General features: G+C 35.9%; 2 protein-coding genes and 2 pseudogenes across 2 annotated transcripts in view; 2 read left to right on the top strand and 2 right to left on the bottom strand.

Annotated features, from left to right (window-relative positions):
* Positions 1 to 6,111, bottom strand: part of LOC108409920 (olfactory receptor 5V1-like) — an 8,365-nt gene extending 2,254 nt beyond the window's left edge. Inside the window, exon 1 of the mRNA XM_037005206.2 lies at positions 5,200 to 6,111. Coding sequence (XP_036861101.2) covers positions 5,200 to 6,111 — 912 coding nt within the window. The remainder of the gene's footprint in view (positions 1 to 5,199) is intronic.
* Positions 6,112 to 21,542: 15,431 nt separating this feature from the next.
* LOC118969656 (olfactory receptor 5V1-like) lies at positions 21,543 to 22,484 on the top strand. Its single transcript, XM_037004155.2, has one exon. The coding sequence runs from the start codon at positions 21,543 to 21,545 to the stop codon at positions 22,482 to 22,484; it is 942 nt and encodes a 313-aa protein (XP_036860050.2).
* A 23,406-nt stretch (positions 22,485 to 45,890) lies between these two features.
* LOC140845995 (E3 ubiquitin-protein ligase UBR3-like) lies at positions 45,891 to 122,204 on the bottom strand (annotated as a pseudogene).
* A 4,421-nt stretch (positions 122,205 to 126,625) lies between these two features.
* On the top strand, positions 126,626 to 127,346 carry LOC140845994 (olfactory receptor 5V1-like; annotated as a pseudogene).
* The last annotated feature ends 16,833 nt before the right edge of the window (positions 127,347 to 144,179 follow it).

The raw sequence follows: 144,179 nt of genomic DNA, 5'->3' as shown, positions 1-144,179 counted from the left end.
CAAACTCTTGTATTTTATCATCATTCTTATTTCAAAACTTACTGCTGTCTCATTGTTAGTTCAATTTCTGGTGTACATCTCAAAATTTCCCTATTACTGTTTAATTTCCAGAATCATCAAATATCTCCTCCATTCACTCCCTAGTTACTTACTTAAGGCTGCATTTTTCCAAGAGAAACCAGGAATGTTCTTGCACACTTGTTACTCTGTCACTATGGCAACTGTTGTGCGGTGGTACAGGTAAAGTGGAATAGACCTGAGCTGTGCTACAAGATTCCATTGGCTGCTCCTACTGTCCCTTTATCTAATGTAATCTGAAGAATGCCCTGGATAGGTGAACAGTCTGACACCTCCTCTCAGCTTTTTGAGACATTTATCAAACGAGGAAGGGTGGTCGCCAGGTGTTGCATGACAACACTGTGGTACCACGGAAGTTTCCTGCCTGGGAACCCCGTTTGGTTATATGCTCTATCCTGTTGTCTGCAATAATTGACCCTTGATATCATGGAAATTTGCAATGTATGGATGGAATCCAGAAAATCCACATGTTTGCTTTGGACATTGGCACACCTGATAGTAGAACTTAGTGAAGATATCATATATGGTATCCAGAATGTCAATTTTGGGCACTGAATGCTCAACAGTTAAGGTTGGAGCTCCAATATGAGGTAAATGACTTTGACAAAGCGAGGTGACACCAAAGTTCATCATTTGACCTATCCTTTTGTATGAACTGTATAGAGGATGGTTTTATTTCTTCAAAGTTTTTAATAATAAAATGCCATTCAAGTAAAGACAAGTGCATAAACACATTGAGGTGTTCATAATAAAACTTTTTAACCCAAACACAAATTGTTTCATTAGTTCTGTGTCTATCATTTTAATTGCTGTTTGTTATTTCCCTGTATGAATGTGCCAAAATGCATTTCTCCATTCTGATGTTGATGAACATCGGAAATGATTACCATCTCCCCTTTACAAGTGACGCTGTTTCTCAACATCCTTGGGAATGTGTTTGTAACCCACATGGAGGTATTTCAGTTGGGTAAGTACAAGGGTGAAATTGTTGATTTACGATAAGCATATATTCGAAGTTATTGGTTATCAATATATTTCTCACCAGAGGCATATGAAAATTCAGTTTGCTTCAGATCCTGCACAACATGTATCACATATCAAAATGTCATTAAATTTGACATTTTGGGTAGAAATGTAATGGTTTGTCATTGTGGTTTTAATCTGCAATTCCTGACACATACAATGATGGTTGATGCTGATTTGGAAGCTGTTGACCCCTTGCCCACATCCACGTATGTTCACCTTTCTGCTTCAACATGATGACCTCTTAATATAATCCCAGTGGGTATCATTCAGGGAGTTGCATCTAATCCTATGAACATGCTTGTTGCATTGTTAGCACAAACTGGGGATTCAGTGCCCCTAGGAAAATACTTCTCCCAACGACAAATAGGGCCAATAATGAGTACATTGCTCCCTGGGTGAAGCAACTGAGAGACTTGTAGGTGTTGCCCAGAAATCGCCAGTGAGATTGAGTTTAGATAGTTAAGAAGAAATTTTCTCACTTTTTGATCCATATTTGTTGGGTAAAATCTCAGATAATCCAGCTTTTAAATACAAAAGTGAACAAAATATAAAATTTATCAGTAATCCACTATGTTTTCCCCACTTTAAATATAATTTTTCCAACTTATGGAAATCTAAAGCTATTTTTAACTGAGAAATAACAATACTACTGGAGACGCTGATCTGGAATTTAGGAAAGTGGAGTTTTAATTAGTCAGGTGCAGGGACCAGGAACTAAGAAAATCAAGTGGTGTTTACATGGGAGTAATCTGCCTTTCGGCTTCCCTGATGTGTGTGCGTGTGTGTGTGTGCTTTTTATACTTCGGTTTATATTTTGAATAGTAACCTTAATTTGGGGACAAGACAGACAGCAGTTGTCACATGAATTGCCAGTAAGAATGTCACTCACAATATAAAGCTCTCTATGTTATTTTGCTGTTTGGTCTCTTAACTGGAGACCAATTTCTTTACCTTTTTTTATTTTGTTTTTGAATCAGAAGTCTTCACTGTTTTTTTTGGGGGGGGGGTGACATGGAGAGTCTGCATCCTAATGCAAGTAGGACTGTACATCCCGCTCCATTTATGCCCAAGGGAGATGACCTGAATGCCACATTGTCTGATTTGAATGTCCACATCCATTACTCTTCCAAATCCCAGTGCTAAATGCAATTTACTTAGTTTTCATTAGGAAAATTCATTTGTTATTGCTTTTAAACTGATGAGTACATAATTTTTTTCAGTTCATATTTTTGTGTTCATAGTTTTATCTCTGTTAAGTCCTAGGATATATAATGATTCATAAAACATTCTGATGGGAGAATCTTATCTTATTTTTAAGTTACCAAGACAATTCATGTTAAGAAACAGCACAGGTGTTTGTCATGTCCATATTCTAGTAGGGAAAGACATTAAAATCACCAAGAGCATCAGCTTTGATGTTGAAATATTTAGTATAGAACTGTGAAAATTTCCGTTTCTTCTCCTGCAGGTACATATTTCCCCTCCTCCCTCTGTTCTTTGGAGTTGCTCCTTCCATCTACTCTGTCTATCACTCCATATGATACTGTTCCCGTAAACAATAAATTTGAAAGGATAAAATGCTATCAACAATAGAAATTATTTTTTGAGAGAGAAAGTCTTCATCAGGGCAATCCTTTACACATACCACATCATTTCTGCCAGCACTCTGGAAACAAATTAAAATGCTACTAATTAACAAATTCCTGGGAATAATATGTAATTTGAATTTACATTGGATTGAGAATGGAACATCTAGATACTGAACTGTAACATCTCGGTCACCCTCCAGCACATCACCGATCTAGAGTGGTTTGCTCAGCAACCCAGATATGTCAGGGTTTGTACCCAGAATACAACAGACCCAAGTACAAGAGTAATAACGTGTCTGCCTGGCTACAGGACGCCATGGCAACCGCACGCCCCTGTTCTGGGGTTGAAGAAGCAGCGCTCAGCCAGCAGCCGCAGCAGCCAACTGAAATGATGGTTTCTTTGGATTTAGAGCCGATGCCATCATTTTGTTGCTGAGTCCTACATACCCCACTGCCAGCAGGTTTATTCCTTTTATATTTCTGACTTCCTGATGCCTCTTTCATGTATTATGGTTGCTGTCAGTCTAGTTTTAAAGTAGTCAACATAAAATGCCATATTATAGATACATAATAGTTACTAAAACAAAGAATTCATCAACTGTCTAGTGTGTCTTGTTATTTACAGGGGGACTGTTTGACACTTGAATATGCATCCACATGGCTGTTCAAGTGCCAGAAATGTCAAATGAGAATTTGTTCAGGAATTTGTCAATGAATTGGGTCTGCTTTTCTCAGATGATCTTAAATTTCAAAGATGAGAAGATAAGTCAGAATTAGGTTCCAGGGTGGTTGTTCAAAGAGTGTTACATTCTAATAAGGGGTGAAATACTAAACAAATATTTGAGTATTAGGAAACTAAAATAAGCAAATGGTTGACTTTTTAAGATTTTATTCAATTTTATATGGCAATATATTTAAAAATATTAATGCATTATTTTATACGATGTGGAATGGATTCCTTCATACCACATGCAAACTCTATGATAGGAAATAAAATGAGAAAACAAAACAAATATAAGATTTATAATACTAAAGTAGTACTATTACTTTATTTCATTCCTCTGGACTATATGGATTTTCCCACTGTATAAAATCAAATGACATACAGTTGACCTGCCACTACTATGAAGAGACCTGGAATGCTGCAGATGATGTATTTCAGGGCAATGCTGAGCTTTGGGAAATGAATTGTTTCAGAAGCATGGCAGGAGACGTCCACACAGCCTAGCTAATGTGGTACAAGTACATATGATGAGGCAATCATTTCATAAAGATTTGAAAATGACTTGGAAAATTAATTACAGTCCACAGAAGGAGTTAACAGGATGTCTTTGATAATGTAAGAACAATTCAGTATTGATAAAGGAAGGACAGAACACAGAAAAGAAAAGGAGAGAAGATATTGAATCCCAAGGTGAAAAGAGAATTGGAAATGCAGAGAGAGACCATCTGACTGGAGACTAAATCTGGAAGGTAACTGGGATCCCCAGATTGAGGAAACCTCTGGAGAAAATGATCCATGATTGTAGATAAAATAAAGAATCACATAAGTGCTAGTGAACAGAGAAAATTCCTATTTCTAGAGATAACAGGGAAACGGTATGAAGTAAGAAAGGTGCACCATCCCGTCAGAACCAGCAGCTCTCTAATCAATCTCTAATCAAACTGAACAGAAGGGCTAGTCTTTGAGGCATAGTCCAATTTCAGATATTTTAGTCTGTGTAATTGGGAACAACTGGTATGAAAAATACATGGAAGCTGATAAGGTGTGTGTGTGTGTGTGTGTGTGTGTGTGTGTATGTGTGTTAGAAGATGTTACTTTCAGTTTTGAAAATATAAAGTTAAGAAGACAATAATATAGTGAGCTAAATTAGATAACTAAATCAGAGATAGAGAAAGTAAGTCCTCTTCTTGGAGAGACAGGTAGATCTGAGAATGGACAGGGTTATCTTAAAAAAGAGAAAAGCAGAGATCTAAACAATAAGCAGAAGCCAAAATTGAAAGGCAGGATAAGGGAAGTGATAATATTCTGGAGACTTATCAGCATAGGCAGTCTATCACAAGAGGCAAAGAAATAAAATAAACATCATAGATAGATGCTTAGATATAGATTTAAAGTGAATATAAAAATGAAGATGGTATAGGTATAGCTATAGATATGGATATAGACATGAACAAAGACCCAAGTTAACTTAAAGATGGGCTCATGTTATACATCTTAAAATAGTGTAATTAATGTTCTCTGCTACTTATGGAAATGTCCGTTTGGAGACAATACATTTTTAAGTTCCCCTTTGAGAGAGATAGACATATACCCATACAGATAGGTATGATTAAAGTTATCTGTATGCTTGCATGTTTATAAAATACAGTGTATATGTAGGTATTTATTCAGTATCAAATAAAAATTATTTCTATAAATTCTTCTCATCAATGTATTCTAAAATGAATATTGACTCATTCTGTTAGTGTACAATTAATGTAAACATGGTCTATGACATAAGACCCTGCCGAGTGCCCCTTTCACCTCTGTGTTCCTCAAGCTGTAAATCATGGGGTTTAGCATTGAGGTGATAACCCCGTAGAGCATGGCGATGAGTCTGTCCCTGTCTAGGGAGTGGTGACTTGAAGAGGGACGAATGTAGGTGAAGATGGCTGTGACACAGAACAAACAGACCACCAGGAGGTGGGAGGCCCATGTGGAGAAGGCTTTCTGCTTCCCTTCCACAGACTGAATCTTTAGGATGGTGGATATGATGTAAATGTAAGAGATGATGGTAATTAGGAAGGCACTGATTGCCAAGATACCTCCTATGATGAAAACAAGCATTTCTACCGTGTAGGTGGATGAGCTGGAGAGAGCCACTAGTTGGGGGATGTCACAATAGTACTGGTTAACCCGATTAGACTTGCAGAAAGACAATCGGAAGGTGGACACTGTGTGGAGGAGGGAATTGAGAAACCCTGTTGCCCAGGTCCCAGCTGCTAGCTGTGCACAGTGACCTTTTGTCATGATGAGGGTGTAACGGAGGGGGAAGCAGATGGCCACGTAGCGATCATAAGCCGTGGCAGCGAGAAGGAAGACCTTAGTCCCCGTCAGGGCCACCAGGAAATAAAGCTGCAAAGCACAGCCCAGGAAGGAAATGCTGTGATTCCCAGTCAGGAGGTTGTCCAGCATCTTGGGGATGGTAGCTGATGGGCAGAATATGTCTAAGAGGGACAGATTGGCCAGAAAGTAATACATGGGTGTGCGCAGCTTCTTCTCTGTCCCGATGGCCAAGAGAATGGCCCTGTTTCCCACCAAGGTGACCTGGTAGGTGATGACAAAGACCAGAAAGAGAGGATAGCGTACCTCAGGGAGGTCAGAGAGCCCCGCGAGGATAAAGTGAGTCACGGGGGTGAGATTGTAGCCGTCCATCCCCTCTCTCCACCGGTGTCTTTCTGGAGGGAAGGAAGTCAACAAGCACAGGTTAGAGAAAAAACAAGGGAACTATTTATTAGAAATTTGAAAAATACTGTGTGTGGTTGGTGATGAATATGTTAGCCTTATTTAATTAAAGATTCCAATTATTATAACTGTTGTTAAAATCATCTTCTGATTTCATGCTGTTTCTTTCAATATTCATCTTCAGATCCTCTCACTAAGGAAGCCCTCTGAGACCCTGAGAAGACGTTTAACAATTCATCTTCTCAGTAAAAATCATTGTGGACCTATCCCCAGTGTTTGGGATTTCACAATTCAGTGAGAGCTACCTGTGTTTTCTTCACACCTACTTGGTCATTTACTTATTTTGCTTTGTAGTATCTCACCCCCCCCATGTATAATTTTATGCACTATCTCAATTCTAAGCACCTCTAAGGCAGAAGCTATGTATTTTCCAAGGTATATAATTTTTTTGCAATATACTTTTTATACAATATTATGTTCATATTAGATGTATAACAAAGTGAGTCAATAATTACACACAATACAAGGTGCTTGCCAGAGTAAATGTAGATCCCCCTGTTACCCCAATATTGCTGTATTATTGGTCATATTCTCTATGTTGCACTTCCATTCCTATAAATAATTCATTTTATAATTTGAGGTTTGTAAGTTTGTATCCCCTTCACCTTTTTCAGTCCTCCTCCTACCCCCTGATTTCACTTATATGTACAAAAAAAGGCCACAAACAATAACAAATAAATATTGGTATATATTTTAATAGCTGGTAGCAATGAGCAGACATATAAAAAAGAATAATAACCAAAATTTTTTGTGTGAAAAGAATGAGTAGTGTGTCTCCTGCTTACACAAAATGTATTGGTGAGAATAAATATGGAAATGCTTTTATAAATTAGAATCCTATTCATTGAAGTATGAATTTTAACATGTCTAGAATGACTGTATTTTTAAAAATTTTAATTATCTTATAAAACGTAAACTAAGAAAACAAACAGACTCATAAGCAGAACAGATTGCTGCTTACCACTGGCGATGCAGATGTAAATATGTGTAGGATGAGACATACAAACTTTAAATAATAAGATAATTTAATCATAGAGATGGAGGCACGGCACAGGCAGTAGAGTTCACAATACTGTCATATAATTCCGTGAGGACACAGGAGCTGCGCTCACCGTGGTGAACATTTGGTCATGGGCACAATTTTTGGGTCACTTGGGTGTTCCTGTGAAACCAACATAATATTGAATCTCATCAATATTTCTTTAAAACATTAAATTAAGAAATCAAATAAAACTAGGTCAGTAGTGTCTAAGTGTGAGTGGAAGTAGAAACAAATATATTCACATAATATTCAAATCCCATTGTCCTTAAAACAAATGTCATCATACGTGTAATTATTCAAGGGTATACGAAGGTACAAAATTTTATATGATTGAAGCCCTTGTTCTTACTAAGACAATTTAATGTTTGAATTACATTTGTACTTACAATAATTTTAACTGAAGGTCTAAAAATCATTACTTCTATATATTCTTCTGTCACTTTGAAAATTGTATTTTTTAAATACCACATGTGCATAATAGAAAAAAAGTAAGATGATTATAAAATAAAATATAAACATTTTCAGTGGTTCAACCTCCATACTTATTTTATCTACTGGAAAATATTAACAATATATATGGTAAGATTAAATGTATAATATAAACGATACAAATTATCTGTAAAGATTTATTCATACAGATGAATCAAATTATTATCAATCATGTTTTTTGTAATGCAGAATTTCTTTATATCCTTCCTTCTTTTCTTTTCCTTTCTAGTCTTTCTTGGTATCTTCCCTTCTCACAGCCTTTCTGCCAGTCTGTCTGTCTTTTGAAAACTGCAGAAATTATTCTGGATGTCAATCTTTTAAAAAATTTTACTATTTCTTATTTATTACATAAAACTAATAAAATCTTGAATAGCTACCTGAGGGCTACTGCTCCTTAGCCTTACCTAGTTGAAATATAGTTAGTGTACACTTTATATTGTTTTCAGTGTACAACATAGTGATCTGACAATGTTATACTTTGCTAAATGCTCACCATGAAAAATGTAGATACTATTTGTAGATAATATACAAGTATTCCACAATACCATTTATTATATTCCATATACTTTACTCTCATCCCATGGCTAATTTATTTTATAATTGGAAGCCTGCACCTCTGTCTCTCCTTGACTCACTCTGACCACACTCCCACCCCTCTTCCCCATGCAATATTTAATAAGAATCTCTGATGTTATTGTGGGATGATTTTACTCTTCCTTCACATAGCCAAGATCTGTACCATGCTTCCGAGAAAAATAGAAAGTATTTTCATGATATTAAAGTCATGAAATTTAGGAAAGAAAATGGTTATACTAACATCAATGTACTTGGATATAATTATTCAATCAGTGGGTGTTTAGTGAGTGAATTAGAAAGTGTGAAACAAAAAACATCGACCCTGTCAGTTCACAAAGATCAAGGCTCTACAGAAGCACAATTTCAGTTTTCTACATCTTTATATATTCAGTTTAAGAAAATGTTGTAGTAAATTTATGAAATTTTAAAAGGTACTATTACAAGAAAATTAATGTCTTGAGGCATTAAATATTAAATTTCGTCAAGATTAGCTCTCTCATGGATACTATCCAGAGAACAGCTTTCTTAATTATATACCTTACCCTTTGCCTGCGTTTAAAATGAAATGAACCTCATCTGAAACTCTGTTCTTTTATCAAATGTTTACTTCTTGGATTCGCTATATGGAGAAAAAGTAAATTAGTTAATCAAGCAAAAATAATCTCTGATAAATCTTGAATTTTTTAAGATAGTTAAAATATTATTTCTTTAGTATAGTAATATCAAATAAAATTACATTAAAAATTATGCACAGGAAGGTGTTTCTTATTAAGGCTCTATTGATAAAGAAGAAATGCATATCCTTCCTCTTTAACCCAGTGGATAGATAAGTAATCATTTAAAGCAGTCAAAAATGTCCTAAATTTCATCACTCTTCCTGCTTTGTTGCATCCTTACTGCCTGTTAGGTCTCATGGACCAATATTTTAGGGGACACACATTTAGGTCTTCGGGTCAGAGAATCCATTTGATACAGGAGAACTTCACAGCCAGAGGATCTGGATACACACTTGCATGTGGATGCACAATTTCTAGGGCTGAATTTAAACAATTATAAGCATTTATTTACACACACACACACACTGTAATAGTAGAAATTACACAACCTTTATCTTCCCTGTTTAGTATTAAATTTTAACTAATTTATCCAAGGTATACATTTTAATACCATACTAACATCTTGACCAATATCAAATTATTGATTTTAGCTTAAAAAGTGCAGAATTTACTTCACACTTTCATTGCCTTTTCAGAGAGCTCATTCCCAATAAAAACATTCAAGAGGGAAAGTAAAATAATCTGTCTAAAGGAAAAGAGGAACCAAAGGTAAAGCAAACTCCTCACCCACATACAGTGTGAATATTGCAACTTATTTTTTATAGTACCCATGTTTTTCTTAGAAAAAAACAATAACAAAAATGCAAATTTTTACCACCCTAATAATTGGCACTTAGAATATTCTAATAATAAGCACTTACTTATTTTATACTTATTCAATTTAACATAAATTGAAAGAAAGCTAAATTACAGAAGAGTAAAGTTTTGTTTGTTGTAACTGTCTAGGTAAAATTTAACAAAGGATATTCAAGAATTGAATTGCAAGATAAAAGTAAATAGTAAAATAATGTTATGACATTTTTTCTGTAATCAGCTAAATCATTCTTTCAAAATATAATTATACCATCCACTTGTAAAAATTTGTATTTGTCATGCCAGACAAGTAAACTGTAACACAACCTTTACTCATTATTACATATCTTTATATCATTAGGACTATCCAAATGGAGTTTTGTTACAACCCTTCAGGTCAAATTGAGCACAACTTCAAACTTATCTCAACCTGTAAAGTATAATACTTAAGTTGTTTTCTATCAGAATAATTATTTAATGTAAAACTAGTTTATATTCACTTAAAAATACATGTGTGCAGATGATACAATGTATATGTGCATTTAGTGAGTTTGGGCGAAGGGAGTATAGATGTCCTATGGCAAAATGGTGTATTTTGCCATTCCAATTTTTCTATAACTGTGTAACTGTTCAAGATAAAACATTAGGAAGAAATAAAACATGAACATAAAAATTACACTGACAAAAATGTGTTTCACAATCCAGCCTCTTGCCCCTATTTCCAATTCGATCTCCCTGTGATTGTAAAATTCTAAAATTTACCCTGTATTTTCATCTGGAAACATGCTATTTCCATTTACTCCAAATAATTCAGCTAAATGGGCATCCTATGTTAACCATTTTTCTTTTATTTTAAATTTCTCTACTGATACATTAGAAGATTTGTAGTCTTTTTTATGTTTTTACATGGTTTCTACTGTACTTTATGAAATAGATTTTAACTTCAATTGCTTTTTCTGTTACCTTCACCTTTTACAACTTACGACAATAGAAATGGGTACCCTATTATAATCAGGAACTGCCTATATATTTTCTCCGCTATCCTCTCAAATCCTCTTTTTCTCTCCTTTGTTGGAAGTTGCTTGACTACTGCATTCCTTGGAAACCATAACTTTGAATCAAAACACACCCATAAAAAATGTGGCTGAAGCAAAATTAGAGATTTTCCTTCACAGTAAAGAAATAGGTGAGATTCCACCATCAAATATGACCGGGCACCTGGGCTCCCGTAGGTTTCTCCTCAGCATTCTAAGCACGTGGCTCTAATTCTCAGGAATCAAAGCAAGCTTGGCAGCTGCATCCATCCCTGCACCCATCCACTGTAGCTCCAAACGTTTGCAATCAGTGGACGGCACCCCCAGTCATTGCATCCGGGTCCTGACACCTGCAAGGAGGGAAGGGCATGTGAGCTGCACTGAGACCCTTGGAAGAATGCTTTGTGGAAGCAGTTCTAAAAATTTCTAATTAATCTATATTTGAAAAGGTTGTGTTATCTGGACACCTTCAGATGTCAAGGAGTCCTGGACATACAGTTTTCATTTGAGTCAAATCTTTGTAAAGCGACCAGCAGTGTCAAGACCTGCATATATTCTAAGTTCTTACTCAAATACTTATACTAAAAAATTAGCATGCTCTCTATATACATACATATGCTTATACATATATATTTAATTTTAAACTGTATATATTAATATCCAGGCAGAAGTATTTGATTAACCATCAGGCTTATGTAACACATTACAATCTCCTTTAGTCTGACTTTTCATTTGTTATTTTAGTAAATTATGAGTTGTCCACTAATATTTATTCTCTTTTTAATGATGGGCTTATGGTTGGAGAGGTAGAATTATCTATGCAAACCTCATCAGCAAAAAAGACATCCAGAATAATGGGTACAAGTTCCATTATCTTGTACTTACATGGTCAATCTTATAAAAAGTTCAAGTTGATGCAATATAGCAAATTTGATATGTGTATATTCCTTGTCATAATAGTAAACAAGGTAGGAAATTGAGCACTACATTCTTATTTGTAATATGTTAATATTTGTATATTGTCAAAATAATTGCTTTTATGCATCTATGATTTAGCATTTCATTGTTCATAAATAGTTCCTTATCTATGATTATATATTCAACTCTTAGTTTTTTGGTCCTGTTTCTCTGAATTTCTCCCTCAGTGAATGGAACATTAACGTTACAATTCTTGTTTAAGAAATGATAACACTTTTCACTATTAAAATCACTATTAAAATAAAAGTACATAAAAAGAGTATGGAAACATAAACTCATGTTGCTTGTTTCACTCAGTGTAATTCTTCTGGATTTCATACAAATTATTGCACATATTGTAGTAAATTTTTATAGCCAAGCAGTAATTTTTTATATATGTATCTTTGAAGAACATTTGTATTATTTCCTGATTTTGATGATTCCAAATAAATGGCTATTGATTGATATTGCATACAGATTGGTATATATAATTTTATACTTCTCCAAAAAAGCTAGGGCTATGATTTCTGGGTCATGAGTATATGTTTACTGTATTAGAAAGTGACCAAATTTTTCAGATTAGTTACAGTATTTTACATTGCCACCAGCAGTGCATGAGAGACTCAGTTGTTCATCCTCAGACCCATTTGATATGGTCACTATGTTGTATTTTACTGCTGGTTCCATATGTAACCTTGATTTGCATTTCCATGTCTATTGATCCTGAACATCTTCTTTTCCTTGCCATTTATCAGATCAGTGAAGTGACTATCCATTTTTTTAATTGTGTCATTTAGTTTATACTGGAATACTGGGTGATTTCTTTCTAATTTATTTTCATTAAACTATAGCAGAAATAAAATATTATATTGATTTCAATTATGCAATACAATGATTCTACAGTTAAATCCACTATTAAAACCTCATCCCAACTAGTACGCTTACTATGTGTCAACATAGGAAGATGTTAAAGAATCACTGTCTTCTGCATACTGGACTTCCAACTTGTGATCAACTTATGATTGAGATTTTGGGCCTATTTATCTGCCTCACCCACACTACCCACCCACACTAACCTCTCCCCCATGGTAACTTCCAGACCTCTCTCGGTGTCTATAAATCTACTTTTATTTTAATTTTGATTTCTTTTTTTTTTCAATTTCATACATAAGTGATATCATATGGTATTTCCCTTTATCCACCTGGTTTATTTCATATAGCATAATACTTTCTGCATCCATCCATATGGTTGCAAATGGCAGGATTTTTTTCTTTTTTATGGATGAATAATATTCCATTGTGTATATGTACCACCTCTTCTTTATTCATTAATCTGGTTATGGATGCTTAACTTAGGTTGCTTCCATATACTGGCTATTGTAAACAACACAGAAATAAACACAGGGATGCACATATCATTGTGAAACAGGGATTTTGAATTCTTTTCATAAATACCTGGAAGTAGACTTACTGAGTCATATGGAATTTCTATTTTTAGTTGCTTAGAACTCTCCATATTTCTTTCCATAGTGTCTGCATCAATTTACATTCCCGCCAGCAGTGCAGGAAGACTCACTTTTCCCCACATCCTCACCAATGCTTGTTATTTCCTGTCTTTTAGACAGTGGCCACTCTAAGTGGCGTGAGGTTAGAGCTCCTGTGCTTTGGTTTGCATTTCCCTGGTGACTGACAATGTGCCAATAACCATCAGGAATGAAAATAAAATGAAACACTCCCATATAAAGGAAAATTATTCATCATGAGAAGACTTATTGTAAAACAATTGCAAAATTATTTGAAACAAATGGGAAATTTTATCAAAAATTAACATGGAATAATAGAAGAAATGAAGAGTGGCAGAAAAGCTAAAGAGATTATATTTGCTTGAGTTCTTTGAAATAAGGTTGTTGATAAAATTCAAGAGCTAAAGTCTCTTCTGTAGGTTTACAATGGTTATATATTAAAAACAGAAAAACACAGAGAGATAAGTAAAATGGCTTAGTTTTAGGTAAAATTCTACATTCAACTTAAAATGGAAAAATACTATTTCGAGGATATCTGTGAAAAAATGAACGTATGTCTTGCAAAGAAATATTCCTTTTAGTTTTGTTATATCCTTATTGAAATATAATTGATACACAATAGCATACTGATTTCAGATGTGCAACATAATGATTTAACACACACACACACACACACACACACACACATATATATATATGCACGTTAATGTTCACCATGAAAAGTGTAGTTTTCTGTCAATAGACAACAGAATTAGAATACTGACTTTATTTCCCATGCTTTATTTCCATTCTTGTGATGAATTTATTTTATGATCAGAATGCGGTACCTTTTCATTCTCTTCACCGATTTCGGCAGACTCCCCAACCCCCTGCTCAGACTATACAGACTGTTCTTTGTGTTCATTAGTCTATTTCTGTTTCGTTTGTTGTTTTTTGGTTCCACATATAAGTTAAATCATGTGGTATTTGTCTTTTCCTATTTGACTTATTTAAATTGACATACTCTCTAGGTCCACCTATTTTACTGCAAATGACAATATTGATTTATTTTATATTGTTGAGTTGAACACATCCCTTATTTTCTTCTTACATTCATTTATCAAAGGACATATATTTCTTCCATATCTTGTTATTGTAAATTATGTCACAATAAGCATAGTAGTACATATGTAATTTTGAATTAGTGGTAGGAATATTCTGAAAATTCTCCCTCAAATTTCTGTGTCTATCACTGAAACCTGTGAATATGATGAGATGTCAATTCCATGACACTGTGATCTTATATGGCACGACTGACCATAAGATGAGAAAATTACCCTGCATTATCTATGTATTTTCAAAGGAATTTCATGATAACTTAAAATAAGAGAACTTTATTTTACTAGTAGCAGAAGAATAAGTCAAAAGTATGTGAAATATGAGAATTATGACAACATGTTGCTCTCTTTGAATACAAAAATTCCACAAAGTACCATAAAAGTTAACATACAATAGCTATGAGAAGTATAGGCACAAATGTCCTCAACAATGAGCAAATCATATCCATCAGCATACAGAAGGTGACAAATATCATTTACATGAAAACAACTACATTTAATTTCAGACTTATTGCAGATAGACTAAATAATAGATGAATACCTAAATACTAGAATAAGGAACAAGGTAAGGATGTCAATCCCTATGAACCGCATTGAACAGTGTGTAGTATATGTCCTAGCAATTTAATAATATTAGAACTATAAACAAAACCATAGAATTATAAAGAATATAAATGTGCATGTTCTGAGATAATGTGACTTTCAATGTAAAACAATCAAGAGAAATCTGCACCAAAATTACCTCCTAGAATTAGTGTCAGTTTAGTAAAGTCACAGGACATAGGTCTTAAACATGAAAGTGCATTATATTTCTCCTTGGTAGCAATAAGAATTTGGTAGGCAAACATTACAGTTGACGATAACTCCAAAGCTAATTGAAATATCAGGTAATTATGTAAATAGGTTCAGGATCAGTATGATGGAAACCTCCAAATATCAGTAAAAGATATGAAACAATTAATTAAACAGAAAGACATACCATGTTGATAGACTGTAAGAAAACACAATAAAGATTTTATTTCTTATCCTATTAATCTATGCTTTTCTCATAGTTACAGTCAATTCACAACTGGATTTTTATACATCTAGACAAACTGACAGTAATGCTTATGTGGACTGGACAGAGAAAATCTAATATAAGAAATAATTCAAAAAATAAAAAGTTTGGATGTATCAGTCTATCCAATTTCAGACTTACTATGAGGGTACAATTAAAACTTTGGGGTATTAGTGAATGGATATAGAAATAGGTCACTGGACACATGTACATAGTCCAGAAAAAGATCCATGCACATGTGGTCATTTGTTCATTGAGAAAGATACAATAAAGCAATTTAATGGAGACTGGTTATCAAATTAATTGAGAAAATAAATCATAAAATTACAACACTCTATAAAGAAAGCACAAATAAAATCTTAACTACCTGATTACAGAGAATGCCTAAAATGACACCAAAGAAAAATTTATAAAATGACTGAAAAAACATACTTTATCAAAATTAAAATTCAATGATCTAACAACAGCAAAGGCACAATCCAAGAAAGTAGTAGTTGTAAGCACAACTTTATTAAAATTTAAACATCTGCTCTCCAAAAGACAATGTCAAGATAATGAGAAGACAAGCCATGAATTAGGAGAAAATATTTTCAAAAGACATAGCTGACAAGGGACTGTTCCCTAAAACTACAAAGCACACTTACCACTGAGGAAAAAGTAAACACACCACCAGTAAAAAAATAGTTCAAACACTGGTTTCAAGTATACAACATATTTGACAATTATATACATTGTTAAATCCTCATCTAACTAGTGCAGTTATCATCTATCAATGTAGAAAGATACCATAAAACCATTGACAATATTCTTTATGTTGGTTAAGCAATATTTTTCAGGGGCATTCTTTGATTAATGGCTATTATTATTTTCAAATAACACAATAATCAAGCAAATGTTAGCAATGGAGAGGAAAAGTGGATTTGAAAGATGTAGAAAGAAATATACAGGGATTTTCTGGTTATAACCCAGTATCCACTTCTGTTGCCCGTAGGCCTAACAGGTAACCTAAAACACTAAATGAAGTTAAAATCTGTTTAATAACTTCAATAGAAAAAATTTAAAGATCTAAAAAGAGGTTTCAAATTAATGTGTGAATAAATAAATTAAAAAAATGAAAAATGGCTCACATAGATGCCCATATAGATCTATATTTGGTATAATCAGAAATAGAGTGTTTCTCAGTGGAAACAGTGGGTAAAGCAGAGTTTCACAGCCATGGGAAAGACTGAGTGGAAATGTGGGCACGGAGCTGCACTGTGAAATTCATGTTTCTCAATGTCTTTTGTATGTTCATGTTTCAATTTTTCCTAATATTTTATTTTGAACATTTATCCAATTACAGAAAATTGGAATGGTATAATGGACATCTATGTACCCTTCACTTGAACTCACTAAATGCACATATATTGCTTGATCTACATGTATCTATTCTTAAAATTCATAGATATAAATTTTTTACATTAATCCATCATTCTGGTAGAAAAATAGTCAGCAATTATAGGTGGAAATAAGTTTGTAATTGCACTCAATTTGAGCCTGAAGGATTGTAACAAAACCTTTCATGTGCATAGTCTAAACAGTAGAAACATGCATAATAATGCATAAAACTTGTACTAAAGTTTACTTGTCTAACAATGAAAAATGCAAATTTTTATAAGTCTATGGTATAATTATAATTTGGAAGAATGATTTAGATGATTACACAAAAAAAGCATTACTTTACTCTTTATTTTTATATTGAAATTCAATTCTTGAACATCCTTTGATAAATCTAACCCTACATTACAACAAACAAAATTTTCACTCCTGTAGAGTTCAGCTTTTTAAAATTTACATTAACTTGACCAAACATAAAATAAGTGCCTATTATTATTAAAAAATTCTTCCCATTAGGTTGGTAGTAATTTATGAAGATAAGAGTATTCTCTCTAGAGTCCTCATTACTATTTTTACTCCCTAAGGGGAATATGGCTATAATATCAACTTTAGAATAAATTACAACATTCATCCAATATATACATGAGATTTCAGTTTGAATGTTGATGTTTCCTTTTATTGATTAGACCATTTCAATTTTTTTTTAATGCTTTATATCAGTAGTGAGTACTGTGAAACTGAAAAGACAATACAGGTGTCTTAATTTCTGGACTTTTTAAGCTAAGATAAATAAGTAGGTGTTTGTAAAGATGTTAATATGGTATAAAAATATATACATTTCAGAAATAGTTAACATTGACTATCAAATGGGTAAGACAAAGGGAATAATAAAAAATTTTGGATAGTTGATGTATAAATTAATGCCTGAAATTATCTAACTAGAGCCTTAAATATTGTACATGCCCAGTCAGGTACATATCCAAAATCCTGTTTATAGAATTCTGCTGTGTCAAATGAATTCTTCTGAACCATAGATGTGAATGTATGTTCCCTAGAAAACTAGTCCATGAGACCTAACAACAGGAAAAATGTTGCAAATCAAAAAGAGATATTAGCTTTATAATAAATCAATAATAACAGAAAGACATTTTTATTACATTATAAGCAATCAATCCACTGAGTTTTTCAAAAGGAAGAATATAAACATCTTTAGAAATATAGATTTAGTAAGAACATCCTCCTATTTTTAAAGCAATTTAATATGTAATTATCTGTGATATTGACAAAATAATTATAAAATTTTTATTATCTTATGGTCCAAGACTAATCAGTGATTAATTTTGCTTCATTAATTAATGTTCTTTTTCTCTCAATAGCAGATCCTTGAAGTAACTATTTACTAAAGGAAAAGGCTTCTTATAAGTTCCATTCAGATTTGACCACATACAAATTGGTAAGTTATGTACATACAAGAGCTTGTTTTATGGATAATTTCCAAGAGGAACATAATCTTTGCCATATATCCCTTGCTATAACTCTCCTTATGCTGGACTGTTTATGAAAAGAAAAAGCAACTGATTTTAACATGTATTCTTCATATACATATATGAATACAGTTACACCAATTAGTCTCACAAAGAAGGTGAGTAATTACTCTTCGTAAGGATTTCTCTGAGTCTTCATTATATTTGCTATCACTCTCGGGTTAATAAGGAGCACTATAGAACTTCTTTAATGCATTATTAAGAATACTATCACCCTTTTCTTTCTAATGAAGTGGCAAACACCTGTTTCATTATATTTGATTCACAAGAAAGGTGCTGTTAATGTGAACACAAGTTTTCTCCCCAAATGAACAAACTCTGCACATTTTATGCCAAGAACAGAAGTTTGATTTAAAATTAAGGCAACAAAGTACAAAATTTAGAGTAGTATATTATTTGAAATAATGCATATTGATTATATAACCTGATATAGAACTAACTTATGTATTTCTGAGAATGTTTCGGTTTATTTCTAATAATCCTTGTAAAACCAAGAGTCAAATTAATAAGTAGAGATTTAAAGTAAAATGAGCATTTCAAGTAGAACTTAATATTTAATGTATCAAGATATTAATTTTTCTTGTAATAGAAAGTACCTTGAAAAATTTCAAAACTTTCTAAAATATTTTCAGAAAATGAATTTGTAAAGATGTAGAAAAATGAAATTGTATTGCTCTGTAGAATTTTGACATTTGAGAATTTGTGAATTGACATGTAAATTGACAAGGTAGATTGTTTTTGTTTCAAACATTTTAATTCACTCACTAAAAACCTGCTGAATGAATAATGATATCCAAGCACTTTGTGGTTATTATAGTCATTTTCTTTTCTAAATTTCACAACTTTGACATCATGAAATACATTTTCTTTCCCTCCCACACATGACCCAGACCTGCTGCGGATTGAGGAAAGAATAAAATCATCCCACAAGTAACATCAGAGTTCCTCCATTAAATAGCACATGGGGAAGAGGGATGGGAGGGTGGTCAAAGTGGGTGAAGGGGGTAAAGAGGTGCAGGCTTCCAATTATAAAATAAATTAGGCACAGGGATAAAAGTACAGCACAGGGAATATAGTAAAAAATATTGTGAAATGTTTGTATGATACTACCTACAGATATTATCTACATTTATCATGGTGAGCATTTAGCAAAGTATGGAATTGTCAAAACACTATGTTAGACACAGAGACTAATATAACATTGTAGATTAACTATATTTCACTTAAATAAAGTTAAGGGGAAGTAGCCCTAAGGTAGATATACAATAGTTTAGGAGTCTTATAAGCTAAATCAGATAAAGTAAGATTTTAAAAAGATTGCCAACCAAAATGAGTTCTGCAAGTTTCAAAAAACAGAAAGACAGGAGGAAGGAAGGAAGAAAGAAAAGAGATACAAAGAAATGTTGCATTAAAGAAAGCTGGTAGAAAATGATTTCATTCCATTTGTAAAAATAAATCATTATATATAATTTGTATTACTTATACTATACATTTTATCTGAGCAAATGTATCATTAGTAAATTCCAGTAGACAAAATAAATGTGGAGGGGAACCATTGAAAATGAAGTTTGCATTTTATTATCTAATCATCTTCCTCTATCTCCATCATCCATGTCTGATACTAAAAATCATATGGTTTTTTTTCAATGTGACAGAACCATCCACAGAAGTATGGATTTTGAGACCTTCAGCTAGGTTGTTTTCATAGTCTTGCATTTATGATTATGAGGACTTTTTAAATATATACAAAAGCAATTTAAAAATTAAAGGAGTTGATATGAACAAGAGCTTCAATCACCCATGATGTTTGTGGTCTCATATTTCCTTGAATACAGACATGTTGAAATGTTTGTTTTGAGGAGAGTGGGTTTTGAGTGTTATGTGAATATATTTGTATTTAGTTTCATTCACATTTAGACACTAGCAACCATTTTATTCCTCCTTTATTCCTAAAAACCTGTATTGAAATATAGATGATTAACAGTATTATGTTGATTTCAGAAAACAACAAAGTGATCCAACAATTGTACACTTTAAGAAATGCTCATCACAGTAAGTGTAGTTATCACAGGTCACCATAAATATATTGCTATATTATTAGTTATATTACCTATGCTGTATTTTCATCCCTGTGACTAAATTAATTGAAGTCTGTGACTCTTTATTATCTGCAACTATTTCACTTGCCTATCATGATAACCAACAGTCTATTTTCTGTTTATGAGTCTATTTCTGTTTTGTTTTGTTAAATTTTATAGACTATTTAAATTTATCAAACTATACTAATTCTGGAAAATACCTGTTAAAATTAATAGTCAAATGATTAAAATTCTAAGACATAAAAGCATTTCCATATGTATTATTATGAACATATATACTTTGTCTAAGCAGAAGACACAACATTAATTCTTCTACACACACAAATAATTACTCTTTTGTTATATGTCTATATCTACTAGTTGCTAACAGTTATTAATATTAAATAAGATGTATTTATTTATTATTTAGTGGGGTTTGTGTTGTACATATAAGTGAAATCAGGAGGTGGGAAAATGGCAGAAATTGTGAAAGGGATAAGGAAGTAAAACTTCAAATTATAAAATGAATTAGTCATAGGAATGGAAGTACAAATAGAGAATATAACCTATAATATTGTAATATTGTGGTATGGTAACAGGGGATCTACACTTACTATGTGTGTTACTATTGAGTCACTCTGTTGTACAACTAAAGCCAATAAAATATTGTGAAAGAAGTATATTAAAAAATTATATACCTTGTAAAATACATAGCTTCTGCCTTTGAGTTACTTAAAATTAAGATAGTGCATAAAATTATCTTGCTGAGATACTACAAAGGAAAATAAGGTAAATGACCAACTAGGTGTGAAGAACACAGAAGTAGCTCTCACTGAATTGTGAAATCCCAAATATTGGTAAAAGGCTCACAAGAATTTTTACTGAGAAGATGAATATTTAAACATTTCCTTAGGGTCTCAGAGGGCTGACTTATTGTAAAGAACTGAAGATTAGTATTCCAAAAACGACATGAAATGAGTAGGTGTTTTTAATAGTAGTTCTAATAGTTGGGATCTCTAATTAAAAATGGCTACCATATCATCATCAGCCATGCAAGAGTGATTTACCAAATTTTTAATCAATAGTCCCCTTGGCTTTTGTCTACAACCCATTTTTTTGCCTTCCTTCCCTCCAGAGACACTACTGTGGAGAGAGGAGATGGAAGGCTACAATCTCACCCCCGTGACTCACTTTGTCCTCGCGGGGCTCTCTGACCTCCCCGAGGTGCGCTATCCTCTCTTTGTGGTCTTTGCCGTCACCTATCAGGTCACTTTGGTGGGAAATGGGGCCATTCTCTTGGCCATCGGGATGGAGAAAACGCTGCACACTCCCATGTATTACTTCCTGGCCAATCTGTCCCTCTTAGACATATTCTGCCCATCAGCTACTGTCCCCAAGATGCTGGACAATCTCTTGACTGGGGATCACAGCATTTCCTTCCTGGGCTGTGCTTTGCAGCTTTATTTCCTGGTGGCCCTGGCAGGGACTGAAGTCTTCCTTCTCGCTGTCATGGCTTATGACCGGTACGTGGCCATCTGCTTCCCCCTCCGTTACACCCTCATCATGACCAAGGCTCACTGTGCCCAGCTTATAGGTGGGACCTGGGCAGCAGGGTTTCTCAATTCCCTCCTCCACACAGTGTCCACCTTCCGCCTGTCTTTCTGCAAGTCCAATCGGGTTAACCAGTACTACTGTGACATCCCCCCAGTGGTGGCCCTCTCCTGCTCATCCACCTACATGGCAGAAATGCTTGTTTTAGTGGTAGCAGGTATCTCGGGAATTGGTGCCTTCCTAACCACCTTCATCTCTTATGTATACATCATATCCACCATCCTAAAGATCCAGTCAGTGGAAGGGAAGCGCAAAGCCTTTTCCACATGTGCCTCCCACCTCCTGGTGGTCTGTTTATTCTATGGCACAGCCATCTTCACCTACATTCGTCCCTCTTCAAGTCACCACTCCCCAGACAGGGACAGACTCATTGCCATGCTCTATGGGGTTGTCACCCCAATGCTAAACCCCATGATCTACAGCTTGAGGAACACAGAGGTGAAAAGGGCACTCAGCAGGGTCTTATGTCACTGTGCATGTTTACAGTGAGTGTAAGAGTAAAAATTAATGACTCAATACTCATTTAGAATAAATTTATAGGAAGAATTCATATAAAATAATTTTAATTGACACAGAATAAATATTTAAAGGCACATTGAAATTTATACAGATGCATAGATAGACATAAATTTCATCTGTTAGTCTACATATGTATGTATGTATATGTCTATCTCAATCTAGTGGAAACTTAATGTATATCATCCCATAACAGGAATTTTCACGAATAGCAGAGAACACTAATATAGAAAGATAAACTGAGCCTTCTCAGTTAATTTGGATTTATGTTCACATCCATACCCATAACCATAGCTATACCAATACCATTATTAATTTTTTATATCTACTTTCAAATCTATATCTAAATGTCTACCCACAGATTTTCTTCAATTCTTTGCCTTATGTGAGTGAATGCCTATGCCTTGTGTCCATAACATTATCACTTCACTCATTCTCTTTCAGTTTTTGCTTCCACTTACTATTTACCTGCTTTTCCCCCTTTTCTAGTGACCCTGTACATTCTCAGATCTGCTTGTCTCTCCAGAGAGGACTTACTTTATCCTGGATTTGGATAACTACTTCAGTTCAGTATATTACTGTCATCTTCCCTTCAACGTGTTCAAAATCAGAAACAGTATCTTCTAACACACACACACATTACCAGCTGCCATGAATTTTGGTATCAGTTTTCCCCAACTACACAAACAAAAATTCCTGAAAGTAGACTCTGCTTTGCCTTGAGACCAGATGTTCTGTTCAGTGTGACTAGAGAGCTGTTGACTCAGAGTGGACAGTGTACCCTGCACACTCCATTCCTGTCACCTCTGGAAATATGAATGTTTTCTCTCAATGCTTCTTATGTGATACATTTTTTATCTACAATCGTGGATCATTTTCTCCAGAGTTTTCCTCAACCCTGGAATCCCAATTACCTTAAAGATTTAGTCCCCTGTCAGATGGTCTCTCTCTGCATTTCTGTTTCTCTTTTTACTCTTGGGGTTCAATATCTTTCTCCTCCTCTTTTCTGCATTCTGTCTTTCCTTTATCACTTCCGAATTGTTCTTACATTACTCAAAGACATCCTGTTATAACCCCCTCTCTGGACTGTAATTAATTTTCCAAGTCATTTTCAAATCTTTATGAAATGATTGTATCATCATGTGTACTTGTATCGCATCAGCTAGGCTGTGTGCACCTTGCCTGCTATGCTTCGGAAACAATTTCATTTTCCAAAAGTCAGCATTGTCTTGAAATATATCATGTACAGCATTCCAGGGATACTCATAGTAGTGACTGGTGCTGCAGTTGAGGACCGCAAAAATGAGAAACCGAGTCAGAATGACGTTTAATGCAGAGGGTTTAGACTTCCTCTGGTTACTGAGCGCCAAGTCCGCGCTCCCGCGCTTTAACTAAGTTACAGCAAGCAAAAAGACAGGCATCGATTCATGAATATAGGATGAGCTTTTTCATCAAGCTAAACAACTGTAAACTAATCACCTCTTAGAGTTTCTCGTGTCCCGTAAAGTCATCTGGAAACGTGAGCCTCACGGTGTGCTCCTCATCTGGGTTTGCCTCAGGAAGGATCCCGAGAACTGCTTGCAGTCCTTGTCACACCGCTCATGACTCACACCAGATTCCAAGAGGCAGCACCTATTGTTCTTTTCTCTCAGATTGGTTTTAGCTACAGATGAAGCTTAAGCAGGAACTAAATTGCAGCAAGGTTAACTGCTGGGGTATCTACAGACAGGTCAACTGTCTGTCATTTGACTTTATACAGTGGGGAAATCCATATAGTCCTTAAAAAAGAAGTAAAGTAATAGTGCTACTTTAGCATTTTAAATCTTATATTTGCTTTGTATTATTTCTCATTTTATTACCTGTCATAGAGTTTGCATATGGTATGAAAGAATCCAGTCCTCATTATATAAAATAATAATACATGGATTTGTTAATTACAAAAAGGAAATGGAGAGCAGTCCATTAGATGAGAACAAACATATTAACATGAGACATTTACTTTTCTTTTTTTTAATTTTTTATTAAGGTCTGATTAATATACATACTTATGAAGGTTTCACATGAAAAAACAATGTGGTTACTACATTTACCCATATTATTAAGTCCCCACCCACACCCCAATGCAGTAACTGTCCATCAGTGCAGCAAGATGCAAGAGATCAACCATGAGACATTTACTTTTATGTCTCAGCTGTTAATCCCACCACAAGAAACCAAATTGACCATCCAATATAGACCCTGTACATAAAGACGTGTGCATTTTATTGTATGCACATCAATAAATAGACATAAACAAGAGAAAGAAAATCCTTAAGATTCAACCAAAAACTGTTGAATCAGTAAACTAATAAAGTAAACTCAGAGAGTGCAAATACACATATAAATATCTAATGCATTTTCATAAATAAATAATTAGCTAGCTATAAAGGAAATGATATTCCCATTTACAATAGCATCACAAATATATTTTGAATATGTTTAACCAAGAAAGTATAACATCTGCATACTGAAAAGTGTAAGACATTAGTGAGAGAAATTTAAAACATACAAATACATAAGATATCCCAATTCATATTGTTAACATGTCCATACCACCCAAAGCTATCTACAGATTCAAAGAAATTCATATCAAAATTCCAGTGTCCTTGCTTACTTAAATAGAAGTCAAAACTCTCCACACTATATGGAATATAATAGAAACTTAAATCACAAGCAATACTGAGAAAAGATCAAAATAGACATCATTTTTCTTTAATTGAAACAATATTATGAAGCTGTGTTATTCAAAAGAGTATGGAACCATTTTATAAATGTGCATAATAACAGACATATAGACCAATGGAATAGAATTAAGATGCCAGATATGAGCATACACGTATGAACAGGTAATATGTGATAAGGCAGCCAAGAAACATGACCGAGAAAGGATAGTGTCACAACAGAGCTGATGGACATGTTATCCAACCTGACGGTGGCAAATATATCACAGAATATATGTGTATCAAGCTATCATGTTTTACACCTAAGCCTTATACAGTGTTATATAGGCTATATCTCAGTAATGCTAGGAAAAATGATGCTATTATAAATTATGTGTCTCCATTTCTCCACAATAATTCCTATACCTAAACTTTCCATTGTCAATCCACTGTAAATTCAAATTACATATTGTTCCCAGGGATTCATTAATAATAAAGTAATTAGTAAAATAACTTCTTAATTAGTCTCCATGGTACTGGCAGATAAATGATGCACTAATGTGTAAAGGAATACTCCTGATGAAGATTTTCTTCCTTAAAAAATAATTTCGACTGTTGAAAGTCTTTTACCCTTTCAAGTGTGCTGCTTATTAAAACAGTATCAGATGGAGTGATAGATTGAGTAAGAAAGAAGCAAGGACAGTATCGAGCAATACGAGGTGGAGACAAATAGGAGCAAATCCAAAGAGAAGGGAGGAGGGGAAATACACACCTACGGGAGAGCAAATGGACCTTCTGCATGTCCATAGTCACTATTTCAGCATCAAGAATATGACTCTGTTAGTGGCTTTAATGTCGCGCCCTGCTAGTATGTGGGCATGACAAACATCTGAGCTGTTTGTCAACATGAATTCTCTTGGTAACTTTAAAATCCCATAAAAGTCTCCCGTAAGAATTTATTTATAAATCATGATGCACCCTAGGACTTAAAAGAACTAAAACTATGACTACAAAAATATAAAGTGAAAAAAGTAAAGTACTTATCAGCTTCAAAGCAATGAATATAGGTTTTCTTAATGAAAACTAAGTAAATTGCATTTAGCACTGCAATTTTGAAGAGTAACGATGTCAACATTCAAACTAGCCAATATGGCATTTAGATCACCTCTTTTTGGCATAAATAGAGTGGGACTGTATGTTTCTAAGAGGTTTTACTTCAATGTAAGATCATGTTCTCCATGTCATACAAACAAAATACTGAATATTTCATATTCCCCCAAAACAAGATAAAAATATATAAGAAGTGGATCTCTGACCAAGAGATAGAAGAGCAAAATAAGAAAGAGAGCTTTATATTCTGTGTTACATTCTTACTGGCAACTCATGATGTATTTCATGTGCCTATACTGTGACAATCGCTGTCTATGTCTTGTCTCCAAATTAAGGTAACTATTCAAAATATAAATCCAAAAATAGAAAGTACATACACACACAAGTGCAGGAGTACATAAGTGTGCGTGCGCGCACACACACACACACACAGGGAAATGAAGACCGGTTGCTATGGTGAAAAAAACACTTCCTTTCCTTAGTCCCTGCTTCCTGTACCAGACTTACTAAGTCTTCACTCCCTTCCCTAAATTCCAGTGTGAGGGTCTCCATCTTCCTTCGTATTTCCCAGTAAGTCTTTCCTTCTTATTTCTCAGTTAAAAATAGCTTTAGCTTTCTACATGTTGTAAATATGGTAAAGTGGAGAAAATTAAGTGGATTACTGATAATTTTTATACTACTTTTACTCACTTTTGTGTTCACAAGCTGAATTATCTGAGAATTTATTCAACAGATATGGACCCAGTAGGCAGAAAATGTCATGTTGTCTAATTAGACTTAATCCCATTGGTGATTTTTGTGGAACATCTACAAGTCTCCGAATTGCTTCACCAGGGAGCAAGAAATTGTGTACTTGTTATCAACTCTATTTGTAATTGGGTGAAGTTTTTCCTAGGGGCATTGACTCCCCATGTACAAACAATGGGACAAGCATGTTTTTAGGACCGGATGCTACTCTCAGAAGGACACTAGGATTACAGTAAGAGGTCATCATTTTGAACCAGAATGGGGAACATACAGAGATGTTGGCAAGGGGCCAACAGCTTCAAATTCAGCATTGACTACTATTGTATCTCAAGGAATTGCAATTTGAAACCACAATTATGAGCCATTACATATCCACCCAAAATGCCAAATTTAATGACAATGATAGATGGTGTGACGGATGAGAAGCAAACAACTTGTATATGCTAATGGTGAGAAAATATGTCAGTAACTGCTACTTTTGAATATATACTTACCCTAAAATCAATAATTCCACTCCTTGTATTTACCCAACTGAAATACCTGTTGTGGGTTACCAAGCACATTGCTGACTGTGTTGAGAAACAGCATTGCTGGCACAGGGAGATGATAAACACTGTCAGTGTTCATCAGCATCAGAATGGGGGAATACACTTTGGCACATTCATTCAGGGAAATAATATACAGCAATTAACATGATGGACCTAGAACTAACCAAACAATTTGCATTTGGTTTAAAAAGTTTTATTACTAAAAAGTTTAGTTACTTGAATGGCATTTTATTTTTTAAAGATTTGAAAACATAACCATGTTCTACACAGTTCATACAAAAGAATAGATCAAATAATGATATAAAAGGTAATTGTTATAACATTTATGTTTATATGTGACATAAGGAAGAGAAAAATCTCAAAGATTTTTTCTATACTTATGCTCCTGCTTAAGAGATTTATCAAAACTTTCTATAGAACTGATATCACCTCATATTTTCAAAGATATTTAACTGGTTTTGGAGTTCCAAACTTAGTTGTTGAACACTTGGTGTCCTAGGTTACCTTTCTGGATATCATATATGATATCCTCACTAATTTCTACTATTGGGTATGCCAATGTCCAGAGCAAACATAGGAATTTTCTGGATTCCATACAGACATTGCAGATTTCCACAGTATTGAGAACCAATTATTGCAGGCAACAGGATAGGGCATATAACCATATGGTGTACCCAGGTAATAAGAATTCATTGGTAATGTAGTGATGTCCTGAAATACCTGGGCAACTACCCTTCCTGGTTTTGACAAATGTCTCAAAAAGCTGAATGCACATGTCAGACTGCTCACCTATCCCGGACATTCTTCAACTTACATAGGAGAAAGGCACAGTAGGGGCAGCCACAGGAATCCTGTATCACAGCTCAGGCCATTCCACTTCACCTGTGACGTGTCATGGGGGATGATGGGGTTGCAGCCGGAGTCACGGAAGTGCAGCCACACTCCATGCTCTCTCTTGGGATGAATGCAGCCTTAACTAAGTATGGAGTGAGCAGAGGAGATATGTGATGGCTCTGGGAAGCAAAAGGCAGCAGGACAATTGTGCAAAGAAAACCAGAAATTGAACTACTAATGAACCAGCAGAAAGTTTTCAATATTTTCCTCCACCTTTCTCTGGCACTGATGCAAGTTATTGATGCAAAATGTACAATCAGTACCAGACATTTACAGAGACATGTCTAAGATAGTCTTCCCACATCTACCTCAAGGACTAAGGAAACTCCTGATGTCCCAGAAACTATGTGGAATCTCCCCTTGCGGTTTCCTGGGTCCTCCTGCGCCATCCTCTTCCAGCACACGTCTGCATGGTGGAAATGACAGCAGCAGTGCCCCGAGGACCAGGGGCTCTTTATTATTCTCCAGAGATGCTGTGTTCTCCAAAGGATGTGAAAACCCTCACATTTTCTTCCTTTTCAGTTTTGCCACAGACATCATGTGTTAGGAGAAAATACATGGTAGAATAAGATATCTAAAACTCCTTCTTTGGGCATGAGACAGAAAATGGAAATAAACGAGTCACTTTCCAGAAAGGTGGCGGAGCCAGGAAGCCTCAGGTGAGTGATGCCATGAAACTGCAGGCGCTCATCTGACCCCAGAGAGGACAGTGAGGACGTGGAGTGCTGAGCTTGACGTCTAGACGCTCGGACTTCTCCCTGGATGACAGACGTGGGAACCGACGCAGACAGCACTGCAAATACTCAATGAGAGGCAACAAAACCACGGCACAGAGGGGGCGGGTGAAAACTGCTGACATAAACCCACAGGATGACTTCAGCGAAAAAAGGTTTTTAAAAAGACATTCAACATTCTCTATAAGATTTAAATGAGACCTCACAGTCTTTACAAACTACAAAGAACTGTGCAAGGTGAAGTCCAGAATTACCTGGTTCCTAAAGGAACAGAAATCTTCAAGTTCCCAAGGACCAAGTAACCACAGGAGTTGATGCTGAGATGGTGCCTGTTGGAAAGTTTCCACAAAAACTTTAAAGCAGCTTTTATAAAAATGTTCCACCAGATAAAGCTCATACATGCAAAGGTGTAGAAAACGTAACAAAACAGGGAAACTTTAAAAAGACAAATAAAATACAAAATACAAGTCTTAAAATGACAGTAGTTGAACTCAAAGAGGATGAAGACCATAGAGGACATAAACAGGAAAATCTGTAAGAAAGCTCACTAGAAATAATCAAAATGAACAGCATTCAGGGAAGTTTGGGAAAAACAGCAAAGAAAAACAATCTGCCAGGATTATTCCTTGAATCATAGGAGGAGATGATAAAGAGCTCAGGAAGAAAATGTTTTAAAAGAAATTATAGCTGAAAACATCACAGATTTAGAAAACTGCATATACTTACTGATGCAAGCACTTAAGAAAGCCTTAATTAGGCTTGATATCCTTGCAATCAGAGAAAAATGACATATTGCATGATGTTAAACGATGATTCAAATAATTATGGGTTTGATCAACTGTAGAGTACTGAAGAAAGTGACAGAAAATATGTATAGTCTAATAAAATACAGTTAATCTAGAATTCTCTACCCAGTGACAATACCCTTCAGGAATTAAATTAAAATAAAGCATTCCAAGATAAAGGAAAATGAAGATGTTCATCACGAGCAGATTTGTTTTTAAACAATTTCTTATCAATTATTTTGAACAGAATGGAAATTTCATCAAAAATGCATATGGAATATTAGAAGAAAGGAAGGGTAACAGAACAGCTAAATAGACTACATTTGCTTGAGTTTCTTGAAAAAAATTTGATAAAATACAAGATAGAATTTATTCCATAGGTTTACAAAAGTTGCAAATGTAAAATCTTAGAAAAAAATCAGAGATACATAAAATGGCTTATTTGTTGGTAAAATTCTACATTCTAATTAAAATGGAAAAATACTGATTCCAGGTTATCTGTGAAAATATGAGTGTATGACGCTGTGCTAGGAAATATTCCTTTTATGTTTGTTATATCTTTATTGAGATAGAGTTGATATACAGCTTTATATTATTTTCAGATGTACAACATAGGGATTTGACATACATACATGCATGTGTCAAATCACATATATATATCACATATTTATATTCTTAAATGTTCAACACATAAGTGTAGTTATCTCTCTACATACAAAGAAATTAGAACACTGTTGACTTTATATCCCATGCTTTATTTCTATTCTTGCGTTAAATTTATTTTACAATGGAATGTTATACTTCTTTATTCTCTTCACCAATTTTGCTGGTCTTCCCATCCCCCTGCCCATAACAACCCACAGACTGTTCTGTGTTTATAAGTCTGTTTCTGTTTTGTGAGTTCGTTTGTTTATTGTTTTTTTTTCTACATATCAGTTAGATCATATGGTATTTGTCTTTTCCTGTTTGATTTGTCTTAATTGATATAATACCCTCTAGGTCCACCTATATTACTGTGAATGTCAAGATTGAATTCTTTCATATGGTTGAGCTGCCCACATGGCACATATCTTCTTCCTACATTCACTTATCAAGGGACACTTCTGTTGCTTCCATATCTTCATATTATAAGTTACTTCATAATAAGCATGGTAGTGCACATATAATTTTGAATTAGTCATAGGAAATATTCTAAAAGCTTTCCCCCAAATTTTTGTGTTTATCCCTGAAACCTGTGAATATGATGATATCACATACATGACACTGTGATCTTACATGGCACAGATGACCTTAAGATAGGAAGATTACTCTGCATTATCTATGGAGTTTCAAAGGAATTGCACGAGACCTTAAAATAAGAGAACTTTCTTATACTAGTATCAGAAGAGTAAGTCAAGAAGATATGAAATGTGAGAATTATTTCACTCCATATTGCCAGCTTTGAATACCAAAACCCACAAGGAAAGTACCATAAAAGTAAACAAATAACTTTCAGAAGTATAGATACAAATGTCTTCAACAATGAGCAAATCATCTCTACCTGCATAAACAAGGTGGCAAACATCATTCACACACCAACTATGGTTAAAATAATGCCAGAGTCGCTGAGGACAGACTGAACGCCTTCCCCCGAGAACAGGAAAGAAGTTAAGGATGTCAATCCCTACGATTCCCATCTGACATTGTAGTATATGTCCTACCAATGTAATAATGTATGAACTGTAAACAAAAAACAAGAACTACAAAGGAGCTAAAGGGCACCTATTTACGGATGGTATGACTGTTAATATAAAAAATCAAGAGAGAGCTACACCAAAATTACCTCCTAGAATTAATGTCAGATTAGTAAAGTCACAGGACACAGATTTTAAACATAAAAGTGCATCATATTTCTCTGTGCTAGCAATAAGAATTTGGCAGGAAAGCAATACCATTGATAACATAAAACTAATTGAAATATCTAATAAGTATCTAAATAGGTTCAGAAAGTGTATGATGGAAAACTCCGAATATGGGTGGAAGATAGGAAACAATAAATTAAACAGAGAGACACCATCATGCTCATGGACTGTAAGCAACAATGCAGTAGAGATTCATTCCTTATCCTACTGATCCACACCTTTCTCACAGTTACTGTTAATTCACAACTGGCTTTTTATACATCCAGACAAACTGACAGTAATGCTTATGTGGACCGGGCAACGAAACTATTGTATATGAAATAATTTTGAAAATTAATCAATTTGGATGCATCAGTCTATCCAATTTCAAAAATATTATGAAGGCACACTTAAGACTTTGGGGTATTAATGAAGGGATAGTGAAATAGGTCAGTGGACAAATGTACACAGTCCATAAAAGTATCCTTGCACATGTGGCCATTTGGTTTTTGACAAAGAGACTAGGAAACAATTAAATGGAGACTGGCTGCCAAATTAATTTCAGAAGGAGCCATAAAATTGTAACACTCTTAAGATAAAACAAAAATAAAAATTTATTTACCTGACTACACAGAAAGCTTAAAATGACACAAAAGCAAAATAGATACGAGGACTAAAAAAACATACTTCATCAAAGTTGAAAATTCAATTATCTAGCAACAATAAAGGCACAACCCAAGAAATGAGTAATTTGAAGCATGACTTCTTTAAAATGTAAATATCTGTTCTCTAAAAGACAATGTCAAGGTAATGAGAAAACAAGCCAGGAATTCAGAGAATATATCTTCAAAAGACATACCTGACAAAGGACTGTTCCCTAAAACTACAAAGAAAACTTTATACAACAGTCCAAAGACCTAAAAACAATACCAAGGATGATACACAGAAGACAAATATATCAGATATACATTGCTGGCAGAAATGCCAAATGGCACACTTAGGGACTCTGCCCACTTGTTACAAGACTTAACACACCCTTACCATGTGATACTGCAGTTGTGCTTATTAGCATTTACCAAAAGGAGCTGAAAACTCATGCAGCACAAAAACCTGCACACACATAGTTGGGCAGCTTAAGTCATCAATGGCAAACTTGAGATCAACCAAGACAACTTTTGGAAGGTGAATTGATAAATAAATGGTGGTACATCCAGATAACAGAATATTAATCATGGTGGAAGGAAATGATATATCAAGCCTTGAAAAGCCAAAGAATCTTAAAGCCTTTTGGTAAGTTTAAAAAAAGCCAAATTTGAAAGTGTACATATTGTATAATTCTAACTATAATTGATTCATGGAGATTGCAAATGGCTGTGTCGGGCTGGTGGGAACTGCATAGAACAGGAGACATTCAGGGCAGTGAAATTACTTCATATGACCCTGTAATGATACACATAACAGCAACAATGATGCACAATTTGAAGGACAGAGTCAGGGGTTTACGTTGTGTCCATATCAGTGTGTCAACAGCACAGAGTGCACCCCTCTTCTAGGGGCTGCTGGTAACGGAGAGGGACATGCAGGCCTGGGCTTGGGGCTCTGTGGAAATCTCTGGGACTCCCTCTAAGGTTTGCTGTGAACCTAAAAGGCTCTAAAAATATTGAACACAATAAAAAGAAAGAAAGAAAGAAATTTCTGCAAAGGGTGGTGATAAGACCATAACTTATAAGATGCAAGGGAAGAAAGTCTTAACAAATCACACTCTGACAATGGACATCTATTGAGAATATATAAAAATTATCTAGTATTCAAGAAGTGTAATATAAATGACCCCAAAAAGAAAAACACTTTACTAACATGATGAATGGATGGTAAATAAGCACATGAAGATGATCAATAGCAATATACATTATTGAAATGCACATTTTAGATAACATATGAGACCATGGTTAAAATACAAAATATGGACAATGCCAAATGACTGTGAGGATAAACATTACCTGGAATTCTCACCCATTGCTGGTGGTAATGAAAAATGCTACAGCCTCTCTGAAAAATGTGCTCAGTTTCTAATGTAGAAATATACTCATGACCCAGAAATCACACCCGTAGAATATTTAGAGAAATTTAAAAATTTTGTGAGAATAAAAATCTATGTGTGAATATTTATAGTCACTTTATTCAGAATCATCAAAATCAGGAAACAATCCAAAGGACCTTCAGGGATGTTTAGATTAACAACCTGTCATACACATATAAAAAATTACTCCTTAGCAATAAAAATGTGCTACTGCTATGTGCAGCAACTTGGGTGAAAACCAAGAGAATTATGCAGAGTGAAACAAACAATCACAAAAATTCCACATTCTTGATTCCATGCAAATGAGTTCTCCACATGGCAAAACTGTAATGATGAAGAGACAGGTGGTTCCCAGGAGCCAGAGATTCAGTGAGGGTGTGGCTACCAAGGAATATCAGATGGATTAGGGGAAACCGTTATGATTCTGATTATAGTGGTATTTACCAGAATCTAAACCAGTGACAAATTCATGGAACCAAATATCAAAAAAGAATATTAATTCTCTTATAACAGTGTTAAGATACATAATTTAAAAAAGTTAAGAAGATTCCATGAGCTAGGTTTCCATGCTATTTTTATGAATATTTACTTCAATAATGATTTTAATAATTAAAATTTTTATTTTTAATTGTTATACTTTAAACAAGAATTATGACTTTAATACTCTCTTCTTTGAGGGAGAAGTGTAGAGAAGCAGGTACACCACCCAAGAGATGAATGTATAATCACAGTTAAGGAACTACTTATGAAAAGTAAAATGTTAAACCATAGACTTACAAAAGATATTGATTTGACAATAGAAATATTTTCTTATTACAAGTAGGAATGTAGTGGTCAATTTCCTACCTTGTTTAGAATTGTAACATGGAATATATATAATATATACATCAAATTTGCCATATTGCTGGAACTGAACTTTTTCTAAGATCGATCCATCTAAATACAAGAGAGAGTGACAATTGTAATCATTAGTCTGGAAGATGTTCTTGCTGATGATGTTTGAATAGGGAGTTTTATCTTCCTAACCCTAAACTCATTGTTAAAAAGAGAATAAGTATTAGTGGCAACTCATAATTTACCAAAATAACAAAAGAAAGTCAGACTAAAGGAGGTTATAATGTGTTATGTAAGCTTGATGTTTGCACAAATACTTCAGTCTGGGTATCATTATGTACACTTTAGAGATAATTATAGTAAATAATAACCAAACTATAAGAACTCAGCATACACACAGCCCTTGACACTGCTGGCTGCTGTTTAACGATCTGTCTCAGATACAAACCGTAGGCTCGGGACTCCCTGCCACCTGAGGGACCCCAGCTGGCTCAACCCTTTGAAATACAAAGTATTTGGGTATTTTAAAAACTTTTCTCACGAAACATTTTTCAAAAAGGTTCAGTGCAGCACCCATGCCCTTTCCTCTTTCTGGGTGTCAGGAACCTGACGCGGTGACCAGGGCTGCAGTCGACTGAGTGCACCCGGCTGGGGCTCCGGTGGGTGTCCGCATGGACGGGTGGAGTCACCATGCTCGCTGTGATGCCTGAGAATGAGGGCCACGTGACCAGGATGCGGAGGAGAATCTTGAGGGAGCCCAGGTGCAGGGTCATGTGTGATGTTAGTATTTCACGCGTTTCTTTTTCTTTTTTTTGTAATGGATTTGTAATTTTATTTTTCCAAATTAGTTTAGATAAACACAAATTTCCTACCCCCCAACATACAATAATCACTTATTTCTCTAGATATATTACCAGGGTAATAGCAGCTTCTTAAAGAAAAAATAAATTATGAGCACTAAATTTAATCACCAAAAACAAGACCAGCCTGATTTCAGAAATGTTAAATGTGGAAAAAGCAGTGCAACTTAGAATTGAGGAAGTAGTAAATAATACATCAGGGCTAATTATCTTCAGAAATTTGATCATAGACTTTACAGACACCTTTATATATTGTGCTTTTCTTTATATATTATACATATCTATGCATGTTAAAATTTCAATTAAAAATGTTCCATTACTAGACATAAATCCCACTTACATTATTTGCTCAAGAACTTACTGAGTGTACAAAGCAAGGCAGAAATTTACGATCCATTTATGTCAGAGGGGATTAAATTCAGAGGCACTATCTGTGTGGTCATTAATTTCTTTAGTGTGAAAGAAAAATATCTCTAATTTTGCTTAGGCAACACTTTTTGATACATTTCTAATTGAAGTTTGGTTGATATACAATATTACATTTATTTCAAGTACACAACATAATTTTATGATTACATGCATTATTAAGTCCTCACCCAACTAGTGTACTGACTGTCAATGTAGAAATTGCTGCTGAACTGCTGACTGTATTCTCTTTGTGTTTAAGCAACATTTTTTAGTGTATTCTTTGATTCAAAGGTATCATGATTTCTAAATAACACAGTAATCAAGCAAATTATAGCAGAGGAGAGGAAAAGTGGATTTGAGAGGATATAGGAAGAAACATATAAGCACTTCTTGATTGTAATAGGGTATCCAAGAGAAAATAAATCTATTTCACAAAGTACAATAGAAACAATTTAAAGATTTAAAAAGAGATTACAAATCTGATGCATCAGTAAAAAAAAAATTTTAACTGGAAAATGGCTCACATAGATGCTCACACAGCTGGATTGTCAGGATAAATAGAAATAAAATGTTTTCCAATGAAAACATTGGGTAAAGCGAAGAGTTTCATAGTCATAGAGAGTCACAGGGAGATTGAATAGAAATGTAGGCATGCGGCTGCATTGTTAAACTCATTTTGCTCAGTGCCATTTTTTTGTTCATGTTTGCTTTTTCCTACTATTTTATCTTGAACATTAACACAATTCCAGAAAAATTGGAATGGTATAATAAACAGCTGTATACCCTTCACTTGAACTCACTAAATGCACATATATTGGTTGCTCTGCATAAATATCCAGTTTTTAAATTCCCAAGCCTAAATTAGCTTTATATTAATCCATTATTCTGATGGAAAAAATTAGCAATTACAGGTGGAAATAAGTTTGAAATTGCTCTCAATTTGAGAATGAAGGGATGTAACAAAAAATTTTTCATTTGGATAGTCTTAACAATAAAAACATTAAGTAATAATGTGTAAAGATTGTGCTAACGTTTACTTGTCTAGCATGAAAAATGCAAATTTTTACAACTGTGTGTGGTACAATCCTACCTTGAAAGACTGATTTAGCTGATTACAGAAACAATATAACATTATTTTACTATTTACTTTGACTTGAAATTCAATTCTTGAGCATCCCTTATTTAATCTTTCCCTGCACAGTTCCAGAAATAAAATTTTCATTCTCAAACTTAGCTTTTTAAAATTTACTTTAATATAACTAAATACAAAATAAGTGTCCAGTATTATTATTAATAAATATGTATTATTAGGTTGGTAGTAATTTACACTTATGAAGAAGACGAGAATATTCTCTCTAGAGTACTTATTATTGTTTTTACACCCTAAGGGATAAGTGGCTATAATATCAACTATAGAATAAATGACAGCATTCACACTATATATACATGTGATTTCAGTTTTAATTTTATGCTTCTTGTCTTGACTAGACCATTTCACTTTCTTTTTTTGAATCTTTTTTATTCGAAATGAGTACTCTGAGACTGAAATAGCAATAAAAGTGTATATTATTTTCTGAACTTCTTAAGCTAAGTAAGTGGGTGTGTACAAAGATTTAATATGGTATAAAATGTATACATTTGAGATGGGTAAAGTAAATGGAAGAATTTAAAAGCTTACAGAGTTTGCCTCTAGGCAGACATATTAAGAGAAAAAGAATCAACACACATCAACAGAATCAGAAACGAAAAAGGAAATATCATGACGGACCCCACAGAAACACAAACAGTTATTAGAGAATACTATGAAAACCTATATGCTCACAAGCTGGAAAACCTAGAAGAAATGGAAAACTTCCTAGAAAAATACAACCTTCCAAGACTGACCAAGAAAGAAACAGAAAATCTAAACAGACCAATTACCAGCAACAAAATTGTAGCGGTAATCAAAACACTACCCAAGAACAAAACCCCGGAGCCAGATATATTTACCATGGAATTTTAACAGACATACAGAGAAGACATAATACACATTCTCCTTAAAGTTTTCCAAAAAATAAAAGAGGAGGAAATACTCCCAAACTCATTCTATGAAGCCAAAATTACCTTAATACCAAAAATAGGTGAAGACCCCACCAAAAAACAGAAAATTACAGACCAATATCCCTGATGAACACAGAGGCGAAAATACTGAACAAAATATTAGCAAACTGAAGTCAAAAATATAAGAGGATGATACACCATGACCAAGTGGGATTCATCTCAGGGATGCAAGGATGGTACAACATTCGAAAATCCATCAACATCATCCACCACAAAACAAAAAGAAGGACAAACATCACATGATAATCTCCATAGATGCTGAAAAAGCATTAAACAAAATTCAACATCCATTCATGATAACAAAATGGGTATGGAGAGCAAGTACCTCAACATAATAAAGGCCATATATGATAAGCCCACAGCCAACATCATACTGAACAGCGAGAAGCTGAAAGCTTTTCCTCTGAGATCGGGAGCAAGAAAGGGATGCCCACTCTCCCCACTGTTATTTAGCATAGTACTGGGGGTCCTGGCCACGGCAATTAAACAAGAAAAAGGAATACAAGGAATCCAGATTATTAAAGAAGAATTCAAACTGTCACTATTTGCAGATGACATCATACTGTACATAAAAAGCCCTGAAGACTCCACTCCAAAACTACTAGAACTGATATGGGAATTCAGCAGAGTTGCAGGATACAAAATTAACACACAGAAATCTGTGGCTTTCCTATACACTAACAATGAACTAATAGACACACAGAAATCTGTGGCTTTCCTACACACTAACAATGAACTAATAGAAAGAGAAATCAGGAAAACAATTCCATTCACAATAGCATCAAAAAGAATAAAATACCTAGGAATAAACCAAACCAAGGAAGTGAAAGACCTATACCCTGAAAACTACAAGACACTCTTAGGAGAAATTAAAGAGGACACTAACAAAAGGAACCTCATCCCATGCTCCTGGCTACGAATTAATATCATCAAAATGGCCATCCTGCCCAAAGCAATATACAGATTCGATGCAATCCCTATCAAATTACCAACAGCATTCTTCAATGAATTGGAACAAATAGTTCAAAAATTCGTATGGAAACACCAAAGACCCCGAATAGGATCTCACTTGCCAACTTCAAGCTCTACTAGAAAGCCACAGTATTCAAGACAATTTGGTACTGGCACAAAAACAGAGCCACAGACCAGTGGAACAGAATAGAGACTCCAAACATTAACTCAAACATATATGGCCAATTAATACACGATAAAGGGGCCATGGACATACAATGGCGAAATGACAGTCTCTTCAACAGATGGTGCTGACAAAACTGGACAGCTACATGTAAGAGAATGAAACTGGATCACTGTCTAATCCCATACACAAAAGTAAATTCGAAATGGATCAGAGACCTGAATGTAAGTCACGAAACCATAAAACTCTTAGAAAAAAACATAGGCAAAAATCTCATGGACATCAACGTGAATGACTTCTTCATGAACATACCTCCCCAGGCAAGGGAAACAAAAGCAAAAATGAACAGGTGGGACTATATCAAGCTAAAAAGTTTCTGTACTGCAAAGGACACCATCAATAGAACAAAAAGGTATCCTACAGTATGGGAGAATATATTCATAAATGACAGATCCAAAAAAGGGTTGACATCCAAAATATATAAAGAGCTCATGCATCTCAACAAACAAAAATCAAATAATCCAATTAATAAATAGGCAGAGGAGATAAACAGACAGTTCTCCAAAGAAGAAATTCAGATGGCCAACAGACACATGAAAAGATGCTCCACCTCACTAGTCATCAGAGAAATGCAAATTAAAACCACAATGAGATATCACCTCACACCAGTAAGGATGGCCACCATCCAAAAGACAAACAACAAGAAATGTTGGCGAGGTTGTAGGGAAAGGGGAACCCTCCTACACTGCTGGTGGGAATGTAAATTAGTTCAACCATTGTGGAAAGCAATATGGAGGTTCCCCATAAAGTTCAAAATAGAAATACCATTTGACCCAGGAATTCCACTTCTAGGAATTTACCCTAAGAATACAGGAGCCCAGTTTGAAAAAGACATATGCACCCCTATGTTATCACAGCACTATTTGCAATAGCCAAGAAATGGAAGCAACCTAACTGTCCATCAGTAGATGAATGGATAAAGAAGATGTGGTACATATACACAATGGAATATTATTCAGCCTTAAGAAGAAAACAAATCCTACCATTTGCAACATGGATGGAGCTAGAGGGTATTATGCCCAGTGAAATAAGCCAGGAGGAGTAAGACAAGTACAAAATGATTTCACTCATATGTGGAGTATAAGAACAAAGAAAAAACTGAAGGAACAAAACAGCACCAGACTCACAGAACCCATGAATGGACTAACAGTCACCAAAGGGAAAGGGTCTATGGAGGATGGGTAGAAAGAGAAGGATAAGGGTGGGAAAAAAAGGGGGCATTACAATTAGCATGTATAATGTGGAGGGGGCACGGGGTAGGCTCTACAACACAGAGAAGACAAGTAGTGATTTTACAGCATCTTAATACGCTGGTGGACAGTGACTGTGAAGGGGTATGTGGGGGAGACTTGGCAAAGGGGGGACTCTACTAAACATAATGTTCTTCATGTAATTGTAGATTAATGATACCAAAAAAATGTTAATATGGTGAATTAAATTGATTTCTTTGGTGTTGAACAAACTGTGCTTTCCTAGGATAAACCTATTTGGTTGTGGTGTATTATTTTTTCTTTGCTAATATTTTGCTAAGACTTTTGCTTCTCTATGTTCATGAAAGACACAGCTTTGCAGTTTTCTTAAGATGCCTGATTTAGGAGTCAGTGTAAAACCTGCCTCATGGGTTTGGAGTGTTGCTCTTCCTGTGTTTTCTGAAAGTTTGTATAGTGTTGCTACAATTTCTTCCTTAAATGTTTCATAGAATTCACCATGGTATAGTTTGTTAGTATAAAGCTATTGACTTTTCTTTTCTAAAGAAGTTTTATAATTATATCAATTCTCTTAGTTGGTATAGATCTATTCAAGAACTTTTATTTATTATTGAGTCAGTGCAGGTAATTTTTCCATTTCATTTATGTTATCAAATTTGTTGGCAAATGTTATTCATGATATTCTCTATGGTTCTGTAGGGATATTTCCTCCCTCATTGCTGGTGTTGGTAACTTGCACCATCTTTTTTTCTTATCAATCTAGTAAAGAGTCTGGTTACTGGTTAAAAACCTATGTGTGATTTTTCAGACCTAACAGAAGGTTTTACTTTGCAAGCCTCGTGGACGAAAACTGCCTTCCCTATGCCAGACTTGGCACACAAAGAATGCACTGCAGTCTCTGACGGCACTTGTAGTCAAGACCTCAGGCGCCCCCTGGCCCATGATGCTCTTTAACTAGGCTCTTCCTAGTTGTGGTGTTTTTATTCCTAGGCCTCTTTACCTGAGGCCCTGGAAAAAGTTCTCTTGGACACCTCTGCCCAGGCCACGTTATGCAGGAAACAATGGGAAAACTTGAAGAGATTTTTCCCTACCCTGACTCAGTACCCAGTGCTTTTCCACTCCTAATCTTTCCCTCTCATCCCCTCTCCACCTCATGAGTCCATAAAACTGCCAGAGTCTTTTATTTGGAGTTCCCTCAGCAGATCCCCATGTCGTGTCTGTACTCATCCACCTGATCTTCAGCAAGTGGGCCATTTCATCCACAAGTGCAAATGGTGTAGGGGGAGTTGGTGTTTCCTCTGGTTTTAGCCTCTTGATAATACCACCACAGCAAGTGATTAAAGGACTTACCCTGTTAAATTTTTTACTTGTTACTTCAATTAGCTACTCTGACACCTAGCAGCTCTGTTCTTTTATCTCTCCTAGCGGAGAGCTGAGCTCCTGAGATTTAGGTTTCTCCATTTCACTAATCTTTGCAAAGAACCAGATTTTGGACTCACTGATTTTCTCTACTATTTCTCCGCAGCAATTTTATTGGTTTCTGTTCTGATTTTATAATTTTCTATCTTTTACTTGCTTGAAACTTAATTTGCTCTACTTCCAGCTTCATAACATGGAAATGAGATAAATGATTTTAGACTCTTCTTTTCAAATATAAGCATTTTAAAGCTTTATCTATCCAAGAACTTTAGCAGCATCCCACAATATTATTGTTGCATTTTCATTTTCTAATTTCCATATGATTTCTGCTTAGATATATAAGTTATCTAGAAGTGTGTTGCTTAATTCCCACATATTTGGGGATTTCCATATTTCTTTCTGTTACTGATTTCCAATTTAATTCCATATAGTCAGAAAATATGTTGTACAATTTCAATTATTTTAAATGTATTGATACTTGCTTATGGGTTGTCATATGGTATATTCTGGTGAATGTTGCAAGTGCACTTGTAAAAAATATGCATTGTGCTATTGTCTGGTGAAGTAGTCTATGTAAGTCAATTATGTGATGTTCACTTGAGAGTATTGTTCAGGTCTCATTTATCTAGTTTATTTCATGTCTACCTGTTATTGACTAAGAAAGAACATTGAAAGCTCCAGCTATAATTGTGGATTTGTCTATTTCTTTAATTCTGTCAATTTCTGCTTTATATAATTTAGGGTTTTGTTGTTTTGTGTATATATTATTTACAATTGTTACATCGTCCTGCTCTATTGAGAGAGGACATTTATTTTCTAATGAACTTGAGAGAAAGGGAACTAATGATAGAAAAATAACATTTTTTCATCTTTATGATAGTAAATCCAACAATGGATAAAAATTAACAAAGACGTACATAAATACAATTTTCTTCCTGCTGTTCATAGGCTACTTCAGTATTATGTGGCAACTCTTATGAAGCAGATGCTGAGTCCAAATATAAGTCACCAAAATAAAAAAAAAAAACTGAGGAAAATCTATAAAAGAAGAACAAAAATTAAAGAAAAGTTTCTTATTCCTCCTTATCATCTGACTTAGACAAAACAGACAAGAGTGACAGATTATTCCAACCAAAGAAAAACTCATGAGATACTTTTTTTAAGATCTGATAAATAATTTTTCTAATTGTTTTCATTTACTAATTATTTTCAATAGAAGCATTATGTAACAAGGAAGTCATAGTAAAGAAAATAAAATGGTTCCTAAATATGGAAAATGCACAATTAGGAGAAATGCAAATTAAAACTACGTTGAGATCTGTTTTACCTAGACAAAGATCTAGAGGCAAAAATCAAATAGCTTTATAACACACTAAGTAGACACAAGTATAGGGCAACTATAATATATTACTGGTGTTAATGTAATTGGTACAATTTCAATGAAGGGCAGTTTGGTAATAAGCATCAAAACTACAAATGTATTTAAAGTGCAGACACAGTAAATCACTTCTAAGAATTTATCTTACAAATACAACCAAAACCATACAAAATTCCTTGTAGTAGTATTATTCATTGTGGTACTGTTTATAAGTAGCAAATGTAGAAATAAACCAAATATTGATTAATAGGGCACTGATTAAATACATCCTGGTTCATACTCTGAATTTGTAAAACAAAATGCAAAGGTCTTCATGTATTGAATGTGAAATGATCTCTAAGATATACTCCTAAGTGAAAAAAAAATGCAATTTGTAGAACAATGTATAAAATGCTCAAAGAAAAAAAAAAACACTCCTGCACATACATTTTGTGGTATACACATAAAATGTCTCTCTAATAATACAGACAAAACTGAGAGCACCATCTGAGTGGCTAGAGAAAGGGGTAGAAACAAACTTTTTCACAGAGCTGTTTTAGCACTTTTTGAATTCTGAAAAATGTGACTACATGACCAGTTCAGAAAATAAACACCTTTTTATCTTCTCCGTAATCTTAACTATTGAAGTAACATACTTCCACTATTTAAAATTTAGAAAGTATGAAAAGATCATTTAAAAAAAAAGTCTCTCCATGATTCCTGTTCCCCTTCTATCCAAATCTCAAACTCACCACCTCAACTCCTAGGTAAGAACTGACCAGAGTATCTTATATACAACTGACGCGTGAACGACATGAGAGTTAGGGGCACCAAACACCTACACAGTCAGAAATCCACATGTAACTTTGACTCCATCAAAACTCAACTATTAATATCCTGCTGACCACAAAGAAGCCTTACCAATAATGAAAAGTCAATTAACACATATTTTGTATATGTTCTTATATACTCTGTTCTTACAACAAAGTAAGCTAGAGAAAATGTTTTTGAAATTGTTGCAGAAAATTTTTCCAGTATTTTAATTGAAAGAAATCCCCAAATAAGTGGACCTGTGAAATTCAAAACTGTGTTGCTCACAGGTCCACTATATATACAAGCAAACACGAATACCATTATTTCCCCCATCTGCATTTAATACAAGTACACCATGCCTTTAATTACTTAATATATTTTGATATTTTTTCCATATTAGCATATAGGAAACTTTCTATTATTTTATTTTATGCAGATTATTGCATTGTATGCATAAACCACAGTTTATTTAACCAGTTTCCCATTGATGGACACTTGAGGTGTTTTTTTTTTTTACAATTCCAGTATGCTATTCAGCTATCAATAAATCAATCACCATATTATCACATAAGAAATGTTTATAGGTGGAGTATAGTTATATGAAGATCAAAGAGAGTACAATATGTGATATTACAGTGGATTTTATAGACAATGCTAGAAGAAAATCACCTGTACCCCACAAAAAAATGTTTCGTGTAGCAAGCAGTAGGAAAGTTCAGATGTTAATAGTGCATATTTGGCATCCAGATTAAATGTGCTCAAATCCCAGCTGCTTTACATACTAGCTGTGCATCTTGGGCAAGTTATTAATCTCTCTGTGCCTGTTTACTTGTCTACAAAGTGAGGATTTTAACAGCTATCTCATAGTTGTTGTGAAGCTTAAATGAATTTTAAATGCAAAGTACTTAAAACAGTGGTTTGCACGTAGCTAGTGTATAATTAATGCTGGCTCTCATTGTATATTTATAGGGAAACTATTTTTGACATATAGGAAAGAAAAAATAGTTAAAAGAGTTATATTAGAGTAGTGGTTTTCAACTTCAGGGGAGAGTGGATAATCACAGTTTCCTATAAGAATCTGAAAACTATTTTCTTCCAAAAACATATATACACAAACATTTTAAAATAATGCAATAGAATTTTAAAATTACCTGAAGTCCCTCTGTTAAGAATTCCAGAGTTAGAGGACAAATAAGAGAGGATGCACATAAGTAGGAGAAAAGATGAGAGAACTGGATAGGTTACCACATTTAGCCCTAATATGGTAGTAGAAATAGTGTTGGGCTAAGACTTGTAACTAAGTTAGGAAGGTCTAATATATTACTGTGGAGAGCAGGCTTGCGGTGTCACACATGTACCAGGGACCATTCTCAGTGACTTCCCGTCCTTAACAAGATGTCTGATTCAAAAATGTATTGAGAAACTCAAGAGTCTCCCGGCTATCTCCTGGCTTAAGTTCACTTAAGAAACAAACACTGGATTTATTTTTATTAGCAAAGTGGCTAAATGTAGAAGATTAATGTTCAAAAATTCCAACTTGGATTTTTACATTTTATCTATACATTAGAAATATAATTTCTAAGTGGTTTTTATTTATAATAAACAAATAAAAAGACATGCACAGGAGACTTAAGAAGAATTCTCTTTGGCTTGGGGCACAAAAAAGGGTGCTGCCTATCCTACTGCTCGAGACAGCGCTGGGCGCGCATCAAGGCAGCGACAGAGAGGCAAGGATCTGAAAGGAAGGGGCAATGCTGTCATTATTTTCAGATGCTGTGATCATAATGACACAGCAAACCTAAAAACAATCAACAGGCAACCTATCAGCACTGATAAGGGAGTTCAGCAAGTGGCGAATCACAGGAACACACAAACATATAGTAACATTCTAAACCAGGAAGAGGTAATTTGAGAATATTACAGAAAATAAGATACCATGTAAATAGTAACTGAAACCATAAAGCCTCTAGGATTAGCTTTATAAAGAATGCTCCAGATGTTAAGATGACAATTTAGAAATTCTGTGAAAGTATTAAAAAAGACATGAATAAAGGCACACACAGTACACTGTGTTCAATACCTTAACACCATATATTCTAACCAACTCTCATCTAACATCTTTTGGAAGAATTTTGGATGAAAATTTACAAATTGATTATAAAATATATATCTGAGAATAAAGATACACATACAGCTAACCAGAAAATAATCTCTGCATGAAAGTGACATAAAGAAAAATGTCAAATCCACAAAAGTTAGTGTAATATTACATCCAACTATACCATACAATGATTAATAGAAACAAACAGCTGTGAATAAAGTGTAAGAGCAAAAAATATTTATCTATGTATTTTTATATATTACACATTTTATATTATGTATCTACTTTATATATTACATACATATGTGAAAATAAAAAAGATTACACAGATGACAGAAATCTAAACAGAAGCAGAGCAAACATCTACCTATAGCTGTAATCTTATTTTTCTCATTCAGTTGAATACATCCACTTAAATGGTCCAACCAACCCCTCAACTTGAATAAATGCAAAATATTTTCAGGCCCCCACAAATCTGCTCCATGTTTCCTCCTCCTGTTAACTGTCCCACAAAGGTTCAAGTGCCCCAGGCTCAAAATCCAAGTACAGCATGATTCTTTCTCCTCCCGTGGCTCCCACGTGTTCAACGAGCTGTCACATCTTGACACTGTTTCATCTCTGAAAGCTCTAATTGCTTCCTATCCTCTTGTTTCTAATTATGTCCTTCCCCAACTAGCTTTTCTGTTTCCAGTCTCTCCATTCCTCACACCCCATAGTCAGTTTTATATTAGAATGAGGTTTTATCCTGAAATAAAATTTGAATCATGTCACATTTTTGTGCCACATCAATGGTGAATTCAAGATCCCCTACAACTTCACCTTTATCTTTCTGACACTATGTTGCACTGTTCTTCTTCATGCCTCCAAATCAATGAATTTCTTGCTTGGTTAAAGCACTACAGGCATAGCTGTACACCCAAAAGCCAGACCGACATTCCATGCCCAGTTCAAGACCTTCTGCCTCCAGGTAAGTTCCAGCTTATGGGAGAAAAATACCTTCCAATAAAAACTAATGACAATGTGAACCACAGGGTAACAAGAACACAAAATACCACAGACTCTGGCTTTTAGATGTGAAGAAAGCACAGATGATTAAGAAAGTAGTGGAGTGCTTTTGGGGTTAACCTTCTCCACACTTGAAGAGGTTCATACTTAAGTCCTCCCTCACTTGTGTTTCCCTTTCTGCGGTTTCAGTTACCTGTGGTCTAGAAGCAGATAATCCTTCTCACCTTTTGTCAGAAGGTCAGTAGTAGCCTAACACTACATCACAATACCTGCATCATTCACCTCACTTCATCTCATCACATAGGCATTTTACCATCTCACATCATCACAAGAAGTGTGAATACAGTGCAATAAGGTATTTTTGAGAGACCACATACACATAACACTTATTATGGTATATTGTTGTAACCGCTGTAATTTATTATTAGTTATTGTTGTTAATCTCTTACTGTGCCTAATTTATAAAAAAATCTATCGTAGATATGCATATATTGGAAAAACCATAGTGTATATAAGGGTTTGATACTATCCACAGTTTCAGGCATCCATTGAGGGTCTAGGAATGCATCCCCTGTGAATAAGGGAGAACTACGGTATACCAGAAGGAAAAACACTTTTAACTTGAAATTTCAAAATAAATAACTATGGAAGAAAATATCTAATGAAGGAATATTTGAACTTGTTCAATATCTTATAATTCTAAATAGAATGTTTTGGAGACAAATGTACAAATGATAAAAAGGGCAAAGACTCCAAACGATTTAATACAATGGTTAATTACTTAAGGAGTAGGTCACTACTTAATTCTGATATATTGCAGGCTTCAAAGACCCATAAATATAATACATTTCTTAATTCCCACATCAAATTTCCTGGAAACAAATGGCATATAAAGTCAGGATCATAGTCCTATAAGCACAGTTTGATTTACTTACCTTCTGGTTTCCTATCCTGTCACTTTCTTGCCTACTGACATTGACCCACAGTTTTATGAAATAGATTAAACTAGGTCATTTATCCAAGTTTTAATATAACTGGTTACAAATTGAACATTTTGCTATTCTAAAATTACATAAATGCCATCATACCTTCAAAAACCAGCTTTCTGACCAATATAATTTTAAAAGGATTAAAAAATAGATGATAATTAGTGGTAAAAATTGAAATACAATAAAAAAATAAATACATGAATACTATGATCCTCTTAAAATATTGAGTATTTGTCATCACTGATCTAATCCAAAACTGCTCAAATATCAAATATTAGTAATATTATCATAAAAATGGGTGGACGCTTATAAATACAAAAATTATGAATATTCTAAGTATTTATTCATTTGAAAATAATTATTTATTTATGTCATTATATACTTGTATGACATATACTTGTATGACAGTTCTATATAAAAATATAAGTATTATACTATGTAACACAGCATGTTTCAAAAAAAATTAGCTAACTGTAAAAAAAGGTTTCCTACTCCCTACCCCAAGTTATACCTGGCAGCCAGGTAAATCTTCCCCAAAAAGGTGGTGTTGAAGAATGCTGGTGATTCGGAGGAAACGTAAGCAGAAGTCCTGTAAGTATTTTTCCATAGATTCAGTAGCCCAAATAATAGGGCTAACCTAAAGTTAAAGAATAAAATTTTAACAATTCATTCTTTAATAGATATAGCTTAAATATATATTCATAATTTCAACAAAACCCAAACTTTACTATATCTGATCTTAGAGCATTCCATTATACACTCCTTAGTCCCTTCTTCATGGTATAACTTTCCTTTAGATAGTTCACTTATCACAAAGCTTAATAATACTTCATAAGACTTTTCCACATCACATGTATTCTGGAAAAAATTAAAAATTAGTTTCATCAGTCACTGAAAATTACAAAATAATTTACACTGGAAAAAACACTTTTGAATAGAGTATAATTCTGATTGTGCCATTTTTCAAGCATGTAAATTTAAGTTCCTCAAAATCTGTGTACAACAGTATACATCTAGATTCACAATGTAATTAGTTAGGTAATTAAAGCCATTGCAACAGTTCTTTAAAGGACAGCATATAAATTACAAAATGTATGTGTAAGTGAACATATGTAAATCATCTCTTTTGACCCATTAATTCCTAGGCTTGTAAATTCTTCCTGGCAAGCTAATAGGAAAAAAAATAGCTATACACCCAAGACATTCACTGCAGCATTATAATAATGAAAAATTAGAAATGACCAACAAAAGTGAGGCAATTACCTAAATTATGACAAATATGAGCTATATGAAAATTTTCTAATATATGAAAAAAGTAAATTGAAGTATATATACTTAATATAGAGGCACAAATAGTACATGAATGAAATAGAAGAAGAAAATATGGACCACAAATATTTTCTTTTATAATTTCCCTCAAATTCCTAGAATAGGATTTGTTAAAATAATTTACTGTAAAAAAAATAAGGCTATGTTTCTTATGGAATGTACCAATAATTACATTAAATAAGTTTACAAATTGAAGTTTATGACAGTATACTTTTTCTAAGTTCAAACTTATCAATAAGATTTCACACATTAAAGAAATAAGCCTGTTTTTACAGTCACTGATATATTAGGGGTTGTTGAAAATTGAAGTATGAATTGGGATAAAGTAGTAATTTTGATATGGTGTCATTTATACATTAACTCTACTTTTTAAACAGTAAAACATAAAAATTGAGTAAACACTGTAGGATATTAAAGTATGTTGGATTTTTAAGGCACTGATAGTCTGGACCACAAGAGTTTGTGATTTCATGATATTTAATTTTTCTACAACCCCTCATTGTTCCTCACATGTCATTGTGCTCTCTTAAACTAGACTGTAAATTCCAAAATATCAGGAACTGTGCTTTGTATTTTTCATGTGTCCTTTTGCATAACAGAAATCTGAGCAATAAATACTTGCTAACTGATGAAATCTGATTCAGTAATGTTGGAATTTCTGAGCCTGGAAATTTCTGGATGTACCTCTTTTGAAAATTAATTATTTGAATTAATCTAAATTACTTCTCTGCTTTCTGCTAAATCAACTCAGCCATGATGTGTTATCATGTCAGAATTCCAATCTTAAAAAAATGTCCCTGACTCTACAACTGCTCACTTTGTCATGTGATCCACCCCACCCTTGCCTGATTAATCAACAGGATGAACATTTGCCAAGTATGATGACCTACAGGTTTCAAATCAACATCCTGCTGAATATCAAAACAGCAACATACTTATATTTTTAAAATGAATTAACCACAATAATACACAGAGTTTACTTGAACTAAAATGTAGAAAACTCAAAAGAAAATATTACCATGATATTGCTGCTTATTAATCAATGTGACATATTTAGGTTTCTGAAACTATAAAATTCAGGCTAAAAGTTTCCTAAATTCAATAAACTCTTTTGAGTAAAGATGAACAGAGTATGAGAGAGATTAAGGATGGTGGCATGAGAGGTGAGACAGGCCTCCTCCCAAAACCACACATAATATGAAAATATAATTATTACAACTAATCCTGGAAGAGCAACAGGAAAGAAGGCAGCACTAGATTGCACACACACGGAGAAAAGAACAGACCTCTAGAACAGGGTAACATACCAAAGCCATGTTCCAGCCAGACGCAAACCCATCCCCCACCCCAACTCATGGGCAGAAAGAAGATAAATTGAGCAGGGAGGGACGTGGAGGCCTAGGACTGCAGAACACCCAGCTCCAGAGATCTGCTCTGGGAACACGAACCTATATTGCATGGTGTTCTGGAGACTAGTGGGGTTGGAAAGCTAAAACAGGTGAATACCTGGAGAGACTGAGATTCCAGCTGCTTGTGGAAAACAGGGATCCACCTCTGGCTGCTCTGGGACAAAAGAAAGGTAGGTAGTCTGAGAGGTTTCCTAACAGTGAATGGGCTGAAAAAAGGGAAAGGATTGCTCAGAGCTTACTTCTCAGGAGAAAGGAAAGAGGGACAAAATTGTTCAGGTGAACTAGTATGATCAGGTTGAGAACTTTCAGAACATTCAAGCACTCCACTGTTGGTCATTGCACACCAGCTCGCAAAACTGCAACCCCAGCCCTCAGGGAAGGCCAGCAAGAGAGAAGCGCCGCATATGGCAGCTACAAATGCAAAGCACAGAGGCTTACACCTCTGTTCTTGACCCACTGGTTCTGGCGTTCTGGCAGTGAAGACAGGCACTGGAGCCAGGAAGCAGGAAACAGCTCTTTCTGCCCACCAGGCAGTAGTGCCAATCCCCTGTGACAGCGATATCACTTCAGGGACTGAGAAGCACAAGAAAGTAGAGCTTCTGGGCACTAGAGGTCACCACCTACAAATATGAAACATCGAAGGAACCTGGTTCAACCCAAAATCCCATGAACACCAGAAAGAGGACCAAGTGAAACTGAACTATACAATCTCCCTGAAACACATTTCAAAATAAAAATCATAAACATGCTCATGGAGGTAAAGAAACATATTCAAGAACTAAGGGAAGAATTCTGGAAGGAGATTCAATCATTACAGAACACACTATCAGAAATGAAATATACAATTGAGGGATTTAAAAACAGATTAGATATAGCATAGGAGATGGAAAATGGAAAAGAAATTAGAGAAGAGGAATACAAAGGAGCTGAGGCACAGAGAGAAAAAAGGATCTCTAAGAATGACAAAATACTGAGAAAAATGTGTGACCAATCCAAATGGAACAATATTCACATTATAGGGGGTACCAGAAAAAGAGAAAAAGTGTAAGTGTCACTGAGGAGGTAATTGCTGAAAAATTCTCCAATCTGGGGAACAAGATAGTTTCTCAGGACATTGGGGTAGACATATCTCCCAACACAAAGGACCCAAGGAAGACAACATCAAGACATACAATAATTAAAATGGCAAAGATCAAGGATAAAGACAGACTTCTAAAAACAGCTACAGAGGGAAAAAAGATCACATACAAAGGAAAACCAATCAGGCTATCATCATATTTCTCAACAGAAGCATTACAGGCCAGAAGGGAGTAGCATATTATATTTAATGCAATGAGGCAGAAGGAGCTCAAACCATGAATACTATACCCGACAAGGCTATCATTTAAATTTGAAGTAGGCATTAAACACTTTTGAGACAAGCAAAAGCTGAGAGAATTTACCTGCCACAAACCACCTCTACAATACATTTTGGAAGGACTACTATAGATGGAAGTATACCTAAAACTAAATAACTGTCCTCAGGGGAAATGAAACTACAGCAAAGTAGAACAATTAATGACTAAGGCACAAAATCAAATCAACTATCCACAAGGTCAATCAAGGGATAGGGAAAGAGTATAGAATATGATAACTAATATATAAAGAATAGAGAGGGAAGGGAAAGGAGAAAAAAAAACCTTTAGGTTGTGTTTGTAATAGCATATGAAGTGAGTTAAATTAGAGTGTGAGATAGTGAGGGAATTACCTTTGAACCATTGGGAACCGTGAATCTAAAGCCTGTAATGGCAATAAGTACATACCTATTGAAAATCACCCTAAATGTAAATGATCTGAATGCACCAATCCAAAGACACAGAGTCACTGAAAGGACAAAAGAACAAGACCTGTTTATATGCTGCTTACAAGAGACTCACTTAAAACCCAAAGACATACACAGACTGAAAGAAAATGGATAGAAAAAGATATTTCATGCAATTAAAGGGAGAAAAAGGCAGGAATTGCAGTACTTGTAACACAAAAATTAGACTTCAAAACAAAGAAAGTAACAAGAGACAAAGAAGGACATTACATAATGATAAAGGTTTCAGTCCAATAAGAGGATATAACTATTAAAACTATGCAACCAATACAGGATCACATACATATGTTAAAAAATACTAACAGAATTAATGGGGGAAATAGAATGCAATGCATTCATTTTAGGAGACTTCAACACTCCACTCACTCCAAAGGACAGATCAACCAGACAGAAGATAAGTAAGGAGACAGAGACACTGAACAATGTATTAGAACAGATGGACCAAATGGACATGCACAGAAGACTCCATCCAAAAACCAGGATACACATTCTTCTCAAGTGCACATGGATTATTTTCTATAATAGATCACATGCTAGGCTACAAAAAGAGGCTCAGTAAATATAAAAAGATTGAAATTGTACCAACCAGCTTCTCAGATCACAAAGGTATGAAACTAGAAATAAATCACACAAAGAAAATGAAAAAGCCCAGACACATGGAGGCTTAATAACATGCTCCTAAATAATCAATGGATCAATAACCAAATAAAAACAGGGATCAAGCAATATATGGAGACCAATGATAACAATATTTCAACACCACAAAATCTGGGAAGTATATTGCAATATAGGCCTACCTGATGAAAGAATAACAATCCCAAATGAACAGTCTAAACTCACAATTAATGTAACTAGAAAAGGAAAAACAAATGAGGCCCAAAGTCCATAGAAGGAGGGACATATAAAGATTAGAGAAGAAATGAATAAAATCAAGAAGAATAAAACAATTGAAAGAATCAATGAAAGCATGAGATGGTTCTTCAAGAAAATAAACAAAATAGATAAACCCCTAGCCAAACTTATCAAGAAAAAAGAGTCTAAACACATATACTGAGTCAGAAATAAGAAAGGATAAATCATGAAGGACACCACAGAAATATAAAGAATTATGAGAGAAAACCATGAAAAATTATATGCTAACAAACTGGATAACCTAGAAGAAATGGACAACTTTCTAGAAAAGTACAACCTTCCAAGGCTGACCCAGGAAGAAATAGAAAATCTGAACACACCAATTACCAGTAAAGAAACTGAAGTGGTAATCAAAAAACTACCCAAGAACAAAACTCCTGGACATGATGGTTTCAGTGCTGAATTTAATCAAACATTTAGTGAAGACCTAATACCCATCCCCTTTAAAGTTTTCCAAACAGTAGAAGAGGAGGGAATACTCCCAAACTCATTCTACAAGGCCAACATTACTCTAATACCAAAACCAGGCAAAGACCCCATAAAAAAGAAAATTAGAGACCAATAACCCTGATGAACATAGATGCAAAAATACTCAACAAAATATCAGCGAACCAAATTCGAAAATAGATCAAAAAGATCATCCATCATGAACAAGTAGGATTCATTGCAGGGATGCAAGGTTGGTACAACATTCGAAAATCCATCAACACCATCCACCACATCAACAAAAAGAAGGACAAAAACCACATGATCATCTCCATAGATGCTGAAAAAACATTCAACAAAATTCAACATCTACTCATGATAAAAACTCTCAACAAATTAGGTATAGAGGGCAAGCACCTGAACATAATAAAGGCCATATATATGACAAACCCACAGCTAACATTATACTTTACAGGGAGAAGCTGAAAGCTTTTCCTTTAAGATCAGGAACAAGACAAGGGTGCCCACTCTTTCCACTTTTATTCAACATAGGTCTGGAATTCTAGGCCATGGCAATCAGACAACACAAAGAAATAAAAGGCATCCAGATTGGCAAGGAAGAAATTAAACTATCCCTGTTTGGAGATGACATGATATTGTACATAAAAATCCGTAAAGAATCCACTCCAAAACTACTATACCTAATATCTGAATTCAGCAATGTTGCCTGATAGAAAATTAATACATAGAAATCTGTTGCATTCCTATACACTAATGATGAAGTAGCAGAAAAAGAAATCAGGAAAAGAATTCCATTCACATTTGTATGAAAAAGAATAAAATACGTAGGAATAAACCTAACCAGGGAAGTGAAAGACCTATACTCTGAAAACTATAAGACACCCATGAGAGTACTTAAAGAAGATACCAATAAATGGAAACACATTCCATGCTCATGGATAGGATGAATTAATATGGTCAAAATGGCCATCCTGCCTAAAGCAATCTATAGATTCAATGCAATTCCTATCAAAATATGAAAAGCATTCCTCAAAGAACTAAAGCAAATAGTTTTAAAATTCATCTGGAACCATGAAAGACCCCAAATAGCCAAAACAATCATGAGAAGGAAGAATAAAGTGGGGGAATTATGCTCCCTGACTTCAAGCTCTACTACAAAGCCACAGTAATCAAAACAAATTGGCACTGGCACAAGAACAGAGCCATAGATGAATGGAACCGACTAGAGAGCCAAGATATAAACCTAAGCATACATGGTCAATTAATATAAAATAAGGGAGCAATGGACAATGGGAAAATGAGAGCCTCTTCAATAGCTGTTGTTGGCAAAACCGGACATCTATATGCAAGAGAATGAAACTGAATTATTGTCTAACAACATACACAAAAGGAAACTCAAAATGGATCAAAGACCTGTATGTAAGTCATGACACCATAAAACTCCTAGGAGAAAACATAGGCACAAGTCTCTTGAATACATACATGAGCAACTTTTTCCTGAACGCATCTCCTCGGGCAATGGAAACAAAATAAAAAATGAACAAATGGGACTACATCATGCTAAAAAGCTTCTGTACAGCAAAGGACACTATCAGCAGAACAAAAAGACATCCTACAGTATGGGAGAATATATTTGTAAATGACATATCTGACAAGGGGTTAACATCCAAAATCTATAAAGAACTCATATGCCTCAACACTCAAAAAGCAAATAACCCTATTAAAAAATGGGTGGAGGATATAAACAGACAATTCTCCAAAGAAGAAATTCAGATGGCAAACAGACACATGAAAAGATGCTCCACATCGCGAGTTGTCAAGGAAATACAAATTAAAACCACAATGAGATATCACCTCACACCAGTTAGGATGGCCAACATTGAAAAGTATAGGAACAATGAATGCTGGTGAGGATGCGGAGAAAGAGAAACCCTCCTACACACTGCTGGTGGTAATGTAAACTAGTTCAATGATTGTGGAAAGCAGTATGGAGGTTCCTCAAAAAACTGAAAATGGAAATAGCATTTGACCCAGGAATTCCACTCCTAGGAATTTACCCTAAAAATGCAGGAGCCCAGTGTGAAAAAGACATATGCCGCCCTATGTTTATCACAGCACTATTCACAATAGCCAAGAAATGGAAGTCCATCAGTAGATGAATGGATAACAAAGATGTGGTACATATACATAATGGAGTATTATTCACCCATAGGAAGAAAACAAATCCTACCATTTGCAACAACATAGATGGAACTAGAGGGTATTAGGCTCAGTGAAATAAGCCAGGCAGAGAAAGACAAGTACCAAATGATTTATCATCTGTGGAGCATAAGGACCAAGCAAAAACTGAAGGAACAAAACATCAGCAGACTCACAGAACCCTAGAATGGACTAACAGTTGCCAAAAGGAAAGGGAGGTTTGGGGTGGGTGGGAACAGAGGGAGAAAGGTAATAAGGGGCATTACAATTAGTACACATAATGTAGTGTGGGGCAGCACATGGAAGGCAGTGTAGCACAGAGAAGACATGTAGTGATTCTATAGCATCTTACTACGCTGATGGACAGTGACTGCAATGGGGTCTCTGGTGGGGACTTGATAATGGAGGGAGTCTAGTAACCATAACGTTGCTCATGCAATTGTATATTAATGATACCATTAAAAAAAAGATTCCTATGTGAGAGGTGGCAAAGGTACGTGGGTTAAAGAAAGAAAAGAATCAAGGGTGAGAGAAGCTGTGTAGGATAGTTGCTTTGTCTAGATTATAGTGCGTCTTAAATTTTTGGGGGAACATGCTGTTTGAGTATACCCTGGATGATACCATCCTATTTCTCAGCAAAACAAAACAAAAAACCAGGGAAAGAACCCAGATTAAGAAATCCTGGTATAAAGACTTTTAACAGAAATTCCACTAACTAAAATTTACACTAATTGTAATGATGATTTTTTTCCAGCACACCTAAACCTCATTATCAAATTAACTCTAATATCCCTTTGAAAAACTACAAGTTTCCATATTTTTATTGCCCTAGGTGAGATTAATCTGGCAAAAGTCTGTTTTCATTGGAATTATTGTACCTGAGGATAAGGAATCATAGGGATTGGATGAATGAGTGAGGCTTAATGAAGACAGAAAAGAAGGAAGGAAGAAAGTGAGAGAAAAAGGGAAGGAAGAAGGTAATGAGAAAAAGGAGCAATGAACAATACAGAATAGTCATAGAAACCACAGCGATACATTTCATTACTCAAAAATACTGTGGTTGCCATTATTTACAATCTGCTATTTACCTAACATTTAGATCTACTTTAGAAAAAGTTTATAACATGAGACAAACCAACCTGGAGAATATCATTTCCATTCACTGAAATGATTCATATGGCTATACATTTCTGACTTATGTTCTGATAACAATCTGTCTTATGGTAAATGTTAAGTACTTTTAAAAATAGCTAACAATTTTCAAATTGAGAAAAAAGTGGACAGAAGAGTTACCTAAATTAATTCATGATCCTTCCATCATAGACTGACAGTTATCTAATTTTCTGTCATTAGGTCTCATCTTAGCAAACAGTAAGATGAATAAATTTAGACCCAAATTGTATCAGAAAATATTTTAAATGTGTTACTCTTTCATGATTAGACTAGTTAATTAAGGAAACATATTTAAACAATGACACAGCATAGAAATCTAATATATACTTGAAATGACAACAAACAGTTCAAATATCAGATTAGAGTACATTTAGAGAAACTAAAGTAACATTTAGAAAAGAAAAAGATAATTGCAGAAAGCAAAATTATCCAAGAATCAACTAGGAATAAGGAGGGAACATCATTAAAGGAAAATAATAGAAATCCATTTTGAGAACTTAGAATTTTAGGGACAGAATGACACTTATAAACAATATGTTCAAAACCTCTTATTTACCTTTGAGAAAGCTGAGGTTCAGAGTTTTTATGTCTTTACTAAGAAAGGAATATGTATGTTTAGGGGCCATGAACTTGGACTAGTACTCAGGTTCAATGGCCAACAACCAATATCCCTAATTAAGACATAACAAACTTTGCGATCATACTTCCTAAGTTTGTGCACACATAATTGATTTGAAAGTAAACCTGTGAAAAAAGTAAAGGTTACTGAATTCATTTCATGTATGTATAGTTGGTTTTCTCTTCTTTGTAAAAGAAGTATTATTTTAACAAAAACTTTTCAGTGAGGTTTAAAACTTTTTTTAGAAGTCTTTATAAATCAAAAGGTTCAATTTTCACCACACCTATAACTTATTCCTATCAACTTCCCCAAATAAACACTGAAGTAATTTTCTTACTTTATCATTCTCTAAGCCAACCCACACAGTCAATCCTTTGGTACCATTTATCCCATTTATCCTCAAGTCCCTGAAAATCCTAACATTTAACTAAACTTGCATAATTTTTCTAACATATATACACAACTTTAACTTAAAAAAAACTTTAAATTTGCTAAGAATATATATATATATATATATATATATATATATATATATATACACATGTGTATATATATATATATATGCACACACACACACTTGTTTTAACATGGGGAAAAAAGCAGTATTTAGAGAAGCATAATTGAGAAAAGGCTAGAGTTCTTACATTTAGAAATGGTGACTCAAAAGCCACCTTTGAATTGTGACTGAAGACAAGAACAAGAAGAACAGATGGCGGATAAGTAAAATAGGTAAGACATTTTATTGCAGACATTTTATTATTTATTCACTTTGTTAGCCCAATTTTTATAACTTTTCTAAGTCGAAAGTTTGCAGCAAAAGCAAAACAAAACTGTCCAAATGTAAAGGGAAAAAGGCCAAGGTTTACAGACAATGTAGAAGACCTCACTGTGCAGGAAAAACATTTTTAACTTTTTTAGCCTGAAAGTGCTGTATTTTCTATTGAAATACTGTTAATAACTCATTTTGCCTTTCAAACACTTAATCTCACTCACTCATATCCCCAACTTATATTAATTCACCAAACTACTGAATGATAAATTCAGGCAAGCCCAACACACTCACCTTTTGAAGAGCTCCCGGGTGTTTCCAGGCTGACCTGTCTTCTTCACGGCATTTAACTGAAAGGGCCACAAGAGCCTGTGTGTACACAGGCTAAACAGCACCCTCACAATGCAGGTGAAGTGGTCTAGAGGAGAAACAGAATATCATTATTTCTTTGGAATCTAGACATTTTGTACTCAAGCTAGTTCACGAATATACACTTTCTTTGCATGTGTAACTGATTTTCATTCAACAGGTAATAAAATGAGATTATAATGTAATACTGGCTCTCAACAAATTTGGAAGTATGAGAGCAAAGTTCCCTTGTTTGTCCACAGAACATGTAAATGAGAAGCATTTAACAGAATGCAAAGTACGCTCTATTTTAGAAGACCAGAGTGCTAATGTCACTCAACCTCAGCAGAGCTATGCAACCTTAGCAAATGCCCTTACTGGACATCATGTGCTTAGTAACAATGTCTGGGAGTCTGAATATTTAAAATCAATACTTCATCTATTTCTAATATGATAGAGATGTTTTAAAGAATAATATCATATCATATATCAGAACTTCTACAGTAAAAAAGAAAAGAAAAGAATCCCAGTATTTTAGGTACTCTGAACTTAAAACTCTTATGAATCAAAGAACAGTAGTAGCAATATGGAAAATGCTTGGAGGCTTCTGGTACATATTAGGTACCTAACAAGTGGTAGACTAGCAATCATAACTAACATTTATATGTACCTAATAATTTAGAAAATTTCATTCAAATGCCTCATTTAATCCTCATAACAATATCAGTTGGGCAATTGAGCTTCAAAAGAATGTGCTTGTGATAACAAGGTTAATAAGCAACCAAGTCTAAACTTCATTCCATACAGATCATTTTACTTCGGATTCAGTATTCCTTCTATTATATTTGCTGCTCCCCTAGTAAATGGGTACCACCACTTAATCAGTTGCTGAAGTCAGAAACTTACAGACGTCCTTAATGCTTTGCGGTCTCTTTCTCCCCGCATTCAAACAGTGACCAAGTCCTGTCAATCCTACTTTTAGAATATTTCTCAAGTCAGTTCCAACACCCTGGACCAAACTTCCATCTTTTCGTGCCTACATCTATAATCCCAGCCTAAGCAGCTGTGTTGGGGTTCCTAAGACCACTTCCATGTTTGATGATTCACTAGGAGGACTCACAAGACTTTGCATATAGTCCCATATTTTATTACCACAAAAGGATACAAAGTAAAAGCAGTAAATTCAAAAGGCACATTGGGTGTAGACCAGATTAAATTTCCAGAGTCTTCTCCCAGAAGAGTCACACAGTACATACTAATTCCCAGTAATGAACTGTGAAAGCATGTATGAAATATACACCAGGGAAGCTCATTAAGAGATTCAGTGCCCAAGGTTTTTATTGAGGACAGGACTGGCAGGCATCCTCTGCTTAGCACATACCAAACTTCTAGACTCCTAGGAGAAAAGCAGATGTGTTCAGCATAAATCACATTGTACAGTATATGCATAGGGAGCCATTCAATTCAGTTCTGGCGATGGTGGAAACCCTCACCAACCATAAAGTTCCCAGAGGCCTGTCAAGGCATCTCGTTAAGCAGGTTAGCAGTCAAGTCTTCTGTTAACTTCTTCCTGCACAGTGGATTAGCTGCATCACCTTCTAGCCCCTTGCAATCTACTTTTTTATGATTATTACAGCCAGGTTGATTCTTTTCTTTTTTTTAATTTGGCATCCTTCTCCTGGGTCTCTGTATAAGCTGAAACATTTCTTGCTTCCTTGTAGCCTGAATAATTATTAAATTAGGTGACATCTTAAAAGTCCCTTCCTAAGGAAAACCTTCCCTTATTTTAAATTGTCTGTCTGTCTCATCCATGTTGATAGGTTGAGATGGGGACTTGACATAAACTGAGCCAGTCAGAGCACCTACCTGGGATTTTTCTACCTGGAGGAAAAGGAGAGTCTAAAGATGTGTCTGAAAGTGTCAGAGGTCACACTCCAGACCTATGGGAGAGACTCGAAAGCAAGAGTGAATGGAGCAGATCCACAGAGAGGAGAGACCCAGGATGGAAAAAACCCTGCCAGCACCCAAAGCCCTGGTTCCTGTTACCCCTGAGGCCACCCTCAACTCCTACAGGTTGGTCATGAGCCCATCACTGCTCTCCCCTTGTACTCAAAGCTAGCTCTGCATCGACAGTGTGATATATTGAGTTACAGGAAATATAGTTTTGGGCATTCATATGATCAAATATCTACTTCCCAGGCATATTTGGTCTTCATCAACAGTCCCTGAAAACAGAGACTTAAAGGTGAAATGGGTGTTTTGTCATGTTAATGAGAGACTTTTGCACCCCTTACCCATGGGCAGGCCTGGAGGCTGAATCAGCCAATGGCCAATAATTTAGTCCATCCTGACTACAGGGAAGCCCTCACGAAAACCCCTGAGAAGAGCTTTTTGCTCTCTCTCTATTTGGCTCAGTTGGATCTGGCTTCTTGGTCGGAGAGAGTGTCTAAACTTGTAGCATCAGAACACCCCCATGCATCAGGGGGCCAGGCCCCAGGCTCCACGAGGACAGGAGCTCCTTTACTTGGGACCTTGCCCTGTGTATCTCTTCATCTGGCTGTTAACTTGCGTCCTTTACGGAAATATCCTTTACTAAACTGGTAAACATAAGTGTTTTCCTGGGTCTGTGAGGAAATCTAGCAAATCAATCGAACAAAGGAGATCGTGGAAACCTCCAATCTGAAGCCAGGGGGTCAGAAGCATAGGGAGTTACCTGGGGCTTGTTGCTGGCATCTGGAGTTGGGATTGGGGGGCAGTCTTGTAGGATGGAGCCCTTAACCTGGGAATCTGGTGCTGTCTCTGTGCAGATAGCATTGGAATTATGTTGAGTTCTCCAACAGCCTGCTGGTGTTCAAGAATTGCTTAGTATTAGTATGTGTGGGAAGCCGCCCCCCCCCATATACATATACACATTGGAATCAGGTCCAGGAACCTGAACGAGGTTATCTTACTATTACTGCTGTGTATAATGTTGTTATTGTTATACATATATGTAGGGGGAAAATACACAATTCCATCTGGAGTCAGATGAGAGGGACTCACAGATATCTTGATGTCCTAATACCCAGGCACTTAACACATGCCAGGATATAAACAATGAGAACTTATAGTCTGGGTAGAGAAAAAGACAAATTGCTATAAGCATGGAGAGAGTGTAATGGAAGCAAATAGGAGGAGGAACTAATCTAGACCAAAGGCAAGACACAGGGGGCATAAAAAAGCTTCTAGCCCCAACCAGGAGAGTTGTTCTTGAATGATGAAGATAAATAAACGATAATAAGGAAGGCAGGGATGGGGTGAGGTAAGGGAAAGGAATTCCAGACAGAGGAAGACATTTGTACAAGGGCACAGAAAAAGCCTAAGGCTTACAGGAGCTGTAAGGTGTCCACTAGAACTAGAATATGAGTTAGTGATTTTTGAGAGATGAAGCTAGAAAAGTAATCGTCATGCTGAAAACCGAAGGTTGCAAACTATAGGCTAACTGTCCAAATGTAACCTGCACAGATGTTTGGTTTCCTTTTATCCTGTTTTGTTTTTAATTACTGACATTTAAAAAATTGGATATTTCTTAACAAAATACCAGAATTCCACTTACTCTTGGAAAACAGGAAGATGTGGAATATCCTGGGCTCAAATTCTTATATGCCAACAGGTATCTGGAGCTGAGTGGTAACTGCCCTTTTTGATCAAGCAATATTCTCCAGCATGTCACAGTCTCCCACTCCTAATTATATCAAACCAGACTATTCACAAGGAGTCAGAATATAACATTACTGCTAAGAATGAATTTAGGTTAGAAGCCAAGCTGTCTAGATTTAAATCCTGACGCTTCAGATCTTAGGCAAGCTGGCAAAAATACTTGAATGCTTTTATTTCCTCATCTGTTAAATGGAAATAATATCACCTACCTTAAAGGGATTAAGTAAAATAGGGTTTAAACCCTTAAATGCCCAAACAGTGATTGGCAATGGCAATCAATAAATATCTGTTGTTGTTATTACTATTTATGTTGTATGATATCTATAGGCATTTGATTGTAGACTAGCATCTAGACTGGCCAGTAATAAGTCACTGAAGCATTTTAAGCAGGACAGTGATAATATGAGCCTTATAATTTAAAATATTCATTGCTGCTTCCTAGGAGAAAGGGACAGAAATGAGACAATTGTACAGAGAAGGACACCTATTGGCAGATAAAAAAAAGTACTATATATGTGAAATTAGATGGCCAAGACTAAGGAGGAGTAATGATGATGGAGAATGGGTCAAATTAGAGAAATGTTTAGATGACAGAAGGTATAGAATCTAGTATACCTTTGGAGATAGAGGATGATGGTTGTCTCTTATTGCTAAAAAGAGTGGAAAGCAATAGCAATGACTAAAATGGAAAACAGGAATAGAGCAAGTCTGAGTGGGAAGAAAATGAATAAATGTTTTGCATGTTGAGTTTTAAGTGTATACAGGTATTTGGGTCTGGAGCTCACCAGGAAATTGTAGACTGGAGCTAGATATTTGGGAATCACCAGAGAATAGGTGAGTTGAAGCTATAGAAAAGAAGACAAAATTGAGAAGGGGACAGGAACTGAGGAATGACTCAAAGGATGGTGAGAAGAGGAGGTGAATGAAAAGGAGCCTTGAGAATGAGAAGAGAGAAGAAGAGAACCACAAAAGGAGATGGTATCATCGAAGTCAAAAAAGTATCTCATGGCTTAATTAAATGTTTTAACAGGAGTAGGAGTCAAGACAGGTGTAGGGCAGCGGTAATTTCCTTCCAAAACCATATATGTTTTTGAAAATACAACTATTCCTAAAAGAGAGACCAGAGGATACAGTACAACAGCCAGACTACATTTACATACGCGAGAACTCAGCATCTCACGAATGGTGTAAGATATAAGCCACAGCCTGGCGGAACCCGAGCGCTTCCCCGACCCCAGCTCCTTGTTGGGAAGAAAGGAGTAGCAGTGGGGAGGGAGTGGAAGTGCAGGACTGCTGAATAACCAGCTCTAGCAATCTGCACCAGAAGTACAGACACACATTGTATGGTGTGCTGGATACTAGAGAAACGGAAAAGTAAAATTTGCAAGCAGGTCCCCACAGCCGGCTCCTCTGGGACAAAAGAAAAGCGAGGGCTTTTTGAAAGCCTTCCTACAACAATACAACCTTCAAAGACTGACCAAGGAAGAAACAGAAAATCTAAACAGACCAATTATCAACAAAGAAATTGAATCGGTAATCAAAAAACTACCCAAAAACAAAATCCCTGGGCCAAATGGGTTCCCTGCTAAATTTTATCAGACATATAGAGAAGACATAATACCCATTCTCCTTAAAGTTGTCAAAAAAATAGAACAGTAGGGAATACTCCCAAACTCATTCTATGAAGCCAGCATCACTCTAATACCAAAACCAGGCAAAGACCCCGCCAAAAAAGAAAATTACAGAACAATATCCTTGATGAATATAGATGCAAAAATACTCAACAAAATATTAGCAAACCGAATTCAAAAATACATCAAGAGGATCATACCCCATGACAAAGTGGGATTCATCTCAGCGATGCAAGGATAGTACAACATTTGAAAATCCATCAACATCATCCACCACATCAACAAAAAGAAAGACAAAAACAACATGATCATCTCCATAGAAGATGAAAAAGCATTCGACAAAATTCAACATCCATTCATGATAAAAACTCTCAACAAAATAGGTATACAGGGCAAGTACTTCAACATAATAAAGGCCATATATGACAAACCCACAGCCAACATCATACTTAACAGTGAGAAGCTGAAAGCTTTTACTCTAAGATCGGGAACAAGACAGGAATGCCTACTCTCCCAACTGTTATTCAACATAGTACTGGAGGTCCTTGCCATGGCAATCAGACAAAACAAAGAAATATAAGGCATCCAGATTGGTAAAGAAGAAGTCAAACTGTCACTAATTGCAGACGACATGATAGTATACATAAAAACCCTAAAGACTCGACTCCAAAACTACTAGAACTAATATCAGCATTTAGCAAAGTTGGATACAAAATTAATACAGAGAAATATTTGGCATACCTATATACTAACAATGAACTAACAGAAAGAGAAATCAGGAAAACAATTTCATTCACAATAGCATCAAAAAGAATAAAATACCTGGGAATAAACCTAAACAAGGAAGTGAAAGACCTATACCCTAAAAACTACAAGACATTCTTAAGAGAAATTAAAGAGGACACTAACAAATGGATACTAATCCCATACTCTTGGCCAGGAAGAATTAATATCGTCAAAATGGCCATCCTGCCCAAAGCAATATACAGATCGATGCAATCCCTACCAAATCACCAACAGCATTCTTCAATGAACTGAAACAAAGAGTTTAAAAATTCATATGGAAAAACCAAAGACCCCGAATAGCCAAAGCAATACTGAGAAGGAAGAATAAAGTGGGGAGAGGGAACTCACTCCCCAACTTCAAGCTCTACTACAAAGCCACAGTAATCAAGACAATTTGGTACTGGCACAAGAACAGAGCCACAGACCAGTGGAACAGAATAGAGACTCCAAACATTAACCCAAACATATATGGCCAAATAATACACGATAAAGGAGCCAGGGACATACAATGGGGCAATGACAGTCTCTTCAACAGATGGTGCTGGCAAAACTGGACAGCTACATGTAAGAGAATGAAACTGGATCACTGTCTAACCCCATACACAAAAGTAAATTCGAAATGGACCAGAGACCTGAATGTAAGTCATGAAACCATAAAACTCTTAGAAAAAAACATAGGCAAAAATCTCTTGAACATAAACATCAGTCACTTCTTGAACATATCTCCCCGGGCAAGGGAAACAAATACAAAAATGAACAAGTGAGACTACATCAAACTGAAAAGCTTCTGTACAGCAAAGGACACCACCAATAGAACAAAAAGGCATCCTAAAGTATGGGAGAATATATTCATAAATGACAGATCATATAAAGGGTTGACATCCAAAATATATGAAGAGCTCACACACATCAAGAAACAAAAAGCAAATAATCCAATTAAAAAATGGTCAGAGGAACTGAACAGACAGTTCTCCAAAGAAGAAATTCAGATGGCCAACAGACACATGAAAAGATGCTCCACCTCACTAGTCATCAGAGAAATGCAAATTGAAACCACAATGAGATATCACCTCACACCAGTAAGCATCGCCACCATCCAAAAGACAAACAAGATCAAATGTTGGCGAGGATGTGAAGAAAGGGGAACCCTCCTACACTGCTGGTGGGAATATAAACTAGTTCAAACATTGCGGAAAGCAATATGGAGGTTCCTCATAAAAACTCAAAATAGAAATACCGTTTGACCCAGGAATTCCACTTCTAGGAATTTACCCTAAGAAAGCAGCACTCCAGTTTGAAAAAGACATATGCACCCCTATGTTTATCACCACACTATTCACTATAGCCAAGAAATGGAAGCAACCTGAGTGTCCATCAGTAGATGAGTGGATAAAGAAGATGTTGTACACATACACAATGGAATGTTATGCAGCCATAAGAAGAAAACAAATCACACCATTTGCAACAACATGGATGGAGCTAGAGGGTATTATGCTCAGTGAAATAAGCCAGGCAGAGAAAGACAAGTATGGAATGATTTCACTCATCTGTGGAGTATAAGTACAAAGGAAAAACTGAAGGAGCAAAGAACCAGAAGACTCACAGAACCCAAGAATGGACTAACAGTTACCAAAGGGAAAAGGACTGGGGAGGATGGGTGGGAAGGGAGGGATAAGGAGGGTGGAGGGGAAAAAGGGGGCATTATGATTAGCATGTATAATGTTGGTGGGCATCGGGAGGGCTGTATAACTCAGAGAAGACAAGTAGTGATTCTACAACATCTTGTAGGCTGACAGGCAATGACTGCAATGGGGAATGTGGGGGGAACTTAGTGGTGGGGGGAGTCTAGTAAACATAATGTTCCTCATGCAATTGTAGAGTAATGATACCAAAATAAAAATAAATAAATAAAAATAAATAAATAAATAAATAAATAAATGTATTAGTAGAATGAGAAAAGTACAGAATTTGTCTAATACTAAGCATGAACAAAATGATCTTAATCAGGAAGTCATTTAATGTTGCTGAGGAAAAACACTCATGTAGCTTCTTTTCATTGCAAACTATACAAATTCTTTTTTAAATTAAAACAAAGTTAATGCATTTAAAGAAATAATGCTTACCAGTGGCATAAATTTAGATTTTCATTGTAACAAAGTACTAACTTCTGTTTTCAGTCACTTTATCACCATTTTTCAAGTATTTCAGGTGGCAGTTTAAAGTCACAACTTAAGTTCTCAAATTCTCCCACTCATTTAATAAATACCTATTTATTGACTGCCTACAATGTATGAAATCAGTACCTTTTAGGGACTGATTTAAAAAAACAAAGAATCACTCCTATGTGTGTAGTAGGTCAACAGGCTGCTATCTTTCAAGGCTGCAAAGGAGCAAAGCCCTTCAAATAAAATTATCAGAATTTAAAAAGGAGAAAAATATTGGACATCTACTATCAGCCATAGTGTTTTAAAAAACAACAAAATAAAACATCCACTATCAAACCACCTGAGGGTGAACATGGGCAGATCACTGCTTACTTGAAACGCCTTAGAAGCAAACAGGCTGTAAACAGTGGCACCGATTCTAAGCTGTATAAGGCGACTATGGCAGGATAGGGAGGGGGGAGAAGCATTGTACTTTCAAGGCTGCTCAGTAATAATAAAACAGATAATGTAAGATATATAAGTTAGTCACAGTAGAAAATCAGCATATGGCTTGTTAACAAGTATATTTTTCCTGAGAAACACAAATGAAAATTGTATCTTTTACTTCCTATTCTAAACTGCTATAAGGATTAAACTACTAAATATTTTAGGTGCCACATCCACGTCATTATATTTCAGAAGATCAAGTCGTGAATTTTGTTATTTATATGCAATTTATCATTTTGAAAAATTTGAAATACTATAACTCATGAAATTAAAATATTTTCCATACCATGTGTAAATCTTTGACCATATTTTTGATTAATTTTCATCAAGATAAAATCCTAAAAAGAGGAATAAAAAGGTTAAAGGGTACTGACATAAACTGACACAACACCAGGACTGGAATGATGCCAACAAAATTTGAGTAAACCAGAGTTTCTTCGGTAAGGCATAAAAACATGGTGAGAAATTTTCAAAAGTTGGGCAAACTAAATATTTAGTAAGTACTCTCCTTATACAATAGCATTTCCGCTGGATTTTTCAAGAGTAATCCAAGGAATCTAGAGTCTCCTTGCGGAGGCAGTTATTCAACAAAAATAAACTTACTTACTAGCTTGCCTATAGGTATTGTGCTTAGTGTTGGTGATTAAAAAAAGAAGACAAACAGGATTCAGATGTTTGCATGAATTCCTTTCCCATAAGATGTTTTAGAGTTTAATGCAATACAAAATGCTCCAGGTTTCTTTTAGGACAAGGTAGAGTATATGTAAAATAATAAAACCCTAAGAGGAAAAACAGGTGAGTAAATTGGATATCATCTGAGGATGTTATTAGACATTCTTTTCCTAAAATTACCATGAAAAATTTTTGTAAAAAAATTACTATCCCTCTCTTTCCATAAGGCAATTTGCACATATCCATGCAAACATCAAATCTTCTTAGTCTTCCTTCTTATGATCTGAGTTACATGTGCTCCGACTCTCTCCAAAAAGTCTAGTCTACAATAATAATCAGTCTGTGGTGTGTTTTGTGGGATATGCTCAAGTCTATTTTCTCTTTAATGAGTGAAAAACCCAATCAGTTTAAAAAGACTTTCTTTGCCTTAATCAACACAGAACTGAGAAAATATCCCAAGTCCATCTAACAATAAGATAGTTAAAGTTGTCCCTTTGGGTATACCTCAGGGCAGCTATGGCTTGGGTCTGATTATATAGAAGTAATCACAATATAAGATACAAAGATTCAAATCAAAGCAATAGCTTTCCTGAGTTTCAAAACAGAAAATAAACAATTCACCAGAAAAATAAGACAATTAGACATTTAACTTATCCATTCAGGAAACATTTACTGAGCATATTTATGTACCAGGTAGGCACTAGGGATACACATAAAATGATCTTGGGGAATTGGTAGCTTAGAGAAATAGCTATTAAAGAAAATCTACTATTTTGACTGTGAGACAAGTATCAAAAATAGAAGTCTGGACAAGTTTTGGGAATGGGAAAAATGGACAATTAATCAAAAGGCTTCTAGAAAAGGGTAACATATAAGGTAAAATTACCACCAGGAGTTATTAAGTGAAATAATAGAGAAATGGCAAACATCTCACATTTCTACCTTAAAAACAAAAAATAACCCCTTTGAATATATCCATATAGCTTCTGCTTTCACTCCACGTTCATTCTTGACAGTTCTATCTCTGTTCTCTTATCTTCCTCTCATTTTCCATCCCATTGTAATCTGCTTCTGATTGTACAACTACACAAGGCCATTTTCTTATTGTTACTCCTTATTACAGAACTATTTATTTGTCCATAACCAGGAATCCTCAGGACAATTTGTAAATAATTCACTTTTAAGGGTTAAGATCCTTTTGAAAATCTGGTCAGAGCTATGGAGTTATAAAAATGCACATACACATACCAAGTTTTCCTATATGACTTTAGAATATAAATAGATTCCTTGAAACCCACTAATAAACCCAAAGATTTTTGAAAAGCCTTGTTCTGAAAGAAGCTATTAAAGGCTGTGGGGCCAACACAAACCAAACACATGTGTTTAAATAGTTACTGTACACTGGGGCTGAGAGACATCAAATTTGTTAAAATCCATGCACTTATAATACAGCAAAAATACAAAAAAGCAATCTTTTGGAGGATGCTTTAAAAATCACTCACTTTTCGAGAACTTGTAAATAAAAAATCAAATATTTAAACTGCTTTCCTATACCAACTTTACCACTGGATGAACAAATAGTGATACGGAAAAATTTATTTGTTAAGAATTCCACCTAACAAATTAAATAAAGAACAAATCCAGGCAATCACCAATAGCCTCTAATGTCACAAAGAGAGAAACTGGAAACTGTTTCCTGATGAAAGTATGTGTCACCATCCCTGAGACAGTTCTGCAAAAAGAGACACGAAAATGAATCTAGTTCCCTAGATGTATTTACGTCTATAGGAAACACTGAGGGCAGGTCATGCTATTACATGATACCATGGGGATACATTAGCAAATTGCAGACAAAAGACCCAGGTTCTTCCAACAAATAAGATGTAATGGAAGAATAGGCACAGGGAGAAAACCAAAAGATTTAAAAGAGAAACAACCAAATCCAATGTGCGGGCCTTGTTTGAATCCAACTGTAAGAAATCATTTATAAGAAGCAACTACAGAAGTCTGAACACTGACTGAACATTTAATAATATTGAGGCAACGTGTCATTTTTACAAGGGTTCATAGTATTGTGGTTATGTTTATTCAAAGAATATCTCTCTTTTACAGATATATACTAAATAAAGACTATGGATAAAATGCTATCTTGTTTGAGATTTGCTTTAAAAATCCAGGGTAGGAAGGAGGACAGACTAGGCAAAGGTATAGATAAGAGAGGATTGGCTGGGAGTTGATAATGGGTGGGTGCATGAGGACTCATTAAATGCTGTTCTTTATTGTTATACATATATCTCTGAGATATTCTAAAATAAAGTTTCTTTTTAAAACTTTGGTTTATAAGAAAGCAAAACTGAGATGTTTCCTTTCTTAAAGGGAATGGCAAATAATAAGCATCCTTCTAGCTTACTGGGGCTTGGAAATAAAAGATAATCTATAATCACCAGTACCAGTTGTTCCACAGAATCTTGGGATCTCTGCCCTACAAGGCATGACTTGAACAGAATCATGAAGCTCCTCAGTGACAGGTGGGAAAGACCAGCAACATGATCTGAACCAGAGTAAATGACCCATCCCAAAAAAGATGATGATTTTATATTTTAAGCCCTGGAGGTTCAGAAAGACGGAAGAGTTTAGCCAAAGAGATACAAATTTTATGTGGAACTTCCAAGGGGGCTTCTTGAAATGAGGGTAAAGCTCCTCTTTCGCCTCTCCATCCTGCTGCTTTAAGACTGTGATGGCTGGAAATCTAGCAACTATCTAGGAACATGCAGCAGAGATGCACCATAAGGAATACGGTGCCGTAACACAGAAGGACCTGACCTTCAGACTTCTTTCCACATGAAAGAAATAAACTTCTCACTTACTTAAGCTACTGTGTTATTTGGGCTTTCTTCTCTTTTATGTACAGCCAAACCTGACCCGAAGTTATAAAAAAATAAACATGAATACCTGAAAAACAGTGATGTATCAGAAGTTTTTTAAAAGCTTATTCTTTGGAAGCCAGTAGTGTGATGGGTATTATAATGAAGAAGGTACAAGGACATAAAAAGAGATCAAAGGAAAATAAATAATTGTCTTTAATATATTAATTCAAGCTTCTAATGAGACAATTGGTGTAAAAAAACTGAACATGGTACTGAACACTGCAAAGCTTAAGGTAGGTTTTTGTGTCACCTAGTTTCAGATAAAACCAGGGAAGCATTTAACATTCCAATATATACAAACAGTAATATTTCCTTCTCTTTCCTCTTCTAATAAATACCAGTAACCAAGTACATATTCTTAAAATAAAAACACAGGTACAGTAAAGACCACCAATTGTTAACTTCATGTCAATAGGGGGTAGAAAAGAAAATTTTACATAGCAACTCTACCTTCCCTAATCTACAAATACCCACCTTTGGAAAAAAAGTTATCTGAGGAAAATTAAAATAACATAATCAAGTTCTGAACTTCCTAGAAATCAAAAATAGATCTAAAGCAGTTAAACATAAAGTTAAAATAATGGTCTCTATCCAGCTCCCAATGTGTAACAGACTGAAAAATTTTAATAAAGAATGGTAATTTTTTTTCTGGTCCTAGATTTTTAAAAAGTGCTTGTCACTGCAATGATGTCAAGTGACATATTACACAATGTGTTTCAAGTTGTTTTATAAAAATGCAGATCATTCAATCTAGAATTATTATGAAGTTTCAAGAAATAATATAAATCATAGACTTTTAGAAGTAATTCTAATTTGACTAAAGTTAATCAGTGCTAAATGTTTAGCTCTCTGGTTCTCCAAAGGCAAAGTCTAAGTTTTATTCAGCTTTGTATCTCCACCACCTGGCAAACAAGCATAACCACCTGGCACTTAGTAGGTACTCATTAAATATTTTTTGAATCAAGCAATGACTTTACAACCTACTAGTAAATACTTGCTATTAAACAGAAGGAACAAAATAGCAGTAGACTCATGGACACCGAGAAGTGACTAGTGGTTACCAAAGGGAAGGAACTGGGGAGGATGGGTGGGAAGGGAGAAGGGGATGAAAAGGCACTGTAATTCACAATCACAATATAGGTAGGTCACGGGGATGGTAGTACAGTACAGAGAAGAATCAATGACTCTAATTTCTACTATGTTGATAGTGACTGCAATAGAGGGGGTGAGGACTTGATAATATGGCGGGATGTTGAACCACTGTGTATTTGAAACCATCATAAGACTGTATATTAACACTTTAATTTTAAAAATAAAATAAATAAAAAATATTTGCTTGATTAAATCTGCCCACCACTTTTTAAATGATTAGAGTTACTAACAGTACTATAAACATTTATGTATGTTTTCCTGAATCTGTTCTATTCTTTTAACTATTATTAAATTAAGTAAATCAATTTTCTTGACTTTTATTTTAGTAAATAATTTTAGGATGTGTTCCTACTGAATTTAATTTACTAGGTTCAGTTAATTCAATGTATTATACCCACTTTCAGCATTAACTTCACCTTCTGTTGAGACATAGTGCCAACAGTTATCTAATGATGGGGAAGATACACGAGCTACAGATCTCAAACACTAATACAATTAACTGAAATTTACAATTAACTGGTCCTTTACAATTAACTGAAATATTTTTCTCTTCAGATAAATACTGATTATAGAAATAATATTACTTCTATATATCAAGTTTCTCTCACTTTTAGCCTCTCAGGTTTGTGTAATAAATATGCTTACAAGTAAAATGTGTATTTAAATAAAATAGTTAACTTTTTTGAAGACATTATAAAGCAAAGCAATTCTTTTTATATTTCAAAATGTTACTACTACTAGTATAATTAGAAGAGCACAGTCAAGGTAAACCAGCATAACTCCTAAGCGACTATTTCCTTAAACTAAGGAAAACTAAGCAGGGTGACACAAAAAACCTAAACAATTTATAATTTTACAAAGAGATGAATTTCAGTAAGGCCCCTTGATAGGTTTATACTTTCAAGTCTGCAAAATGAATGATGAAATTAATACACATAGCCAAATCCCAAAAAGGTAACATTTAAAAATATCTAAATTTTGGCAGTCTCTCAAGAAGGTAAACATAGAATTACCATGACCTAGCAATTCCATTTTTAGCTATGTACACAAAAGATTGAAAACAGATATTTTAACAAAAACTTACATATGAGTGTCATAGCAGCACTCCTCACAAAAGCCAAACAGTAGAAAAAATCCAAATGTCCATCAACTGATGAATGGATAAGACAAACAAAAGTGGTATATTCATACAATAGAATATTATTCAGCCATAAACAAGAATGAAGTTTGACACATACTACAACATGGATGAACCTTGAAAACCTTTTACTAAATGGAAGGAGCAAGACATGAAAGGCTACATGTTGTTTGATTTCATTAATATGAAATATTCAGTGTAGGTAAATCCATACAGACAGAATACAGATTAGTGGTTTCAGGGCTTGGGGGAAGAAGGAAATGGGGAGTGACTGCTTAATGGGTTCAAAGTTTCTCTTTGGGATTATGAAAATGTTCCTGTACTAGATAATGGTGATGGTTGCTCAATATAGTGAATGTACCAAATTGTACACATTAGAATCATTAAAATGGTGAATTTTATGTTTTGTGAATTTTATAATTAAAAATATTAATCCAAAATTCACAGCTATAGAATAATTATGCTTGTTTACTAATGACATTATTCAACTCTTTACAGAATACCAAAATTTGCATATCAATTTGCCTGTACTTAAAATAAATGATCCTTTACATACCCACAGATGTTCTTTGTGATGTAACTTATAATGTAGCATAAGAACATAGTTTTCCACTAAAGAAGAATGGTTATTTGATAGAATTTTATTTCATTGAGGTATAGTTGATGCACATTAGAATTTTTTAAGTGAAGCATAGTTGATACACATTATTATGTTGGTTTTGAGTATATCACACCATGGTTCAACAGTTACACACATTATTAAATCCTCACCGCAACTAGGGTAGTTAATACCTGTCAACACAGAACAATGCTACAGACCCACTGGCTTTATTCTCCATGATGCACTTCCATCCTCATGAGAAAAACATATTATGATTGAGATTTCTGTGCCCTTTCCTATCTTTCCCACCCACTCCAAACCCTCCCCCAGGGTAACCACCAGTCACTTCTTAGTGTCTCTGAGTGTACTGCCATTCTGTTCATTTTGTTTTGCTTTTGTATTCCACAAACAAGTGAAATCATATGGTATTTGTCTTTCTTTCCATGGCTTACTTCACTGAGCATAATACCCCCTAGGTCCATCCATGTTGTTGCAAACAGCAGGGTTTCTTTCTTATGGCTGAATAATATTCCATTGTGCATAGTAACCACACCTCCTTTATCCATTTGTCTATCAATGGACATTTTTGTTGCTTCCATATCTTGGCTATTGTAAATAATGTGGCAATAAACATAGGAGTGCATATATCTTTTAAAATCAGGGATTTTGTTTTCTTCCAGTAAATTCCCAGAAGCAGAATATTGGATTGTATGGTTCTTTTTAGTTTTTTGAGGAAACTCCATATTGCTTTCTGTAGTAGCTGTACCAATTTACATTCACACAAACAGTGTGGGAGAGTTCTCTCTTCTCTACATCCTCGTCACCACATGTTATTTCTTGTCTTTTGGGTAGTGGAGAGAGGTGATATCTCACTGTGGTTTTGATTTGCATTTCCTGCTTTTCATCTGACTGTTGGCCAGCTGTACTTCTTCTTTGGAAAAAATGTCTGTTCATGTCCTCTGCCCATTTTTTAATCAGGTTATTTGGGTTTTTTGGTGTTCAGTCATATGAGTTCTTTATGTATCTCAGATGTTAACCCCTTATTTGATAAATCATTTATGAAAATATTCTCCCATACTCTAAGTTGCTTTTTTATTCTGTTGATGGTGTCCTTTGCTGTACAGAAGCGTTTCGGTTTGACATAGTCCCACTTGTTTACTTTTGCTTTTGTTTCCCTTGCCTGGAGAGACATATCCAGAAAAAAAATGCTCACACTTATGTTCAAGATATTTTTGCCTATGTTTTCTTCTAAAAGTTGTATGGTTTCATGTCTTATATCTAGATCTTTCCAGTTTACTTTTGTATATTGGGTTAGACAGTAATCCAGTTTTATTCTCTTGCATAATGCTGTCCAGTTTTCCTAACACCAGTTATTGAAAGGACTCTTTTCCCATTGTATATTCATGGCTCCTTTATCATATATTAATTGACCATATAGGCATGGGTTTATTTCTGGGCTTTATGCTATTCCATTGATCTAGGGTCTGTTCGTGCACCAGAACCATACTATTTTGATTACTGTAGCTTTGTAGTTGAGCTTGAAGTAAGGAGCATAATACCCCCAAGCTTGTTCTTCTTTCTCAAGATTGCTTTGTCCATTCAGGGTCTTCTGTGGTTCCATATGAGTTTTAGGATTATTTTCTCTAGGTCACTGAAAAATGTCATTGATATTTTGATAGGGATTACACTGGATCTGTAAATTGCTTTGGGCAGGATATCCATTTTGACAATATTAGTTCTTCCTATCTATGAGCATGGCATAGATTATCTCTTATTTGTGTAGGCCTTCCATCTCCTTGGTTAGGTTTATTCTTAGGTACTTTATTCTTTTTTATGCAATTTTAATGGAACTGTTTTCCTGATTTCTCTTTCTGCTTATTTGTTGTAGTACATAGGAATGCAACAGACCTCTGTGTATTAATTTTGTATCCTGCAAGTTAGCTGAATGATACAATATTGCAGGCATCTCAAAATGAAAACTACAAAGACTATGGAACAATAGTTCAAATGTTGCTAATATAATGTTAATGTTGTTAGTGTAATAATATAACAACATCATAATATTATGATAACTAAAAATGATGGGATATCACATTTTAAATAACTGTGACTACTACTATATCAAAATATGTATGTATGTAGACAGGGTAGAGGCATTAAGGCTAACAGTTTGCTCTATTTTTCACATTTTTGTATTACCACTTTTTTGTAAACAAAGGTTTTGAGTCATTACACATGTCTTTTCCTTATTCCTTATTATTGACTAAAAGGTGAAAAGAATAGACCCACAAGGGAAAAAAAAACCTTTATTTGTCATCTTCTTTTGATATATATGATTACTATTTACTAAAAATAGGTAAACAATAATGTCATTTACCTCAAAACATTTCCAGCAGACTGACTGCTATATTGGTCCTTGAAACATTTCCATCAGACTGACTGCTATATTGGTCCCCAACATTTTTAGAATATTCAGCATATATACTATATAATTTAAGAACCTGTATTACAAAGACATACCTTTGCGTAAGGGTTGTGGCACCATTAAGATCTGGATGAGCAAGAGGGATGTAACGTCATGGTAAAGAATTGGATCCTCAGGCTGTTGTTCTTCATTTCCCTGCCTAAAAGAAAAATGCAAAACCACTTTAGATAGTATTGTACATATTTTCTAATTTCATTTTATATTTCACATACATGCCTATGGATCTGAAATGAAACTTTCATGAGCAACTGAGAACTCTCAAAAGAAAAAGTTAGGGGCTGCATTTTTTGCCTCAAAATATAATCTTTTGGACCCATTTATTTCTTCGATTCTCCCTAAAATAAAAAAAACTACATAGAAAATTTATTAGGTCTTACTAAAGTAAACAACTGGAATATTTTACCTTGACTTGAGTCTTTCTGATCTCTTATATTACAGAAATCAAATGAAGAATTAAATCGAACTTAAAATTAGTTTCACCACAGATGGGGTGGCACATAAGATGCTTGCTATCATAAACTTCACACTAAGGAGTCAATTTCATGTTATAAGAAAAGAATAAGTACAATTCACAAAGAAGTTACACTGAAAAGTCTTGGTTAATATGTTGTTTAAATGTTGTTTCAACTTTATAATTAACATAAAGTTCAAGTAAAATCTTTAACATTTATCTTCAAAGTTTCAAAAAAGATAATAATAACCAAAGCAGAACTTAAAATACGTTATAAAAGACAAAGGATTAAACCTTAGGAATGTCATACTATGGAAAACAAAGGATATAATGTAATGCAGCATATTTTGTTCTCAAATTTTTTATACTTCTTTAGAAGGTTAAAGTTTTTGATCATAGGTTTAATTTTTAATGTCAGAGAACAAAAATAAATCTTAAGCTTCCAGATTTAGCTAAATTGCTACACTTCTGACTAGACTTGGGAAAAACAAAAATTGCTCTTTTTATTAGGTCCATCATTCAACAAATACTTACAAATTACTTACTATATGTCAGGCACTGAATATACTGGCGAATAAAGTAAAACCTGGCACTACGAAGTTCATAACTGCCAGAGGGAGGAAGACAGCTCTCTGAATACCTCTCTTCTCTACAGATATGCACTTAATTTACTTGCCTTCCTCTCTGAAGCCAACCTTCCATTAATGCTCATGGATCCTACTCTTTCTTGCCTTTCGAGTCTCTCTAGCATCTCTTCTTTGCAAGCCCAAAAGTTCTTTCTTAAAAATGAATCTGAATGGACGGGCACCACTTCTTCACCTATTATTCAGATCCCCACAGAAATGGTTTTCCACATGGTCAACAATGATCCTATAATGAAAAATTTAGTGGACATTTTTCAATCTTTATCTTACTTATCCTCAGCTTTGGATATAGCTGAACACTCTTGTCTGGAAAATTCTCTTGGCTTTGTGAAACACTCTCTCAGCTTCCCTTCTACCTTTCTGTTTACTCCATTTTAATCTTCTTGATAGGTTCTTCTCCTCTGACCAGTAGAAATAGCGCTGTTCTCCACGGCTCCAATTCTCACTCTAGTTTAGTATGAAGGACTCTTTTTGAAAGATCCCGTAGCCCATGACTTTAATCACCAGCTGTATCCCAAGTCTGTATATCTAGCCATGACTCTCTTGAACACTCTATCTGAGTATCCACTTGTACATTTGACAGACAGCTTAACCTCAACATGCCTGAAACTGAACTCATCATTCCATGTTATCCACACATGCAATCCCATCCTAGTCATAATCAATATGCTCTCCCTGTTATAGTCTTAGTCTTGATGTGGCTTATTTATTATATATTTTAGTATTCAGCACATGCCTGAAATGTACTAGAAGTATAATGAATAAATAAGCAAGAAACATGGGACATCCCAAACCCATCTCCTTTCACTCGCCCTATATTTAATTGGCAGTAAGTCCTAATGACTCTGCCATCCCTATGGCTGTTTAAGTATTCAATCTCCCCTAATTTTATGTCCCTCCAATTCATCCTTTATACTGTTAGTACCCTGAAAAAGAAGCCTCCATAGGAACTGTATCTTGTTTGCTATTATTTCCTTGATGTCCAGATTAAAACAATTAATAAAAACTAGCTGAATAAACAAATAAATGAAAAATGGATGGATGGATGGATGGATGATGGATGGACGGATGGATGGATGAACAAAAGAACAAAGAGGTGGCAAAAGAAACAAAAACTAGACTAGCTTAGCTACACTAGAGCATAATGAGACTGACAAAATAAACCAAGGGAAGACACATCATAGTAAATTACAACCTTATTGATATCAGGGCCCATAGGTCCTACACATTTTTGTATTTCAGTGGTTTTATCACTGTCCCTTTAATGAAATTAACTAAATGACTCAAAAGGAAATATGCAGAAAGGGTGAAATCAGACCTGAACAAAGGGGTGAGAAGAGTAAGAGGAAAGTAAAATTGAAAAACCCTTGCTGTACTATGGATAAAAAAGAAAATGGTAATAATAAACAGGTCCTTTAAAAACTACTTAGAATAAAAATGATTTTGGATTATCAAATCCTACATTATAAATTTAACAGCTGATTAAGACTCAGATAAGGAACTGTATGGATCCATTTAAACTAGGCCAATCTCACCCTTACACAAGGATCCACTTTACTGCACAAAAATCAAATAGGTTTGAGAACTTGCATCATAACCTAAAGACCAACAAATTACAGAGCTTTCAGATATAGAAAAGCATTCCCAAACAAGTAAATTAAATATAATTTCTTAAAATGGGGATATTATAAGCAACTGAAAAGCTTAAAGGACTAACAATTCTAGATTTTCATTTATCTTATTATGTCAACAGTTTTTCATAATAGAATCAATCTTTCTAAAAATTAGAGGTGAATTATTTGCTTTTTATTATTATTGCAGTGTCCTTCAAATTTCATTTAAAATCATTCTAAATCCCCATATGCATAGAAACCTATACAAAAATTATATCCTGTTATGATTATTCATACACTCCTTGTTAAAAATTTAGCAACTTTTATATTAAATACAATTAAGAATGTATAAGTAACAAGTGTTTCAAACTACAATGACACCAAAAAATGAAAGAATGGGAAAGGTTTGAGAAGACTGTCTACTATAAAGGTAACTAATTTTCCCAGATTAATTTATGAGTTTAAAATACTTTCAATCAAAATCACAAGTATTTAGAAAATGGTTCTAAAGATCACCTGGAAAAATAAGTGAGAATAGCAAAGAAAAACTGGGAGATGAAGGAAAGAATGAGAGGAACGTGGCCCAACTAGAGGTATACACATATTTCCTCAGTAAGTAAACAGCATGGTTTTGTCACAGAAATAGGCTTGTAGGTCAACAGAACAAAGGGAAAAGCCTCTAATAAGGACTACAATATACACACACTTAGTATATAAAAAAATGGGATATAAAATTGCTAAAAAATAAATTTTAAATCTTCACCCATTAGTACTGATGAAAATTAACTTCACGTAGATTATGCATTAAAAAAATCATCCCATAAGAAAATTCTACAAAAAATATATAGGTAGATATTGCAAGTCCTAAAATGGGAAACATTATAAAACTGGTTATGAAGGTAAACATCATTATTTTGGAAGGGGTAGATAGGCATTTTAAGTATCAAAATAATCAGGAAAAACAAGAAATACAAGGTCTGATTAGTTTGGCTACATGAAAATTTAAAACTTTAATATTTCAAGAAAAGTAACTATAAAATTAAAAAGCAAAACATATTTTTGGAAAAAATCTCAACACCTATGATAGTTTAATATTTTTAAGGTACAAAGAATCATTCAAATAATTTTTTAAAATAAAGTGCCAACAGAAACACGGATAGATTTTCTGAATAGATCATTCACAGAGTATATACAAATAGCTAATAAACATGAAATATTTGCATAAAGTAAACTTCACCAGAAATTAAATAAATTTATTTTGGGATCCCATTTCACCTACCAAATTAGCCTCTAAAAATGTTTTTTTAGGTGCTAATATGCAGATTGACAAATGGAGACATTCCTACACTGCCCGTGAAAGTTTATGTATACCATATTTCTGGAAAGTATTGTAGCATTATGTAACATAGTACTTGACACGCAGTGAATATTTATCAAATTAATGACTGAAAATATAAAACATTGATATGCTTTCATGTTATTCTTTAAGTTCTGGGGTCACATCTGAATGTTAAGAATGGGTTAACACATCATCTGATATTATGCTGGAAAAGGAGGAACAATTTAAGTCAATAAATAAGTACATCATTTAAAGAAATTTTAATGATGTAAGAATTTGGTTGATATGTGTGAATTTTAAAAAGCAGATTCTAAAACATATAGTATGATTCAAATAGTATTTTAAAATCTATAATTTACACACAGAAAAAAAAGGGACTGGACAGAAATTTCTGAAAATTTTAACAGTATTAGAGGAATTCTGGAAAATATAGTCGATAGTTTTCTCTCATATTTGCTCTCACTTTTATGGTTCATTAGTTTATTAAATTATAATAAATTATATGTAACATGTAGGTTATAATATTTTAGAGTATTTCACTTTTTTCTTCAATATTTTTGTATATTCTAAACACTATACAATAAATACAATATTTATTGTCAGAGAAAAATTTACAAAAATAGTAACCTAGAGCTTACTGGCTACTAAGATATAAACAACCATTCTGAGGACAAAGAAGTGGATCTTTCCTGGCACATGGTAGGAACATAATCGGAATGAATGAATGAATGGATATACCCACTGCAGAGAAAAGAACCAAAGATTTTGACTGTGGGATTTAGTACCATCATTGTGATACTATCCTTTAAAATGCTTAATATTTTAAAATATTAAATTGTTTCTGTCTCTTAAATGTTTTAGGTAATCTTAAAATCCAGACTCTAAAAACTGTAAATTAGTAAACTATATGGATGATAAGAGGAAAAGGACAGATTAGAGTTAATAGGCCTAATTTTACCATTACATTTTAAAAGAAAGTGATTATCAACACAGTTAAATTAAAAGGAAATAAGGAAATAACTTTCTTGAGGATTACTGGAAAAACTATATATGAGAAACTTGTGTTACCAGACATAGAATTTTATGTTGGAAAAGTATTAAGTGAGAAAATTGAAAAAGATAATTCAATTTTTTAAAAATCTAAGATTCATATATGAAACACAGATGACATATTCAGTAAATTATATTACAAGGTAGAGAACTAATGAACCATAAAATGAGAACAAATGGTGGGGTGGGGAGGTTATAGAAAAATCAACTGAACTTTCTTGAAATTCCTGATTTCTTCGTTCTAGGAAAGGAGCACCCAGCAATAATTAAGAACTTTGGTTCTGGAATGAGAAAAATTTAATTCAAATGCCAGCTCTCTTTTAACAGTTTTGTGCCCCTAAAGAATATGTCAACTAATGTTCTAAACCTCAGGTTCCTCTTACTGTAAAACTTGGAATATAATGGTACCTGGGGCATACAGTTTTGGTGAAAAATGCCTAGCATGAAGTAAGCACCAGGTACGTGTTCACAGCTTTACCACTATCCTATTGAGTACCACTCGCAGGACTTGAGAAGAATACAACCCAGCCATCAGTATCATGGAAAGCACAGGACCTATGATGTTCTTTAAACTTTAATTCACTGATACTACACTTAATAAGTATTTTGTTTGCTGATTATCTTTAGGCTCAGAGTTAGGCATTCTCATATGTTATTTGCAAACCATCCCTATCCTTGAGTTTATAGTTGCAGAGGAAAGAAAATCACTAATATCAAGAAAAGTGACTTTCCTTAGCCATAACATGCAAAATACTCATAGCTTGCCAATTTTGTCTATAAAGAAAAGACACACGCAAAATTTTGTTTTGGCTTATTTTTTTGAGAAGTAAGAGGGTATACAAATAGCCTCAAAGTAGTTTCCCTAAAGATTCTAACTGCAAAGGAAAAAATAACTTTACAGTGGAAAATCCTGGCAGATACCAACCATGTTAGACAAATGATGGGAGTTATTTCATCAATAACAAGACAAATCAGTAACATGGGCCTATTGATATGATACACTAAAAAGAACACAACGTTACTTCCATGGTATTTCTGCCAAAAGTTTATAACCTGAATGTAACCATAAGAAAATATCACACAAAAATAAATTCAGAGCTGAGCTCTTCAAAAAAAAGAATCAATGTCTGAAATAGAAGAAAAAGTCAGGAACAAAGGATATAAAACATGGTAACTAAATGTAAGCTCAATCTTGAATTTTCTTTCCATTGACTTTGCATTTCTCAGGACATTACAGAAACAACTGACAAAATCTGAATACGTTCTATATAAGGTAGGGGTCAGTATTAATTATTTCTCATATAAATATCCAATTAACTCATCACCATACATTATAAAGACTATGCTTCTCCCACAGCTCCTCAGTGTCATCTATGATATATTCAGATATGTGTGGGTTTGGTTTGTTCTAGCTTAACAAGTAAATATAATTTTATTTCATTTTTTCATTAAATTTATCATTGATATACAATCTTTTGAAGGCCTCACATGAACAACATTGTGGTGTCAATAGTCACCTATATTATCAAGCCCTCACTCCCCCATTGCAGTCACTATCAGCATAGTAAGATGCTATAGAGTCATTACTTGTCTTCTCCGTGCTTATACAAATTTATTTTTTCATCCTCCCTTGATTATACAAGTAGTGGCATAAAGTACACATTTTCTGCTCCCAGATTTTTTCTCTTAACATTGTATTGGTCTTGATCTTTCCATATCAGTATACAAAGTACTTTCTCATCTTTCTTTTCTTTTAGTTCTGTTTTAATTTACTATTGTAGAAAAGGCAAAGTAGTAGGACATTTGACAGCTAGCTATATGGAAAAAAATAAATTGGATCCACTCCTTATATGACACATTATGATAAATTCCAAATGATTAGAGATCTAAATGTAAAAACTGAAGCCACGGAAATATTAAAATGTCTGATACAGGTTTAAGATCCAAAATATATAAAGAACTAATATAACTCAACAGCAAATAAAAAATCCAATTTAAAAATGGGAGGAGGATCCAAATAGGCATATTTTGAAGGAAGACATATAGATAACTAACAGGGCACCAACTTATGTCTTAGAAAATTCATAAATTGGAAATAATTAAGCCAATATATTTCAGGGTAACCAAATAGCTGATATGGACAACTCTTCTTTATAAAAACATTTTAGCTAATAAATCAGAAGGAAGCCGTTTTGTTGTTTATTCTGTTGCCCCTAATGAAATACTGCATATAGGCAAGAATCATCAGGGCTTGCGAAACTCACTAGGTGAAAGGCTGGTGGGGAACTTTACAGTAGAGGGATTAGACCAAGGCCACCCGGACCCGCTGCTTGATTCTGACATGAAAAGGGAGACAACCAGCCATTATGTGCCTCCATTTGAATGTTTTCTCTGGATAAAAACCAGTGGGATTCTTTAAAAGATTTTCTCACTTGATAGGAATTTTTAAGCAATTTTTACAAAAGGTATAATGGCTTTCAACTTTTATAAAATATTTCTGTGTTTACAAGGAAAATGCACACTTTTATGAAGAATTTCAACCTATTTTTATACTTATTTTTCAAAAACAGTTTTAATTTACTTAAATTTTTCAATAATACTGTGAATTCATGTCTTCTAGGAACTGTGTAAGCTTTCTCCAGGGATTATACTCAGAATCAATACTATAGAGCCGCATGTGCAAGGCTAATACATGGAACAGCTGATCTAAATAAATTGAAGAAAAGGTAAAATGCACACAATTCCTACAGAAAAAAATTCAGATGCACTTTCTAGCTAATTCATAGGGAAATGTTTCCTATCTTTATAATTCATCAAGTTTAAGTACAAATTACTTCATGCTCTCTTTACAGTAAACTGAAATATAGATCCAAATAATTTCTACTAGAATCTGAACTGTCCTTATGCTCAATCTTAACAAAGGAATGTTTTTCTCATCTCCTGTCAAAGACCTACTCTTCCTTGGCTTTATGGTACAGCTTTGACTGACAACTATCATGGTCACCTCGTAACCAAAATTACTATTATTTTCCATACCCTACCCTAAGTAATATGGACAATAACATCCATATAAATCACTGTTAGGTGAACTTCTCTTTTTACCTAATATTTTCTCTTAAATCCTCTTTAGACTGAATTGTGACTTCATCAGCTTTTGAATCAACATAAGAAAAAAAATAATTGAAATAAAAGTATTTAGGAGGACTTACTCTGGCTATTTTCATTTCTTCTATCTAAACCATAATAACCTACCTGTCTTAACTTTCAACAAAATTCTGCTCACACCATTTAGAACAAAAAGTTTTATTTAAAATATTTGAACTATTCAGGAAAAAATACTGAATTTTGCTTTCATATCACATCTTTTTTTGGTATAAATGACAGGATGAATTAAATTATTTTAACACAAATACTCAAAATATTTCTGAATCAAAAGACATTTTCTAAAAAGTCAGGTAACAAATAGTTCTTGACATATGACTGAAATTAATTCTTAAAACCAGAAGGGAAAATATTAGCCAAATGGCACAAGCATATTGTCATTTATTCTCTAAAATAAAATAATCAAAACTAAACAAGATTTTGTTTCTCTTAGCAATTAACTTAGAAATCAATTGTATTTTACATTAACTTAAGACCCATGAGTATTCTTCTATGTTGGTGGTATATGGTAGTGGTGGTGGTAGCAGTAGTTGTTATTTTGGGAAGTTATTGTAAGACATATGAGAGCTCTAAGATGAAAAAAATAAATGTTCTTCTACTCTGTGGGGCATGGTAGAGGACATAGAAGGTGGGCGGGAGAGCTGAATCTTAACACTCTACCCACAAATTTAAGTTTCAATCTGATCTCTCTGTAACAAACAGAAAAATCCAAATACTTCACCCTGCTTCACCTCTGTCTCTAAGTCAGTGTATAGTCTATAATCATCTTTTAAAATTTCTTTATCTCAGTAATAGCTAACAGTAGCTCAGCATCTATTATGTGCCAAGCACTATTTAATAATCACTTTAAACAGATTATCTCAATTAATTTTCACAAATTCTACCAGGTTAAGTAATAATGTTATCTCCTGCTTTGAGACAAATCTCCCAAATTTCTAGTTTTTCAGTAACCTGGTTCCATTGGTTCCACTGATTACACTGAGAACAAGACTCATTTTTAGTAGAGAAATAATACAATGAAAGATATATTGGTCATTTTTATTTTATTTCAATTCAATTACACATAACTGCTTTGATCAAGCATATACTGTTTAAAAAGTGTCTTAAAACCTAAAAGTATTTTAAAATCCATAAATTACTTTTGGATAAAAATATTAATTCAAGTTGCAATATGGGGAGCTTTGCAATGTGTTTAGATAAGTGTTAACAAAATCAAAGAGCTTTTAAAAATATCTCTGTTCAAGATCAATTACCTTAAAGTAACTGATTAAATCAAAAGCATAGAAGTTGCAGGTTTATTAAGCTGTTTCACACTGAAAATCACAGCCAGCATACAAATAATGTTGCAATCTGCCTATTTTCCTAGCCTCCACCATAATTAAAGAAACATAAATGTTAGAAGGAAACTTTATACCTTTTTATATTCCATCATCCTGCAGGTGAGAAACAGGCCAAGAGAAAGGAAGTAACTTGCCAAGTTATCATAGTATTTATAGGAAAAGCTTAAAAATAGAATTCAAGATTGGCTACATCCTAGTTCTTTCAACTACTCCCAGTCCAGTTCTCCTTGGAGTTTCCATAATTAAAAAAATAGTACAAAATTCCTTTTTTAATACATATACACACACCTTTCTATTCCTGTGAAAATCCTGATGCATCTTCTAAAGCTATTCAAACAATATATGATAAAAGTCTGTGGTACTGGCTTTAACTAGAACTGAAGAATAACAACGTATCTAACAAGTTGTATTTACCTTCCAAAAACACTCCTAGAAATTGCAGATAACTTCAGTAGGAAACAGAATTGGCCAAGTAACAATCAATACCTTTTACTATGTTTATACAACACACTGTTTTCAAAATTTAGGCTGAGACCTATTAGTAAGACTAAAGTCTAATATTCAGTTAGCTGCAAAAATATCTCTAATACTAAACAAATATTGACAGTAGTACACATAGGATAAGGAAAACCTTAAGATAATAATCAAAAAGTTAAAAACTAAAAAATAATGAGAAGATGTATTAAACATCAACTATGTGCATGGTATTAAAAAATTGAAAATAATCATATCAAGAAAGCATATTATTAAAATTTGAACAATAGTAAAATAAAAGGATAACTCCTTCTCTGGAAGGACACATTTTAAAGCTCTAAAGTTAGATCTATATTTATGAAAGAGTTTGGAAATAAGAAACATTATTAAATTAACTTCTGGGTGTGTTGTGCTTTCAACACATGTATAGGAGGCACCACTGTCTAGCAGGAGCCAGCAAGTCCTGGATTTGAATCCAAGCTCTGTACTGGCCCTATGTGTCCTAGGGAAAATCACCTTAGTCTTACTATCTGTCCCATGGGGATAATATCACTCTTCTGGCCTGTTACATATGAGAGCGATTACCATAATAGCATACATTTGTAGTGTATAGACAGGTATGCTTACATACATGTATATACATAAGGTTTCTAAGATGAAATTCCAAGTAGTAAATTTAATACTTATAAACTTGAGATATTACAACTAAAATCAGAGATTATAACTACAGTAGAAACATCAGGTATCCACATAAAACTACCACTCCACAAAAAATATTAACATGCCTTTTTAACTCTTTCTCACTCCTCCCTGGAACTATTGGTACCACTCTTCTCTGGTTCTCCCCCATTTCCTTCTCAGTTACTTTTACACACTCTTCTTCCTCTACTGAACCCGAAAAGGTGGCATTCTCTGTAAGAAAGGATAAGGAAGTTCTTCCTAGTCCCCCCTCCCTCTTACTCTACACACACTACTTCATGTAAGTTCAACTTCTACTTCTACCTATAAGTTTACAATTCACAAATTTCTCTAGCAATTCAGATGTTTGATAGGTACCATAAAATCAATATACCCAAAACTAGACTGATTAAATAGCCCAACCTAGCTCCAATGTTCTTTTCCTTTCATAGTCCCTACTCAAGTTAATGACATCACTGCCATGCAAACACCCAAGGAAAACGTGGGAGCCGTCTTCCGCGCCCTTATCCTCCATAGCCAACTGGTCACCAGTCCTACTGGTCCTGCATCCTATGATCCATCCTCTGCTCCACTCCACTGTGACCATCACTTCTCAGATGGATTACTCAGCTGAGTGCTCACTTAGCTTTACATCTTAAGTTGCACCACTGTTAAAATTTACTTAAGGTAAAATTAACTGGGTTGCATTTCCAGACCACTCAGGATTTTAGTCCTATCAATACAGTTATCACTGGTTAAATAATTGTTAGTGAAAAAAAATCTCAAGTAGCCAAATGACTTTCTGAATTACCGTGAGGAAAAAGATCTCAGTTTCTCTGTAACTGAATAATTAAAGTGAGGAAATGGTTTTGATCCATTTATCCAAAAGGTGAATATAACAGGTATGGGTATCCTCTCTGAGCAGGGTCAGCTTCCCCTGGTTCCTCTACACGCCCATGAGAAATCAGCCGTGGAAAAATGGGAGAGAGCTCCTCAACTGAGGTCTGGGAACAACTCTAAGGAGGAAAGATCTGCAGCTCATACCACTGGGTGGCAGGAACTTTCCCCATGCCACTCCTCCCCACTCCAGGCAGGGCAGGGCAGGGCGGGGAATAAAGTGGCAGTCATGGTAGGAATTTTAAAGAGTTAAAATTTTTGTAATAATAGTAATAATAATAAATAATATATATAAAATACTTTAATTCATAATATATAGCATTAGATAACACCATTTGAACCTTTCATTAATCATGGTATGTTAGATAATCAACACAGGTATCATCATCCCCATTTCCACAATAAGGTAAAATGTTAGGGGTGGGGTGGGGCACAATTCTGCTTCCAAATATATGTTGCCCCAGGAAGTGTAAAGAAACAGGCCAGTTCTTAGTATTCCTAATTTACTTCTTACCAAAGAGGGCACACTTCATGAATTCAGGTCTAATAGGAGCACCTCATTTAAAACTGAGGGACAGAGAATAGAGTTCTACTTACACTGAAGATAAAAGGAGCTGGATGCCTTGTGCCTATGCCCTGACCGCAGAAATTATTATATGTGGTACTTAGTCCTGGAATATGGAAGTCATGAATGATGAATGCAGGGAGTCCTGGCTTCCTGGGCCACAAAGCAAAGGACCTTCAGAAAGACTAAAGAATTGTCAAAGCCACAACTCTGATCCCAAATTTTAAAGCTAAAAATTCCCTGAAATTAACCAAACAGATGAGCTATATCAGTCTTTGGAAATAAATCCCGTTCTGTCCTTTCTAACATCATCTCTTAACAGACTGAAAGACTGTTGAAATCTTAAAAAAAAAAACCAAAAGAGTTAAACATTAAATTGCATCTTGCTTCTGGTCTCATTACCACCACAACCACCACCACCACCATCACTAATTTGATCATGGTAGTGTTGAAATAGCAGAAATAGTAATGGTCGAGATTACAATCTATGAAGACTTAAATATACACTGTAAAATTGAGGTCTTATATAACGATCTTCTGGGTTGGGGACCTTGAGGAACAGAATCGATGAGGTGAAAAAGCTCGCACCTAAACCATGTCTACCATAAATAACGGTGTCAGGAGGCAAACTCCACATTTTTCTATTAATTTATGCACACTGACTTATAAAATTTGGGGGACAAACTCTCCACTAGTTATGGGATAACAAAAAGAACAGAAGTTGTGATTAAACATATTTACAGAATTCATAATTTTTAAATCTGAAAATAAAAACTTAGTAAACCATATATACCAGAATTTTACCAATGTTCAAGAATAAAGTCAGACTACTTAAGAGCAATTTTGGGATTTTACTCAACAAGACCTTTATACAGCCTTACTGCAGGGTGAAATTAACATCAAAATAATCTTCCATACTCTGAACTCACAAAAAATTCACTCCTTGAGCAAGTAAAGCTACTTTAACTTGCCTGCACACATTTAAGATGGATTGCATTCAATGAAAAACAAATACAGGGGTCGGTTTTTCATATTTGCATCATTTCTTGATAAGACTGTAAATTATATCACAAATAAGTTAGAACTCCTCAAATGAAAATGTCAAAGAGAGGGTTTGCTTACTCTCTCTTAACTAAAGTTTCATTTTTAAATCTCTGCATAAAATCATGAAATCCATTTGTGATACAAATTGAGACTTCTTAAAACTACAGTAGTAAGCAGAAAGTCTCACCCAACCATGTGCAAAGATGTATTTTTACCTAAAGATAACGTTTTAAAACTTATCCTTTAATGTTAATAATTTACCAAATGACATATCTTCCCTCCAGCCACTGGTTTCAACAATTACTTCATGAGAAATACACTAAGAATGTTATAGCAAAAAAGTGTTGAAAGCCTACAAATCTATGGAGTTTCATGTCTACGTTCAAATTACTTGAATGAAGAAATTAACTGAGGAATTTTAATAAGATATTCCTTTTTTTAAGGTATCGTTGATATACAATCTTACAAAATTTAACATGACCAGCATTGTGGTTATTAAATTCACCCATATTATTAAGTCCCCCTCCACACAAACGCAATTGCAGTCACTGTCCATCAGCATAGTAAGATGCGAGATTCACTACTTGTTCTCTCTGTGGTGCACTGCCTTCCCCGTGACCCAACGACACTATGTATGCTAATTATAATATCGCTTAATCCACTTCTCTATCCCTCTCCACTCACCCTTCCCACCCCCTTCCCCTTGGTAACCACTAGACCCTTCTTGGAGTCTGTGAGTCTGCTGCTGCTTCATGTCTTCAGTTTCGCTTCATTGTTATGGTCCACAAATAAGTGAAATCATTTGGTGCTTGTCTTTCTCCACTTGGCTTATTTCACTGAGCATAATACCATCTAGATATATCCACGTTATTGCAAATGGTAGGATTTCTTGTCTTTTTATGTCGCAATAATATCCATTGTGTATTATGTACCACATATTCTTTATCCATTCATCTACTAATGGAAACTTAGGTTGCTTCCAGATCTTGGCTACAGTAAATAGTGCTGTGATAAACAGGGGTGCATATGTTTTTATGAATCTGGGATCCTTTTTCTTCATGTAAATTCCTAGGAGTGGAATTCCTGGGCCAAATGGTATTTCTATTTTTAGTTTTCTGATGCACCTCCATATTGCTTTCCACAACCATTGAACTAATTTACATTCCCACCAATAGTAGGATGCTTCTCCATTCTCCACCTGCTCACCAGCATTTGTTGTTCCTTGTCTTTTGGATGGTGGCCATCCGGTGTGATTTTAATTTGCATTTTCCTGATAATTAGCGATGTGGAGCATCTTTTCATGTGCCTGTTGCCCATGTAAATTTTTTCTTTGGAGAATTGTCTATTTAGATCCTCTGCCTATTTTTAATCAGTTTACTTGCTTTTTGGGTGTTGAAGCATGTGAGTTCTTTATAAATTTTGGAAGTTAACCCCTTACAGGTACATCATTTGCAAATATATCCTCTATACTGTAGGATGCCTTTTTGTTCTACTGATGGTGTCCTTTGCTGAATGGAAGCTTTTTAGCTTGATGTAGTCCCATTTACTCATTTTTGCTTTTGTTTCCCTTGCCGAAGAAGATATGATCATGAAAAATTTGCTCACGTTTATATTAAAGAGATTTTTTACTATGCTTTCTTCCAAGAATTTTATGGTTTCATGACTTACATTCAGGTCTTTGATCCATTTCAAGTTTACTTTTGTGTCTGAGGTGAGACAATAATCCAGTTTCATTCTCTTACATGTAGCTGTCCAGTTTTGCCAACACCAGTTCTTTAAGAGGCTGTCATGTCCCCATTGTATATACATGGCTCGTTTTTTGTATATTAATTGATCACATATGATTAGGTATATATCTGCACTGTATATCCTGTTACATCGATCTATGGCCAGTACCAAATTGTGTTGATTACTGTAGCTTTGTAGTAGAGCTTGAACTCAGGGAGCGTAACTTCCCTATCTTTATTCTTCCTTCTCAGGATTGCTTGGCGATTCAGGGTCTTTTGTCGTTCCATATTAAATTCTTCTCATTAAGGTATTATTGATATGCACTCTTATGAATATTTCACATGAGAAAACAATGTGGTTACTACATTCATCCATTCATCAAGTCCTCACCCATACCCCATTGCAGTCACTGTCCATCAGTGTAGCAAGATGCCACAGATTTGCTATTCGCCTTCTCTGTGCTACACTGCCTTCCCTGTGACCCCACACACAATGTGTACTAAACATTTCCCCCTCAATCCCCTTCTGTGTCCCTCCTGACCTGCCCTCCCACATCCCTCCCCTTTGGTAACTGCTAGTCCTTTCTTGGAGGTCCGAGACTGCTGCTTTTTTGTTCATTCAGTTTTGCTTCTTTGTAATACTCCACAAATGAGGGAAATCATTTGGCACTTGTCTTTCTCCACCTGGCTTATTTCACTGAGCATAATATCCTCCAGCTCCATTCATGTTCTGGCAAATGGTAGGATTTGTTTTATTCTTATGGCCAAATAGTATTCCATTGTGTATATGTACCACCTCTTCTTTATCCATTCATCTACTGATGGACACTTACGTTGCTTCCATTTCTTGGCTATTGTAAATAGTGCTCCAATAAACATACAGTGCATATGTCCTTTTGAATCTGAGAACTTGTATTCTTTGGGTAAATACCTAGGAATGGGATTCCAGGATCAAATGGTATTTCTATTTTCAGTTTTTTGAGGAACCTCCATATTGCTTTCCACAATAATTGAACTAGCTTACATTTCCACCAGCAGTGTAGGAGGGTTCCCCTTTCTCCACATCCTCGCTAACATTGGTTGTTGTTTGTCTTTTGGATGGTGGTGATCCTTAGTGGTGTGAGGTGATATCTCATTGTGGTTTTAATTTGCATTTCACTGATGATTAGTGATGTGGAGAATCTTTTCAAGTACCTGTTGGCCCTCTGAACTTCTTCTTTGGAGAATTGCATGTTCATATCCTCTGCCCATTTTTTCATAGGGTTATTTGTTTTTGGGTGTTGAGACGTGAGTTTCCTATATATTTTGGATGTTAACCCCTTGTCAGATATGATGTTCAAAAACATATTCTCCCATACAGCACAATGCCTTTGGTTCTGTTGATAATGACTTTGGCCTTACAGAAACTTTTTAGTTTGATATAGTCCCACAAGTTCATTTTTGCTTTTGTTTCCCTTTCTTGAGGAGATGGGTTCAAAAAGAAGTTGCTCATATTTATATTCAGGAGATGTTTGCTTATGTTGCCTTCTAAGAGTTTTATGGTTTCATGGCTTACATTCAAGTTGCTGATCCATTTCAAATTTACTTTTGTGTATGCAGTTAAACAATAATCCAGTTTCATTCTCTTGCATGTAGCTGTCCAGTTTTGCCAACACCATTTGTTGAAGAGGCTGTTATTTCCCCATTGTATGTCCATTGCTCCTTTATCGTATATTAAATGACCATATATGGTTGGGTTTATATCTAGGCTGTATAGTCTGTTCCATTGGTCTGTGTGTCTGTTCTTGTGCCAGTACCAAGTTGTCTTGATTACTGTGGCTTTGGGATAGAGCTTGAAGTCAGGGAGTGTAATTCTCCCAGCTTTAGTCTTCCTTATCAGGATTGCTTTGGCTATTCGGGGTCTTTTGTGGTTACATATGAACTTTAGAACTATTTGCTCTAGTTCGTTGAAGAATGCTGTTGGTATTTTGATAGGGATTGCATTGAATCTGTAGATTGCTTTAGGCAGGATGGCCATTTTGACAATATTAATTCTTCCTATCCATGAGCACAGGATGTGTTTCCATTTATTGGTATCTTCTTTAATTTCTCTCATGAGTGTCTTGTAGTTTCCAGAGTACAGGTTTTTCACTTCCTTGGTTAGGTTTATTCCTAGGTATTTTACTCTTTTTGATGCAATTGTGAATGGAATTGTTTTTCTGATATCTCTTACTGATAGTTCATGGTTAGAGTACAGGAATGCAACAGATTTCTGTGTATTAGTTTTCTATCCTGCAACTTTGCTAAATTCAGATATTAGATCTAGTATTTTTGGTGTAGATTCCTTAGAGTTTTTTAGGTACAGTATCAGGTCATCTGCAAACAGTGACAGTTTAACTTCTTCCTTACCAATCTGTATGCCCTTTATTTTTGTGTTGTTTAATTGCTGTAGAGAGGACCTCCAGAACTGGTTGAATAAAAGTGCAGAGAGGGGACGTCCTTGTCCTGTTCCTGCACTTAACAAAAAGGCTTTCAGCTTCTTGCTGTTAAGTATGATGTTGGCTGTGGGTTGTCATATATGGCCTTTATTATGTTGAGGCACTTGCCCTCTATACCCATTTTGTTGAGAGTTTTTATCACGAATGGATGTTGAATTTTGTCGAATGCTTTTTAGGCATCTATGGAGATGATCATGTGGTTTTTGTCCTTCTTTTTGTTGATGTGGTGGCTGATGATGGATTTTCAAATATTCTACCATCCTTGTATCCCCGGAATATATCCTACTTGGTCATGGTGGATGATGTTTTTGATGTATTTTTTAAATCGGCTTGCTAATATTTTGTTGAGTACTTTTGCACTTAGATTCATCAGGGATATGGATCTGTAATTTTCCTTTTTTGTGGTGTCTTTGCCTGGTTTTGGTATTGGAGTGATGCTGGACTCATAGAATTAGTTTGGAAGTATTCCCTCCTCTTCTACTTTTTGGAAAACTTTAAGGAGGATGGTTATTATGTCCTCAGTAAATGTTTGATTAAAATTCAGCGGTGAAGCCATCTGGTCCAGGGATTTTCTTCTTAGGTAGTTTTTTTGATTACCAATTCAATCTCGTTGCTGGTAATTGGTCTGTTCAGATTTTGTTTCCTTGTGGTTCAGCCTTTGAAGGTGTTGTCCATTTCTTCTAGATTATGCAGTTTTTTAGCATGTTATTTTGCATTGCAATCTGATAATTCTTTGTATTCCTTTGGTGTCCTTCGGGAATTTTCCTTTCTCATTTTTGATTCTATTTATGTGTGTAGACTCTTTTCTTAAGGATAAGTCTGACTTGGGGTTTATCTATTTGATTTATTTTCTCAAACAACAGGCTATTGCTTTCATTGATTCTTTGTATTGTTTTATTCTTCTCGATTTTATTTATTCATGCTTTAATCTTTATTATGCCCCTCCTTCTACTGAAGTTGTCTCTCCTTTGTTCTTCTTTTTCTAGTTTCGTTAACTGCAAGTTTGGACTGTTCATATGGGATTGTTCTTCTCTCCTGAGGTAAGCTGAGGTGGTCCTGTATTGCAATATACTTCCCTCTTAGCGTGGCTTTCCCTGCATTCCACAGATTTTGGGGTTCTGAATTATTGTTTTCATTGCCTCCATATACTGCTTGATCTCTGTTTTTATTTGGTTATTGATCCATTGGTTATTTAGGGGCATGTTGTGAAGCCTCCATATGTTTGTGCGATTTTTTGTTTTCTTTGCAGGATTTATTTTTAATTTCATACCTTTGGGGTCTGAAGAGCTGTTTGGTACAATTTCAATCTTTTTAAATTTACCAAGGTTCTTTTTGTGGCCTAGTATATGATCTATTCTTGAAAATGTTCCATGTGCACTTGAGAAGAATGTGTATCCTGTTGCTTTCTGGTGGCATGTTCTATAGACGTCTCTCAGGTCCATCTGTTCTAAAGTGTTGTTCAGTGCCTCTGTCTCCTTACTTATTTTCTGTCTGGTTGATCTGTCCTTGTATTGAGTGGTGAGTTCAAGTCCCCTAAAATGAATGCATTGCATTCTATTTCCCCTTTCAATTCTGTGAGCATTTTTTCACATTTTTGGGTGCTCTATGTTTGGTGCACGGACATTTCTAATGGTTACATCCTCTTGTTGGACTGACCCCTTCATCATTATGTAATGTCCTTCTTTTGTTTGCTCCTCTGACTTCCTTTGTTTTGAAGTCTTTTTTTATCTGATACAAGTACTGCAACTCCTGCTTTTTTCTCCCTATTTAGCTCCATGGGATATCTTTTTCCACCCCTTGATTTTTAATCTGTGTAGGTCTTTGGGTTTGAAGTGAGACTCTTGTGGGCAACATATGTATGGGTCTTGTTTTTTTTATCCCTTCTGTAACACTGTGTCTTTTGTTTGGTGCATTCAGTCCTTACATTTAGGGTTATTATCGATAGATATGTACTTTGCCATTGCAGGCTTTAGATTTGTGGTTACCAAAGGTCCAAGGGCATCTTCTTTAGTATCTAACAGTCTAATTTAACTTGCTTATCATGCTATTTCAAACACAATTTAAAGAATTTTTTCCTCCATTTTCTTCCTCCTCCTCTCTTTATATACTAGGTGTCATATTCTATCCTCTTTTTGTATCCCTTCACTGATTTTGAGGGTAGTTGATTTAATTTCCCATTTGCTTAGCAATTAATTGGTCTACTTTCTTTACTGTGGTTTTATTTTCTGTGGTGACAGCTATTTAGCCTTTGGAGAACTCCCATCTAGAGCAGTCCTTCTGAAATGCACCAGAGAGATGGTTTGGTTTCTGGGAGGTAAATTCCCTCAACTTCTGCATTTCTGGAAATAGTTTAATACTTCCATAAAATTTAAATGAAAGTCTTTCAGGTAGAGTATTCTTCATCTGAGGCCCTTTTGTTTCATTGCATTAAATGTATCATGCTACTCCCTTCTGGCCTTTAAGGTTTTGGCTGACAAGTCTGATGACAGCCTGATGGGTTTTCCTTTGTATCTAGTCTTTTTTCTCTCTCTGGATGCTCTGAATACTCTGTCCTTGTCCTTGATCTTTGCCATTTTTATTATTATGTGTCTTTGTGCTATCTTCCTTGGGTTCCTTGTGTGTTGGCAGATATGTGCACCTCCATGGCCTGAGAGAACATTTCCTTCCCTATATTGGGGTGTTTTCAGCAAATATTTCCTCAAAGACACTTTCTGTACATTTTTACTTTTCTTTCTCTCCTTCTGGTACCCCTGTAATATGAACATTGCTCCTTTTGGATTGGTTACACATTTCTTTTAATACCCTTTCATTCTTAGAGATCCTTTTTTGTCTCTCCACCTCAGGTTCTTTGTATTTCTGTTCCCTAATTTCTATTTCATTAATCATCTCCTTTACCTCATCTTATCTGCTATTTATATCCCTCCATTGTATGTTTCATTTAGATGCTATATTTTTCAAAGTTTGTGTGTCTTTGTTGAAAACATCCCTGAGGTCTTGAAAATTTTTCTGTAGCTCTATGAGCATGTTTATGATTATTATTTTGAAATCTTAATCAGAAAGATTGGTGATTCAGTTTCACTTAGCCTTCTTTCTGCTGTTTGAGGGATTTTGGTTTGTACCAGGTTTCTTGCCATTTCATATCTCTAATGAATCCTACTGAATAATAACTTTATGTAGGCAGTGTCCTCTAGTGCCCAGAAGCTCTAATCTCTAGAGCTTCCCAGCCCCTGGAGCAAAGGCGGGAGTCACAGGTGCGCAGGGCCAGTGCCTTCTGGGAAGAAAGAGCACTTTCCGATCTTCCTGGCCACTGTGCCTGCCTCAAATGCCAGGGCCAGTGGGCAAGGGTGCAAGATGGATTCTCTACACTACACCCTTGTTGGTGCTGTAGGTGGGTCTGCCTCTGGCTGGCCTGGGATGATGTTGGGGTCAGGAGGTTTGTGAACTGATGCTGGCTGGGAAGAAGGAGCCACAGGCTGCATATTGCACTGGGTAGGCCTTGACACTGCATTGCCAGCTGGGGGGATGAAGTGCATGGAGCTTCTCAAAGTTCCCAATCTGCTCTGCTGAGTGTGCCAGGATGATTTTGTGCACCTGTCTTTTCTCCTGGCAGCAAGCTCTGTATAATCCTTGTCTCTTTAGCAGCCCTCTCACTGTTAGGAAGTCTTTCAAAGTGCCTGCCTTTCTTTTGTCCCAGCGTAGCCAGTTGTGGGGGCCTGTTTTCCAAAAGTAGCTAAAATCTAGTCTTTCTGAGTATTCTGCCTGTCTTTGCTTTCCAACCCCTATAATCTCCAGAGAATCATGTAATGTGGGTTCCTGCTCCCAGAGCAGATCTCCAGGGGTGGGTATTTAGCAGTCCTTGGCTTCTACTCTCTCCCGCCTCCATTTCTCTTCCTCCCACTCATGAGCTTCGGTGGGAGAGGGCTTGTGTCACACAGGATCACAGGTTTCTTTACCCTCTCCATGAGGTCTTCTCTTTTCCCCAGATGTAAGCTGTCTGTTGCATTCTTCTTTCTGATCGCTCTTTCAGGATTAGTTATATTTGCTGTATTTTCGTGTTATACGTGGCTTTGGGAGGAGGTTTGTACCTCACTTCTCATGCAGCTGTCTTGTTTAATCCCCATAAGACATTATTCTTAATAAAAATTTTGCCTTCAGTTTTTCTGTCCCTTTGTCCTATATCAGTTGCTAACCATGTTGGTAGTACTTACCAGCATATACACCAATATTTAACAAAAACTCTAAATTCACTTATATTTCAAAGTCTTGTTCATATCCTATGTCTACCATAATCTTAACTCATTTTACCAGCTAGATATGATCCCAAGCCTCCAAATTTCCTAGAACTTTATGCATATCCCTCTTTAGCACTTAACACTTTCTACCTTATAAGAAAGGATCTAGAACCAGTGTTATCTGCTGAACCCAAGGTCCTTAAATCTGATCTTCGAGTGGATAAACAGTAGGTCTAGGCCTCTGAAGCAGGACTCAGTAGCAGAGCTATATGTCGGAACTGACACAGACGGTGCACAGCAGAAGTGAGGAAGAACCAGTCACCAAACTGGTGAAAAATAAGGAAGAACAAACTAGTATTCAGGGAAGAAGGAATCAGTACTTGAGAAAATATCTGGCCCAACTCAAAATAGGATCCACAGAGAAAGGTTGGTAAGAGTAAACAGAGAAGGTTATAGGAGGGTTAGCATGGCAGAGCCTGGAAAGATCCCATGGCAACAGTGTAGCTCAGTCCTTGACCAAGCCCATTGGCTAAGGCCCTAAATGTTCTGCATCCTTTGGAACACTTAAGGGGAAGGAATATGTCTTACAAAACTGAATTTAGAGTCAGAAAAGCTGGGGTGAAGTATGAGCTTGACATTTTCTAGCTGTATGACTTGGCAAGGCATCACTCTGAACTTCAGGTTCCTTTTCTACAAAAAAGAGATTAACACCTGTTCACATGGTCATTCTAAAGAATAAATAATTTATGTGAAAGTACTTTACAACTTTAAGAATACAAATGTAAGGTATTATTAAAATACCATAGTATTCTGCTGTGTAAATTAATTTTGCTCATTTTTTTAGTGTGGAAAATTTTGCAGACCCATATTTAGGAATGAACTTTCATTATGATTGGATAGTGATCATTTTACCATAAAACTTAAAAAATCTATTTGAATATAAATGTGTTCAAGGGTATTGTTCCACTATAATATTATTTGATTTCTCAGTATGAATTTAGCTATTATATTTTCTGCTTTTATTGTGTAGAAAGAACAAGCCTCGATCTCCTGTCCACCTCTGGCCCCTCGCCACCCCATCCCTGTGGACATGTGTGTGTGTGTCTACTAATTACCTGTCAGGCCTCTGAAGCCATTCCAGACAAAATTTATTAAATCTTACCTTGACTAAACTAATCTTCAATTTCATCAAAAGTTGTGGAGTATTCAAAAAATCTAAGTTCCCTTTCATTTGTTTAGTTAGTGGATCATTTTCAGTCTTTCCTCAAAATATTATGAAATTTAAAAAATCACTTTTAAAATGAGATATTTAATAAAAGGTAATGGAGAGCAATGAATGGGAAAAGGAAAATACGGACATGTGAGGAATCTCTAGAGAAAAGACAGAAATTTTTGTTTAATAATATCATTAAAGTTCTACTGGAAGATGAAAAAAAATAGATATTTGACCTAGCATCCTATGGAACACCATCCATTTAAGTTCTGGTGTTCAACGTAAATGAGGTTTGAGTTAAGCATGAATGAAAAACAAGTGCTTAAGTTTATACACTTGCAAAAAAATAGTGGGATTTTATACAATATATTCTACATACCTGATTGCTTTTATAATATTAGGATAAATAACACATGAACTATTGAAAAACAAATCAGATGAAAATGAAAGAAAACATTATGTTGTGAAACCTAAAGACATAAACTTTTCTTTGTCCATCATACCTCAGCAAAGTTGGGGGAAAAAAAGAACTAGTATTAGTTAATAAGAAATGAAAAGAAAACTAAAAACAGTATTAGCTTATATTTAGAATGAGCTTCATCACTACTTTTTCTATATTGGTACATTGTAATCTCTTATTACCTAAGGGGAAAATAAAAAGAAGAAATCTGAAAATAACTATCAATTTAATAATTTAAATTAAAAATTGAGGATGATGACTGAAGTGGCTGCTGCTAGAATTTTACTACTACTTTAGGATTCTGAATAAATTAATAATTTACAAGCCTCTGAGTAAATTTGAATACTTCAGAGAAAATAAATATGAAAGAGTGTTTGAATATAAAACTGAAATTCCCTTACTAAATGCTTCCTCATGTAACATTTTCTGGAATATTTTCATCCAGTGCAAAACATCAGGTATGAATAAATCAACAAGAAAGAATAATTTATGTAAGTGCAATGACAGTTTCAGCTAATTCAAACAGACTTTGAAGCTAAAGCCCTTAGCAGTCAGCACCTTCCCCTTTATTTAAAAAATAATACTAAATCACTGATTAAGCAGAGTTTAAGTGTATTCATCAAAGGATCAAAAAATACTGAATACTCAGTAAAAAATAACTTCCAAAACCTTAAACTTGTAGGAATCAAGTGATAACCCCGAATAAAATATCAAAATCTAATACAACTGATTAAATATTTTCAAGTAACTCACTTGAAATCGCACAGAAGTCTGTATCTTTATGTTAGAAAATGCAAGCTGTTTTTGATCAGTCTTTTGCTTTGAAATCATTCCAAAATTTAAAAGATATACATCTTCTAAAAATATACTAATTTAAAAAAGTATTACTAATATTTAATAACTAGTAATTTAATACTTAAGAAAACATTCAATTTTTAGAAAGAATACATTATTTGTTTTAAATAATTTTTATATCCTATACCAGTCGCATTAGGTAATATTTTAATGTCAGTGATTTGAGACCAGTAATTAGCTGTATAGGACATGGAATAACATTACTCCTAGTGTTCACACTAGTTCTCTAAACAATGAATAGTGATATTATCAAAACCACACTCATGAAAAATCTACTTCAAGTACTAAATGACATTTCTCTCAAATTTACCCTTACAAAAAGTATTGAATCATCATGCTTATTTTATCATATATACTCATAAACAAAAGCAAACATGCACAATTTTAATATATTTTAATGTGCACATCAAAATACAGTACACTTTCATTAATTAACAGCAGCTATATCTACAGGAATTTTTAGGGAACAGAAATTGTCTTTATAAAAAGATATTCTTAAATCCACACAATTTAAAAATTCTTCAAAAGAACTTAAGTTTGAGGACAATTACAGCTGAGAATGCTACATTATTTTTTGTTTTGAACCAATGTAAATCTGATTAGTTAGTATGACATCAATTTACTGAGTAATCATAGAATAGAAAGAGCTAAATATTCATATGACTCTTTTAAGTACAAGATTAACCATTTAGAGCATAGAATCACTAGTAAAACTGATTATAACATAAAGGTAAGTTGAAAATAAACCAAAACAAAAACTTTGCCTGTATATACTTCAAAAATGATGTAACTAGACATTTTAAGAAGGTAGCTCTCTTTAATGCTTACTTAACAAGACCTTTTGCCAGCTTTCCTTGCACCAGTTGAGCACAAATTGCCTCCTCGATGAATTAATTCAAGTTCCAAATTGGTTCTGTAAGTAAAACATTAAAATGTATCTTAGTCATTAGGCTGAAGCAATATTTTAAAAATTATTTTATTGATATGTCTGAATCAACCCAAATAGTAAAGTTCTTCAACTTTATTATTTGCTGAAGTATAGTATATGCAATATCAGTAATAATCATGTTTTATGTATTTAAAACTAAAAAGGGAAACAGTTCATCTATCCTTACTTACATGTTCATATTTCCACCTGCATAACTGCACACATTATGGTGTAATTGTTGCAAAACCTCAACTGTTGGCAAATACTAGAATGTAGGCCTTAAGAAAAATAGTGTAACACATTTCATAAACCTGCATATGAATCTGATGAAAGCATTTGCACTCCAACTGTTAACCACTAATTAGGTCTTTTCTGTCATATAAGACACAAAGGCATACCAATTTTCCTAGCAGAGAAATGGTTGTCACTCGTTGAAGCTTAGATGGTGTCTAGAAATCAGTATTAAGAAACAAAATCACTAACGCTAAAGCAGCTATGAACAACACATTTAATTAACGGCAGTCTCTTTTATGGACTTCTAATATTACAGTTTAATTAATATATATTTTGTGTAACTATTAACACTGCTAAACATCAGTACCGTTCATACAGATATGAATTTATAGTACTTAGTGATTATTAGCTTACAGGATAGAAATAATTGTTAAATTGACATTTCAAAAATCAAATTGATGCAGAATTCACAGATTTATGCAAAAACAGTAACAGTAAAATAGCCAATTTTGCCAAAATAAATGAAAATTCAGAAACATAAGTTGTATTTTTACTTCAACTAATAAAAAACACACATTTAGTTGCCACAATTAAAGATGAATAAGCTAGTTTATATCGAAGATATGCATTTAACACTAGTGGTTAGACTTCCCCCATCTTAACAACAAAAAGGGCAAAGTTTCAAGCTTGCACTTGGCAAGTGAATTCAAGAAAGGTACCTTATTTGATTTAAAACAAAATATTTTGAACTGTTTTCATTTTATTTTGAACACAGAATGTCTGAAATGTTATTTTCATATATTTACTTAAAAATACAAACTGTTAAAAATAATATTCCTAAGTCTGTATGTTTGCCACCCATTTCTGAAGGAATGCTTTAATGCTCTGTACTGGGTGGGGGGGACAATTTAATATTGATAATCTTCCTGCTCAGAGTTCCATCTGGTTGCTGCCGATAAGGGCATCTGTGTGACTAGGGAATTTTCCACCCTTCAGGCGATTTGCATTGCTCTCTGAACTTCTAAAAACCTACCAGCAAGGAAGCAGGGACAAGGATTTCATATCAGTGGACAGAAAGTGGGCGGAGACCAGCATGTGTTCCTTCATCAAGGGGAATATAAATGAGATAAATATATTTTGTTTTCACAAATCTTCTGTTGCCTAATCTGTAGAAAAAAAGTAATGGCTACATTCTCTTATTAAAACTAAGATTTCCTAGATAGTACTTTTAAAAGAGCTACAGAAACATGATCAATTACTATAAATGAATGTCCAAACCAGAATGCCAACCTTTATTTCAACATACTTTGCAAAAATATTCATTAAAATATAAATACAAGAACAATTCTGTTTATTTAATCATCAAGTAAGATATTTTAAAGGATGACAAACATGTTACCAAGAATTTTATTTTAAAGAACAACTGAAAGAAAACTACTAAATGTAATCATTTCTGATTATGTTTGGAAGATCTCCAACACGACTTTTCACGTGAGTTAAAAACACAAAAACTACCTATCCAAAGGATAAAAATCCGTATGTCAGAGGCCCTAACCATCAGCCTGCCCATATTTCATTTCATCAAAATTGTTCCTTTGACACTTCCTGGAGGAAAGAAACAACACAACTGCAGCACATGCCCCACGTCTGATTTTCCCTCACTGCTGAAAATCCCAGCACAGTGTTCTGCTCCCGTCCCCCTGAATGGATGCTGTAAAAATAAGATGCCCTGGGAGCAGGAGTTTTCTGGGTCTTTTTGTTCTCAGAGAAAAACAGACTCTACTTTCTGTATTTTCTAACACAAATACCTTTAAATTAGTTTGGAAGAGGAAAAAAGAGAAAATCTCTACACTGGAAAGAATGATGAGAAGGACTGCTTACAGATTCCCATAGTGGCCTCCTGGAAATCCCAGACAAAAACTCCTCCATGTCCCAGCTTCTATTTACATGACCAGGGTCTGCTTTTCCCTTCTACCCCATGTCAGCACTAACTTCTATTTTTAGAGCTATAATTTGAAAAAGAAATGGGTATATATACGTACACACACAGAGAGACACTCAAACACATACTGGTATAGTATCTATTCAAGGCCTGAGCTTACTGCCTACTGTCTGAACAAGTTACTGGTTTTCAGAGAAAAAAATATCTTCATCCATACAAGACTCAGCTCAAGCTAACTCCTTCAGGAGTAAGCAAGAACTAAGCCCTTCTTCTTAGGACAGGAAAGAAGAACTTCCACATATTTTATATTTCAATTTGCTCATTTTTGCTTCTTCAGCACTTTTTCAATATGATATAGTATTTCAAAAAACTATATTCCATTTTACACAGATTGGTGTTCATTAGTTTTGTCTGTCCAACCAAATATAAACTCCCAGAGAGCAGAGACAATTTCAGGTAACAGCTTCTAAATCCCTGATGGTAACTAGCAAATTGTTCAAAAAATTCTTAGGAACTGACAACAACCTCTTTCTTTTGATATGTAACCAATGATAAGATTCTCCTTAGTCTCCAGTTCATTTTTTCTTTTCATGATCCTTCCTTCCATTCCCTTAAACCCAGCGGTGAACCAACAAGGTGGGTGGGGAGCAGGGGGAGATCATTTGTTTTTACAAAATAATTTTTTAGTTTTAAAAAGGATTCATAATTTGTTATTCTAGCTAGCATTCCTTTTATTTCACACATAGTTTAAACTTACAATTTAATTAATGTATAAAGCAAGGTCCATTCATTCTACTGAGTAGTTCACCCACTGTGATCTAAAGATGTTTCCCTATCTACATCTCAGCTACTTATGTTTTATTTTCTTTCCATTTCCATATTTCTGACTATATGAAGGCCAAGTGCTAGTCACCAATACCTCTAGGCTATATGTAACTTTCATACAAAACCCTTGGAAAAATCAGTGTCATTCTTTCTTTCCATAATGAAAAACTGAATTGGCATTGGAGTAAGGAACACTTTCTACTCTAAAATTAACTTTCCATAATCCATTTGAATGACACATATTTGCAACAGAAGGTTTTTTAGAAATATGTTAAAACTTGAACATAATGATTTTAATTAATTTTTATACCACAAAAAGATATCATTCCAACAAATTCTTCTCTGCTACCCTCAGAAAATCTTCCAAGGCTTCAGCATGCAAATAAAATGAGATAGAGATACATATTGTCCTACAAAAAAAAAAAAAAAACAGCTCTAAAACAATCACTGACGAAAACAGCTTTACAGGCTAGTTTAAAACAATCACTGAAGAAAACAGTTTTACAGGCTAGTTACCCAATAGAAATATTTGGTTTCTAAACATCAAAGAATTTAGCTCTGAAAGAGCAAACAAAATTATTTATTCAGTTTGGAGTTTTCAGTTCTGGGAAACCAGGGTTGTATTCCATTCAAATTACTAATATCAAATACAAATACACACACATCTAATGAAGTACATTTTAAGAGTCATATTTAGTTCAAAAGTTAAATAGTTAAAATTAAGTTCTTTTCAGAATATTTTATATAATCATGATCTGTAATCATAATATTTTATGAAATAAGGTTATATGCTAGGCATAAAATAAACACCTGGTTACCTAGCTTGAAAAAACTACATCCTATTCAAATAGGATACACATACTTTTTGCTTTCAATTCATGTTTTTGTTAACTCTTCAGTCAGTTTGCTTTTTGTTTTCTTTTTAATGACTAAGGAAAACTTAAGAGAAGGCGCACAATCTCACTGTGAGGACCTTGCAATGAATGGTCTTGGTAATTTTAATTTTAACCAACGGATAATGAGGTTTTTAAGGGTTTTAAACTTTCTCTTTTAGACTCATTGTGTTGCTGCTTTAGACTTTATCATTAGGGATCAGAGAAGAATGGGAGAGGGGAGAACACATTTTGTTTCTCTACATACACCCATAGTAAATGACATTTGATATCTGTCCCTGCTTTTCTATAAAAGAAAAACTGAAACATGCTGAATCAAAGTCTCCCATTACCACAACACGCTTTCTTCTATAAAATATATATTTAAACCAAGAAACAGGAACTTCCACTAAACTAAATTTAAATCAAATTATTTGATATATCATGCTATAGAAAAATTCCATGCACAGATCATTCCCACTCAACCAGGATTTTCTTATAAGGTCAATCTTAATAAAAGGTCAATCTTAATAAAATTAAAGGCATAAATACATAAGCAACATAAATGTGTGTGCGTGTAACGTGTATAGCATAACTGAGGTAGTCTTCAGTCATCTGAAAATCTTCTATAACATTACCATAATACTGTACATAAATTTTGTACAACTTGAAACCTTGGCAAAATTAAATTATATTCAATTTAGTTTTCACATTAGGTATATTTTGTTCCAAGTATGCAACTGGTAACTCTCTGGAAACAAAATGTTAAATTAACCAGTACATGTTTCCCCAAATATTGTTCTTATTTATTTACAATAAAAACAATAGTCCAGGAATGGCAGACTGGAAAGTTATTTTCCCATCCATTAGATCCTTTTACATCAATCTGTATCCAACATTCACATTCTTAGACAAAAAGTTAATGTTTCCTTATGCTGAGCTGTAACTTTCTTGCTGCAATTTCACTAAGTCTGATTCCATTTTTCCTGGGTTCTAAAGACTACGTATATATAGTTTATCTACTCCTTTGTTACCCTCTGTTCCGGGAATAAGGCAGAGAATGGCCATGATGAATTGCATGCATGTGACCTATAAAAAGCTGAACACAGGAGAGGAAAAAGGATAGTAACTGAAAGAAAACTAGACCTTTATTCAAGATTTGAATTCCAGTCCTATTCTGCCAGTAATTTGCTGCATGACTTCAAATCACATTATCTCTCTACATTTTACCTATTATGTAATAAATAGTACTTGGGCAAAACATAAAGTATGTATCTAGAGATATCCAGGGTCTACAATGCTGATGCTGGCAGAATGTGTTTTTAAGTTCTTAATTTTGTGCCTACTTCTCCCTAGTTTCATTTTTGTTATGGTTCTCATTCAATTAAGTTTTCTAAAATTCCTATTTGGAACTGTTTCTTAGGTACTGAACACATATTCAGTCAATCAGACTAATCCTACTGGATCTGAAAAATGAAAAGTACTCACCTCTGTTTTCTTGAGCCTGCTGCTGGCCACTAACAGAGGCTTAGAACATGCCAGTTCTCTTGCTTTTCTCCCTTACCTGATTTTCTAAACTACCTGTAGTATTTTTGGATATTACTAGATCTTTCACTAGCTTAAATGAAACAAAGTAAGATCTTCTTATTTTGTTTTATAAATAAATTAAAGTGGTTTACATATTACAATCTTTCAATTCTCAGTATTACCACTTTTGGGCAGTACTTCAATAGGGATTTCTTAACAACATGCTGTATATATAATATTCACATGCATTGAGGTAGGTATCTGTCCCCAAATGCTACTAATATATTTTTTCCCACATATCATATAATGTTTAATAAAGCTTAACCTAATAGTTCATTAAAATAAAAACTTCAGAAAATGAAGGAAGACTACACTTTCATACTTTTAGGAGGTTTTAAAACTAGCCATAATGTCAACTAACATTTAAAAAAGGCATCCTTTCTTCAAATAAATATGAATAACAATAATAAAATCAATTACTTCTAATAACTAAATACAGACATGTATACTATTATTACCTACCTAGCAACAGAATACTTAAAGAGAAAATCATTGTCTGATGAGCCTGGGGTCTTGCTATAGTTTCTGTATTTCTTCTGAGTGGTATTTTTGATGTCTTTCATTACAGATTCCATTTCTTTACTTACGCTGGTTTCTGACTGCAAAAAATGCAAACATACATGTAAAGTTTATTTATATTCATTTTCTCTAATAGTTTAATAGTATAATGTTTATCATATGAACACACTAGGAAATTAAAAAGTCAAATGTACATTAGCTATCTACTATATTTAGTGCACAAAGGTAAAACGGATCAAGAAACATTTTCTCTAATTTTAGAGATCTTTCATTATAATTCTACATTGTGATTGGTAACACTATAATCCAACCATGAACTAACCACATAAATTTATATCCTAAACAAATAAGTGGATGTCTTTAAAAATATATTTTAGAACAGTTTCCATATTTATAAAAAACTGGACTTTCATTTGAATACATTTTTCAAAGACTAATATCAATATCCCTTAATTTAAGCCTATTATTAACACAAAAATTTCAGTTTATAAAGAAAAAAATCACACACACTCTAAGAACAGTCTTCAACTGAGAAAAGGAACTGCCAGGAGAGAAAGCTTTCTGAGCAGATTTCAATGATGAATTTCTGTTTCAAAAGTCAAATATTCATAGCTTTCATAAATTTACTCCATAGAACAGACACAGCTGTCACTTCTCTCAGGGACCATATCATAGATCTATAATGAAGGTGAAATATTTAAGAATTTAAATCAAATAAACAAATCAGTGGATGAGATTAAAGAGGAGTTCACTTACACCAAATCCCACAGTAAAATTGACTGACTTATGGTGAATGGTTCAATCAAGTATACAATTATTTCTCAAATACAAAGATATCCACTCACACGTGTGTAAATCTATAATTGCCCACACATAAAGTATGCATGTGTGTGGAAATATATCATCTAAATCTAATGTGCCTAATTAGTATATTTTTATGTATTTAGATTGTGCTTTACATTGCAAGATACATATATGTAATTTGTTTGTTTGGCTTTGTTGTTAAATATTTCAACATCTTAAAAGAGTGTAACCATATCTAAGCTGATAGGATTTTATGATCTGGAAGATACATATTAAAACTATAACAATTCAGACTATGGAAAAGTACATCCTTTAGTTCTAATGGCTTCGGTTCTATAATTTGTTCTGTTACTCTTATTTTTGTTTTTAATAACCACAAACAGAGGAGAAAAGCCCCTAAAAGCAATTTCTACTAAATGTACAAAGTTCTGCAGTAATTTAGAAACAGAACGGAAATGAAAGCTGTAAAGCAGAGCTGAGTCAACCAGGATATTTCGGCCTCACACTGATGCTTACTGGGAAGGCTCCCGGCCGTCCCTGCAGCTCCTCCACTTCCTTTATGAGATCTTGGATGCTTTTGTTACTAGGACGTTTCCAAAGGTTATTTTCCACATTGCTTCCAGGACAACAAGGAAGGACACTGTTAGCAAACTACCTATAGAGAGGACACGTGAATTCTCCTTTGTCCACTGAGAAGCCCTGGAGAACCTGGTCATTCTAAAAAATGAAATAAACATACAGATATAAGATGAACACCATTCCACAAACAAAATTGACACTACTATCTTTTATAGTAAATAAAATGAATCACACAAAAAAAGATACCTCGAATATATGTCATAAAAACACAAAGTCTCTTATTTAGTTGCTCTTCATTCAGGATAAGACATTCAAATCATCATGCAATCAATCTGAAATGTGGATTTTAGATAAAGAATAAGTCAAAAAGTAGGCCACATTAAAGTGGATCTCTTTCCTCTTACTACATGCCCCTGTTTTCACAGTCTGTAATCACTACTGGGAAGATTCTCCCAGGACCCATATTCTTTGATAAAGGATAGACAGTTTTTGAGAGTAAATTAAGGCTAAACAATGTGCTGTGTCATTTAAGGTGTCTAATTGCTGAACAAAACTGACTGGATTTTATGCAGTGGGTTTAGGTTTAATTGATAGGGGGAAGATTTAGTTAAATTACTCAGAACATAAGTGTGATAGGAGGTGAATTAATTTAATACTTCTACTTCAGATGCTTCTGATAGGAAGAGGAAGAAAAATAATTTTTTAAACAGATATATAATGTGCACACACTTAGGAGGAAACTCTTGCTCATAAGAGATGGCAATATATGCTGACTAAACAGACAACTTAAGGCAGGAATTCTGCCTGCTACATCTGTTCCTTTCTTTTGCTTGACACCACCCCAGGTCTACTTTGCAATTTAAGAATATTGCTATTGTGTAGTCCTAACTACTATATTAATCTTTTCCCAGTAGTCTGTCTCTTATTTTACCACTAGCCCAATGCTTTATCTCAAAATTTGTATTTAATGCACTAATGTATATGTATGAATCCTACAATATGAGCATTACTAACAAGACAAAAATAATGAGAGAAAGTGATACAAAGAAAAGAAAATGCATTTAGTGCCTATGGTTACAAAGGTAGTTAATGACATCAGGATGAACTTAGGTTTCCCACCTCTTAACTAGGTGCTCACTTGACTATATTTTGGATTTCAAAAACTTTGACTAAAAAGAACTGAATTCTATTTTTTTTTACCTTTTGACATTTTTTCAAATCTTTAAAAATGTGACACCATGTCTTTTTAAATCCACTTCTACAAACATTTACTAAGCTCCTTTCATGTGTCAAATGCAGTGATGACATAAAAAGGGAAGACACATCTTCATTTAAAGTATCAACCAATTAAAAGCAAACAGAAACAAAAATATTTTAATAAGAGTGTAATAAATACAACAGAGAAAGCTTCCCAGAGAAGGAGACTTGTGAGCTAAGTTTTAAAAATACACAAGAAGAGTGTTTTTAGAAGGTTGGGGCAAGGATCCTGGTCACTGAAGGACATTCTGTGTTAAGCTTCCGTAGGGCCTTAATTTTAAAGAAGGCTAGATCCTCCTCTTTGCCTTGATTGACACGAAGTTGTTTCCTAAAGCCTCCCCACAAGCCCTCTCAACTAGGCATTACTCACTCCCCCACATCTGTTACACCTGAGTGCCCTTCTCATCTCCAGTGCAGGCTGGAGATTATTACTCTTGCGTTCTTCTGTCTTTGCGGCTCATTTTATTTAATGATACCACACTTTTCCTTCATTTTCACTGAAATCCATTGCCCTCAATTGCTGAAGACTTTGGTGCCTAGATCAGTTTTCCTGTTCACTCCAAGACCTGCCATCCTCCTGTGCATGTATGTATGTCTGTATGTAGTCAATCAGTCTTGTATCTTAGTCAGTCAGCTCTTTGACCTCACCAAATTCTATAGCTTTGGCTTCCTACTCCAGGACCTATTACCATGACCATCCCCTTGTCCTGCAATGGCCCCAAATTGTCCATATCTGGAAATACAAAATGCAAACATCTTACATTCTGATTGCCAACTCCCCCTATCACCTGTAGTCCCTCCTTTTCTCCCAGTTTATCAGTACTTTCCTATCCTGCCTACACAACATGATTTATTATTTCAAAAACTCTCGTTAATGCTTCTCATTCCCCATCCATATGTCCCTTAATCACATGTATCTAACTAAACCTTCACACAGCATTAATCCAATGTATGACTTTAGTTCTGCATGTGAACTGAGTGCTGTTGGAGAAAATTGAAATAACTTCTTGTTATAACCTGTTTCAGTCCTCAACTAAGCCATGAATACTGCCTGGCAATCTCTCCTTACATCTTCTGAAGCACTCTCTAATCAACATTTCCAACCACTTGACTTGTCAAGTGCCTTCACCTACCCAAGCCTTGCCCATTTTTACTTGAATAAAGATACATTTCCCACCTCAGAAAGAACAAAGTCATGTAACTCCTTCAGATTCCTCAAATATCAAGTTAATCAAACCCATCAGCCCTTCCATCCACTTTTTTCTTTCTACCCCCTTTGCTGGTTGTCTCCTAACTAGTCTCCCAACCATACAACTGCTAATATGATCTATGTAATGTGAGACTCTTTTTCCTAATCACAGTTTTTCAAGGATCACCATTGTCTCTCACAGTAACTACTTTTTCTTCTTATGCTCCACATGCATTCTCTCACCAAGTCCAGAAGACTCTACTGTTGAATATATTTCAAATCTCTAACCCCTTCACTATCTCCACTGCCTTGACTAAACCAGAGCCACCAACACCTCTTATCTTGTAAGTGATATCACCACATTCTGTTTATTCTCCTGCAGTCCCACAACAACCCCTGCAATCTATACAACTGCCGCAATGGCCTTTCTGAACACATCTTATTTATGCTTAAGAGTCTTTAATAGCTCTCTGTAAATAGTCTGTCTGAATTCCAAATTCTTTACAGGGACCTCAAGGCCCTTTACAATATGACCCCTACTTACTTCCCCCATCTTCTCTCTCATCACTCAACCACCTTACTTCATCAAAGGTTCCAACACTTGCAGATGTTCTAATAAGACCCTGTGCACACTTCATAATACCTAACACATACACTGCAACTGTTTATTTCTGTCTCATGTAATACATACTAAACTACTTTAAGGAAGAAACTCTCTTTTCACTGCTGTATTCCCAGTGTCTATCATGGTATCTGGAACACGGCAGGCACTGAATAAATATTTGTTAAATGAACAAATTGGATACAAAGGCATGAAAAATGCATAATGTGCTTAGTGAGCTATTAATTAGCTTATTAATGCTGAGCTGAAGGAAGATAAAGGTAAAGCAATAGGTAAGCCCAGATCATGGAGTGCTGAGAATGTCTTTCAGAGAAGAGTGAACTTTTATTGTGTCAGGAAGAAGTCAGCGAAGGATTTTTAAGCCAATGACGTGTCATCAGATTTACATCTTAGAAAGATCTAATGTAGTGAATAAATTAGATTTGGAGTAAAGAAACTGGTAAGAAAGCAATTGCAAAAGTCAAAATGAGAGATGAAGGCATATACAAAAAGCCTAAGTGGGGATAACAAAGGCATGATATAATCAAGTAAAATTTAGGAGATAGAATCAGTAGAATTTGGTAAGTGACTGAATCTGAGAGGTAAGAAATAGGGAGGGAAAAGCAGAAATTCACTGTTTCTGAGTTAGGGATCTAAGATCAGAGTAGACAATGCTGTTAAGAAGATGATCTGAGAGAAGGAGAAAGACTGCAGCTACAAGGGAATGTAAGGTCAAGCAAAGGAATTTTGAATAGCAGGGACATGAGTGTCTTTATGAGCTGAAAAGAAGGGACAGAGTAGGCAGAAACTGGACATACAGAAGAAAAATAGGTTACCTATTGACAGATCAAGGCCTCTGAGGTGATGGGGAAAAAGTAGTAGTAAAGCATTAGCAGAAAAATTATTCCTGAACAGAAGAAGGAATACTGCCTCAAGGAGTAAAAAGGAAAGGTTTGGTTGGGATGCAGGGACATTTATCAAGAACAGAAAAATAAGGCAAGAAGCTGAGGTAGTATGTGAGAGACAACAATCTCTCCTGGGGTTTAGGCAAAGACTCTGGGATGAGGGAGGGAAAGGTTTACAATAACTGCTGAGGAAATAGAAGAGAGAACTGATCAAAGACAGGCAAATGAATTGATAAGTAGTATCTACAGGCCAGGATCCTAGTCTAAGCTACTATTATAGGAAACTACAAACTTGTAGAGGTACCAGTTCACCTAGTTTTATAATTTTACTAGCAGGACTAGCTGCCTGGGTCTAGAATCAAAGAAGGTAGATGGAATGATCAGTATTAAGAACAAGATGGGGATAGTACAAGAAAGTAAGTTTAGGGAACAGCTAATGCTAGGAAAAATGCAAAGGGGTTTAAAGGACTAGAGAGCTTCATGTCAGAAGCAAAACAAACATTTGACAGTGAAAATGAGAATGTGAAGAATAATCATATAATAAGAGGATGTGGTAGGGTATTAAAACAGTATTTCAAAGCTAGAGTAGCAAAGTCTAAAATTATAGTTACGGAAGTCAGTTGCAAAAGTGAAGTAAAAAATTGAAATCCCTGAAGTTGTAGAGGCAAGGTACTCTCAGCTGGTTGGTTCAAACAGTGAAAAATCACTCAAGTGGAAATGGGATGTATTTGCTGTAAAAATATCTAATATCTAGAAAGATACATACCACCAGAAATGTTTCACTCTACTTACCCGTAAAGATTCTATGTAAGATTTATGACAATCTATATGCAATGTGTGGCCACAGGTCTGTACATAAACACTTCCTTACCAGCCAACTGATACTGCCAAGAGACAAGAACTCTTAAAAAAAAAAAAGAAAGAAAGAAAGAAAAAGAAAAAAGAAAAATACAATTAATTTTAAAGAAGTTTAAACAAACCTAAATATACCCACATAAACCTCTGAATGATTTTTTATTATACTACTGTGAACTTTGTATTTTTGTGACAGAACACTTGACTTGACAGCCCTAAGCCAGTATCTTTAAACTTGAAACTTCATGAAGTTTTAGCTTCCAAATATCTCTCTACATAATGAAAGAAAAATTTTGAATTAGTCTTTCTCCACCGCATAAAATACAAGCTCCCAATGTTATACCACAGCTCAGTGTGGACTATGCTGCTGCTGGTCACTTGGCATGGCCTACAGGGTACTCACCTCTCTACAGCCGCTGACACGAAAGGCTTCCTTTGCCTGCCTGTTTCCCTCTGGCTTCTGCAGTGCTGCTCTCTTGGCTTCTCTCCAATTTCTTTAACCATTTAGTTTACACCTCCTTTTAAGACTCTTTCTTTGCCCCTTCAATGTTTATATTCCTCAAAGTTCTATTCTTAGTGCTGCTCCCTTCTTCTTCAAACTATTTTCCCTGAGTGATTCAATCAGTAAATGTAACTATCTTCCAAGCCTAGATCTCTCCAGAACTCAAAAAAAAACTCAGCTGCCAACCAGAAATCTCCACTCTGATGTTCCTCAGAAAATATAAAATCAGTGGGTCAAAAACTTGTCATTTTCTCCATGCATCTTTCTTTTCCTTTTGGTTTAAAAACTCTACAATCTATTAAGTCACCAAATCAGAAAACTAAGAATTATTTTCTATAATCACATCCTTTCCTTACACTAGTACAACTATATGTATTAGTTCTCATGCCACAGATTTTGACCTCTCTTCATTCCCACTATAACATTCAAGTCTGTATCATTTGTTGTGGGGGAGGGAGTTCTTTAAAATAAAGTTCCTTAACTGGTCTCCTTGACTCTAATTTCTGATCTCCATGATGTGTCCTTCACACATCTTTCTAAAGTAAATATGTGCTCATAAGAATAACCCTAAAAAATATCTTAACATTAACAAGGGTTTCATATAATATGCACAAAAAGGAAACCAAGATTATGTAAGCAAAATACATAGCCTTTTGAGAGTTAATTGCCTTCTCCTCCTTCCCTGCTAATTCCTTCCCTTTAAACCTATAAATAGGCTAAAACTTTTCTTCCTAAAATAATTTTCTTTGAATTTTACTTTAGCCTCCGTCAAACAGCATTTGGGCCTGAACTTGACTTCACCTCCCTGAGTCTGTAGTACATACATGGCCAAGCCAGAGCAGCATTAGGCCCATGGTCTGACATGAGACCGCATATGAAGAAAGATTTGAGAGCCATCAAAACTGAGTAAACCTTTATATTTTATTTTTATGTTGAAAAGGAACATATGGTAACCTTTTATGTTGAAAAGGAACATATGGTTAAAGATGACCAAATCATCTTTAAACAATAGTAAACAAAGTTCCAACATTAAATCAAGACTCTTCATAAGCATCTGAAAGTTGAAATTACACAGTGCAAAATGCATTCCTGGCTGATTTAGAGATGTCCAGCCACAGAAATCAAATCCTCACAGCAGGTGGGCTAGCTTTTAATGTTAAAAATCAGAAAAACAACAGGAGACCTGCTCATCTCTGCTTTATTCTTCGGAGCTGCTTGAAGTAGAAGCAGATACTGGTATTAGTTCATTTTAGAAAAGTTGGTAGTCAGTTAATAAACAAGCTGTTCTCTTTGACAATGTCTTATGAAAATGTAATTAATCTTTTTAATTAAGGTAGTTAGCTTCTAAAACTGAAAATACAATGTCATTCATCTATGCAGCTTCAGATTTCTTATTTGAAATCTGCTAGGGTCAAAAAAAGCATGAAAACACTTACTAACAAACATGAGACAAATATTTTAGGAAGATTTCAATGATATGCCCAACTGTTGCTGTGCTAACTGCTTAACACTACATCTTCACAACCTCAATATTTATTAAATCCTTGTGGTATTATCCTTGTTTCCAAAAAAGGAAAGAAAAGTTTATCAAGATCACTCAGTTATAAGTGATAGAGACCAACTTCAAACCCAAGTCTTTCTGACTCTAAAGTTCAGGTTCCCTTGCTAATGCGTCACCTCTTTCATATAAAATGCTTCTAGTGTCGACCATAAATTCACAGTCTTACATGACTAAAATTCTACATGTCAACTTTGTAAAATTTGATCAGAGGAAAGCAGAATCTACACAGTGTAATCCCATAATCAGTACCAGTGCCCTTTGGTACTGCTCTGTACTCTTTTCTGCTCTGAGCAGTATCTCTGGCTACAAAACTCTGGTAATCTATGCTAGAGTAATTCAGGAAGATAGCCAGTAAGCATTTATAACACACTTGGCATATGCTACTCTCTGAATGGAATATAAAACCAATATAAGATATGGCCCTAAATGTCCAGAGGTATATAGTCCAGGGAGCACACCATGTATACATACAATAACCATTATGAAAGTACATAAAAGTATTAATACAAGAATAGACTCTCACAATCACTAGCAGAAATACAACAGAGAATCAGACAAGTTCAGAGCCTTTTTACAAAAGATATTTTTTTCTAAAAATGAGTAACTATCCTTGAAGCAAAAAAGGATACTACTTTTTCTCTCTGTTATTAGATCACTCCTTCCCTCAAAATTATTTCACTCCTAGGTCTGGATCATATTTTGATTGAATCAACTTATTTTTCTTTCTATTTGGCTTAAGGATTCATTTTTACTCATTGACTCTAAAGTTATTCCAAATGATAAAACTAAAACTAGTGTTGTGGCAGGACGCTAAAATCTAAATGAAAGTTGTAGTAAATTTCTGCAAAAGCAGAACTTAGCACAACTGTACAATTATCTTTAAAATGAAGATATCTGTTAGTGTCTGAATATATAAGCTTTCAAAAATTCAAAGGAATAATCAAGAAAAAAGTGTTAGGAATGTTAGGTGGAAAGACAGACACAAGCAGCCAGAAAAGGGGAAGATAAGGTTCAAAGAAGAAGCCACCCAAACTCTGCCCAGGGAGGGGGTCCCGTGTGGAGACAGCGAAGGCTTTGCAGGGAGATAACTTCCTCCCCTCCCCAACCAGATCACAACAGACTAAAAATGCTCTCTGAGAGGGGTGACTGTATACAAGGACCTATAAATCAAATAATCCCACCTTGCCAGTCAACCAGGTGCCTCCTAACCAGAATTCAATAGACAAGCCTCCCACCTAACAAGTCGAGGCCTTTATCTACCTTGACTCTGGCCCACTCCTCCCTTGGAGTATATTCAAATAAAACTTGCCCTCTGCTTTGCTACTGTGTCTCCACCTTTCAATTCTTACTGCACGTGGGGTCAAGGACTCACGAGAATGAAATCAACCTGTAACAAATGTATGAAAGGCATCCTTTTTCAAAATAATGAAAATTTCATTTAAAAGCTTCTGAAAATACGTGGAAGCATAATCCTCATTACCTAACCCAAACTGCATTATAAAGCCTAACCTGAGCCCTCCTAAATGGGCTACCTTGAATATTAAAAACAACACTTTACATTTACACTGACCTTTATTATGTATAAAGTGATCTAAAGAAATTTCTAACCTGGTGGGTTACTGCATCAAAGACCACTATATGCCCTATTTTACAGATAAGGAAATTAAGCCTTTGAGTGTTTATATAGCCAAGCTCATATTGCTAAGAAATGGAAGAATCAGAATGACAACCCACTTTTTCTGATCTGGGACTCTTTATAATCTATACGACACCTCTGTAACTAGAGACATCATCTCCTCAAGAATCCACCAAAATTTTTCTCCTCTGTCCACCCAACTGAACCGTACTACTCTGACTGTTAACATCACTAGGCCAATTCCTGGTTATCTGATTAAGTAATCTTTCTTCAACCTGTACTACTACTTTCTTATAATTAATCTAGTGTATTATGAGCACGAATCTCATTAGCTAATCAAAAATAATGTTGCACTTTGTATTTTAAGCATTTTAAGTTGTTATTGTATGTTTACTTAATTCAAAACACAGTAGATCCAAAAAAAAAAAACAGGTGAAAGAACACTTCATTTGATAATCTACTCAGGAAACATTAGAAGTGGTATGGAAATTTTACAAAGAAGTTAACAATGCTATTGCTACTAAATAAATAAAGTTGATCTTCCGAGGTTTAGGATGCCTGAGTGCTAGAGCCCCTAGGTGCAAAGAGCTGGAAAAAAAAAAACAAGTTCACAAGAAACCAGAAAGGCATGAATTAAATCTGACCCTACTTTGTATTTTAGAAGTATCATAATGACAGTATACTGTGTATCTTTAAATAAAAGTAAAAGGAGGCAAAAATCTTCATAAAATATTGGTATATCGAAAGATTTTATAAATATTTACATTCCATTGAACTGAATTTGTATGCCTCATAATAAATAATGCTTAAAATAAAGGTATAACACCTATAACTTGAAATTTTTATTTATTGTTTACAATCCATTTCTTTTACTTTTTAAAGATTTCTATTTCCTTACAATCCACACATTGTTTTTTTCTAACAAACATCTAGATTCCAAATTAGAATATTTTGTAGAAGAAAAAATATAGAATAACACTCTGGAGAGAAATAACCATTAATTTTTCAGAAAAAAATACATGTGAAAAAAAGAGTACTTACATTCTTAAAATAATGCTTTAATAATGAAAGCCTCACACCATGAACAGCTGCACATGTGTCCCAAGGGTAAATCTGCTCCTCTTCAGTGACAGGCAGCTTTTTTGACTCAATGCTGTCACGGCATTTGCCCAAAATTACATTAACAACAGAGATAAGTGCTCACCAAATAACAAAGTTATATACCTGAGTCACCAAGAAAAGTTATCTACCTCCAGCTACTTTAATTTTTTCCACTATTAGAATATTTTTAAAGACCTAAAGTGGTATTCTAATTTTCTTCTATACAGTAAATAAAGCTTCAAAAATACCAATTTTTTAAAAATAACAAAACATCAGTATGAACTCTGTGGATAGATGGATGGGTGGGTGGATGGATGGATGGATGGATGGATGGATGGATGGATGGAAGGAAGGATAGATAGATGGATGTATGGAGTGACTGATGATGGTTTCCAAAATCTGTCCATTGAAAAAATCTAGAAGTTATGACTCTCCAGTATCAATAAACTTCCTTCCTAAATATATTATTTCTCACTAACAGGAAACAGTGATCCTTGGAGAAAAAGCTGAGTACAGGGCTGGGGAGAAGCACAGGGTGACCTATAATTGTGTTTATAAAGAGCAAGGAGGTATTCAAACATGGAGTGGTCAGGGCACTAAAGAAATTTCAACTAGCCAAATTTGAGAAAATTTGAGCATTTAAAATAATGATAATAACAGATAATATATTCATTAATTCAGGCAAGAATTCCAAGTAAAAGGGGGCAAGGATAAATTATTAGAGTCAAAATATAGAGTATCATCATATAGATTACCTATCACCTTAACCAAGTAATCAGACGTGGTTGGTATCACCAACAATATGGCAAACTGGCACTATGAGCCCTCTGATATGACAAAATGGGAAAGAACATCATCTATACAATGCCATTACCAAAATTGGTAATGGCATTTAACTTGAATCCAATGATAATTAAATAATCACACAAATCCAGAAAATGAGACATGCTACAGAACTGGACTCTTGAATTTTTTTAAGAAGAGGTAGCAAAAACTGTTTTAGATTAAAGGGGACTAAGGAAATGACAAGCAAATGTAATGCATGATTATTTTCTAGGCTTTTGGACCAAAAAATAAATCTGCTACAAAAAAAAATTATGAAGACAAGTGGGAAAATTTAAATATAGAAATAGATGATATTATTATATTTCTTTGATATGATGATGGTATTCAGTGGTTATAAAAACAATACCCTTCAGGAGAGCAGGAAAGATGGTAGCATGAGAAGTGAAGTAGAAATAATCTCCAAAACCACATATAGCATGAAAACACAGCAAATACAACTAATCTTGAAAGAGTGACCAGAAGGAAACAGCAACAGACATTGCATCTGGGGAAAATAGAAGACCTCAAGGAAAAGGGTAAAGTAGTAAAGCCACAACTGGGCAGAACCCAAGCCCTCTCCCCAAACCCAGCACACAGGCAGGAGGAACAGTAATGGAGGAGGGAAGAAGTAGAAGCCCAGGACTGCTAAATACCCAGCCCTGAAGATCTACTCTAGGACCACGAAACCACATTGCATGGTGCTCTGGAAATTAAAGGGGTTGGAAAGCAGGGACAGGTGGAACACTTGGGCAGACTGAGATTCCAGCCACTTATATAGAACAAGTACCCAAAAGCAGCCACTACAGGGCAAGACAAAGGCAGATGCATTGAAAGACTTTCCAACAGTGAGAGGGCTGCTAAAGGGGCAAGGATTACACAGAGCTTGCTGCTAAGGAGGAAGGATAAGTAGACAAAATTGTCCCAGCACACTCAGCCTGTCAAAATGGGAACTTTCAGGAGTTTCAGGAGCTCCATCCCCCTGGCTGTCAATGCAGCCTTGAGACACTCCCACCACCATAAGCAGCCAGCCACTCCCTCCTGGCCAGCACCTGCTCACAAAGCTGCTACCCCCTCCATGGCACCACGTCAGCAGGAGGACAGCACCCAGTACAGTAGCTAAAGGGGTGTAATGCAGAGGCTGCTCCCTGCATGCTTGACTAACTGGCCCTAGCAGTTCAGGCAGACACTGTGGCCATGAATCAGGAAAGAGCTCCGTGATCCTGGCAGGCACCAGTGCCACATACCTGCAACCAGTGTGAACACCCCAGAGAGTAAAGATCCTGGCCACTAGAGGGGAGTGAATTACACAAAGTTATCATTTCATAGGATTCAAGTAGGGAAGAAATGTCAAAAGAACCTGGCTCAATCCAAAATCCCTAAAACACCAGAGAGGAGAGTGAAACCAAGATAACCAATCTTCTCAATAAAGATTTCAAAGTAAAAATCATAAACATGCTCACAGAGCTACAAAAACATATTCAAGATCTCAGGGACAGTTCAAGACAGACATAGAGACTTTGAAAAATACAATAGCTGAACTGAACCATACAATGGAAGGATATAAAAGCAGATTAGAAGAATGACAGGAGACTCAATGGAATACAAATTACAGAACAGGAACACAGAGAAGCTGAGGCAGAGAGAGAAAAACTGATCTCTAGAAATGAAAAAATATTAAGAGAGCCATGTGACCAATCCAAAAGGAACAATATTCACATTATAAAGATACCAGCAGAAGAGAGAGGAAAAGGGATAAAGAGGGTCTCTGATGAAATAATCATTGAAAACGTCCCAAATCTGGGGAAGGAAAGTCACAGAGGCCATGGAAGAGCACAGATCTCCCAACAAAAAGGACCGAAGGAAGATAACACCAGGACATACAATATTTGAAATGGCAAAGATCAAGAATGGGGACAGAATATTAAAAGCAGCCAGAGAGAGAAAAAGGATCACATACAAAGGTAAACCCATCAGGTTATCATCAGACTTCTCAACAAAAATGTTACAGGCCAGAAGGGAGTGGCAGGATATATTTAATGTAATGAAATAGAAGGGTCTTGAACCAACAATACTCTACTCAGAACGATTATCATTTAAATTTGAAGAAGGGATTAAACAATTTCCACATAAGCAAAAATTGAGAGAATTTACCTTCTTCCACAAACTGTCTCCACATTGTTCCTAAGGCTAAATAGCTGTTACAGGAACAAACAAAACCATAGTAAAGAAAGTGGAACAATTAATTACTAAACAAATGCAAAATTAAATCAACTACCCCAAAGTCAGACAAGGAATAGACAAAGAGTACAGATTATGACACCTAATATACTAAATCTGGAGGAGGAATAAGAGGAGAGGAAAAAAATAACGTTTAGATTGTGTTTGTAATAGCATTACATGAGTTAAGTTAGACTATGAGATAGAAAGAAAGTTACCCTTGAACCTTTGGTAACCGCAAATCTAAAGCCTGCAATGGCAATAAGTACATACATATTGATAATCACCCTAAATGTAAATGGTCTGAAGGAATCAATCAAAATACATAGAGTCACTGAAGGGACAAAAAATAAGACCCACCTATATAATGCCTACAAGAGACTCAGTTCAAACCCAAAGACATAAACAGACTAAAACTGAACTTATGGAAAAAGATATTTCATGCAACTAATGGAGAAAAAAGCAGGCATTGCAGTACTTGTATTCAACAAAATAGACTTCAGAAACAAAGTGACAAGACAAAGAAAACATTAGATAATGATAAAGGGGTCAGTCCAACAAGAGGATATAACCATTATAAATATCTGTGTACTTAACAAAGAAGCACTCAAAAATGTGAAGCAAGTACTAACATAATTAAAGAGGGAAATAGATTGTGATGCATTCATTTTAGGAGACTTCAACACATCACTCTCTCCAAAGGACAGACCAACCAGACAGAAAATAAGTAAGGAGACAGAGGCACTGAACAACACATTACAACAGATGGACCTAACAGACATCTACAGAACACTCCACACAAAAGCAACAGGGCACACATTCTTCTCAACTGAACATGAAACATTTTCAAGAATATATCATATACACACAAAAAACCCTAAAGAATCTACCCCAAAACCACTAAATCAAATATCTGAATTCAGCAATGTTGCAGGATACAAAATTAACACATAGAAATCTGTTGCACTCCCATATACTAATAATGAACTAGCAGAAAGCGGTATCAGGAAAACAATTCCATTCACAATTGCATCAAAAAGAATAAAATACAGAGGAATAAACTTAACAAAGGAAGTGAAAGACCTATACCCTGAAAACTGTAAGACACTCATGAGAGAAATTAAAGAAGATACCAATAAATGGTTCACATCCTGTGCTCATAGATAGGAAGAATTAATACTGTCAAAGTTGTCATCCTGCCCAAAGCAATCTACAGATTCAGTGCAATTCCTATCAAAATACCAAAAGCATTCTTCAACGAACTAAAGCAAATAGTTCTAAAATTCATATGCAACCACAAAAGACCCCGAATAGACAAAGCAATCATGAGAAGGAAGAATAAAGTAGGGTAAAGTATGCCCCCTGACTTCAAGCTCTACTACAAAGCCACAGTAATCAAGACAATTTGGTATTGGCAAAAGAACAGACCCATAGACCAGAGGAACAGAATAGAGTCCAGATATTAACCCAAGCATATGTGCTCAATTAATATAGGATAAAGGAACCATGGATATACAATGGGGAGATGACAGCCTCTTCAACAGCTGGTGTTGGCAAAACTGGACAGCTACATGCAAGAGAATGAAACTGATTCATTGCTTAACATCATACACAAAGTAAACTCAAAATGGATCAAAAACCTGAATTTAAGTCATGAAACCATAAAACTCTTAGAAGAAAACAGGCAAAAATCTCCTGAATATAATCATGAGCAACTTCTTCCTGAATGCATCTCCTTGAGCAAGGGAAACAAAAGCAAAAAATGAACTTATGGGAATACATCAAACTAAAAAGCTTCTGTACGGCAAAGGACACCATCAACAGACAAAAAGACATACTACAGTAAGGGAGAATATACTTGTAAATGACATATCCGACAAGGGGTTAATATCCAAAATATATAAAGAACTTACACACCTCAACACCTGAAAAGCAAAGCAAATAACCCAATTAAAAAATGGGCAGAGATATGAAGAGACATTTCTTCCAAAGAAGAAATTCAGATGGCCAAAAGCACATGAAAAGATGCTCCACATCACTAATCATCAGGGAAATGCAAATTAAAGCTCCAATGAGATATCATCTCACACCTGTAAGGATGGCCAGAATCAAAAATACTAAGAACAACAAATGCTGGCAAGGATTCGAAGAAAGGGGAGCCCTCCTACACAGCTGGTGGGAATGTCAACTAATTCAATCATTTTGGAAAGCAATATGGAGGTTCCTAAAAAAACTAAAAATAGAAATACCATTTGACCCTGAAATCCCACTCCTTGGAATTAACCCAAAGAATACAACTTCTCAGATTCAAAAAGACATATGCACCCCTATGTTTATTGCAGCACTTTTTACAGTAGCCAAGATATGGAAGCAACTTGTGTTCATCAGTAGATGAATAAATAAAGAAGATGTGGTACATACATACAATGGAATACTATTCAGCCATAAGAAAGAAACAAATCCTACCATTTGCAACAACATGGATGGAGCTTGAGGACAATATTCTCAGTGGAATAAGCCAGGCAGAGAAAGACAAGTGCCAAGTGATTTCCCTCATTTGTGGAGTATAACAATGAAACAAAACTGAAGGAACAAAACAGCAGCAGTCTCAGAGACTCCAAGAAGGGACTAGTGGTTACCAAAGGGGAGGGGTGTGGTAGGATGGGTGGGGAGGGAGGGAGAAGGGGTTTGAGGGGTATTATGTTTAGTACTCATGGTGTGGGGGATCACAGGGAGAACAGTGAAGTACAGAGAAGGCAAATAGTGACTCTGTGGCATCTGACTACACTGATGGACAGTGACTGTGAAGGGGTATGTGGGGGGGAACTTGCTGAAGGGGGGAGCCTAGTAAGCATAATGTCCTTCATGTAATTGTAGATTAATGAAACCAAAAAAGTAAATGTATAAAGATGTAGAGAACTGAAATTGTGCAGCTTTACAGAACCTTGATATTTAAGAAGGTGGATGTTTTTGTTCAGTCATTTTCATTTGCTCACTAAACATCTGCTAATTGAATTATATCCAAACACTTTCTGGTCTGTATTGTAATTTTCTTTCCTAAATATTATGACTTTAATATCACAAAAATGCATTGTCTTTTCCTCCAAAGCATGATACAGACCCGGGGTGGTTTGCAAATATAAAAGATAAAATAATCCAAGTAACATCAGTGATTCTTGCTTAAATATACATCACATGGAGAAGAGGGATGGGAGGATGGCCTAAGTGAGAGGAGGGGTCAAAGAGGTACAGGCTTCCCATTATAAAATAAAGTAGCCACAGGGATGAAAGCACAGCACTGGGAATATAGTCAATAATATTGTGGAATATTTGTATGATATTATCTACAGCTATCTACATTTATCATGGTGAGCATTTAGCAAAGTGTATAATTCTCAAATCACTATGTTGTACACTGAGACCAGTATAATATGTACGTTAACTATATTTCAATTAAATTTATTTCAATTAAAGTTAAGGGTAGTAGCCCTCAGGAAGATATTCAAGAGTTTATTAGTTTAATGAAACATAATAGAAATAATAAAATAGAAAAATTTGTCAACTGAATGTTTTCTGTAGTTTTCAAAAGACAGACAAATGGGTGGAAGGAAGGACAAAAAGAAACAAATAAATCAGAAGACGGATAAGAAGGAAATAATGAAATATTGCATTAAAGAAAGGTGGTAGAAAATTTTATTCCATTTGTAAAAATAAATCATTATATATAAATTTGCATTATTTGTATATTTTATCTGAGCCAATATATCATCAGTAATTTCCAGTAGACAAAATAAATGTGGAGGCAGAAGCACTGAAATGATGGTTATATTTTATTAGCTAATCATCTCCCTCTCTGTCATACACATTCAATATTTTAAAAAAGTAGTTTTCAATATGACAGAACCATCCATAGAAGTACTGATTTTTAGACCTTCAGCTAGGTTTCTTTATTAAATAGTTTTCAACATGATTATGAGGACTTAAAATACATACAAATGTAATTTAAAAATTAAAGGAGTTACAATGGCCAAGAGCTTCCATCACACCTAATTTTTGTGATCTCAAATTTCTTTGAACAATTAGACACGTTGAAATATTTATTTTAAGGAGAATGGGAGCTGAGTATCATGTGGAGAGAGGGGTGGATGGCTACAATCTCACCCCCGTGACTCACTTTATCCTCACGAGGCTCTCTGACCTCCCCGAGGTGCACTATCCTCTCTTTGTGGTCTTTGCCATCACCTACCAGGTCACCTTGGTGGGAAACGGGGCCATTCTCTTGGCCATCTGGATGGAGAAGAAGCTGCACACACCGTGTATTACTTTCTGGCTAGTCTGTCCCTCTTAGACATGTTCTGCCCATCAGCTACTATCCCCAAGATGCTGGACAACCTCCTGACTGGGAATCACAGATTTCCTTCCTGGGATGTGCTTTGCAGCTTTATTTCCTGGTGACCCTGGCGGGGACTGAGGTCATCCTTCTCGCTGCCATGGCTTATGACCGGTACGTGGCCATCTGCTTCCCCCTCCATTACACCCTCATCATGACAAAGGTTCGCTGTGCCCAGCTGGCAGCAGGGTTTCTCCATTCCTTCCTCCACACAGTGTCCACCTTCTGCCTGTCTTTCTGCAAGTCCAATAGTGTTAACCAGTACTACTGTGACGACCCCCCACTGGTGGCCCTCTCCTGCTCATCCACCTACATAGCAGAAATGCTTGTTTTAGTGGCAGGAGGTGTCTCGGGAATTGGTGCCTTCATCTCTTACGTTTCCGTCATATCCACCATCCTAAAGATCCAGTCGGTGGAAGGGAAGCACAAAGCCTTCTCCACATGTGCCTCCCGCCTCCTGGTGGTCTGTTTGTTCTATGGCACAGCCATCTTCACCTACATTCGTCTTCAAGTCACCACTCCCCAGACAGGGACAGACTCATTGCCATGCTCTACGGGGTTATCACCCCAGTGCTAAACCCCACGACCTACAGCTTGAGGAACACAGAGGTGAAAGGGGCCTCTGCAGGGACTTATGTCACTGAGCATGTTTACACTGAGTGTAAGAGTAAAACAGAAAAAGTCCATACTCATTTTAGAACACATTTATAAGGAGAATTCATAGACAATAATTTTGACACATAGAATACACTTATGCACACTGAAATTTATAAACATGCAAACATACACATGATTTTAGTTTATCTGAAAGCCTACATATCTATATATGCATATGTTGTATCTCAATCCAAGGGGAACTTAAAGTATATAACCCCAAAATAAACCTTTTCATGAGTAGCAGAGAATACTAGTTACAGTAATATAAGGATAAACTGAGCCTATCTTTTAAGGTAATTAGAATTTATGTTCATAGCCATATCCATATCCATAGCTAAACCTATACTATCTATTTTATATCTACATTTACATCTATATCTAAATGTCTTGTCATAGATCTTTGTTTTTCTTCTTTTCCTCATGTGATTGAATGCCTGTGCTCTCTCCGTAAAATTATGCTTTTGCTCATTCTGTCTTTTTTTTTTGCTTCTACTTACTATGTATTTATCTGCTTTTCTCCCTCTTTCTGTGACCCTATACATTCTTAGACCTACCTGTCTCTCCAAAGAGAGGACTTGTTTATCTCTGATTTGGTTATCTAATTTAGTTCAGTAAAGTACTCTCATCTTACTCTCAACATGATCAAAATTGAAAGCACCATTTTCTAACACAGACACACACACACATACACAAACCACAAACACTCCTTATCAGTTGCTGTGTATTTTTAGTATCAGTATTCTCCAGCTACAGGGACTAAAATCCCTGAAACTAGTCTCTCATTTAGATATAGTAACTATTATGGAGAAATGGACACACATAATTTATAATTGTTTCATTTTCACCACCATTACTGAGATAGAGTTGACATATAATGTTGTATAAGTTTTGGTGTGCAAAATGATAGTTTGATATATTTGTTACAAAATATTTGACACCATAAGGTTGGTTAACACATCTACCACCTCTATTTTATGACACTATCCTTTCTCCACTGTGTTTCTTGGCTGCCTTATATGTATTAGCTGCCCATATATGTATGTTTACTTCTGGCTTTTAATTCTATTCCATGGGTCTATGTGTCTATTATAAGGTTTTGTTGGCTGGTACCACACTCTTTTGCATAATATAGCTTCATAATATAGTTTGAGGTAAAGAAGAGTGAAGTAAAGGGTGGCCAGTCTGCGCGCCTGGGGCGGCCGGGGGCGGGCGACTCAGCGCCGCGGGGCCGGTAGCGCGGTTCTCGCTCCCCCCGAGCTGGGGCGGCAGGCGCGGCGGCGCCGCCCTGGACGTCATCGTGGAGCCCGCTGGCCGCGGCGGCGGCGGTGAGCACGACCCCGCGGGGACTTCCCGGCCCGTCACTCTCCGTCCGTCCCTTTTTGGCCCTTTGCCCTTTGCAGTGCGGTCCTCTCCTCCTCACTGGAGGTAGACGACGGCTTCTGCGGTCTTCAGGTCATTTCTCAGTTTAGTTGTATCTTTCGCAGTTGCCTCCTTGGAGTGTGCATGCAGGGGTGTTTCTGCCGTACTTTTCAACTCCACCATCTTTCCACACACCCTCTACAGGTATAAGCTTTAGCCCAGTAAGTGCCGGGATGCCAACCAGATTTATGAATAAATCTCCATGGGAGAATCTCAGATGAATTTAATGTTACCAAGATAATTCATGTTGGAAAATAACAGATATCTATCATATGTGGTTTTATAGGAAAATTGGTAAAACTACCAACAGGTTCATTGGTTTGTTGTTAAAAAAATTTTAGACCCTGTTCCTAAATTTCCAGTTTTTTAACTCGTTACATATTTCCCCTCCACCTTTCTTTTCTTTGATTTATGTTTCTTATTCTCCTTTCTTAATCTCCATTTCTCCATCATCTTTCCTTCTTTCTATTCCTTACTACCTCACCTCATCTGTTATTATTTTCATAAAGAGTAAATTTTAAAAGATAAAATACTTTCAACAGAAGAAATCTATAGATGGCTTTAGGTAGTCTGGGCATTCTAACAATATGAATTCTTCCAGTCTATGAACATTGGATATTTTTACATTTATTGGTGTCCTTTTGCATGTCATTCATTGCAATCTTATAATTTTCAGTGTACTGGTTTTACACCTCCTTGGTTAAATGTATTCTAAATATATTTTTGAGGCTCCTATAAATGGAACCATTTCTCTTATACATAGTTCATTATCAGTGTATAAAGATGCAATTAATTTTTGTATGAAGGCTTATTTCATGTGAGTTTACATATTTCATTTACTGATAAAAATTTTGTCAAAAAGATTTTCTGGTACTTATTTATGTCATTTTTGTTTCCGTGTTAAATACAAAAAGATGCATGAATCTCAGTGCATTGCTCAGTGAACGTTTCTATGTGAGGACATTCATGTGACCATCCCCAAGATCAAGATATGAAATAATCTCACTGAATTGTTTCCTCCTTCACCTTTAACACCCATTCCCTCACTCAGCTACCCAATGGCAAACACCTATGTGTTCTCTATGTCTCTGAGCCTCTTTCTGTTGTGTTTGCTCATTTCTTTCTTTTTGAGATTCACATATAGGTGAAATCTTGTGGTGTTTGTCTTTCTTTGTGTGACTTACTCTAATTAGCATAATATAATCTGGGTCCGTCCATGTGATCACAAAAGGCCAACTGCACAGTGAGATATGACCACACCAGTCAGAGCGGCTACCACCACCAACACACAACATAACATGCTGGAAAGGATGTTGAGGAAATGGAATCCTTGTACCCTGCAGGTGAGAATGCACATGGGTGAAAACAGTGGAAAGTTTCTCAAAAAACACAAACTACATATATGATATGATCCCCCATCCACCAATTCCACCACTGAGAATAGACCTGAGGAGGTAATCCCTAATTTCAAAAGTGATATGTACTCCTATGTTCATTGCAGTGTTACTTACAATAGTACAAAATACTTTTGTATTTGTACAAAAATACAAAGCAACCTAAACCTAAATGTCCATCAATAGATGAATGGAGAAAGATGTGGAACATATATACAATAGAAAATTACTCAGTCATAAAAAAGAATGAAACCTTGCCATTTGCAACAACATGGAGTGACCTAGAAGGTATTAATCTAACTTAAAAAAGACAGAAACATAAATTACTATTTGATTTCACTTATATGTGAACTGTTAAAACAAATCAATAAATAAGACAGGAATAGTCTCACATAAAGGACAGAATGTGGTTGCCATGAGGGGGGATGTATTAAATCTTGAAAGGGGGAAAATGAATGAGAATGGGTGAAATCTTGATTTGGGTGAAGGTTACATGAGTGTATTACACGAGTCAAAACATGAGTCAATATAAAAATAATTCTAAAACAAAAATTTTTACTTTTATAATATAATGGAAATAATATAATTCAGAAAGTTAAAAAATAAAAATAAAATTGCCGATTGAAACAAAACAATATTATAATCACATCTTTCTAGGATATAAATATATCTGTTCTGCATTCTATCTCATTCATTAGCCTGCATATCACACAGACAACACAGCCTAGGATGTCCTCAGCCACCTCACTCAAGGATGACCCTACAGAAAACCACAATAAAATTAAGTGGTTGTAACACCTGCAAGATGGTAGAAAGGGGCCTCCCGCCTCCTTCCTCGTAGAGATGCACTAAATATACAGTGACACAAAGATCTGTTATTTCTGAGATAAACCCAGACTCTAGTTGAGGGACCCTCACACTTTCAGCAAATGAGAAAATACCAGTATAAAAATGGGTGGGAAAATCTGAGGCATAATCATGCCAAACAGCGAGCACATTATAGTCAGAGGGAACTGTCATCTTCCGACTCTCCCTGAGGACAGCACAGTCAGTGTCCCTACTTATGTAGTTACACATGAAAGGAATGGCTTCCAAATCCCATAGCTTTAAGAGCCGAGTATTTTTGCACTCATGAGCCCCAAAGACCACAATAAAAAGGGATGTCTTTAAATACGCATGGAAACACATCCTGCGGCTACCGTCCTGGCCTCAGTGCAGAGGGAGCAGGCAAAAATGCTCAGCTCCCAGTTTCTCCCTAGGACAAGTTAGATGGCTTACTATCCCAGTTACTTCCTGAGGGTCGGTTTCTAATTATCTTGCATTCTGAAGCTGACTGCAATCCTCCTTGGAGCCATAAAGGGTTGTGATATCTTCTCAGGCCTCCTCATCCAGGACTATTCCAACAGCAAAACCAAGTCAAAGCTTCTCCCTTAAACGAGCATGTCCGAATATCAAGAAGCCCAACCTTTATAGCTGCCACCTTACCATCCAGCTCCAAGAGCCAATGGGCTTGGCATTCTTGAGTGTCCCAGGACTACCTTCTACAAAGAGGCCCTTGTTAGCAGAAGTGCAGGCACTTCCCTTAGATGTCCTCACAGGCACTGTTCAGAAGGATAGGAGGTAAAAAGCCCAGCCCCCAGCTTCTCCCTCAAAGGGTTTTGACTGCCTACTTTCCCAGGTGTCCCAGAGGGAGACAGTTCTACAGCCCATATGGAAGAGGTTACTGGGCTCCTCTAGGAACCTTGGAGGCCTGTGGAAATTTCTCCAAACTTCCTTCTACTGGCATGCTCTGCGGATAAAAACAGAAGTTTCCAAGGAAAGGAGCTTGTCTACACAGCTAGTGCTCCAATTTTATGGCTGTCACCTGAGGAAATGGGTTCCAAATCACCAATTCCTGAGGCTGAATGTGGGTCCTGAAATTGCAAGTGCCCTGGGACCACATCAAAATATGAGGCAGTCTCAAAGAGAAGTGTTATGTATGATGTAGGTGTGGGGGCACGGGGAAGGAAGTATAACACAGAAAAGACAAGTACTGATTCTATAGCATCTTACTACACTGATGGACAGTGACTATAATGGGGTATGTGGTGGTGACTTGATGGTAGGGGGAGTCTGTTAACCATAATATTGTTCATGTAATTGTACATTAATGATAGCAATAAAAGAGAAGTACGAACAACTTGTACAGTTATTCTCCATCTCCACAGAGAAATAGCTGCAAAAACATAAGGCCAACAATTTCTCCCTGGATGAGGATTAGCTGCACACTTTCCAAGCTGATGCATGATTGTAAGTTTCTAACTAAACTGCACCTGGGAGTGATGGGGCATATAATTATTTCTCCAGGAACTTGGTCCACTGTGTGGGAGCTTCCTTCCAGGTCACCCAGCAATAAAGTCTCCATATTCTCCTTGAAATGAACTTGTCCAACACCTACCAACCAGCCTTAATGGCCACAAACCAAAGACTGGATCCTGTATCCTGTATCCCCAATCTTAACCAGCTGATGGTGCTCAGCATTCATGAGACTCCAAGACCACAGAGAACAAGGAGGTGGTTTTATATGGGTGCACAAGCGCTCGTAGGGGCTATTCCCATAGATCGGTACAGAATGAGTAGCCAAAATCACCTAGCTCATAGCATCTCACATTGGGAGCAAGAGTGTGTCGCGTGCCCCGTCCTCGCCGGCAAGAACAGCACGCAACAACAGCAGGATTCTTCTGCAGAAAGCTTTATTCTTCAGCTCTTTGTGAAACAAATGAGTTGGGCAGGACCCAGAGGGGAAGGAGAGGCTTGCTTATATAGTTCTAATGCTCTGACCTGGTTGGTGCGGCTCCATATGCCTTATTAGCATAACAATTTGGTGGGTCTCATTGGTCCTTATGCCAAGGCACAATTAGCATGTAGTTTAGTGGTGTGGGATGATTTGTCATTAGGAAGTTCGGGGCCTTCCGGCTGCCCTGCATTGGGCGCTATTTTCTGAGCGCGGCTGCCAACATCTCCCCCTTTTTTGTCTAACAGAAGCTCAAGGCGGAACTTGCCAGCAGAGGCGGAGACAGAGGCCTGACCTCCATCATACTTCCTGATGCCCCCTTTTTGGAGAGGGGTTCTGGGCATCTACCCCTATGCAGTCAGGCATGCCTCTCAGAGGGGTCCAAGACCTCTTGCAGTGCTTTGCCTCGCATCCTCTGGCTGGCGTTGGGACCGCTTGGTACAAAGGGTTTGGACCTTTTTTCTCAACCCTCTTGCACCATGAGCTTCTTAGAGAAAGCTGTGATTAAGCAATGAGGTACTCGGGCCTGGTGCAGTGCCACATGGGCTCAGGGTGCAAGAGCTACCTCAAGCTAAAGCCGAGCTTCCTTCTTAAGCATGTTGAGCCACACTTGGGGAGAGGCGCCAATGTCTATCGCCATTAGGGCTTGAGCAAGGATCACCTTGTCCTGCTTATGTTGGTTGCGGAGTCTGCATAACAACCAGAGTAAGAGCATGAGACCTCCAAGCAGGAACACGCCCATCCCAGCCATGCCCGCCCACTCCTTGACGTGGGAGAGAGCTCTGAGGAACCAGGAAGAGAGTCCTTCCGCTACGGAGATATCTAGACGGGTGGAGTTGATGTGGATAATTTCTCGCCGCAGCTCTTCTAGTGTCCCATCGAAGTCTTGGGACCAGTTTCCTGAAAGATACTGGGACAGGTCTCGTGACAGATTAGCTGCCCGTGTAAAATTTTCATATTGAATGCTAGTGATGCAGAGGGCACGATATTTCCGCTCACATCCCAATTGGGCCATTTGCTAGAGCACCTCCATTTGTTCCTCCATGAGATCTATGCGTTGATTGAGGATCATTATTCCTCCTATCAGTTTGCCATCAAGTGTGGACTGTTGGTCCAGGGCAGAAGCTACTGAGGCTACAAGGTTATTGAGCTCTGTAGCCGATTTGATGGAGGTGTCTAAAGCTATACCAGCGGCGGTGGCTGCGACCGCGGTCGCGGAGATCAGGAGCACTATGGCGGCTGTAACGCCAAAATCGCGCCTTTCTCGAAACAGAGTCATGGTGTTAGGGGCGTCTACGGGAACAGGGACCCAACGGGGGATGCGGACTATCAAAGCATTGGTAAAGTTACGCGCATCCCAACACTGAGACAGAAAGCAGGTTTCATTGGAGCAGGAGTCAAAGCTACTATTGGATAAGATAAACAGAAATGGGGGGTATACGCATACTGGAGAAGGTGGGAAAAGGGAATTAGGTGACTCTGGACCTGATTTTGCTGAACACGTGTAGTTCTCGTTGTTATGGGTCATGGTCATGTTCCAGTGTGCGCGCGTGTGGTTGTTCTCGCACCAAAAGGTGATATTTTTTACACCGATTCCCCCACCCTGGAGGGCGGAAAAGGGGGAGAGGTCGGTACACGAGCCATTGACTCCACACAGCATCCATTTATGGAAGGGGTTCATGCTCAGCTGCTGACGAAACTCGCCTTCGAGCACCTTTACTGGCCACCAAGCCTCATTGGCTGGCCGTCCCTCCATATCTGGGGAGATGGTAAACTCCTGCCTCTCAGTTGCCCACGTTACTACAGTTGACTGACAATCAGTCCAGGGCCACAGCTCTCCCTCATAGTCGCCCACACAATGGGAGGCATATTTGGGTTGACGAGGCCTGTCGGTGGAATTGTTCCTGGGAGAGTGTACAAATGTGCCATTGATCCAGAGAACCATCTGGTGGATAGTCATGTTCTTATAGGGCGGGCTCCCTTCCTTATTAGGCCCTTCAAATTTAGCTGACATAACGGGGAGGCCACTGGCCTCTAGAATTATGTCACTGAACCATCCGTATTTCCTCCATTTCAGGGAGATACAGCCAGCTAGATTCTGAGTGGTGAAGCATAATGACCCATTAGTTACGAAGGATCGGTTTTCTCCCAACGGGGCTGTTAGGGTGTCCTTTTCTAGGTAGGGCAAGTTCATACTAGAGTTGGTGGTGAAAAAGCGGGGAAAAACGGCTGCATTGAAACGGACAGGCATAGGCTTAGGAAAGGCAGACAGGATTCCCCATCTCAATACTCCCTGAGTCGGGGTCTCCAGTGTCAGGAGCAGGGTCAGGAGGTACAGCGAAGTCATCTCCTTTGTTTAGGACTTTCCTCGTTAGGCGCTCCGGGATCCAGAAGGTATTTTCTTCACCCTGGGGGAAAACACACACAGCTCCCCTGGATCTGATTATGATTGGATCCAGGCCCTTCCATTGGTTAGATAACACGTCCTTCCATTTTACTAGTTCTTGTGGGTCTTTTGGCCACTGATTATGGCGATCCGCTGCTGTATAGCCTTGAGCATCCAGATTAAAAAAATTTATAGTGAAAAGTGCTAGGGCTATGGCAGTTTTTGGTGTGGGGGGTATATCTTCAATTCCCCCTTTTTGTTTAAGTAAATAGGATTTGAGCGTGCGGTTCGCGCGTTCCACAATCCCTTGACCCTGTGGGTTGTAGGGAAGGCCAGTGATATGTTTTATCCCCATGTGATGAGAAAATTGAGCAAATTTTGTAGAGGTATAGGCTGGGCCATTGTCTGTTTTCAGAATCTGTGGTAACCCCCATGCGCTCCAAGCTTCAAGGCAGTGCTGGATGACATGGGAAGCTTTCTCTCCTGACAATGGGGAGGCAAAGATGACTCCTGAACAAGTATCCACGGATACGTGTACGTATTTAAGTTTCCCAAAAGGTGAAATATGCGTCACATCCATTTGCCAAACTTGTAAAGGCCTAATACCTCTGGGGTTGATCCCAACATGAGGTGTGGGAAGGAAGCTGCAGCAATGTTGGCAGCTAAGGACAATGTTCCTAGCTTCGGCCCTGGTTATGCTAAACCGCTTGCGCAGTGTTTCGGCAGTGACATGAAATTGTGTATGGAATTTTGAAGCTGTGGTGATAGGGTCTAGCAGGGGAAAAGCTATGCTTCTGGTTGCGAGGTCTGCCAAGTGGTTGCCTTGAGTCATAGGCCCGGGAAGGCCTGAATGTGCTCTGATATGAGTTATATACAAAGGAGATTGTCTATGAAGTAGTGCTGATTGTATCTGTTTGAACAAAGTGGCTACTGGGCTGGACGCTTTGATTAGCCCGGCCACTTCTAGAGATTTGACTGCATTAACTACATAACAGGAGTCAGACACAATATTTAAAGGTTCAGGAAAGATTTGTAGGACCTCTAAGACTATGCGACATTCCACTATTTGTGGAGTGTCAGGCGTGTAGCCTTTTGTCACAACTTTGCCATCATGGACATAGGCACCTGTGCCTGTCTTAGACCCGTCCGTGTAAACTGTTTTTCCATGAGGCAGCAGGGTTAGGCTAGTGACCCGAGGGAATACTAGGAGATGATTTTTGGCAAAGTTGATGAGGGGATGTTTAGGGAAATGATTATCAAAGGTTCCTGAGAAACTATAAGCAAGTATGGCCCAATCATCGTTCATAGCACATAATACTTGTATCTGTTCTACGCTGTAAGGGGTTATAATTTTAGCTGGAGCCTCTCCGAAATGAGTCATGGAGGTTTTTACTCCTCTCAAAGCAAGTTTGGCCACGGCTGCCGGATAATACTCTATTGTTCTAGCCTGAGAGGCTTGGGGATGGATCCAGATCAGTGGGCCGTGCTGCCATAAGACTGCTGTTGGCAGCTCTGGGGTGGGAAGGACACACAACTCAAAGGGTTCATTCGATTGCACTCTATTTAATTGTGCTGTCATCAAAGCCTGTTCTACTTTGCGAATGGCTTGTAATGCCTCAGGTGTGAGGGAGCGCGGTGACGTTAGTTGTGGGTCTCCTTCTAGGATTTTAAACAGTGGTGTCAACTCAGTGGTGGGTATCTTTAAGTATGGGCGCAACCAATTAATATCCCCTAGGAGTTTTTGGAAGTCATTCAAATTTTGCAATTGATTATGTCTTATCTCAAGCTTTTGGGGGCAAATTACATCTGTGTAAATGGTTGCTCCTAGGAATTTGCTAACACTAGATTTTTGGACCTTCTCGCTTGCTATATTCAGTCTCCAATTTTCTAGGGATCTAGTGAGATCTATATATGCTTCTTCTATTTCCGCTGGTTGTGGGGAGCAAAGAAGGATGTCATCCATGTAATGGATGATCTTTAGCGTGGGATAGGTCTTACGAATTGGGTCTAGCGCTCGCTGAACGTACAGTTGACATATGGTGGGGCTATTTGCCATTCCTTGAGGGAGGACCTTCCACTGAAATCTGGCATCGGGTTGTTCATGGTTAATAGCTGGCAGAGTGAAAGAAAATCTTTCTCTGTCCTTGGAGCTTAGGGGTATGGAAAAGAAACAATCCTTAATATCTATTATGAGCACCTTCCATTCTCTGGGTAAGGCGGAGAGGAGTGGCAGTCCCCGTTGTACGGGTCCAAGCATTTTCATTTGAGCATTTACTGCTCTCAGATCATGAAGCAACCTCCATGATCCTGACTTTTTCCTGATTACAAATATGGGTGTGTTCCATGGGGACACAGAGGGTTCTAGGTGTCCCACTTGGAGCTGCTCTTGCACTAAGCAATGAGCTGCTTCTAATTTTTCAGAGGATAGGGGCCACTGAGGAACCCATACGGCCTCCTCTGTGAGCCAAGGTATGGGCATGGCATCTTCAATGACCCCTATGAAAAACCCAGGCCGTGACGGTCATTCTTTACTTTGGGCAGGATGGGCTCTATGCGTCCCTGTTGGTGTTTCCCCAGCCCCTTGCCAGGGATGTATCCCATGTCCATCATCATGCCTTGGGCGGGGGTGGAGTATTCATTAATGAGTTTGAGGCCTAAGTCTCTCATGACATCCCTCCCCCATAAATTGACTGGTAGAGGGAGTACATAAGGGGTGACTGTACCCTCTTGTCCTTCAGGGGCTCGCCATTTCAATGGTTTGGCACTAATTGAAGGGCTTGACTCATATCCTAAACCTTGTAATGAATGTGAGGATTGGGTCACAGGTCACTTGGAGGGCCACCAGGTTGCAGAGATAATACTTTTATCTGCTCCAGTGTCTAGGATTCCCTCAAAGCTCTTTCCCTCTATTTGAAGAGTTAATTTTGGTCTGTCTGCTAAATCTAATACTATGAAGGCTGAATCCCAGTCAGAGGAGCCGAAGCTCCTTTCTCCCCTCTCCGTGTTGGTAGCAGGATAATTGGCGTGGAGACTAGGTAAAACTAAGAGCTGGGCTATGCGGTCTCCCGGAGATATAGGATAGATTCCTCTGGGAGCCGAACACATGATTTTTACCTGTCCTTCATAATCTTGATCTATAACTCCGGGATGGACTGTCAGGCCTTTCAAGGCAGCAGAAGAGCACCCTAAGAGCAACCCAACAGTATTTGGTGGTAGGGGGCCTTTAAAGTCTGAAAGGATAGGCTGAACTCCCATCTGTGGAGTCAACACTATTCTGGTGGTGGCACGGATGTCCAATCCCGCGGAACCTGAAGTGGCTCTCCTTGGGGGGCCTGGTTGTTCCTGAATGACACTTGCGTGCTGGTTGCCCCATATATTTGCGGGCCCTGGTGACGGGGGCCCCTCTGGGCGTTTTTTGGCAGTTCTAAGGGTTTCCCTTCTATATCTTTAATAGACCGGCACTCATTGGCCCAATGCCTGCCTTTCTTACACTTAGGGCATAACCCAGGGGTCTTTTGGGTTGTTTGTTCTGAAGCTGGGCTCCTACACTCTCTCTTTATATGTCCTAATTTCCCGCATTGAAAGCATTTGATACTTCTGTTAGTGATCCTGGCTTGTTTGTGGCTCTGTAATATGGCCGCGGCTAGGCCCGCATTGGTGAGTGGCCCTCCTATTTCTCTACAGGCTTTCAACCAGGCGTGTATCCCTTTTTGTTTCCAGGGTGTTATCGCCTGTCTGCATTCCTTGGTACATTGTTCAAATACTAATTGCTCCACTAGGAGCATTGCTTGTTCCTGATCTCCAAATATTCTGCCTGCGGCCTCCATCATACGAGCGACAAAGTCAGAAAATGGCTCGCTCGGCCCCTGAATAATTTTTGTCAAATTGCCTGATACTTCTCCTTTGTTGGTGAGGGCTTTCCATGCCTTGGCGGCGCACATGTTTATTTGTTCGTATACCTGTAAGGGGAAGGCGGTCTGGTTGGCTACCCACTGTCCTTGGCCCGTCAGCATATCATATGACCACGCAGGCTGTCCTTCGGCCGCGTTTGCGCGTGCCTGGGTCATACTGATATCATGCCACAATGCCTTCCATTCTATGTATTGCCCCATACTAGAAAGGCATGCCTTAGTTACATATTGCCAGTCTGCGGGTGTCATGGCTGTCTCTGTTAGTCTTTCAATTTGTGCTATGGTATAGTTAGCACTGACTCCATAAGCCCGAACGGATTCTGCTAACTCCTTAACTTCTTTATGGCTCGGGCTGGTGAGAGCGTACGCCATTATCCTCAAATACAGGAAACATTTGTCTAATTGCCTGAAGAGTATCTGGGTGGCAAAAGGAGAGTGTGCCACTCACGTAAGGTGGCGGGGCAACGGGCGTCGGGGGACACCCTACTTTCATTTTTTCCTTGGTCCGCTTTTCAACTTTGCTGGTTCCCTTACTTTTGCACTCTGCGGTTTTATTTTCTTCCCCTTCCTCTGCGGACGTTAATTCCTCCTCAGATTCCCTATTGGAGAGTTGGAGGTCCCTCAACTCTTTCCAGGGGTATTTACTATTTTCTCCGAGGCGATCGTCACTCGCTTCTCGGGGCTCTTTCGCTTTTGCCCTAGGCGGGCTTTCTCCCTCACTCTGGGGTTTCTTTACTTTCGTTTTTGTGGCCTTTTTTCGGCCGCGCGCGCTCTCTGTTTCCCATTCCGTTTCTGACATGCTCTCTTGGATATCTGTCAATGCTCTCTGACCTTCTTTTATTACCTTTTCACATCTCTCATTTTGCAGACAAGCTCTAATCAGTTTCCAGATGGGCCTGGTGCCTCCCCTCAGGCTGCCTTCTTCCTCCTCTCTATCAAGATCTTTCCCCAGTTTGTCCCAGCTCGGGATTGAGAGGGACCCTGAACAAATGAACCAGGGGGCCACACGGTCTATCTCCTTCACAAAAGATCCTAAGACTTTGCTGGAGACCTTCAAGTTTCGCTCTTTGAGAGCTGTCTGCAGCGCCGTGACTAATGATGGTGCATTCCCCATGGTGCCTCCTTATTTACAGAGAACCATCAACCATCATCCTAAAAAGCAGGGGCCTCTCGGAACTTACCCCTCCGGATTTTCTTCTGACCTGCAGTTCTGAATCCTCTCCAGATGTCTGAAGGGTCCTCCCTGTGCCAGTGATGTTCTGGTTCCCGGGTTTCGGCACCACTTGTCGCGTGCCCCGTCCTCGCCGGCAAGAACAGCATGCAACAACAGCAGGATTCTTCTGCAGAAAGCTTTATTCTTCAGCTCTTTGTGAAACAAATGAGTTGGGCAGGACCCAGAGGGGAAGGAGAGGCTTGCTTATATAGTTCTCATGCTCTGACCTGGTTGGTGCGGCTCCATATGCCTTATTAGCATAGCAATTTGGTGGGTCTCATTGGTCCTTATGCCAAGGCGCAATTAGCATGTAGTTTAGTGGTGTGGGATGATTTGTCATTAGGAAGTTCGGGGCCTTCCGGCTCCCCTGCATTGGGCGCTATTTTCTGAGTGCGGCTGCCAACAAGAGTGGACCCTAACATCTTGAATTTCCCAGTGGCTGTCCACCATCAGAGTTCTAATCAGCCTGCATCAGGGAGCCCATGGAGCAGGCCACTACCACACCTTCTGGAACCTGAATGGATGTATAGGTATTTATGCTGCTTCTGAGCACTGACAGGCTTTTGCACATCCTAATCTCCTGGGAACTGCTTAAAAAAGGAGAAAACGGTTTGGACATATGCCAAATTTCATAGGTACCTATAATCTTGGGCCAGGCTGAATGGTGAAGTTTATCCTAAACCATGCTAACATTCAAGGCAGGGAGAGTTGGCTCTTTTTAATGCACAAAAAGAAAAACAATGAGTAAGGGAAAATGAACGCATTAGGGAATATATGTCAAAACAAAAACAAGGTAATTTACCATAAAAGAAAACCTACTGAAATAAGTATAAGTGATTGACATAACAGATAACAAGGTAATATGTATGACCTCAACATCACAGCACTCAAACATATAAAGAAAATAGTAACAGATCAGAAAGGGAAAGGCAAGCAATAATAATAGTAGGAGACGTCAATACTCCCACTTTCAACATTTTTCTGTTGACAGATAGTAACTGCATGAGTTGGGGTGAGGATATAACAATATGGTAATGGGGGAACCACTGTGCTGTATGTTTGAAACTAACACAAGATTGTACATCAATTGTACTTCAGGACAAAAAGGACAGAACCACTGAATAGACATGTTTTGCCACAGTTATAGTAGCCCACAGATCCATGAACAGGTACTCGGCATCATTAGCCATGATGGACATGCAAACAGGACCACCTGCTGCCGTCACCTCACGCTTGTCAGAAGGGCCATCTCACAGCTATAAGAGGTGACCAATGTGGGCCCAGGTGAGGGGAAAAGGGGCCATTGTGTGCTGCTCATCGGAATTCAAATTAGTAGACACTACAGATAACAGTATGGAATTTCCACAAAAATTAAAAATAGATCTAAATGATCATGCAGTCCCACTCTTGAGGAACCCAAAGAATATCCACACCCCCATACTCAGTGCAGTATTTTCACAATAAAAACTACATGGAAACAGCCTAAATGTCCGTCAGCAGATGAATGGATAAACAATACATGTATAATGGATTATTACTCAGCTATGAGATGAAGGAAATTCTGCCATTTGCAATAACTTTGATGTAATGTGAGGGCACTATGCTAAGTCAGAGAAAGATAAACATTTTCTATATCACCTATGTGTGGAATTGAAAAATGCTGAACTGATAGAGTGGTGGTTAACAGAGCTCAGGGGAAGGGAAATGGGCAGATATTGTTTAAAGGGTATGCACTTTCCATCTATAACAAATTCTGCACATGTAATGTACATCATGGTGATTGCAGCTAATAATAATGGTCTCATCAAAGAAATAATGATAATTATGAAATGGATTGGAGGTGTTTGTGAATGTTATGGTGGCAATGATTTAAAAATATATAAATGCATCAATCAACATATTGTGAACCTTAAACAATATCCTATGAATTGTATCCCTAGAAAACTGAAAAAATTATGTGAACAATGTAAGTTAATGGTGCTGATCGAAAAATCAGTGCATAACTTTTGACTCCCTGAAAACTTAACTATTATCTTACTGTTGACCCAAAGACTTACCAATTTAGACAGTAACAGTGAAGTCAATTAGCACAGATTTTGTATTATATGTGTTATATATGTATTCTTACAGTAAAGTATGCTAGAGAAAAGAAAAAAATCCAATTGATATGAAAGTCAAAAGTATTTTCCATTTTATTTACTGAAAGAAATCTTCACATAAGTTGTGGGTAAAACTGCAATATTTCCAGAATATCTTGCCTGGTCGTAGTAGTGCATCTCCATACCAAAAGGTGTTTCCAAGTAGTAGTCCATCTCCATATCAGTAGGTAATTACAAGGTGGAGTGAGGAATATCTTGCTACAAGAGACACTGGCAAGCAGAGAGGATGACTGCTTATTACTAATAAATGGGTTTCTCCCACTTTATTTCTCCCTTTGACTGATTTCAGTTTCAAAGATATTTTGCCTCGAGACTTTCCCCTCGGAGTAACACCTTTGGAGTTTAAAACCATGTTCATTAAGGATCAACTGTAACCCTCATGATTTGAGGCACCACATAGGAAAAACACACAAGAAATTCTACTTCAAATATAATAATTACATTTATTCATATTGAATGTGGCTGTTTGTATGTGTTTTTGTCTTCTGTTAATTTTAATAAATGTTACTATAAAACAAATTTGATTATTTATTTGTTTAATTCAGATAAATTGGTGAGAGTTTATGAAAATATAACTGTGGGAAATTTTGTGGGATGCTGCCACAATGGTACTAAAAGGAAAGTACTTAGAGTAGAGGCCTGCCTCAGAAAACAAGAACAATCCCAAATAAACAGTCTAAACTCACAACAACATAAACTAAAAAAAAAAAAAAAACAGGAAGAAATGGAGCCCAAAGTTAGAAGGAGGGACATATCAGAGAAGAAAGAAATTGAGTAGAGACTAATAAAACAACAGAAAAAAGCAGTGAAACAAAGAACTGATTCTTTGAAAACATAAACAAAATATAGAAACCCCTAGCCAAACACATCAATAAAAAAGAAAAACACAAATAAACAAAATCAGAAACAAAAAAAAGCAAAACTGAATGCAGAAATACAAAGAAATAGAGAATTCTATGAAAAAATATATGCCAATAAAATGGAGAACTCAGAAGAAATGAGCAAATTCCTATAAAACAATAACCTTCTGAAGACTGTCCCAGGAAAAAAGACAAACTCTGAGCAAAACAACTACCAATAAACAAAATTGAATTAATAATCAAATAAATCCCAACAAACAAAATTCCAGGAACTTATGGCTACCAAGCTGAATTCCATCAAACATTTAAAGAGAAAAATGCCCGTTATTCTTAAAGCATTCCAAAAAGTAGAAGAGAATACACCCAAACTCATTCAGTGAGGCCAGCATCACTCTATTACTAAAACCAGACAAATACCCTAAAAATGGAAAATTATAGATCAATATCCCAAATGAACATTGGATAAAAAAATAATCAACAAAATATGAGTAAAGCAAATTCAAAAACACATCAAAAGGATCATCCACCATGACCAAATGGAATTCATTCCAGGGATGCAAGGATTGTATGATATTTGTAAATCAATTACTATGATACAGAACATTAACAAAAAGAAGGATAAAGGCATATGATCACTCAATTGATGCTGAAAAAGCATACAAAAAAATTCAGCATCCACTCATGAAAAAAATTCAACAAAATGGGTATTGAGGGAATGTACCTTAAAATAATATAGATTGCCTTTTTTACAAACCCACAGATAGCATTATAC

This window comes from Manis javanica, chromosome 14 (assembly GCF_040802235.1).
Source record: "Manis javanica isolate MJ-LG chromosome 14, MJ_LKY, whole genome shotgun sequence".
In the NCBI taxonomy this organism is placed as follows: domain Eukaryota; kingdom Metazoa; phylum Chordata; class Mammalia; order Pholidota; family Manidae; genus Manis; species Manis javanica.
This window is presented reverse-complemented; position numbering and strand designations above follow the sequence as displayed.

Excerpts from the sequence above, each read along its gene's own strand:
- LOC118969656 (XM_037004155.2), top strand. The coding sequence starts at position 21,543 with ATGGAAGGCTACAATCTCACCCCCGTGACTCACTTTGTCCTCGCGGGG.